The sequence below is a fragment of the Primulina tabacum genome, chromosome 8 (assembly GCF_025594145.1).
Source record: "Primulina tabacum isolate GXHZ01 chromosome 8, ASM2559414v2, whole genome shotgun sequence".
In the NCBI taxonomy this organism is placed as follows: domain Eukaryota; kingdom Viridiplantae; phylum Streptophyta; class Magnoliopsida; order Lamiales; family Gesneriaceae; genus Primulina; species Primulina tabacum.
The window spans coordinates 7456482-7572181 of record NC_134557.1 but is presented as its reverse complement, the minus strand read 5'-3'; the positions used below and the strand labels follow the sequence as shown (position 1 = coordinate 7572181).

At 33.8% G+C, this 115700-nt stretch overlaps 8 protein-coding genes, 3 long non-coding RNA genes and 1 pseudogene across 21 annotated transcripts; 4 read left to right on the top strand and 8 right to left on the bottom strand.

Annotated features, from left to right (window-relative positions):
* The first annotated feature begins 6331 nt into the window (after positions 1–6331).
* LOC142553516 (heavy metal-associated isoprenylated plant protein 3-like) lies at positions 6332–8722 on the top strand. Its single transcript, XM_075663836.1, is given in 6 exon segments — positions 6332–6547; positions 6652–6796; positions 7095–7357; positions 7973–8060; positions 8146–8452; positions 8454–8722. Coding segments are annotated over 6 exon segments (897 nt in total). The 5' UTR covers positions 6332–6538; the 3' UTR covers positions 8539–8722.
* A 9732-nt stretch (positions 8723–18454) lies between these two features.
* On the top strand, positions 18455–21555 carry LOC142554530 (cell division cycle protein 48 homolog). Its single transcript, XM_075665197.1, has 8 exons — positions 18455–18552; positions 18963–19331; positions 19469–19616; positions 19726–19797; positions 19878–20159; positions 20403–20475; positions 20600–20763; positions 21382–21555. The coding sequence occupies exons 1-8, from the start codon at positions 18455–18457 to the stop codon at positions 21553–21555; spliced, it is 1380 nt and encodes a 459-aa protein (XP_075521312.1).
* A 799-nt stretch (positions 21556–22354) lies between these two features.
* Positions 22355–25440, bottom strand: LOC142553515 (high affinity nitrate transporter 2.6-like). Its single transcript, XM_075663835.1, has 3 exons — positions 24503–25440; positions 23765–23880; positions 22355–23136 (listed from the first exon to the last, which is right to left on the bottom strand). Exons 1-3 carry the CDS (start codon positions 25298–25300, stop codon positions 22485–22487), a joined length of 1566 nt encoding a protein of 521 aa, XP_075519950.1. The 5' UTR covers positions 25301–25440; the 3' UTR covers positions 22355–22484.
* A 5140-nt stretch (positions 25441–30580) lies between these two features.
* Positions 30581–31567, bottom strand: LOC142554528 (high affinity nitrate transporter 2.4-like; annotated as a pseudogene).
* Positions 31568–40010: 8443 nt separating this feature from the next.
* LOC142553514 (SNF1-related protein kinase regulatory subunit beta-3-like) lies at positions 40011–43966 on the bottom strand. 6 transcript variants are annotated; one of them, XM_075663831.1, is made up of 5 exons: positions 43841–43956; positions 43572–43600; positions 43271–43397; positions 40608–40653; positions 40011–40533 (listed from the first exon to the last, which is right to left on the bottom strand). In XM_075663831.1, exons 4-5 carry the CDS (start codon positions 40632–40634, stop codon positions 40219–40221), a joined length of 342 nt encoding a protein of 113 aa, XP_075519946.1. In that variant the 5' UTR covers positions 40635–40653; positions 43271–43397; positions 43572–43600; positions 43841–43956; the 3' UTR covers positions 40011–40218. The 6 variants fall into 6 exon arrangements, with proteins under 6 accessions (XP_075519946.1, XP_075519944.1, XP_075519947.1 ...); XM_075663829.1 differs by lacking the exon at positions 43572–43600 and having other exon boundaries at positions 43841–43966; XM_075663832.1 differs by lacking the exons at positions 43271–43397; positions 43572–43600 and having other exon boundaries at positions 43841–43966.
* Positions 43967–53806: 9840 nt separating this feature from the next.
* On the top strand, positions 53807–57960 carry LOC142553513 (uncharacterized). Of its 5 annotated transcripts, none has more exons than XR_012821957.1 (3): positions 53807–54736; positions 55069–55193; positions 57330–57960. It is a non-coding gene; the product is annotated as an uncharacterized LOC142553513 (long non-coding RNA). The 5 variants fall into 5 exon arrangements; XR_012821956.1 differs by having other exon boundaries at positions 57420–57956; XR_012821955.1 differs by having other exon boundaries at positions 57404–57956.
* A 1368-nt stretch (positions 57961–59328) lies between these two features.
* LOC142553512 (uncharacterized) lies at positions 59329–65262 on the bottom strand. The gene is made up of 12 exons (XM_075663827.1): positions 65050–65262; positions 64857–64950; positions 64699–64765; positions 64324–64425; positions 63972–64036; positions 63428–63523; positions 62944–63023; positions 62645–62858; positions 61689–61744; positions 60393–60518; positions 59914–60097; positions 59329–59691 (listed from the first exon to the last, which is right to left on the bottom strand). Exons 1-12 carry the CDS (start codon positions 65079–65081, stop codon positions 59566–59568), a joined length of 1242 nt encoding a protein of 413 aa, XP_075519942.1. The 5' UTR covers positions 65082–65262; the 3' UTR covers positions 59329–59565.
* A 690-nt stretch (positions 65263–65952) lies between these two features.
* Positions 65953–81604, bottom strand: LOC142553510 (P-loop NTPase domain-containing protein LPA1 homolog 2-like). 2 transcript variants are annotated; one of them, XM_075663826.1, is made up of 9 exons: positions 81317–81604; positions 81010–81179; positions 80097–80168; positions 79837–80057; positions 69366–69447; positions 67893–68306; positions 67044–67787; positions 66755–66862; positions 65953–66505 (listed from the first exon to the last, which is right to left on the bottom strand). In XM_075663826.1, exons 2-9 carry the CDS (start codon positions 81166–81168, stop codon positions 66140–66142), a joined length of 2166 nt encoding a protein of 721 aa, XP_075519941.1. In that variant the 5' UTR covers positions 81169–81179; positions 81317–81604; the 3' UTR covers positions 65953–66139. The 2 variants fall into 2 exon arrangements, with proteins under 2 accessions (XP_075519941.1, XP_075519940.1); XM_075663825.1 differs by having other exon boundaries at positions 79837–80168; positions 81317–81602.
* Positions 81605–86887: 5283 nt separating this feature from the next.
* On the bottom strand, positions 86888–90692 carry LOC142553509 (ruBisCO large subunit-binding protein subunit alpha-like). The gene is made up of 8 exons (XM_075663824.1): positions 90469–90692; positions 90188–90377; positions 89553–89674; positions 89166–89373; positions 88912–89057; positions 88520–88826; positions 87788–88239; positions 86888–87453 (listed from the first exon to the last, which is right to left on the bottom strand). Exons 1-8 carry the CDS (start codon positions 90523–90525, stop codon positions 87148–87150), a joined length of 1788 nt encoding a protein of 595 aa, XP_075519939.1. The 5' UTR covers positions 90526–90692; the 3' UTR covers positions 86888–87147.
* Positions 90693–93461: 2769 nt separating this feature from the next.
* Positions 93462–95574, bottom strand: LOC142554494 (uncharacterized). The gene is made up of 2 exons (XR_012822197.1): positions 95442–95574; positions 93462–93944 (listed from the first exon to the last, which is right to left on the bottom strand). It is a non-coding gene; the product is annotated as an uncharacterized LOC142554494 (long non-coding RNA).
* An 8655-nt stretch (positions 95575–104229) lies between these two features.
* LOC142554493 (alpha carbonic anhydrase 7-like) lies at positions 104230–107108 on the top strand. The gene is made up of 7 exons (XM_075665160.1): positions 104230–104424; positions 104558–104775; positions 104940–105043; positions 105144–105246; positions 106277–106444; positions 106666–106719; positions 106843–107108. Exons 1-7 carry the CDS (start codon positions 104331–104333, stop codon positions 106927–106929), a joined length of 828 nt encoding a protein of 275 aa, XP_075521275.1. The 5' UTR covers positions 104230–104330; the 3' UTR covers positions 106930–107108.
* A 2556-nt stretch (positions 107109–109664) lies between these two features.
* Positions 109665–110933, bottom strand: LOC142554856 (uncharacterized). Its single transcript, XR_012822227.1, has 3 exons — positions 110862–110933; positions 110003–110193; positions 109665–109878 (listed from the first exon to the last, which is right to left on the bottom strand). It is a non-coding gene; the product is annotated as an uncharacterized LOC142554856 (long non-coding RNA).
* Between the last annotated feature and the right edge of the window lie 4767 nt (positions 110934–115700).

The window sequence follows — 115700 nt, the reverse complement described above, 5'->3', positions numbered from 1 at the left end:
TTTATCAATTTACCGACTCTATTGAGGAGTATCAGGTGGCGAGGTTGGTGTAATTTCGAAATATATATGACCCAATGCATTGTAGTCGCGAATTCACTGCTAGCCTAAGGATAAAAATATCCAATGTGATCTGATGAGTTAATGCTGCAAGGAATATTTGGCCGGAGCAAGACATGTGCTTTAGAGAAATGCTACTAAACGATCTTATCATAATCTAATGAGTGCGATCAGACTTGAGTTATGAAATTCCTGATCAAGAGGTTGATGAAAAGATTGAGGCTAATTAGGGTAAGCCGGAATAAGAATAAATATTATTTTGAAAAGTGAAGTTGTGAACTCACAGCTAGTTGTATTTATGAACGATTGAGGGTCACAGCAATATCAGATTATGTGTTCCTGTTAAAGTCAAATTCTAAGAGTTGAATTGTTACTGTAATTTGATGGATATCAAACAGATATCTTATAAAAGAGTTTATAAGTTGATTTCATGTAATGAAAATTGTAGAATTTAGCTTAATTTCTAATTAATTGAGAATAGTGGAACTATCTGTTTTAGTGAATGACTTCACAAAAATGACATCTGCAAAAATGGACCAGTTGAAATTTTGATATTCGAAACTTTTAATTTTCATTATATGAACGTGATTTGTACTCTCGATATATCGACGTTGTTTGATCGTCCATCAAGATATAATGAATTTCACAATTATTTATTTAATATTAAATTTAGAATCTACTAATTAAATAGTAATATTGTTATTCTCATGGAATATTAGAGATGAGTCTAGAATTGATTAATTAATTAAATTTAATTACAAAATTAATTAATAATTATTTAATTTTGTATATGTCTATATTCCTCTCTCCCTCACAATTTTCGGCCGGTCTAATATTTTTTAAGAAAAAAAATTTCGTCAACTTCCTTCCATAATGTCGTCGCCCCGAAATCGCTGCACCGTCGTCGAATTTATGAAATTTTGGCGATCAAACTTTGCGCAAATTTTGTTTAAATCTCTAGTGCGATCTATCCAATAATGACTATCTCCACTTAAAATCTAAAATAATATCATGTCCAATGTTTAGACAAAAAGATAAATATTATAAACGTTCTATGAATAATTTTAAATTATATAATACACAAAAATATTTTAAATTTCAAAACAAAAATTTTAAAACTCAACTGCGTTTTAAGTTTATAAAAAAAAAAACTCTACTCCAATAATACCAAAATCTATTATTTCTTATACAAAAAGCACTGATAATGCTTGACTTGTTGCGTCAGCTAATTATTATGTCAGTCTAACTCAAGTGATCACGTCATCTTTTTATAATTTGCTTTCGATATTGGTTGAGTTTGTTTCAATTTCATTACACGCGGCTCGCTTTATAATATTAAGAGGTGTTTGTAATTTCTTAAAAAAAATGATTTTTTTTTTAATTTTATTTTTTTGCAAAAGAAAATCTAATAATAACTTTTTCCAAGGTAATATATTGATGTGAATTTTTAATACGTAAAATCATAATTATTAATATAGTTTTTTAAATTATTATCAGACAATTATTTATTCACAAGCTTCACACGAGACCTTCTTTGGAGTATTAAAATTATTCCGGATCGATCCACATAACACCTAATATCCACTGTTCCAAACAAACATGCAGGCCCGTCAAGGAAATTTAAATCAAATCCACTTAAAGTAATCTAAATACAATAAATTTGTGATTGATTGATAAATTTGATACGATGGATTTCAAATTCAAGTCGAATCTACTCAATATCAATTATGTAATTTCAATAGTAATCTTTATAGATTTCAAATCCACTTCAGAAATGTATTATTTGAATTCATTAATCAATTAATTAATGATTTTGATGAAATATAATTTTTTCAGCATCAAATTTTTGTATAGAACCATGAGAAAAAAGAATGATAATTAAAATGTTCATATTATCCTATTCATAAAATTATCATAAACCTCCGTAACAAAAAGTATCCTACAAATTGGGTTGATTGATCATTTATGAGATGGAAATAGGATTATATTTGTATCTATCTTTTGTTTTTTTAGCATGCGTTATGTTATTTAATGTTCAACCATGTTTAAAATTTATTTATCTTCAATTTAATTTTTTTAGAACTTAATGAATACAAATTAAGACAAGTTTTATATTTAAATGAATCGACTGACTATTTAAAGACATTCAAATAATCATTTTAATAACTTAAACATAAAATAGTATGCAGATACATTAATAAATTTTGTGAATAGATATTTGGTGAAGTTAAATACTTCTTGTAAATAAAATAATAATCCTTATACTGAGGCTCTTCTAGATCTAATTTGAAGTAGATAGGATATAAATGAGTTTTGATATAACGTCCCGAAAATTTGAAGGTCCGCGTGAATCACATGCATGCAAATTATCAAATTTCTTATGCACTTTCATTAAATTGTTTTAATTACATAAATTGATTAATGTAGGCATGTTTACATGTTTAAAATGTAGTTTTATATTAGAATGCATAAAACTATGTTTTTTAAAAGTTATTCGAGACGTGATCGAGGAACGTAGACTGAGAACCATTTGAGGAAAAATATTGTCATTAAATATTTAATTGTTTAATGTGTGGTCTATTTTAAATGAAATTTTCGAAAATGAGGTATTTTTATACGTCGATTCTTATTTTAAACTGACAATCGATTTTCGATAAAAAAAGGGTCTTTTTAAGAACTCGGGTAATATTTTCACAAAATTTCCTAAACAAAATATATTAAATATTACCTATTTGGCTTAATGGGCCTATTATACAAGGTTAATGGGTCTACACTTGCACAATGTGTTTTAATTAAAATAAAAAGCCAAAAAACCTCCCCAAAACACACGCACACAACACATATTAACACAAGGACTCTCCCCATTAGCCAAGACACACACGCGCGCGAAAATTTTGAAGGAAAAACACGAAAAATCTTGAAGAATTTCAGCAAGGTCATCCCCTCGTCAACTTCTCTCGCATCGCAAGTTGATTTTCGAGCGTAATATACGTAAAATCACACATTAATCTCATTTTTCTCATCTATCACATCATATTATGTGTTTGATGTATATTTTCATGAAAACTATGTTGCCTTATTATTATTTTTGTTGTATTGTCATGCCATGCCAAAAATTCTTGTTTTTGTGATTCAAACTTATGTTAATATTGCACCAAGGGGCTGTATGGCAGGGACGTAAAAAGGGGTCAAATTCAAAATGTTTAGAGGCTTTAAGGGTAACGATTCAAGGCTGGAACGTGGGAAGCTGAGGGCTGTACGACTCGAGGGTTTAAGGACGTCTAAGGCTCGGTTTTGGGTGATTTAGGAATGGAGGCCACATGGGAGGCCATCCAGCAAAGGGCTGGGCTCGTGAGGGTCCTAGCCTTGAGCCAAGGTGGTCCACGCAAGGCTGGAGGGGTAGGAAGAGAGGAGGCACACGGCTAGGACTCTTCCTAGCCGCGGCCGCGTGCTTGGGATAAACCATGCACGTTTACGTGCATGGGCCGTGGAGGCTAGTCTAAGGGGGTCATAGAGGGTTCGGTCCAGGTCTTACGAGGGTTGGTCAGGGGCTGGTCCAAGCGGATAGGGTCTAGGTTCGAAAGTTTTGAGTGTGGCATGAGTTAGGGTTCAATCCATATAGGGCCAAAAATTTCAGTAGCTGATCTATGTTGGTTGAGGGCCTTAATTGGCTTGGTTTGGGTCTTATATGATTTAGTTAGATGTTAATAAGTTTTGGTTCAAATTTGGTAAAATTTGGTTAAGTTTCGAGTCAATGCGAGTCAAAACCGGGATATAAGTCTAAATTTAAATACGAATTAAGAAATTAGTCGAGGAACTTAAGTTTACGTTTAAGAAATATTCATAGGTGTATTTTAAGGTGTTAAGTTAAGTTTGAAATGATTTTGGTCATCGTTTTAAGGTCTGAGGATAAATTGGGAAAGTTAGAGTTTCAGGAGCAAAACAATTATTTTACACCTGAAAAATTTTGGCAGCGCCCTGAATGCTATAATAAATGTTAAAACATTTATTTTAAATGTTTATGAAATTTTATGATGAAACATTAATGCTAAAAGACATGTTGTTGCATGCTTGGTTTAAAAGAAAAATGATTTATATATACATGAATTTTTATAAGTGATGAAAATATGAAAAGTTGAAGGAGGAGAATTGATTGTGACTAATACGATGATATGTAAGGCCAAGGCTCAGTTGACGGGTAAGAGAGTCGCCTGATGTCCTTGTCGCCCGATACCATGGTAATACGCAGATGGATCTATCGACATACAACTAATACGAAAGTCGCAATTGATGATCTGAATTCAATAAAAAGATAAACATATACTATATGATGAAAGGAAATATGATATAATATGTTGAAGGGAAAATGTTGAAGTTTACATTCATGAAAAACTATTTTATTAAAAATATTTTCATTGTTGCTTGTGAATGTATATGTATTATTTGCTATCATTGTTAAGGTTTGCCGAGTCAATAGATTCACTATTTGTTATCGATGCTGGTGAGCATGATATTTATGGAGGATTTGATGGTCGAAGTAGCTGGACTGAAGGTGCACATAACACGAGGATCATCGCTAGTTTTCCGCAAATAAAAATTATGTTTAAGATTTAAGTTACTTTAAAGATTTTATAACTTATGATACTTTTGAGAGGTTTTTGAGAGGATGTTAGAGTTAAGCTTATTTTTGAAATAATGTTAGTTTATGGTTGGTTGATATTTACGATTTATGTTTTAAATGCGTTATTTCAGATTTTCAAATAATAATTGATTGGTTTATTTTAAATAGTACAAAAATATTTTAAAATATATTCATGTATAGTTTGGCCGAGAGTAGTAGGAAGAATTTTTTTTAAGTATATTTTAAAAAAACGAGTAGTAGACATTTTATTTGAGTACCATATACAAAACATGTAGCGTCTACTCGTTTTTAAAAGTGCGGAAATATTTTTTTTATATATAAAGCTCGCATTTCGAAATAACATTTAAAATAATCGTAATAATTTGATAGTAAAAATAACCAAACTCACCCATAAACATACGAAAACATAAACTAATAAAAATCTTAAAATCATCAACGTATGAAAATATTCATCTCCTCTCAATCTCATAAATCGTAATGCGGAAAACATGTGGTCCTCGGGTCGTGTCACCGCACCAGGTCTGCCTACTCAGAGTTCGGCACCTCAAGTCACCTCATCATCAAGCTCACCTGCATCACACACGCCTAGTGAGTCTAAAGACTCAACACACCTGCACCAGAAATAACAAGTACATATAAATAGCACACAGCAGTGAAAATATCATACTCAACATATCTTTCATGAACTTAAAAGCATAACGTAAACGTTTCGTGTAAAATCATATCGTGTCAAAGCATGTCATCATATACGTAAACGTGTCGTGTAAAATCATATCGTATTAAAGCATGTCATCTCATGTTATCATATACGTGTTAAAGCATGTCATCTCATGTCATCATATACGTAAACATTTTCTTTTTAATTGAATTCGGTTCATTAGTTGTGACTTTCGTATCAGCTCTATCGATGGATCCATCTACGTGTAACCACGGTACCGGGCGGCGGGGACATCAGCGACACTCTCACCCGTCAACTGAGCCTTGGCCTATCATATCATCATATCATGTCAATGGAAATACGATCGTCGGGCTCCCTCTGGGGCCTTCTCCCGTAAACGGGCTCCCTCTAGGGCCTTTTCCCTCACGATATCTCCATTCATATCATCGTATCATCGTATACATATACATCGTCAGTCACAACCAAATCACATCCTTCAAAAATAGCATCATAATCATCAATTAATAAAAACATGCATATACGTAACTTTTCCTTTAAACCAAGCATTCAACATATTTATCGTAATTACTTAAAAATCATTAACATGATGCATAAACATTTAAAATAGCATAAATTTGTGCTCAGGGCGCCGTCAGGACCAAAATCTCACCTCGAGTACAAAATGACAATATTGTCCCTGGAAACCCAAAAATTATCGTTTTACCCCTAGACGTCTAAAATTGACCCGAAGCTTACCAAACTCCTTAAAATATCCCAAAACATATTTATAAGCATTCATAGACGTAAACTCGAGCTCATTTTACAACCTATTCGTGTCACCGATTCATAGACGTAAACTCCTTAAAATGTCATACGGTATACTGTTTTAAATAAAAATAAAAGGAAGAATCTAGAAAGAATTTGAATGTGTAAAGTAACGGGGGCCCAAATGACGGTTTCCTGGTTACCCACCTCCGTCCGGCCCGATCCAACTAGTTTTCCCGATGAAATTTCCACACGATTGCCTTCGCTAGTCCCACACGGTCCATACGCATACAACATCCATTTTGCTTCCTTTCTATAAAAAATAAATACACCCGCAATTATCACTCACTTTGATTTCCCAACTCTACTCTAGAATATCCCACTAGATAATACTAATTTCTGGTTCTTGTATCCCAATGGGTGAGGTAGGAAGAATCATCAGCTTCACTTTCGTGGCTTTTTTCCCCTTTGTTATTATTTTCTTTTATTATAATGTTTTTTTGATTTTTTTTTGGTTGGATTGATGCAGAAGAAGAACACGGAATCCAAAGAAGGAGAGAACAAGAAAAATGAGAATGGAGGCGGCAAGGGCAATGTCACGGTGGTTTTGAAGGCTGATTTGCATTGTCAAGGATGCGCTTCCAAAATCATCAAGTGCATTCGCTCTTTTGATGGTAGAAATATGTGCTGTTTTTCTTTTATTATTGCATGGAAAATATTCCTCTATTTTCATGGAATCCCAGGATTGCTTTTCCTCTTCGTTTTTCGATTTTCCTATTCCCCGTACCCATAACCACTCTGAGATGTTTCCACGTTTCAGTTTCGGGAAATAATCTTTTGGTGTGTCTTGTAAAAGGCGACCCGTTTCATTTTCTGGGAATCCTCTGTTTTGCCTTTTAATGGGCAGTTTTTGCTAATCATAAACGTGTTAATTACTTTGACCATCTAATTTTTGTTATTGTTTTCCAAAAGGTGTTGATACTGCGACCATCGGCGGCGAGGGCCAGAAGATTATGGTGGTCGGAAAAGTAGATCCGCTGAAGCTCAGGGAGAAAGTGGAGCAAAAGACCCACAAAAAGATCGAATTAATCTCACCAGTGCCGAAGAAGGAGGCCAACAATGGCGACAACAAGGAGAACAATGGGGATGACAATCAAAAACAAGAGAAAAAGAAACAGTCCAAAGACAAAAACACAAAGGATAAGCCTGATGAGAAAAAATCCAAGGAGAAGGAGGTATTGTTTTTAATTAATTAATTAATCAAAAGTCCCATTGTTTTTACTTCAATCCTTTTCTTTCTTTTTTCACTGCACCAAAATTAAAATATTACCTTTTTCTGCGCTTCTGCATTTATGTACGTGAATTTGCATATTCTGATGTCCTTTCCCGTCCCACAATAGGCGCACGTTAGTTTCCTGCCTTATGTGTATGGTTATTGTTATTTTGTCATGTCTATTTTGATTGTACTATTTCCCTTTCTTACCAGTAAGCTCCAGATATTTTATGAATGTTTAAGGAGCGAATTGGTTTTTAAAATTTTTTTTCCGAATACATTAAATTGAATCGGGCAGCCTGCAGCGCACGATAGCATCGAGCAGTTGAATTATCGCGCATTTGATGCCTGCCCAGTTGGTTGATACATTTCACGTCAACCCATTAATATTTTTTGAAGGTTTTGATGTTTGTTTCTCTCGATTCCATTGAATTTTGCGTAACTCCCACGTTTTCTCAACTTCCTTCCCCGTCAGATGGGCCACGTGGACCGGGCGCATCCTGGCAAAACCCATCCGTTTTTTTTTTTGTACCGTTTCACGAATATTTTTATACCAACATTTTCTCCATTGTCGCAGATCCCTGTTACGACGGCGGTGCTGAAGGTCAATCTACACTGTGAGGGGTGCATTCAGAAAATCTGCAAAACCGTCACTAAAACTAAGGGTAAGATCCAGCTGTCATTCTGGTTAATAATCAACGAAGCACGAATTAGTTCCAACTAAGGGAATGCTTTTTTTTAATTTTTTAGGATATCAGGATTTGAAGATCAACAGGCAGAAGGAGCTCATAACGGTGACCGGCGCCATGGATATGAAGGCTCTAGCTGAGATCCTGAAGAAGAATCTGAAGAAGAGTGTTGAGATCGTACCGGCGAAGAAGGAAGGAGAGAAGAAAGAGAGTGGCGGCGGGGACAAGAAGAAGGGCGGTGGAGGAGGAGATGGAGGCGAGCCAGCGGGCGGCGGCGGCGGCGAGAAGAAGGAAGGGAACAAGATGCAGGTTCAGGTCGGATACCCGTACCCGTTTATGTACGGTCCGGGTCCAGCCGGGGATCAGTTTTCATTATAACCCGTATCCAGTCGGGCTCGTCCATGCACCGCAACTGTTCAGCGATGAGAACCCTAATGCTTGTAGTGTCATGTGAGAGAGGTGCAAAGGTGTAAATAACGAATGCTGAGGGGTAATTAGGTCTTTTTGCATGCGATATCGATCTACGCTTAAGTTCGTTAATTTTGTTGTTATATAATTATTGTATAATTTCCGATATATAGTCGGCAATTGTATATTCTGGTACTCAATAGTTAATACGTGCCAGATCTTATGCTTAAGCTAACGAGTGAATCAAATTTTATTTTAAAGAAAATTGTATAAATAGTCAAAGTTAAACAGGGGTGTCAATCGGGTGGGTTGGGTCGGGTTTCGGAATCAATCAGCGAATTTTTTTTTATTTTTTTTTTCAACCCCAACCTGAACCCGAAGTAACCCGAAAACCTTCGAACACGAACCCGTATAATTCGACTCAACCCGTCTACCCGAATTTTATTTATTTTTTTTAAATTTTTTAAAAAATTAATGAAAAAAATTCAAAAAAATAAAAAATAATAATAATATTTTAATTTAAACACATAATAACAAAATTTTCGATTTAAATTTGAAAATTTAATCGTAGAAAATTAAAAATATATTTATTAAATCAAATAAAAAATTGTTAAAAAAATAAAAATATGCAAAATAAATATTAAATGATGAAAATTTATGATATAAATATACAATAAATTTTGTTCAAGTATACAATATATAAAAATATAAGTAATATTTTCAAAAAAAAAAGTTCGCGGGTCAACCCCGACCCAACCCGAAACCCGCCTAATATGACACTAACCCGAATCAACCCAACTCGAACCCGAAAACCCCAAACCGAACCTGATTTTTTTCGTGTTGGGTCGTTTCGGATTGACGGGTCGTGTCGCATTTTGACACCCCTGAAGTTAAATCCCTATCAATATAAGTAAAAGATTATTTGAATTGGGAATTCATTTGTTTCGGGAAAAAGAAATTCTATACTGGTACCAAGAATTGAAGCTGGCTGCAGGTTAGATTCCTCTGCCATCATGATTCATATCCTCTTTGGTGCAAAGCATATGCACAACTTGTCTAGTTGTCTTTGGTGCAAAGCATACACAACTTACAATATTTCAAATCTAATAAATTAACCAAATTGTCACTACAAATACATTTTTAATGTCGAATTTACCATTAAAGGCTCCCAACAGTTTGAGGCTGAGTTGAACTACTCCCTCTTAGCTCAAAATTGAAATGGATTCAACTACGGTTACCGATTGGCCTCGAGCTACCAAGGACTTATTTGTCTTTTACTGTACGTATCAATCACAAAATTGAACACCTATCTTCGCCTGCCACTCCCGTTAGTACTCAGCTGTCCTCTCGCACCAAATTACAGTACTCTTCACTTTTCTCTCACACACAACACACACACATATTGGCTATACGACAGGAAAAATCAACAATTTCCGATCACTTAATTCAAAATGCGACTCAAATACAAAATACAAAGAAGGCGTGTTCCATTTTAATATAAAAAGGAAGTAGGGAAAAAGCGGTATATCTGTGCTGGTCGGATTCCAAAATACATGTGATGGTAGGGTTAGAGGTGATGATTACACCAACCGGGGTTGGGGTTGGGGTTGGGAAGGAACTTTAATCTAATCATTTTATTATCTTTATTCTTTACAATCACATATTATAAGCAATGGAATTGTGCTCAAATTATATAAAAAAAAACGAATCTTTCCGTTATGCTGAGATTAATTATTAACTCTGGTTTAAATACAATTATCTGGAATTAAAAATTCATTTTTTGATTTTGATTTATCAATATAGAATAATTTATTGAATGTTGAGTTGTTATCGTCAATCAAACAAAAAGAAGGACGTATGGATTTTTTGGCAAATGCGACGAAGAATTCTTGCATGGGGCCAATATGTTTAATCAATTTCCATACCTATCCGATTCTGTACGTATAATAATATTGCATTCTTTTTAAATTAAATATTTAGTTTTTAGTTTTTTTCTATTATAAAGACACATATAATAAATATAAAAACATAAATTTATATATATGAGAAAATTTAGTGCCTCTACTTATTGAGAGTAGTGAGCACAAGTTTTCCAACCCTATGATTTGCTATTCAATAAATTCTTGGTCGTCACGGAAAACGAACTTTTGGGACAAAATTTCCAAACTCCATCATGGAATTAATCTACAAATTGGAATTCAATTAATGGCTACGAGTCAAGTCAAGATTCCACTTAAAATTATTTTCTCACTTGATGTATATATGTATGGACAAAATAAAAACATTATTATTAATTTTTTTCCTTTGAATAAAGGGGACAGAACGAGTGGGGATTCATGGTAGCCAGTTGTCCGAAAATGAAAATATAACAAGTTAAATATATTTTCTTTTTCCACTAAAAAAAGAGACTAAAATGTATATACTTTTTTTGGATTAACTGGACATAGATTCTCATCCATTGCTGAAAACTCCGGTGGTCAAGGATTTCAGTGTATTTCATGGTACCGAACGGAGTGAAGTAGAGATCATCGTCTCATGTCGAGTATAAGCAAATCAAATTACTCGTGAGTAGTTCATGTGCTACTCGATTCTTGATATGATCTTGCTCCAGTAGCTCGACTATTCACTTGAATCAAGTTCGAGTTTTAATTATTTCTGCTCAAATAGCTACTTGAATAATAATATATTGAGTTTAGTAGATGTAATTATGTAATATAAAATGATTCAGTTTTATTTTTCTACCTGGATCGGAGTTCGAACTCTATTACATTAAAAATGTTTTCGAGCTTTAAAACACGAGCTCGAATAATTCGATATTTTCACGAGTCGAGCTCGAAGTTAAAACTGAATATTCGATTGAATCCGAGTCGAGCTTGATCCTACAAAATTTAAATCGAATCCAACTCTAGTAATAAGATACCATAATCTCTTGTTACTTTCTCTTAGATTTTCTGTCATAAATTTTTTTTTATGTTTAAATTCTGGGATTCTTTCATATTGACTTCTCAGTTTCATATTCAATTTCTTGCTTCTCAACTATTTTGATTGCAAAAATATGGACATTCACTAATATTATAATCTCCAATATGTTGGCGAATCAAAGAATGTTGGGATAAGCTGAATATTTTCAGTTATGTGTAAGAATTTTTAATTATTTTAACTGGTGCAACTTGCCACGAGTCATCCATTTTAGACATGTGTCGGCCAAGATTAATGCTTGCATTTGACTTCCGGCTCCGACATATTCCTCGAGAGTTCTCAAACACATCAATCTCTCTCGTTCTTTTTTCTCTGTATTTTATGAATATGAATGCATCTCTTCTTATTTTTTCATATTTAATATAAAAAGGATCAGCTGATATTTAGGAACATGTTACAACCAGATTTAACAAAATTTTATTTGCATATATTGAAAATTTTCTAATAAATTTTAGTAGTCGTCTAATTTAATATGAAAAGACTATTAAATTAAACATCATAAAGATTTGGTATATGTACACAATATTTACGTACAAGCACTATCTACTAATTTAGTGGCGATTGATCGGTGGGATCGTTACAGTAGTATTTCTATAATTTTTAGGAGAATAGTATTTTTGTTCGTGTAATTTATATATATGATACCCTGGGATTTTCCGGTCCATGGATAGTGCTCGGGTCAGGAATATGGATTATTCCCGGGTCATGAATGATCCGGAGCAAGAAGGAAGGTCTGCAGAGAACCTCGGATCCCGGATGGCCTGGGACGCTGGATGGATAGCTTATCAGGGAGAATACATGGAAAAGGTTCATCAAAAAGCTGGGTCATAAAACACCCGGGACATCTTTTCCCCGGGCTATTGGATGCCCGGGCTTTCATACAAATTCCCGGGAAGTTTTCTTCCCAGACCACTTCGGTGTGAGCGCCTCACTCAAATATACCAGCAAAGTAGGGTGTGGACGGCCGACCTATCTCTGACACTAATCCAAGTGGTTGACAAAATCAGGTAGGCTGGATATGACTAGTATGAAGATTTGACAAGTCAGAATAATATGGTATAATCAGTCGCCCTACTATAATTAATGAGTAGCGCAAAGAGCGAGGTCATCATTACACTTCCTACTATAAATATCAGGTTCTCTCTTTACATTTACTCTCTATTCAGATATTGAATACACATATTTATTGCTCATTTACTGCCCGCATTAACACCAATTTCACAACCATCATCTGGTTACATTGGTTTCTTGCTTGAGCCCTTTACTGACTTAAGCACCGGAGTAGCCACGCCGAACACCTATCCGACGCCCATTCACGTGGTTATCTTCTTATTTGCAGATCTTTCCGGCTGTCCAAGGATAGAAGCTCTTGATTCATACATCTTGCTCTTATTTCCCTCATTATATCTGATGCGATCTTGGTGAAATGGATGAGTAGGGTCAGGTGCTCCACCGGATCTGCTATCAAGATAATGAAGGAAATTGAGCAAGAACTATATCTGTGATGAAGATATATCTCTGCAATATGGCTTTCCGCTGTAACCTGTAAACAAAGAAAGAACTCGTGAATGGGCGCCGGAGGGGTGTCCGGCGTAGCCACTCCGATGCTTAAGTCAACAGGTGAAGATGATAACCAGTGTAGCTTAGATAAAAGTAAAGGCTACTGGTGTAAATATGTGTGTTAACATGTGTTGGTGAATGAATCATTCTCCAGAACTAGAGAAGAAGAGGAAGCCAAAGTCCCTCAAATGAATTACATATCTGCTATTTATAGGAGAAAAGGTAGTAGCTACGTTGTTTTCAGTGCCTACTTGCCACTTCATGTCACGCCACCCTACTTTTCCATCAAGTCACATCAATAGGATTCTGTCAGGTGCGCTTCTCGAGACAAGATCTTATCTTCTGAACCACTCGAATGCGGCACTGTTATCGAGGTGCCTGGGTAGAATGCCTCCCGGGAGATTTATACAAGAGCCCGGGCCTATGAATGCCCGGGAAGTAGAGCATGGGCTTGCACCTGCCCGGCTCCAGAAGAATCAATCTGCAAACTCACTCGGATTTGGGAATCAATTTGATATTTCGGGTCATTCATGACCCGGGCTCTTATGGGGATATCATCAATATCGATAGCAGATCTGGTGGAGCACCCGACCAGGCTCACCCTTTTCACCTGGATCGCATCAATATATTTTTTATTTTTGATCATATTATCTGTAAATTCACAATATTAGTACGTTAACATGCATTTTTTTTTTCATTTTTAGTTCTTGTCCATCTGAATGCTGACATGATATATCGAAAAATGTTTACTAAAGTTAAATATTGTTGACATAAAAGATTAAAATTGAAAAAGTACAAGTTAGTAGTGAACTAAAATTATGAATTGACTGATATATAATAAAAAATGAAAAATATATGGATTACCAGACCAAAAGTGTTATTATTTTCCGTCCCAAAAGGTTTTGATCAAAAGTACTTAAATAAAAATTCCTGTTCGAGAAAAGTTCACCAAATGGAGTGGGCTTAAAAAAAGAACAAGAAATTTTACGTTTAACCTTCAAAAATAATAATTTCATCTTGAACTTGAATGATTTGATCGATGTATTTTCACCAGAGTATGCCCGAGAGAAAAGGAACGAAAATGATTGAGTTGATCCACTGAACTCTCCATGTTACCTTGGGCTAAAATCTTGAGTTCTCTCACCGGAGAACAGCCATAATCTCTCATAATACCTCGTGTAGAAGACAACAAAAAATCGAAGATGAAAGCGGAATTTGAATAATAGGGATATATTTTTCAGATATTTAGGGTACCTGACACGTAAGAATTGCCTGTACTTTTTTTTTCGAATCTGATCAAAGCAATTTCACGCATTTTTTTTTAATATTTTAAAGAAAGAGATTTGGATTTAGGTCGATTAGGCTCACTCTTGTAATGTAGCTCTTGAGCTTGGTCTTATTGCATGAACCCCTACTCTCCGGTACCTGCAACCCTAGAATCCACTCATTCAGCCAGGATCTGCTGGATTTCGCTCGGCCGGCAAGGGACCGCTAGCATACCCTCATGGTCGAATCCATATTCTTCGGCAGCTAGCTCAAGTAACCTCAAGAACGAAGGGGGTGTCAGGTAACACAATGGCACGATGAATCTCTTCTACTCATCACAGTCCACCGCAATCACAGCAAAATGCCCTTTCTTCACGTCATCGGGGAGATTATAGACTTATTTGAATTCATAGACATCGTCATAGGAGGTGAGTTTCTTGCTCAGAAGTAGAGTTTTTAGTACCCTCGCGACCATGCATTATCTTTAGCTTAACTATACCTTTATTATTTTTCTTGCCCTTTCTTGAAGATTTTGCCATGCTTGATGTTTTGTCAGTTTTCATCCATTAACTATATAGCTCTTGTGTAGAAAATAAAGTTTATATTCATCAAATTAAGACCTATCTAAACAAAAATAAAGATATTGAAACGACAAGCTTTTCTTCTCTTCAATTTTTTTTTTTTTTTTCCATTTTGAATATTAGGTGTCGTCTTATGACGATATTCAATTTTCTACAAGCTTCTTATTGAAAAAAATACCAAAACCAAAAACAAACTTCAAAATATTGAATGAAAATAAAAAATTGACAAATTATCCGACAAAAACCTAAAACATGCGGATTTACATAACTAAAATTACATTCTTCCCTAAAAAAAAATCATGTGGAGACCAATGCATGTGAGTGAGAAATTTAATGCATACACGAAACGTCACTTGACGTTTCATGCATTTCAAAAGGTTCAATTTTAGGGTACACTTTTCGTCAAATAAAGCATCCGGCATCCCATTAATTCATTATATCCCAATCTGTACGTCTGGAATTAATTCAAGATGTTCCTTGGCATGTGCATCATCAATATTGGTTAGATAGATGAACAACTGGAGGCGATTAAGAAGGTGAAAGCTGCGTGCTTATATAAAATTATTTAATTTTTTTAAAAAATTCACATTTCTCCCCTCAAAACAAGTTAAGCAGCCTCTTTCTCCGGTCTCGCTGCCATTTTAATTTTTGTGCCTGCTCAATCTTGGATCGCTATAAAGATCAGAGAAAAAAGTAAGATTAAATAATAGAGTACGTTGCAAAGTGAAGCATGCAATTCGTAGAGGGTGATACAAATTATATTGATCCTATGAGTCCTGACTTATTTAAGGAGTGTTCGTAATCACTAAATAAAAACGATTATTTGCTGTTGGCTTTAAAAAAATCAGTTTTGTGTTTCTTAAACAATTACTGTCGGTTCTAATTTTGGATTGTTGCAAACCGTTAATTTTATGTATTAACTCATAGTAATATGTAAGGACAGAATAGACCCAGAATCCGGCCGAGGATGCGTGATGTGATGAGGGGCCAGATTAATAGATTCGGGGAACTAGAACTGCAAGACAAATTATGCATAAAACTTTTAAATTTTCCATATTAGGAAAGATGATCCCCATCGCTGCCCCCTGTTCGCTTCGCCCCGGGAGCTTATATGTATTATGATCGATCCAGACAATTCACTTATTTTGATAAGTTTGGTGCAGAATGCAAGAATTTGTAGGCTTATATTTTTATCTGGTACATATTGACATATATATGAGATAGAAACACTTTGCCTCTCATCACCGACTATATTTATTAAGAAAAATTACCTCAAGAGAAGTGCAGCGAGGGGGGAGCAATATACGGTAGTTTGTCCGATGTCCCCTCCCCCTCCTATGGCAAAATTAGGCAATCTGGAGATTATCTATCTCTATACTACATTAGCACAAGGGTACCAATGTCGTCAATTACCATAATATCATCTATCGATATTAAAAATTAGGCCATCTCCAACCATAAAATTTATTTTGGTGCAAATTTTACAATAAAATAGTATGATTTCTGCACCAAATACAACATTCATCTCCAACCCATTTAATTCAAATCTTACCCCAAAAAGAATATTCTCAAAATATTCATGTTATTTTACATATATTAATTATTATATTTTGTTTAATATATTTTTAATTTTGTATTTGTATTAAATTATATTAATTAAAAATAAAAAAAATTAGTTTTTAAATATTATAATTAAAGTAAATAAATAAATATTTTAAAAATAAACAATTATTATTTTATAATTTTTATTATTAAATATCTAATTATTCAAATAATAAAATTAGTAATATACTATTATTTAAATAATATTTATAACTTTAAATATAAATATTTATAATAAATATAAATAAAAAATCAAAAAAAAAATAGAGAACCCTTGCGCCAAATTGGCGCAGGGGTTTGGTGTAAAAAACGTTGGAAATGCCTTTACAACATCCCTCAATTTTATAATTATAAATCAAACAAACTCAATTCTTTTTAAAAAAAAACATGATTGTACAAGCACACAACACATTTACTTGAACACTAGTATATACAGTGAGGGAATTATTCAAAAAATTAATTTTGGTAATTTATATTTTTTTGAATACATATTTGATTTTTTCCATTTGAGATCTGACAATTACACTTTTTCAATATTCCACCTTAACGGCAACTCCAACGCTAACACCATTTTGACGCAGCTTTCAATGCTCCAATGGGGCTGCGCTATTTTGGTCTCTCATGCGCCAATTTGGCGCAGGGGTCATTTTTTTTTTATAATTTTTTTAATGTATATTTATTATAAATATTTGTATTAAAAATTGTAAATATTATAAAATAATAGTATAATATTTATTTTAATAACTAAACATTTAATCCTAAAAATTTTAAAAAATATAATCGTTGATTTTTAAAATATTTATTTATTTATGTTAATTATTAATATTTAAAAACTAATTCGATTTTATTTTTTTTAATTTTTTTAATGTTTTTTAATTAATATAGAAGACAAAAATGCTCACTGTGCACTACGAAATGCTTTAATTGATCATTTGTGAGAGGAATATAGTTGTTCAGATGTTTGAATTTGGATTCATATTAATTTCTAAAAATAAATTATCTACATAATTTTAATAATGAAGCATTTGTATTAATTCGTATTATAAACATTAGAGTTAATATATATAAGAATCAAATAAATAAATTTAACTATTAATAAAAATAAAATTATAATTATAATTACTAATATTAACATTAATTATAATTATATTTGTTAAATTTATAAATAAATAGTAAACAAAAAGAATATTTTAGGAATATACTTTTTAGTGTAAGATTTGAAGTAAATAAGTTGGAGATGAATGTTATATTTGGTGCAGAAATTACACTATTTTGGTGTTGAAACTGCACCAAAATAGATTTATCGATTGGAGATGGCCTAAGCAAGTGTGACTTGGTCCACGATAACTTTTAGAAGGCTTCATTCTTTTTTCCTTACAAATTCATTAACACGAGTGGGTCTTTGTTTTTTTTTTTCCTCTCAAGTTCTTCGTGTTATATATATATATATTCAAAAGAAAAAAAAGAGATGAAGAAAGAAGAAGGCAGGATCAGTGAAAAATCTTTATTGATGTTACGTAAAATAGTTATCACCGCATAATTTCGTATATTACAAAACTTTTCCGTGCTGGACCTAAATCTTATCCAATTGTTGTCGGCAATATAATGGTGGTCCAAAAATAAAAATCGAACATGCATTTTCAGGACGACGGGATATTCTCGGTGAAACCCCTCCAACCCTTAAGCGAGGGACATGGGAATTTAATAATTTTTTACGGAATGCTAAAATGTATTGATACACCATAAATGGGCATATCGTATGGTCAGCCCAGTTTGAGTCCATCCCAACTCTTTAGACCCCTGACCCATTTCTAATTGAATGAGAGCAGCCCGTGAAGATGAGTAAGAGAGATGAGAATGGCCAGGGGGAGCATGAGGGTGTTGTTACTCAGACGAGGAGCTGAGAGCTCATAGGGGCCGGCAAGATTAATTTGATTGAACAAGAAACTCATAACAATCCTAAGGGAGTATGCTATGAAGCAAGAAGTCGGGAGAGAGAGCAAACAGGTGAAGGTGCATCGCGTGAAGCAAGAAGAAGCAAGGGTCACCGTGAAAAAACACAAGCAAAAGGAGTAAGCTCGTGGGCATCGGCCCGCCCCAAGAAGGTGAGCCTGTGGTTGAGAAGTTGAGTGACAACAATTGAAGGCCTAACCTAGGCGAACCCTAGAATGAGGGGTCCCACACTTCACATGTGTGGTCTACAAGATTTGATAACTTCATTTATTCCGTTGCTATATTAATTTCAAGCAACGTGCTTAGCTACTGATATATCTCCAGTCTTGGAGAAAGGGTTACATAGGATACCTTTCGGCCCCGTTCTAATGGTTTTTTTATTCATGATTTCAGGCTTAGATCATGTCCGGAGTCTGAATTTTGAATAGTCTCTTCCATCGGAATCGAACTTGTCACGTCCTGAGCGTGTAGCATCTGGCGTTGCTAGAGCTGTTGCTAATGAAACTGGTGCTTTCTTTTTTTTAATTAGCGGTCTAGAAATCATGTCCAAATTGGCTGGGGAGAGTGAGAGCAATCTGCGAAAGGCGTTTGAGCAGGCAGAGAAGAATACTCCGTCTATTATATTTATTGATGAAATCGATTCCATAGCACCTAAGCGAGAGAAGACAAATGGGGAAGTCGAAAGGAGGATTGTTTCTCAGCTTTTGACTCTCATGGATGGGTTGAAATCTCGCTCCCATGTTATTGTCATGGGAGCTACCAATCGACCAAAGAGCATTGACCCAGCTCTTAGAAGGTTTGGTAGATTTGACAGGGAAATAGACATTGGTGTTCCAGATGAAGTTGGACGTCTTGAAGTTCTTAGGATTCATACCAAGAACATGAAGCTTTCTGACATGTATACATCTTAAGACTTTACAATTGATAGTGATAGTGTTCTGAATGAGTTTTGACTGCTTTGATGTTTTATATTGCAGGTTGATCTAGAAAGAATAGCAAAAGACACACATGGCTATGTTGGTGCTGACCTTGCAGCTCGCTTCAGTGCATCAGAGAGAAAATGGATGTCATTGATTTGGAAGATGATTCAATTGATGCTGAAATACTGAACTCCATGGCTGTAACTAACGAGCACTTTCATACAGCTCTTGGAACAAGCAATCCTTCTGCATTGCGGGAAACAGTGAGTGATTTCTGGATGGGATACTTTTTTTAAATATATTTGTCATCGCATTTCAATATTTTGATGAACTATAATGTACATTATTTCATTAAATTTAAATAGTGAAAAGGTTGTTGAAGTACCCAATGTATCCTGGGAAGACATCGGAGGCTTGGAAAATGTGAAGAGGGAGCTTCAAGAGGTAATGCAAATTTTCAGGACAGATTTGATCCACCATAATCTGTGATAGTTGATCAAGCTAACCTCTTTATTATCTTGCAGACTGTTCAATATCCAGTGGAACATCCCGAAAAGTTTGAGAAATTTGGCATGTCACCTTCAAAGGGTGTCCTTTTCTATGGCCCTCCTGGATGCGGCAAAACTCTTCTGGCCAAGGCAATTGCAAATGAATGCCAAGCCAATTTCATCAGCATCAAAGGACCTGAATTGCTCACCATGTGGTTTGGAGAGAGTGAAGCTAAAGTTCGTGAAATATTTGACAAAGCTAGACAATCTGCTCCATGTGTCCTCTTCTTTGACGAGCTTGATTCTATTGCAACTCAGGTTGTCTGTCACTACAGTTTTTAGATAATTACATGTTCAAGATGTTTTTTTTCGTAGACTAGTTTAAAATTATGTGGTCAATCAATAAAATATAGGTTAGAATGGCGATAAATCGCCTCTAAGTTGATGCTGTGTGGCATATTGGGGTTTAAAAAGGGAGAAACCTATGAAATAGGAACCAGTCTTGGCAGTCCGCATTTGAGTGTCTATATATACTTACAATTCGTCTTGTAACTGTCACAGAGAGGAAGTAGTGTGGGTGATGCTGGTGGTTCAGCTGATAGAGTTCTCAACCAGCTTCTAACAGAAATGGATGGCATGAACGCAAAAAAGACCTGTTTTTATAATCGGGGCTACTAACGGACCTGACATAATCGATCCAGCACTTTGACGTCCTGGTCGTCTCGATCAGTTAATATACATCCCTTTGCCTGATGAAGAGTCACGCCATCAGATAGTGAAATCCTGCCTCAGAAAATCACCGCTTTCCAAAGATGTTGATCTACGAGCACTTGCCAAGTATACTCAAGGATTTAGCGGGGCTGATATCACAGAAATATGTCAGCGGGCTTGCAAGTATGCCATAAGAGAGAATATTGAAAAAGTATGTTCCTATGCCCTGTTTTATTTTCACCTCTTTATTATGTGCACGTGCTTAGTGATTAGGAGCTGGGTCTAAGGCCCAGTCTTTGAGCCTATATACGTACCGAGTCATGATCCTTCAATGAGACGTGCCCTTGGGAATAAGTGTACATGTCTTGGTACTCCTTGAGATCCAATACAACACGTTTAAAGCATGCCTTGAGTACATAGATTTGTATCCTAGTTTCAGTCAATAACGGTCAATAATACTGTAAAGAATATATATTTATTGTTCCATTCGATAATACGCGCTTAGTGTTGGCTCAGGCCCAAGCCGGTACCTGGAGACACCCATACTTCGATTTTCTGAATTCTCATTTACTGTCTTGAAGGTAGATAATTCCTTTTCTATTGACCCTCGAGCCGAAAATTGAAATTCTGACATATAACTTCTGAACAGAGATTTTAGTGGAAGCTGCTAGTGCCTTTTGAGTTATTACAATACAATCTGTATTTTTCTGCTCCTACTCCTGGCATAAAGTCGTCTCCATTCTGCAGTGTTTCCAGTAATGGTTGTGTTCTTGGTGGAGTTGTACTGCAATTATTAATGTAAGATTATCGACATTATTCCTTGTTTCAGGACATCGAAAAGAAGAAGAGGAGAAGGGACAATCCCGATTCCATAGACGAGGACGTTGAAGACGAAGTGTCTGAAATCAAGCCTGCACATTTTGAGGAGTACTCCATGAAATTTGCTCGTAGAAGTGTGAGTGACGCTGATATTCGCAAGTACCAGGCGTTTGCCCAGACATGATCTGTTTCTCATTAAAACACTAAAAACGGGCTCATGGAGTTTTCGAGTGGGGTTATATTATACGCGATTGCATGTGCATTAATGTTTGTTTCTAAAAAATATATATGTTATACCTCAAATATATTCTCATCTTTTTTTTTTTTAATATATATCAATAATGTACGGTTTCACCTATGTAATGAAGCACGACGTCTGTGGAAATTTGCACTTAAGATTTTATGCATATATTAGTAATTTTAAGCATTTTTCATCAAATTTTTTCCATATTTTATCAACTAACTATTATAGACGGTAAATAACTTACAATTTATTTAAATATTATTTTAAATGTAAAAAATCACAACTCAACTAATTATTTGAAAAAATAAAATATATTATTTATATAAAAAAATATAATACTAAATATATTATTATATTTTATACACACGCGATGAGTGTAGTAATGCTAGCTTCTAAAAATTATATATTTTATACCTCAAATATATAATGCACAGTCTGCACTTAAGATTTTATGCATATATTAATAATTTTAAGCATTTCTCATCAATTTTTTTCATTTTAATCAACTAACTATAATAAACAAGATAAATAACTTAAACTTATTTAAATATTATTTTAGAAACTTATTTAAATATTATTTTAGATAATACAAAAAATCATAATTAAACTAATTATCTGAAAAAAAATATTTATATGTAACATATAATATTAATAAATAAGTATATATTTTATACCTAAAATATATTGTTATCTTTTTTTATATATTAAATAATTTTTATTAGGAAGGGTTCCTTAATACATGTATATACGTAAAGAATGTTGCCTTAATTAAGAGGTGCTACATTAATATCACTATTAATTAGTACGCAACATTTTATATTATGAACACATCTAATTTGAAGATGTGTTTAACAAACTGTCTGAAATTATTAAACTTTGCTTTCCTCGGAATTTCTCACGGATCGTCCTCTTCCTCGTTCCAACACACTGTTCTCCGCGAATTTGAGGCTTCCCCGATGCAAACCCTTGCTTATTTCCTCTTCGTTCCACTCAGAAGAATAGTAAATCTCTTCGGTATACTTGCCATTTTTAGAAGCTGGGAGAAACATACTCCCCCATTGTGGAAAGTGAACGAGCGCCACAGGAATAGTACATATCACAGCCATTATACCCATATACGTCAGTCCATTTGCCGTGGAGAATCTTGTGCTGGAAAAAAATATCAACTGCGTCAATCCGCCACCAAAGTTTCCTCCTGCACCGGTGAGGCCAGATATTATGCCTAAAGATCTTCTTGAAATGAAAGGGATGATGCCGTATGCTGCTCCACATGCAGCTTGGGCTCCGATGGAGAAGAGAACCATGGAAATGATGGCTATGTGTAGAGAATCCGCAAAACCAAGCCAAATGCAACACACCCCTCCTAGTGTTTGGACTATCCATAGGATCCACAATCTTCCTCGCATACCAAATCTTTGGGCGGCTAAGTCGGAGGCGTATCCACCTAGGGGTCGTGCGGCGAAGTTGGCCATACCAAAAGTAGCGGCTATGATTCCGGCAGTGTTAAGATTCAGATTGAACCTAGAGATCGAATGAAAAGTATTCGAGTTGGTGGTCGGGTTAAATAGTACTTATTTTGATTATTGATCGAGTAATCAAAATTAATGAGAATTATATTGTTCTTATATTATGCTAAATCAACTTTGATGATTATGCCTGATGTCATAGATTTAATTTTACAATATTGGGGACTTAAATTATTACACATATAATACCTATATTAGGAGTTGCTAAATTTCGAGGACAAAACACATTTATGAAAGTTGAACTGGATCTCCTTTCAATCAAGTACCTATACATACTTATAGACTTCAATTTTCTAAAAAATTGAATTACATTTAGCTATTAATTAAAGACGTACTAATGTTAGTATTAAAAATACGTACCCATATGGTAAGAGCTGAATTTTTTTTTTGAAAAAATACTAAATTTGGGATAAATTTAAATTGAATAATTTCTTTTTCAACGTGACTTAATTTTTAATATGCATGTAAATTGTCATTTTAAAATGGAAGGAACAGATAAAAGTGTTAAATTGATCAGGTAGCTAGTTCTGTAACTCTACCACAAGTCGGCAGTTTCATTAATGAATAACTAAAAACAACCGAAAAAAATAAAAATTCGAAAATAAAGTGGAGAATTGGCAAACCTGTCATAGAAATATTCCGCAATGATATTGTTTATGCATAGTTCAACTCCCATAGAAAATCCATAAACGATGAAAAAGATCCACGTCCTATAATTTTTCACAGCATTCTTGAATACCTGCATAAATTAACAAGATAATTTCGATCCAGTCAAAAATAATCTAATAATATGATATATGTGACAATTTAATTTCATGCATAATTCGTCTCGTTTTCATATAAATTGATAGTTGTAGTGAGCTCGTTGATGTTGTCCATCTGAACGACTTTCTTTATTCTTCCTCAAATGGCTAAATTAATATACCAATCGTTGAGAATGAGTACTGTTTATATATATTCACTCAAAAACTCTTATGAGATCGTAACACAAGTCAATTTTGTGAGACAAATATCTAATCCGACTCGTTCCATGAAAAAATAATATTTTTATATCAAAAACATTACATTTTTTTTAGATATGGATCGAGTTAACCCGTCTCACGAATAACAAGAGATTTACTCATATATATATATATATATATATATATATATATATATATAAATTTTGATATGTTGTCCACACCAACTGTGCTCATCAATGAGATAATAGTCACCTAGCTAGTGAATGTATAATTTTTTAAATGCTTCATAACGACTAATATATAAGTATCACTTCAACAGTGAGCAAATAGGTGAACATCGTATAAAAAATGTGTGTGTATATATATTCAGGATATAATGAAGTAGATTAATTACTATACCTTAGAAAACTTGTCTTTATGCACATCACCTCTCTTCTGAAGGGTGCCAAGATTCCCATCGGGCAAGTCTTGTCCTAGAGACAAAACCGTAAGTCCAATGATAATATGCAGCCATCCAGGTATAAAAAACGCAATTCTCCACGCAGTAAAGTGAGTGGCTCCGATAATCTTAATCAGATGATAAAGATTAGGCATCAGCAATTGAGTCACACCTCCACCCATGTCCCCCCACCCCGCCGCCACGCCATTAACCAGCCCGATTATCGAACTAGTGAACATGACGCTGGTCCAATACTGGCACGAAACGAACGTCGCAAGAGAGAAACCGATCATGAATCTGACAACCATGTACCCCTGAGCGGAAGATATATAGGCCATAGAGAAAACCACCGGCGCTGTTAACAAGTTTAGGAACGCGCATCCATATCGTGGCCCGATTAGGTCGCAGATTACTCCCATTACCAGGCGGGAGAAGATGCTGCCTGACACGGAGACAACACCAGCATTTCCTATGTCGGAGCGGGTGAGGTCAAGGTTGTCCCGAATGACAGGGACTAATGGTGCGGCAGCGAAAGTTGAAATAAAGCAGGTGAAGAAGGAGATCCAGGCTAAGTGGAATGATCTCATGTGTGGCTGTGCAAAGGAATAGATCTTCAGGGTTATTGCTTTGTGCTCGGAATCCACAGGTAAAGAAAATTTTGGTGTTGAAACTGAACTAAGTGCGGATAGTTTTTCGTCTGTTGCTCCATGCAAAGGAGGAGTACTTGATATTTTGGTATTTTCATCACTATTACCCATTTTTTATTGCTTCTTCACAATGAAATTTACCACTTAAATAAGAAAGGATGAGGATTAAAGGAAAATATTAAACTTTTGTGGCTTAAGAGGCTGGAGATTATATGGTATTTATAGCAGTAACTACTTGTCTAAATGTTGATTACCTGATGCATGATAAGGTATTAATTAAAGATAAATTAAAAATGAGATATGTTTAGAAATATTTATATTAAATTTCGTGCCATGCATTTTGGGTCAATTTCGCCGGAACAGCAGACTGCTAGGGTTAGGCAGAGAGGGAATGATAAATAAAATAAAAAAGTTATTAACTATACATATATAAACAATCCTATATAGGTTCTGTCACAATTATAATAATCCTACTTTTATTTTTTTCAAATAATTAAACCAATAATAAGTCTCTTGTAGGTGAGACGAGTCATATCCATCCACATTTAAAGTGAACTGAAATATTTTTAACATAAAAAATAATATTTTTTCATTAATCGAGTACTTACAAAATAAACTTCAATGTATATATTTTGGCAAACTAAAATTAATATTAAAACCACATGCATGGCACCGCAACCCTATATGTTCCAGTTCCAATCCTGGTTTAGAATGTAACTGCGAATCCAGACAAACTTACGAAGGTTTAACACATGTTATGATGACATAAATCGAATAATTGATCTTATATTAGGTTAAATTAAGCTTTTGTCTTAAAAATTTTGATCAGAATTAATAACAACGTGTCAGATGCTCAACAATATACATGCTCTATAAATGTATTGTCAATTGAAAGCTTGAGCCTTGTAACAAAATATTAATGAAATTATTGCTAAACTTGTCACTCATATACACTAATTAAATGAGATTGATTGACCAAGAATATGTAACATTGAAGTCTGACTAACTGTAAATATAATTAATATGTTTCGTGAAATTTGTGATTTAATCCAGCCTACTCTATAAAAATATATAGCCAATTCCTAATTTTTTTTGACTCGCCCGCCTATATATATATATATATATATATAATTGACTACACATATGCGAGTTTTGCATCACGAATCTTGATTTAAATCAAACAATATACGATTTTTATATTTTATTTATACATTAATTAGGTGATTGACATTTACATCTTCCACGTATTGAGAAATTACATAATTTTTTTTTTTTTAATTTTATATAGCTAGGTAAAAATTTCCTTTAACAGACACATGTTCAATCTGAGATGAAATATATAAATTTTTGAAAAAGAAAACATATAACTAACCGTTGGGTTGTGAAAATTCTAGCAATCTTGATAAATCAGAAGATGGAAGTTTTGGTAAGCTGAAACTCAGAATCAGCATAACAGATTCAGTACAGCAAAGCTGAATCAATAGAGACCAAAATTAGTAGAGCTGAATCTAGTAGAGATCAAAACTAACAGAGGACGAGAAAAGTGGTCAGTAACGTAGATATAACATTTTCAATGTCAGAAACAATACAAAACTTTTCCAAATTGTAATATTCTCGTTTCAAACATTAATATAATTCTTGAAGGCAATAAAGACAATACTTTCAAGATCATTTCAAAGAAAAGAGAGAAAATTTAAAGGGTTTGGGTCTTTGGACATATTAGAAAAAGAAAAACAAATAATGTTCACCCATAAGAATAAGGTAAAAACTTATGTGAGACGGTCTCACGGATCGTATTTTGTGATACGGATCTCTTATTTGGATCATCAGTGAAAAAGTATTAATTTTTATGCTAAGAGTATTACTTTTTTATTCTGAATATCAGTACGGTTGACCCGTCTCACAGAAAAAGATTCGTGAGACCGTCTCACAAGAGACTTACTCTAAGAAGAATTCTTCTCGAGAAAGGGAGTCCAAATAGATATGTCAGCTTAAAGTGAGAGCTTTTCTCCTATGTGATTATACATTTGAGAGAATTTCTATGTAAATGATTAAATCTTTACACAAACAAGAATTCACACATAAATGAGAGTTGAGTTTCAAAAAATAGTTGAGTATTAGTTTTTACATGAAGACATAAAATATTGTGTATGTAGTATTGAAGCACGCTTAACTATAGAGTTCTTATGTGACGAGCTACCGAAAAGAAGATGCACCTTCGTGATATGAGTAGTACATATCAAATCTTTTAAGCCTTCTTCAACTGTACAGTCCATTACATTGAACAGTCTCGGAATCCCTCTCATTCCGGTGTGTGATCGGTTCATTCATGTTCCCTCCACCTAGAAGCCTGCCAGGAGCCGCTCATTGTCCGTGCAACCTCATGGCACCGGCGATCACCCCCGCCCTCTTCGGCCCCGGGCCTCACATGCCCACCAGCTTCCGCTTGGTTCGTCTCCGGACCACACCGTACTAAGAGAGGTCGGCTCTGATACCAACTGTAACGCCCCTTACAATGGACTTCTATAGCAACTTGGATTAATAATTTTGGTAAAGCGAGGACGAATACGAAGTAGTTGCTATAGGAGCCCATTGTGCAGTCACGCAGCCAGCGGGCCCGGGCTCGAGGCATGACAGAATGGTATCAGAGCCGGTCACCGGCATGGAACACCGAGAAATAAGTGCTATGCGGGACAAAGTGCTACGTGCATGGGAGCCACCTCTTGAACCTGAGGAGCAAAGTGATACATGACGGGAGCCACCTTTAGATTCTCGGCGCTGATAGATCAAGGGGTCAGGCCGCGACGAGGACGTCGCGTTCTTAAGGAGGGGTGATTGTGAATTGTGATACCCTTGTCCCACATCCGAAAAATGAAAGATTTAAAATGAGTTTATAATGGCTTACAATGGACTTCTATAGCAACTTGGATTAATCATTTTCGTAAAGCGAGGGGATGAATACGAAGTAGTTGCTATAGGGGCTCATTGTGCAATCACGCAGCCGCGGGCCCGGGCTCGAGGCGTGACAAGAATACTCTATATTCCTTTTTTTTCTTTTTACCGTTCTGTGCCGTTTCGTCGATCTGTGCCATTCCACCGGTAACACGACGTTTTCTATCTACGTAACGACGCCCCAAAGCATCAACGTTCACACCCCGGAACTTCGTCAAGGTGGACCTCGTTGTCGTTGCAGAACCGTTTCAACAAACCATGGAGGCAAACCCGCCAAAGGGTCGGGCTACGAGGTTTGCCATGCTGAATGTTGCAGCAACGATGCCGGCTGTTTGTGATTTGAGATCAAATCCATTGGCACATGACTCAAGAATTAGATTGGTTTTGGACAAACTTGGTAATATAAGTAGAAGATTGTTAGAGTAGATGCCCTGCAAGCCAACGATTGGCTAGGGAATTTATTGACTCAAGTGAAATAAACAATCTTTATTTTAATATAATTTAACTTTTTTATGGTCTTGTTATACTTTATCTGTATACCCATGCAAACAGCATAGATAAAGTTCTTGATTATTCTTTAATACAAATGAATCGTAATTCGATGTTGAAACTCATTTGTAAACACTGCATATTCTAAATTCGTTCCTAGTCGATTCAGCCGCCTAAAACAGGGATAAAGGCCGCTTGAGCTCGAGACTGGCATCTGTGATGTTGTGTACTGCGTTTCTTGGTAAGGGCATAGAGATGTCCAAACATACAAATAGGTAGTCATATGATGATTATACCGAACAACCCTCCCTCGGACTTTCCAAGTGGTTATCATTCATCGAGAGGATAAGTCCGTGGTTATGATTGTACACCATTAGTCCTTACGACCCGGGACAACACTGAGGCTCTATATGCTAGGGCTGTGCTTTGACTCGTTTACCGGCTCCATGAGAGTCATCAGGTGGCGAGGTTGGGTATAGTTGCGACACATATAGGAGCCAGTGCATTGTAGTCGGGGATTCACCGCTCACCTACGGGTGTGGATATCCTATGTGATCTAATGAAATAATAGTGCATGGAATCTCTGGCCAGAGTATGAGATGTACGTTGGAGAAGGAGTTCTCCAATAGTACACACGATGCCACTATTATAGTTATCACATAGTTATCGAATTAATATGCAACCCTCGATGAACCAATGGTTGCAGATTCGATCGGGATATTTGAGATGAAGGGACCGTATTGTACGTTAATCATAATCGACTGGTTCTTGCAGGCACTATCAGTGATACCTAGGGGATCATGGGGCGATGCTACTAGACGCTCTTACCATGATCCGATGGGTGCAATCAGAAATGAGTTCTGACATTCTTGATCAAGGTGTTGATGAAAAGAATGGGGCTAACTAGGGTAAGCCCGAATAAAGGATTATGTCCTGAATCACAAAGAGTTGTGAACCCACGGCTAGCTGTATCCCTGAACCATTGAGGATCACACAAGCACTGGATTATTTGTTCCCGTTGAGAGAATAAATTCAAGAAATTGAATTTATATTATATAGTAAATTCAAGGAGTTGAATTTATGATAATTAAATTTTGAGAGAATAAATTCAAGGAGTTGAATTTATATTATATAGTAAATTCAAGGAGTTGAATTTATGATAATTAAATTTTGAGAGAATAAATTCAAGGAGTTGAATTTATAAAATTTGAGAATTTAATTTATTAAACTCAAATGTTGGGTTTATTAAATATTAAATTTTGGAGGTGATAAAAATTCAAGGACTTGAATTTATAATTTAAATAATAAATTCAAATGTTGAATTTATAATGTATTTAATTTATTAAGCTCAAAAGTTGAGTTGATTAATTAATAAATTAAATATGATGGATAATATGTTTAATGGGCTTGTAGGGGTACAAGTCCAACATATTAAATAATTAAAGTTTTAATAGGCTTTGATTAAATTAATTAAACTAGTTAGACTAGCTCAATTAATTAAATCAAACCCATTAATGTTAATTATACAATTAGGGTATGAATTTACTATAAATAATGTATCCAAGTCAAAAACCTAGCCCCACCACCAAAAAGGTTTTGAGACACCCACCTCCAAAAGAAAAAAATTCAGCCACTTCCTCTTGAAGGAAAATTTTTGAGCCGTCTCTCTTAATTTTTCTCTCCTACGCAAAATCTCTTTCATATTCTCTAGTGCAATTTGAAAGAGGAACATATTATTCAGTCGTGGACCTGATTAGACGTAACAAAAGGAGTCTTTTGAAGAAAGTTCGTAGGGATTCATCAAGAGCTAATCCGTTTATATCGGATTAGTTGGAGCCAAGTGATTTAATTCACAAAGGTATAATTTCTAAACATCCTATGAATGTTTATTGTTAAAATCATACGAGCGCCCAAACAAATCATATTTTGATTGTCAAAATAAATAAAATTTTAAAACTTCCGCTGCGTTTCGGCGTTTAGAAAACCGGGATCCAACAAGACAAAATCATGTATCAATTCTAACATGTCATAAAAATACTTCGCAATGACATTATCTGTTGTCAATTCGAAACCCATCGAGTATCCCATACAAGAGGACAAATATCCAGGTTCTGTAATTTGTGACTGCATTCCAGAAAACCTGACGATAAAAGAAACATTGTTAGCTAGGAGTTTTTTTTCACGCGCATATATAAATTAGTTGGTTAAGTAAACTAACCTTTGAGAATTTATCAGTTGCCACACTTCCCTTCTTCTGTAATGCAGAGGTTTCCATCAGGCAAATATTGGCCAATTGTCATAACCAAAATACCCATGATCACATGAAGCCACCCCAGAATAAAGAAGGCTATCCTCCAGGCGGCAAAAGGGGTTGATCCGAACTTACGAATCATTTCATAAAGCAAAGGCATGATCAGTTGAGTCGCACCGCCTCCCATGTTCCCCCAACCAGCCGCAGTTCCATTGACGAGGCCGATAATTTTGCTGTTGAACCTGGTACTCATCCAATACTGGCATGACACAAAAGTTGCGAGCGAAAATCCAGTCATGAATCGCACTGCCACATATCCTCCGGCAGTCCGGCAGATGACACGAAAGACATACAAAAAACCATAGGAGCGGATAACATGATGAGGAAAGAGCAGCCGTATCGCGGACCTAACATGTCACAAAGTGAAAGAGTTTGAAAACTGTTGCCTTGTGTTCAAAATCAACCGGCAACGCTAATTCGGCAGCTTTATCGGTCGGAACGGTCCTGGGTGCCACGGAAAAGGCGTAGGTTTGTTCTCTGCCCCGTGACTTCACGTCTCCATGCATGGAGCTTCCAGGAGAACCTAATTCAGCCCCTGCCATTCTCACTTTCGAAGTACAAGAAGAGATGTATCCCTAGATTTTACAGGTTATTTCAAATAGAGGATGAGGAGATATTTAAAAGGAAATGAGATATGGGTCCTGTGACAAATTAGTCGAGGGAAGGCTTCATTTACCTGACATTTGTGTTAGACTTTCAAGTTTCAAACAAACAAATGCCAAAGAAACCAAGTTTCTTCATGCAGTGACCCTATACTACTTAAGGCACCCTGTTGAAGAAAATGGGAAAGATCGCTGAGAATAAGATTTTTTGTATTGTAATTTATATATTTTAAATTTTAGTCATTGTTTATTTAGTTGTTTTCGTATCAAGTTTCACGACAATATTTTTCATTATCATGTCAATATTCATATGGAAAAAGATTATGATTGAAAAAAATACAAGTTAGTGTACTAAGATTATAAATTAACTGACAACGATACCAATAATGGAAAATATGCAAATTATAGAACCAAAGATATTATTTTTCCCAAAGATATCTGCTGCATAAACGGATCATTAGTAAAATATATGTGAATTCTTAAATACAAACTATATACAAAAGGCATATTTTATTAATTTAGAAGTTTAAATGCATAAGACCACTCTGGAGTTTTCCCCTTTAGCTACTTCAATGAAAATAACAATGCATCACTTCTCCCAATGTGATTTACATATTAATCAAATCCGACCGTTGGCGAACAATTCAATTTGGAGTATTTCTTTACTCAACTTCGCGCAAAATTGTACATGGATTGATATACGATATCTTGTTATAATTTATTTGATACTATATATGTCATGCTACTCGGGCTACTTATTAAATATTTTCGGTATATTAAATATTTTAATTTGTAACATATGCATAATTATTGAAATTTTAATTTTCAAATGAAAATTATAAATATTAATATTAGATTTTCTGTGCTTGGGCTTTAATAAACTCAAATTCATTAACCTACATATTCTACCAGTATATATATCTAATTTTTTATGTAATGATGGAACTCGGAATTAATGTTTAACACGCTAAATGAACGATTAATTTTTAAATATTATACTTAATTATTTAACTTGAAACTGTTGTGAAAAAGTAAAAATTTATGGTAAAAAGTAAAAATTTATGGTAAAAAGTAAAATCTCAAACTCTCAAAATTTACCAAACTACACACTTTATAATATTTTTCTCTCTACTCAATTGTGATTTTATTCACAAATGAGAGATCTATTTATAGGAAATCTTTACAAATAATCCAAAAATAAAATACATCATTACCTACATCATCACACACTAATTTTCAATATTTACAACTCTTATTTTCAACATTCAAATATTCAATACACACATTTTAAATATATTTTTCAACACTCCCTCTTGTGATGATGATCATAATGATTGTCTTCATTACGTGTTTTTATACTGCCTCGTTAAAAACCTTACTAGGAAAAACCCAGTGGGATAAAAACCATAGCAAGGGAAAAAGAGTGCAGTCACGTAAACTCACCCTCATGTTGACACGAACAATTCTTCACAAATTTCGTAGATTGCGCATCCCAATATTATATATATGCTTTCTGAATATTGACGTAGGAAGCGCCTTTGTGAAGAGATCTGATGAATTTTCACTTGATTGAATGTGACGAACATCAATACATTTATTCTTCTCAAGCTCCTTGGTGAATGCGAAGAACTTAGGAGGAATATGTTTAGTTCTGTCGCTTTTTATGTATCCTTCTTTCATTTGAGCAACACATGCAGCATTATCTTCATATAGTATCACAGGCTTCTCGTCGAATGATAATCCGCATGAGATTTGGATATGTTGGGTCATTGATTTTAACCACACACATTCACGACTTGCTTCATGTAGTGCAATAATCTCGGCATGATTTGATGAAGTTGTTACGAGCGTTTATTTCTGTGAACGCCAAGAAATTGCAGTGCCTCCACGAGTAAAAACATATCCAGTTTGGGAACGTGCCTTGTGTGGATCAGATAAGTATCTAGCATCGGCATAACCAATTATACTTGGATTAGCATCTTTTGAATACAAAAGTCCCAAGTCTGTCGTTCCTCGTAGATAACGGAATATATGTTTAATTCCGTTCCAGTATCTCTTTGTTGGATATGTGCTAAATCTTGCCAACAAATTTACGGCAAAAGATATATCAGGCATTGTACAATTTGTAAGATACATAAGGGCACCGATAGTACTTAGATATGGTACTTCTGGACCAAGAATATCTTCATCTTCTTCACATGGTCGGAATGGATCCTTTTCTATGTTTAATGATCTAACAACCATTGGAGTACTTAAAGGATTTGATTTATCCATATTAAAACGTTTAAGGATCTTTTCTGTATAATTTGTCTGGTGAACAAACATTCCACATTCTTTTTGTTCAATTTGTAAACCCAGACAATACTTGGTTTTTCCAAGATCCTTCATTTCAAATTCTTCCTTCAAGTATGACACAACTTCTTGAATTTCCTTATTCGTTCCAATGATGTTTAAATCATCAACATATACAGCAATAATTACGCATCCGGATGTTGTTTTCTTAATGAAAACACAAGGGCATATTGAATTATTTACATATCCCTTTTTCATCAAGTGATCACTTAGTCGATTATACCACATTCGACCAGATTGCTTTAATCCATATAATGATCTTTGTAATTTCACATAATAACATTCTCTGGGTTTTGAACTTTGTGCTTCAGGCATCTTAAATCCTTCAGGGATTTTCATATATATATTACTATCAAGTGATCCATATAAGTAAGCTGTAACAACATGCATAAGACGCATTTCTAAATTTTCAGATACCGCCAAGCTAATCAAATACCGAAACGTAATTGCATCCATCACGGGAGAATACGTTTCTTCATAATCAATTCCAGGCCTTTGAGAAAAACCTTGTGCAACAAGTCGAGCTTTATATCTCACTATTTCATTTTTCTCATTTCGCTTTCGAATAAAAACCTATTTGTATCCAACAGGTTTTACACCTTCAGGTGTAAGGACTATAGGTCCAAAAACATTACGTTTATTTAGCGAATCCAATTCAACCTGGATGGCTTTTTTCCATTTTATGCAATCCTGCCGATTTTTATATTCACCAAAAGATTTTGGTTCATGATCTTCATTATCATTTATGATGTCGATTGCCACATTATAAGAAAATATATCATCAATTTCTTCTATATCTTTTCGGTTCCATATTTTTCCAGTATTAATGTAAATGATAGAGATTTCATGATTCTCGTCAGTTTGTGGTTCTGACAGAATATTTTCGGTTCCATATTTTTCCAGTATTAATGTAATTGATAGAGATTTCATGATTCTCGTCAATTTGTGGTTCTGACAGAATATTTTCATCATCATGTGTTTCTTCAAGAACACCATTCTATATTTTGTGATCATCATGTGTTTCTTCAGGAACATCATTCTTTATTTTGTGATCATCGTGTTTCTCTATAAATTTTCTTTTTCGAGGATTTTTATCCTTGGAACCAACTGGTCTTCCACGCTTCAGGCGTTTAATGACATCATGAGTTTCTTCAATTTGTTTCTTTGGAATTTCAATTCGAGCAGGGGCATTTGCAGCATGTATATATGATTTAGTTACCCTTTTGTGTTAGCAAATGCATCTGGTATTTTATTGGCTATTCTTTGCAAGTGTACAATTTGTTGTACATCTTTTTCACATTGTTTTGTTCTTGGATCCAGATGTAACAATGATGATACATGCCATGTAATTTCTTTTTCGGTATGTTTCTGTTCTCCCCCTAACATTGGGAAGATTTCCTCATTAAAATGACAATCAGCAAAACGTGCTGTGAACACGTCGCCTGTCTGAGGTTCAAGATATCGAATGATTGATGGACTATCATAACCGATATAAATTCCAACCTTTCTTTGAGGTCTCATTTTCTTTCGTTGTGGTGGTGCAATAGGCACATACACCATACATCCAAAAATTCTCAGATGAGAAATGTCTGGTTCTTTACCAAATGCAAGCTGCAATGGGGAGTGTTTATGATATGCACTTGGTCTGATGCGAATTAATGAAGCAGCGTGTAAAATTGCATGTCCCCATATAGAAATAGGGAGCTTTGTTTTCATAATCATTGGTCTAGCAATCATTTGCAGACGTTTAATCAATGATTCAGCCAATCCATTCTGTGTATGTACATGAGCAACAGGATGCTCAACAATGATTCCCATAGACATACAATAATCATTGAAAGTTTGTGAAGTAAATTCACCAGCATTATCAAGTCTAATTTTCTTGATTGTATAATCCGGAAATTGATTCCTCAATTTTATTATTTGAGCAAGTAATCTTGCAAATGCAATATTTCGAGTTGACAATAAACATACATGTGACCATCTGCTGGAGGCATCAATCAATACCATAAAGTATCTGAATGGTCCACATGGTGGATGGATTGGTCCACAAATATCACCCTGAATACGTTCAAGAAACATTGGTGATTCAGTTTGGATTTTGGCTGGTGATGGTCTTATAATAAGTTTTCCAAGAGAACATGCTTTACATTGAAACTTATTATTCTGAAAGATCTTCTGGTCTTTCAGCGGATGACCATGTGTATTTTCTATAATTCTTCGCATCATTGTTGAACCAGAATGTCCCAATCGATCATGCCAATTGGTTAATATTGAAGAATTATCAACTACCATGTTTGATTCAATCGGACTTATATGTGTATAATGCAATCCAGTAGGGAGCATTGGTAGTTTTTCAATCACATATTTCTTTCCTGATTTATATGTGATAAGACACATATATTTCTTATTCCCTTCATTCATTGTTTGAGTATCATACCCATGGGAATATATATCATTAAAACTAAACAAATTTCTTTTCGATTGTGGTGAATATAAAGCATTATTGATCAAAAATTTTGTACCATTAGGTAACAAAAATTGTGTTTTACCACATCCTTTAATCAAGTCTACAGGACCTGATATTGTATTCACCGTTGTTTTTGTTGGTTTTAGTTCCAAGAAATATCTTTTATCTCGGAGGATAGTGTGCGTTGTACCACTACGGGTATGCAAACTTCAGCTTTGCTCATAGCATTTCCATTTTTTGAACTTCAAAAAAATATGCAATGAAATAAAATTACTGGCAATATATATTTAAATATAACACATATCATAATTATACAATAAAACATTATATAGATACATGAAAAATAAATTATTGTACATTTATATTCTACCACTATATTGTTCATTTTCAGAGAAATCATTGAAAAAATCTGCAGTATCAATATTGTTCATTTCTATCCCACCAACATATTGATCATTTCTAGAGAAATCATTCATAAAATCACCAGCATCAAAATGAGTTGAATCACTCAAATGGTCACTGCGTTCAGTGAAGTTGGTCTCCTTTTCTTTCCTCTTTAATGATTCTTTATAAAGTTTACAAAGGTGTTCAGGGGCTCGACAAATTTTGGACCAATGTCCTGGAGTACCACATCTGAAACAAGAACTTTCATATCTTTTTGAGTGATTCTCATTAACACTTGTATTCTCATGATGTCTTTTCTGTGGATGGTTTGGGACGCTCTTTTGAGATGAATTATAAAAATAAATATCTCTATTGTTTCCAAAACCACGGCCTCGACCACGGCCAATTCCACGTCCACGTCCTTGACCTCGACCTCGACCTCGACCAAAACCTTGTCTTTGAATTTGATTTTGGTTTCCAGGTTTAAATTCATTTTTACTTACAGCATTTACTTCTGGAAATGATGTTGATCCAGTGGGTCGGGACTGATGATTTCTCATTAATAGCTCGTTGTTTTTTCCGCCACAAGAAGACAGGCGATGAGTTCAGAATATCTCGCAAATCCACGTACTCTATATTGTTGCTGTAGAGTAATATTTGATGCATGAAACGTGGAAAATGTTTTTTCAAGCATTTCTGATTCTGTGATCTCATGTCCACAAAATTTTAGCTGCGAGATTATTCGATGCATCGCTGAATTATAATCGCTGACTTTCTTAAAATCTTGGAATCTTAACATATTCCATTCATCACGGGCGGTCGGAAGTATAACTTCCCTTATATGTTTAAATATTTCTTTCAATCCTTTCCACAAAGCCATGGGATCTTTTTCAATTAAATATTCACATTTCAATCCCTCGTCGAGATGTCGACGCAAAAATATAATGGCTTTTGCCTTTTCTTGTGATGTCGATATGCCATTTTCTTTTATTGTCTCACTTAGACCCAATGACTCAAGATGCATTTCTACATCGAGAGTCCATGACATATAATTTTTTCCCGTGATGTCGAGCGCAACAAATTCGAGCTTTGTCAAATTTGACATGGTGGTACTAAAAAAAATTACGATGCATTTTATTAGTTAATGAATATTGCAATACAAAGTAATGGATAAACAACAAGTACAAGCGTTTGTAAAAATAAAGAAAACACACGAGGAGGATATTCTCCGATAAATAAAAGACTCGTGAGTATGATAACCAAAATAATTAAAAATAACCTTGAGAAAGCCATCTTCTTTTTTCTTCGAAAATTTAGTGAAGAATAATTTTTAGAGAAGAAGAGAAAGTTGGAGTGATTGAATGTGTTTATGAGATCATATTTATAGGGCAAAAACTAGCCGTTTTGTTACCGTTTATGACCGTTGGTGTATAAAAAAATAAAGGTATGTATTTGTATAATTTTATGGTAATAATATGGTGTATATAATATTAGACATATTTAAATAATTATGTATATCATATCATATTATTATAATGATGTGTCATAAGATATTTTATTTAAAAATCTTATAGGCTTTTATACTTGTCGTATCCCTTACCGGGAGTGTGGGATGTCGTCTTAACATCCTCCCAGGATTTATAACAAGTTTTTGAAAAATTTATTTTTATTATTAATAATAACATTATATTATATATTAAATATATACATAATAAATAAATAACATTAAAATAAATATTATTACTTTTGTTACCTTTTTCTTCTGTTTGGAGCTTGGAAAAGGATGGAGGACTTTTAGAGTTTCGTGCTGATAACGTGTTGTGAAAAAGTAAAAATTTATGGTAAAAAGTAAAAATCTCAAACTCTCAAAATTTACCAAACTACACACTTTATAATATTTTTTTCTCTACTCAATTGTGATTTTCTTCACAAATGAGAGATCTATTTATAGAAAATCTTTACAAATAATCCAAAAATAAAATACATCATTACCTACATCGTCACACACTAATTTTCAATATTTACAACTCTTATTTTCAACATTCAAATATTCAACATTCAAATATTCAATACACACATTTTAAATATATTTTTCAACAGAAACATCATTATCCAGCAAATTTGACTATTATTACAAGTAGAGAAAATTAACACATGATGAAGGAATTTGTGGAAAAATATTGAGGTGCCTTCCAACAATCCTCAAAGTTGAGTTTTTTTTTTCTTGAATGAAGAAAGTCATGGAGTTTTCGAAATTGTGCGGGGACATATAATTCTTCTGTGTATATCGCGTACTTCAAGAACCCTTTTTTAAAAAATTTGAGTAGGTAAAGGGTGATTTAAGAAAATGGTTACTCACAAAACTTGGGTGCATATATAATCTATTTATACTGTGTTAGAGTTCAAATCAAATTCAATTGCCACCTTCGCCCCAGATCGAACATGGCCCCATGTTTGATACCATTGGGTCCGCAATTGGTGTGATTCCGCCACTGGTATCAATACTTTTACAGCTTGTGTAGCATGAACATCACTAAATAGGGATGTAAATGAACCAAACCGTTTGCGAGCTATTCGAAGCTCGGCTCGATAAAAAGCTCGTTTGAGTTTGTTTGTTAATCATATCAAACCAAGCCCAAGCTCGATTTTGAGCTCGAAAATTTAATCAAACCAAGCTCAAGCTAAGGATATGCGGCTCGTGAGCTCGCAAACATGTTCGATAATAGGCTCGCGAGCTCGAGCTCGGCTCGTTTAGGTGATTACGTCAAGCTCGAGCTCGAGCTTGAGTCGTTTAAGTGGCTCGTAAGCTTGAGTTTGGCTCATTTGTTGAGTTGAATGAATTAGCTCTTATTTGTATCGTTTTGGTTATTTATGAATGAATTTACATTTTTATGTCTGATTTAAAATTATTTTATAAATATATTTAATTTTTAACAAGCTCGATTCAAACTCAAACTCGAGCTCAATTCTATGCTTATCGAGCTCGAAAACGGGACGAGCTCAAGCCAGGCTTGTTAAACATGCTAAACGAGCTATTAATGAATCAAGCTCGAGCCTGGCTTGATTAACATGCTAAACGAGCTTTTAACGAGCCGACCTCGAGCTCAATAATTTCAATACAAACCGAGCTCGAGCCTGATAATAGAAGCTCGAATCGAGCTCGAGCTCGAGCCTCAAACAATTTTAAACAAACCAATCTCAAGTCTGATACTGTTTGGATTGGTTTGGATCGTTTACATCCCTATCACTAAACGTAGAAAATCAATAAAGCAGGCACTTACCGTTGACATAAAGTAATAGCTTTTAGCACAACTATCTCCTGATAATTGTAGTTTATACAACCCAAAAAATTAAAGTTTACTAGTTTTTGGATTTTCGCTAGTTCCTATCACTGCACTAATCAGTACACAGATAAATGACAAGTACCAAGACAAGGTTTTTGATAAAAGCAGATCTGTCTGTCCATATTTCACCTCCTCGAAACTGGTTTATAAAGCACAACGGTTACGAATTTGGAACGGAACCTGTGAGTGACCCCAAGTGCCACTACGGAACGAGTAGATTCTCGGTTCTCGATGTAAAGATGGTTTAGAGTGACATTCTGGGGCGATGAAAGGTGGGATACACCTGGATCACCAGTTCTTGGATGATTTAATAGAGTATGCTGCAGGTGTGGTGGTAGTGTTGGTGGTTCTCGCCCTTCGTCTTCATTTCCATGGTACACGTTGTTGTAGCTAGCGTCAGGTGAATTCGGAACGTCAAATCCAACAACATTGACTTGATCCTGCATAAGAAGTTTGCATTTAAAAGAAGTTAGGTCAGAGCAAATCAGTTGATCAGAGAAGTTTCAAAACTTACTTGATCTTCCCCGTATTGGTGGTTCATTGTAGCCCAGCAGAATCACCTGAAAGTAAGACAGATTTGTGTTGGCATTCATACAAGCATTTAATGTTTGATATTAGAATCTAATAATGGTTGTAACGTGAAAACTAATTATATCAGGATATCTCAATGGAATGTTATCCATCAAACGCATATCCAAACTAGAATGTTTGAAAAATGATAATAACTCTAAGCTGATGCAACTGAAAAATATATGAAAGAACAAACTCAAATATTTATGAACCATACAATAACTTAAGGTAATGATCCAAGCTGTGCCATATAGACTAGTAAGAACAAATCATATGCCCATATAATAAGTAATTGAGACTTTTCACATATCTACAGCATATCTATTATGAGGAACAGATCTCATGGGAGCTATTAGCTCCCAGCTGTTCTTTGTTCACATTTTTACATTTAAATGCCCAGTATTTCATTGTTTCTCAGAAAGTACTATACTAATGCCCAAGATATCTTAACTTTATCCCACTTATACAGCTAAATTCACTTGATTGATTCCTCAAATGAAAGTGATTGTTTCCTACTTCCTAGACAGAGATATTTAATCTTATTTCAAATGAAAAGGTAATGTTGGTTTAGGCAGGCCAAACATAAGGAAACAAAACAGAATAGAGATTAAGGATCAATAATTCAACTAAAAATTCCCGGAATTGAAAATTAAAGGGGTCTAATTTCATGTAAGATAAATGAGAATTTATAAAGCGCCGGGAAGAATATATTTACCACGTATGTCTGCAAAAAAGCAAGGTAAAAAGTAAAATTAAGACCGATGAGTTATGTGATGCAAGGCATAAAGGTCATCCGAGAAACAAAACAGTTCAAAGAAAAGCACATTTCAAGGAACAATATTAGGTAAGTATAAGATTCTTTGAAGATATTTTAAACTTCAAATGAGCCCTTAGAATTCCTTCAAGAGCACTTTAGAGTTATAATAAATTTTTAAAGCATCAAATCTCCTTAAAAAGATGATATCAACTAACTCAAGAATTTCAGGTTCCCTTAAGCCTTACTGTAAGCTTTTTAGTTGTATTATACCATTAAATAAAGGGTAAAATTCCCAAATGGACACCATTAACCTGAAACATAATTCTTACGTGCCATCAGATGGTTAGATTTTACGAGTAAATTACATACAACACAGGGATATGTATGGTTAACGTAAGGAATTTGAGACTATTAATAGCTACATATACCTATTCCAGCATAAATGTTGCATTTGTTGGTGAAAAGTGCATATTCGCTGCTCAAGTGGCATAAAATTCAAAACCGCTCATTCGCGCAAAATGATATAGGTCTTTGAGACAAATTTAAAATAAATATAGAACAAAACAAGGAAAAATAGTGAGTAAGATGCTAAGAGCCCACATCACAGAAATATATTGATATTTCCTCATGAAAATGAGTAAGAATAACCTAAATCAGTTGGTATACATGAGTTAGAAACATCTGACTTACAGATCCTTGTCCAAAAGATGAAATATTGCAGATTAAAGGTCTCAAGTTATTTATTGTTCAAGTTCAACTAAGGCTGCCTATCTCAGTTATATACGTTCGGCACCAACCTTAAAAGACGCTTTGCTTTTTCCCTTCAACCATGTGGCAGGAAATCGTGTCGAATTTCTCAACGTTGCCATAAGTTCCATTAGGTACGTGGCAGGATATTGTGTTGAAATTTTCAACGTGTCACATCGTCTTAGTTTAAATTATAAATGTATATTAATTGCATATTGGGTTACAGTTTAACAAACAACATATAAATGGCAGTCACATTTCGGTGACACATTACCTATTCTCCTAACAGTATTCAATATATCTGCCACAAAATTTGAGAATTCTTTAAAACCGGATAGTTGATTAATCGTTCAATTTTAAAACATGTTACATGAAGCTAACTACCATGCAAACCAGGTGTCCAAAAATCTGTGTTCAAATACTTTAACAGCTCATGCGATACATTCACAATATCCAACACGTGGGAGATAAATAAACAAACCAAATACACCAACACCATGACTTAAAACAGCATTTTTTTGGTCAAAATGGTTCAGCTTCTAGAAATCTGAATATAGTTAACAGCTTATTAGACACATTTACAATGTCCATCACGTGGGTGGATAAACAAAGCAACCAAATACTCCAATTCCCTAACTTAAACATCATTTTTTAAAATCAAACTGGTCCAACCTTTAGATATCTGAATCATAAAACCGAACTAAACCTTGAAATTAATGAGAAAATATGATCCAGAATCATACCTAGAAGCATACCCATTGAATATACAGACCAAGCTATATTAGAAAGTTAGTCAATGGAGCAAAAATTACAAATACATCACCAAAAAGGGATGAACAGCTGAAAACTCGACCTAATTCGCATAACCGTGGAGCTAAAATATTTCTTACATTCTTCACTAAAACTTTAACCACATCGTCTTCCCCACTGCCAGCAGAAAACTGAAACGTCTTTCGTTTCAATTCATATAATAACATAAATAGCACTTTTACATAAATTCAACTTTGCCAGGGAAAAAATTCCACCCACAAGATTTAAGTTGCAATCTGAATACAAACGTAATAATAAAAAGCAACAACAGAATTACAGATGCAGAATCAAACCCGATTGATGTCGGCTCGGCAGCTACAATCCTCAGTCCACAAAACTCAAGACAATTCTCCTCTTTAATACTTAATGCAGAAGGTAAAGAATCAAGTCTTTGAATAATTTTTAAACCCAAATATTCATCTGCAATTTTTTTAAAAAAAAAAAGACATACAAATGAAAAACAAGAAATAAGAAATCATTCCATCATGTGTTTGACGAACGAAAGAACCCAACAAGCAAAAATACCCAGAACTCGGAATTTCGGAAAACATAAAAACTAAAGAACAAAAATTTCAAAACCGAATAAAAGCGAACCGATCCAGAATCAAATTCAGCCCAAGCTTCTGTCTCGGACCAAAAAAAAAAAATCAAAGCAAGTGAAAACCCATCAATGATTGGAACAGACGAGGAAAATATTTTAGGAGAATTCTTAATTCAAAATAATGGGCGGTGGGTGGGGGGCAACAATTGCAAAAGATGAATAAAAAGAAGAAGAAAGCTAATAATTCATCAGAAACACAAAAGGAAAAAAATTAATAAAAAGAACATGACTATAAATTTTACGGAGGAAAAAGTTAAATTACCTAGGAAAATCCGCCATTAAAATCTGAAAATTCTTGCGGGTTGCTGTAATTTACTTATTGAATTGAATTTTTGGGAGGAAGAGCGCCCTTTTACCGTCTGATTCTTAGTTATATATCCTGTTTCGACAAAATCAGGGACTTCGGGGGTATTAATAATTATCAATGTTGGCAAAAGGCTTGGGCTAAATGACTTAACAAAATAGGCTTTGATCTAAGAAAAATGTTCAAATGTAGGCCGAAACAGTGGCCCATTAGCCTTTTATAATATAATATAATTTTATTTGAATTACAATTAATTTTAGATGTGAGCTCATTTATTTAGACGAATTAGTTATAAAATTTAATTTAAGTCCTAAATTCATTATTTATGGGCTAGTTCCCTTTTAAATATCTTAGTCAATTTTAGTATGAGCTTCAACCATATACTAATATATTTAAAATTATAATCTTCTAGTCCCATGTGTTAAAGATATTATTAATATAATATATTACTGATAATATTTCGAGTCAGGGAGAAATCTCATCGGGCGGAGATTATAGGCCCGATTCCTCTCCTGACATTGATCGAAAAAATCCCGATAACTTGGGTCGGGAAAATATGTGTCGGGATATTTTCTAGACGAGAATAAGAAAGATTCATGATGGGTCAAGATTTTGAAGAATTTTGTTAGCCTTACATAGCGTTTCTGATTTATTTATTCAAAAACAACAAGTCAATGTAGTTTATAATTCTAAAATCAGCCAATATTTCAGATAAAATAAGAATAATATATCGTTTTTACAACCGAAACTTAATTGAATCTACATCAACAAAAAATATAAAATACATGCTTAAACATAAATAATAGCGAGTTTGTTACAACAGTGGAATTCAGAACAAGGACTTAAAATAACGTAACAGCAACAACATTCTTTATTCATTTCTTCCTTAGCACATCTTTCATCACCCGAACTCGATCGATTCTTACTCCTATAATTCGTTCACGTGCATTCTTAACTGGAAGGGTTGAGTAAGTGAGTGACTGGGGAATCACTCAATGAGTAGGGGATAATCCTAAAAATATTTAAAATAATTTTAAAACAAAATTATATAAATATCATATGAGGTATATGAATAGGATTTAGTATAAAAAAAATATACATTGAATTAAATTATGTTCTTCATAGCTAAAAATATTAGTAACTTATATGTTAATCTTCTAGATGTGTGACCAATAATCAAGAAGTCAAGAATAAAGAATCAGGAATCAGGTGTAGTTAATTATCACTAGCCAGCATATGTATTCTTACTGTTAAATTTGATACTTGCACATAACTCAACATAAAAAGGTAGCTCAAAGGGGGAGGATTGTTCAACTCCATATATATAACTCTCGTAGATTTGTCATTATAATTGGTAACAAAATTTTGTTGACAAAAACTTATGTGAGACGGTCTCACGGGTCGTATTTTGTGAGACGGGTCTCTTATTTGGGTCATTCATGAAAAAATATTACTTTTTATTCTAAGAGTATTACTTTTTATTGTGAATATCGGTATGGTTGACCCGTCTCACAGATAAAGATTCGTGAGATCTACTCAATTTTGTTTTAGAAGAATTGGTGCATTTTATAAATCTTTGGCAGGTAATGTTTGCCACCGCAAATTTGTAAAGATAATGGTATAGGTAATTGGCTATTTAACACCACAAACTCATAGATTATGATTTATATTACCATTATTTTAACAACAAAAATTTTTCCACCACAAACATGAATCTTCTTCTTTTACGACCAGTATTCATGAATTACATATTTAAAAAATTAATTTTACAAAATTTGTAAGGAATACTATATAACGTGAATCATTATTTTTCAGCCGATAAAGTTAGTAATAGAACTTAATTGAAAATGAGCTAAACGATGTATGTCCATACATCGCAACAATGATGTAAGAGAATCTCCCCATTTGTATTTTAAAAAAAAATGTGTGGGCTATACGTTGGCCCATAAATCAACCAATTTTTTGACAAAACCTGCCCAATTTTTCAACTCACTTCAAGTGAATAAATTCTCAAAACTAATATACCCATTGCATACATAAAATTGAATAAAATTTACCTTTCGAGAAAAAAAGAAGGAAATTTAAATGGGTCTCTACTTAGTGACCTTTGATCAACTGACTGACGAAATCCCAAGTCTTGCTAAAAACTACACAAGCCACATATATAATACAAAAACTAACTCTTGGGTTGCGTGGTATATTTTAATTGATGGTGTTGTGTCACGCCCCGGGACGGGGGTTGGTTGACACCAACGTTGCTATCAAATTTACATTCGAAAACAACAAGTCTCGGAAGTCCAAAATTCAGAAACTAGTCTTTTTATTCATAAATACTGAATATTTCAGTGTCTGATACGAACTCAATGACAAATGTTTTACAGCGAAATGTAAAACCAAATATAATAACGTCTTAACAGATACAACGGAATAAACATAAACTAGAACTGATAAACAACTGTCTCCTTCACCAGCCCCAGAATTGAATCTGCTCTTCTTCCTCTAACTTTTCTTCCTCGTTCTTATCTGAGATGAGTTTGGTGGGTGAGTGATATGGTTGTCACTCAGTAAGCAGGGGCGGGAATAACTCCCAGTTTCAAAAAGCAATTTTTACAGAAACAGTAACACAATAACATATAGAAAACTCTTATTTTCAAAACAGGAATCAGAATCCAGAAATCACAGGTTTCAGAACAGAAATCAGAATTAGTAAGCACTGAGCACGTTAGTGAATTTCATGGATAAACTGATGTCAGTCCCCTATATGTTCTCTTCTCTAAGGGGTGAGGCCAGAATCAGAATCAGGATTCAGAAATGTTCAGAATATATATTTTTACCATTAGTTCACTAGGGAGTTTCAGTGCTTCAAAATCATTTATCAGAAATCAAACATTCAGAAACTGTGCTTTAAAACAGAAATTAACAAACTGATTTCAAGATATTTTATACATAAGCCCACTTACTGTAATTTGCTATAAGATTTCGGTAGAAGTCTGGAATCTGCTTGTTCTTGCTACTGATTTCTACTGCTCGAAAATAAGTACTCTCTTAGCTAGAAAATTCAAGTGATAATCTCAAGATTTGTGTAACACCAATTCAGAGGTCTGAGGGTGTTATTTATAGGCAAAATTCTGACTGTTAGCCTCCCAATTAATGGCTATAGTCTGCCATTAACAGCCTTTATTCCATGTTAAATGCTTCAGTTACAAGTCATGAGCTGAATTAGTAACTGTCTGCTGGAATCTCGTTATTCTGCTGTTGGATTTTATCTTTTGTCTGCTGCTGGATTCTAATCTGCTGGAAAAGCTTCTGCTGGAATTTTGCATTGCTGCTGAAATGCTACCAGCTTCTGAAATATTAACTTCTGCTTGAATTTTGTATTGCTGCTGAAATGCTGGAAATTCGGGTTCTCACAGTGTGTATGTATTTTGTGAGACGGTATCACAGATTTATTTTCGTGAGACAAATCAATTATACTATGTCCTACATTATTGCTCCACTCATCATTTTGGTCCAAAGCATCATCATCTAAGTTTGTACCAAGTGATATTCTAATATTAAATTGAATTTTTGCGGAGCATCCACCAATATTTACACGCTGATTAAACAAAAAAGGCGAAGAATTTCAGTCAAAAGGCGTCGTCGATCGGTTGAAAGAACTATATTCCTCGCCGATGTATATTTGTGATGCATGGGGTACGGGATGAGTTGAGTTGGGATACGTGTTCAATTTAAATTTATTGATTTTCAGATTTTATATAATTAGCATTTTGACTTGAGAATTAATTAATTATTATCGTTGTTATTGATGTTGTAGTTGTTATTGTTATTAAATATTGCCTGATAAAAACTAGGGAATATTTTTTGATGATGTCAATATGTTTCTTTACGATTCATGTATTGTCAAATTTCAATTTTAACCTACTAATTTTGTATTTCTTTCGATTTTGGATCTTTTTTGGATGCAATACTGGTTTAATGTGTTTTTTATACTTACGTGTGCAATATAAATCAGCATTTCTAGTTAGAATTACTAAAAATTGACAAAAACATGAAAACAATGGTCTAAGACCTAATTTCCATAACATGGATAATCAAATTACGAAAAGACATATACATGAAGAAAATTACAATTTCTCCTAAAAATCAGATATTGATTTTACACTATAATAGTTAAAAATAATTTAAAATATATGATAAATGATATTCTTATTTGTATTTAATTTTTAATCAGAACAACTATCAACTAACTTAATGATCGACTCTATGTTTGAGCTAGGGGTTTGGGCTCCAAGGAGTATCAGAAGTTTTTGGAAAGGGAGAGGACGCTGATAGGCTGGATCTCGGAAAAACGCGCGCGCACTCGGTTTCGGCCCGGCCCGGTGCGGTGCGGTTTCTTGACCATATTAATCTTTTTGGACAAGTTTATTTGGAATAATATTTTCGAAACTATCCGATGTTTTCACACTTCAGTCAGTGCTTAGTCCGAATCAGTGTGGTGCTTCGGTTCAAACAGTGCGTCTCGTGTGACTATCTTTTGGTGGTTGCACCGCGTCCCTTTGCATTAAATTGTGCGTCCTCTACCTTGAAGGGTGGTCACATGACTCATTGCAGAAAGGTGTGTCTTCTGGATGTGTCACTTGGCTTATGAGTTTCTCACTTTAAATAGTCCATCTACATGTATTCATATCTTCTTCTGACTTTTTCGACCATACATATTTTCGTTGCATTCTTTTCTTCCAAACTTGAAAGCTTCGACATATCTTTGTTCGCTGCCATCCGGTTCTTGTAGTGCTGCAGTTTCTGGATTAGAGTTGTTGTATCTTGAGGACGATTGTCATTTCTTATAGCACGTGAATACGGGCAAATTCGTCTCTGCGGAAAAAATATTTTCCTTGCCTTAACTCGTATTGTTCTCTGTTCCAAAGATCATCGGGAAACATATTAATTCATTAAATAAAATCAATCTTGACAAAAATTAAAAGTTTTGACCTATCAGAGTCGATGCATGAGAGTCCGCCTAAGAAAATTACAGATCGAGAGCTTTACCACTGAAAATTAACTGAAATTTACATGCAAAGAAGGTTTAAATAAAATACAATTAATTTATTTGATATATTTTATTATTAACTTATATTTATATTGTTCGTACTTTTCTTAATTAATAGAAGGAAAAGCTAAATTAGTTGATATTAAATTTGCAATTCAAATTTTTTAATCATATAGAAGCTCAAAATGGTATCCTTCAATCATTGCCCATCACGAGTAATATTTATAAAAATATAGATTTTTAAATGTAAATTTCACAAAAAAATTGTGATTAAAAACGTCGATCAAGATTACTAAAAATCCATTTAAATAAATTTATAATTTGATATTTATTTATACACAACATATATATCTATTATCTCTCAATATTATATTATTAAGTTTGAGACACTTAGAATAACTAATTTTTGTTAATAAAGTGCTAAATTTTTTGATGAAATTTATTGTAGTTTAGTGGGTAAAGTCTTTGTGCTCTAAGCATCAAGTTGCGAATTCTAATATATTTAATTCTTATATCAAAATGGCAGTAGTAGTCTCTTACTATTTTTTATAATTATATTTTTATCTTCATTTAAATATAAACCAAATGAGTTATAAAAACATTGTATAAACACGAAACACGTGCGTCGGGAGGGGTGTAGACCCTTTTATGGATGATTCAAGAAATTGCCAAAATACCCCTAACCAGTTTTGATAATTTCAATTGGATTGTAAAAATGTATCAGCACATGTTTGGATATTGGAGAATAATAAAAGGAAGAAAAAAAATAAAAAAAAAATATGAATGGCGTTGAACAATTAATATTTGTGTAGGTCACGTGTATGGTCCAAATTGTTTATTTCTTCTCCCCCCGGCAAAGTCTCGTGAAGTCCATGTGAAGTATTCCCCACCAAAATAATTATAAAATATAAATTCGTATTTTTAAGAAATTTAATTTAATTTATCAAAATCTCCTAATCTGTCCTCCAGGTGCCACCATATTATTTAAGCAATAAATAACCACTTTTTGATTTTATTGTATTTTGCCAATTCAAGAATTTAAGCTCGTGTTGTTGTTATTAGTATTATTTTTTATATTAATTATTGATTATTTATTTATTTTATATCAATCTAGGACCAACTGATTAATATTATAGATATTTCCATTTAATTTATTTTACTATATAACCAACCAATAATGTTTATAAACAACCTTCAAATTGTTTTATCCTTTTTTAAATTTGAAAATTCAATGAAATGATGTTCTTGAGCTCTACCACTAATCTTCATCTTCTGATCTTACATTTCAATCTAATAATTGTTAACCCTAATCTCATTATTGGCCCAAAAAATGGTTGAGTTCAATGGGTATTGCCTCGGATGTGTATATCACAATTCACATTTATTTTTATACGCTGGTTCTATAATTCTTCATACAGTCTCCAATCGAGATAATGAACATGAAATGAATGCAATATTGGAATAATACTCTAAAGATAACATCTCATTAACTCCAAAAAAAAATAAATGAATGCAATTTTAAGACTCTGTTGACTTAGAAGTTGAAATTTTGTACACTTACTCTTAAAATATTGATTAGGTCTCTTGTGAGATTAAGGCTTTGACCGACGACGACGACGACGATAATAATAAAAACACACCAAATTATTAAAATCAACAAAACAATAATTCACCCAAAAAACATGAAACAATATATATATATATATCTAACAAATGAGCATCATATAATTGGTAGACACAGAGTTTGACACGATTGGTGAACAGTATCCATAGAAATGTAGGCATTTAAAGAGATACATATAGATGCAAATATTTAAGCTTAGTTATCATTGATATATCACAAAATCTTTTATAAATAAAATTTTATATATCATTGCAAATATATTTTTATTTAAATGTTTTTATTTTCAAGAAATCAAATCAAGATGTGAAATCTCATCACGCTTTGCATATAAATCAATCAAAGTCTTATTAATTGTAGGTTTTTTTTTTTAAAAAAAGAAAACAATAAAAAAGAAATGGTTGAGAAAACAACAGAAACAATGCCTAACAATAAATAGTCACCTAAATTATTTGTTTATTTGAAAGGGAAAAGTATAGGGTCGGGTTGGCCCACTTAAAAATGCAAATTCTGAACAGGCCACATCATACTGTACGGAAATGGGTCCTCTCTTCAGGTAGACACTTTTGCCGAGAATCTAACTAATTAAATAACAATATATACCCTTCTTATTTTTATTATTATTTTTAAAAGAAATAATGGTTATTATATAATATAACTTATATAAAATTCTCGGAAGATTTAAAAGAGAAAATAAATGATTGACAATAATATATATATATATATATATATAATTTGAAATATTAAATTTTAATCAAAAAGGACGAGTTTTAATATAAAGCCATGATCATTTCCTTTTTATAATGTCTATGGATGGAATATAACATTTCAAATTGAAATATAGCTGTTTGGTCCATTAATAAAAAAAAGGACTTTGATTCCTTTTAATATTTTATTTCAAGAGTAAGTCTTTTGTGAGACGATCTCACGAATATTTATCTATGAGACGGATCAATCCTACCGATATTCGCAATAAAAAGTAATACATTAACATAAAAAGTAATAATTTTTCATGGATGATCCAAATAAGAGATATGTCTCACAAAATACAATCCGTGAGACCGTTTCACACAAGTTTTTTCTTATTTCAATAAAATATTAAATTTTGATTACATATAGTTTCTCTTTTTCCTTTATGCCAAAGGTGGTTTAGATACGGTCTTTCCCAGATTTAAAAATGATTTTTTGCCTTTTTTAAAACAAAATAAGGTACACCTGATTATTATCTTTACAACATTAGGAATTAATTGTTGATTAATTAGGGCCCCATAAATTGTCTAATCAAGTTGATTTTTTTAAGTTAATAAAAGAGACCGGTGCGTTTATACAATTGGGATGGCAATGAGACGTGGCGGGGGCGGATTTGTCATCCCATCCCCGTCCCCGAATTCCATCCTCACCCCCATACCCGTCCTGATCCCCGCTTTTTCGGATAATTTCGGGGATCAACTTCTCATCCCCGTTCTCATCATTGTTTCAAAAATATTAGTATGACAAGACGATGACGGATTCGAAAATTTTCTCAAATCAAAACTTATTATTATCTATTATTATTAGCTATAATATTAATTATTAATATTAAAATTAATAATAATAATAATTATTATTATTATTATTATTATTATAATAATAATACTATTATTTTATTATTGTTATTATTTTCTGGGCGGGTTCGGGGATGTGGATAGTAATCCCATACCCGCCCCAAACTATATCGGGGATTTAAAAAATTCCACGAAACCGAAAAAATCGGGGATCCGCATCCCCGTTTTGGGTTTTTCCCGCGGGGCTCCAAAACCGTGGGGAAAGTTGTCATCCTTAGATACAATGCACTAAAATAACTATCTCGAATATTAGTGTAAGGAGGAAAAATTACCAAAATCGTTTTATAACTTGGCCTATTTTTTATTTTTTAGTTCATTAAGTTTTTATGTTTTTTTTTAACTTCTCTAAAGTGATTATATGACACCAAGCACGTTAGGGTATTTCTCTAAAGTGGTGGCGTGACATATATATAGAGATGATAACATGATGTATTTGGGATGAGTTTGGCCAAACTCGGGATCCGCCCTCCATCAAGAAAAATTTGGACCTGATATCCGCCTCTCCCTGCCCCTAAAACCTCGTCGGTCCAATCCCCCGCAATCCCGCAAGCATTAGAGATGTTTTTAATTCTAATAACTGCATAGCCAAAAATATTTCAAAAATTGCTAAATTCATCGAAATTACGTATGTTATAACATTTTAATATTCGTCACGAGGGGATGACAATATTGTGATTTAGGGTTAGAGACTATGACATTCATTATTCAGTATAATATAAAAATACATAAATTAGTAATCATAATATATATATATATATATATATATATATATATAGACACACACACCAGGGAGTTACTTTCACTTAATTTTTATTTTTATTTTTAGTAAATAGTAATATATAGTTCTTTTTTAAATCCTATTCTAAGGGATGTGAAAACTCGAATCCGATTCATTACAAAAGAGAAACAAAGTGAGATAATTAGAGATAAAGCTCGATCTCAAATAGTAATAGATAGTTCGAGTTGTGTGGTTAAAGGGAACTCGTAATTCTGAACGGCCCACGTAAGCATCACGACTCAGTGTAAGCACAAGGATCTATCTCTACATTCGAGAGTCGACACACCAAACAAGATTAGGGTTTGGAAAAAATAAAATTTTATTTGTCAAAAATATTAAATATTAAATAAGTGCAATAAATAGTCACTAACCCAAACCACCACAAACATGGATATACATAAATAAACTTGTTTATACTTACTAGCAAATCACGTATATGTGTAGGCGATACTTATGTAAAATGAGGATTATTATGTTTATGAATCAAAATCAAGATCATGATCATTAATAGATAGAGTCGATTTTTAAAATTTTATATAATTTTAAAATATTATTTGAATAAAGATAATTCAATTATATTAAATATGTAATTTATAGATATAATATGTGAATTTTTAAACTTTTAAAATAATTAGATATTATAATTATGAGTAAATTATATGAAAAATATAAAAAATGAATATGATATTTTCTTAAAAACAAAACAGTATCACAAATTGGATCAGGCATTAACCTTTATATACATACATACATATATATATATATATACTATACATACATACATATATATATATATATATATATATATATATATATAGGTGTCTGTGTGGCTATATATTCAAGAAACACCTTACACCTCCCCCACAGCGTGAGTTCCCTAACCCTTTTCTTTAAAGCGCCCCTTTTGCTTTGTTCTTCATGACGGAAAAATCGACCAAACTCAGCTTCAGTGGCTGAATTTGATCCCTCAAAATTTGGATCATTTATTGTTTTCTTGTTCTTTCTTTCATTGATTGGTGAATATTCTTCTGGAATTCGCTTCATTTTTCAAAGTAAATCGTTTTCTTGACTTTTATGTGGTTCTCTCTTCATCACCAAAGATGCAAATTCCACCAATCAATATCAGAATATGAATCCATCTTTATTCTTCTTTCTGTTAGAGTGGATGACCGATTTATCTGATATCAATTGATTCTCAAATGAATCTGATTGGGATTTTTCAAAATCTTATAATCCATCAAATCGGGTGTTTCTGCTTTATTGATCTCTTCTGTTAGTTTTATTAATCATCTTTTGTCCCACTAGGGTTGTTTTTGTACTCTTTTACTTTGATTTTTTTAAGACCAAAGATTCTTGTGTGCTAGCTACTGTATTTTACCCAAGATCGATGCACATAACTTTAAGTCTCCACCAAACTCACACTGCATCCTTGAAATTGCCCGTCATATTTCTCAAGAGTACAGATGAAATTAATTGAAGGGTTTTGTCTGAAAATCAAGAAAGATTTAGTTTTATGCATGGATCTACACATACAGTCGTAGTTTTCTGGTGTAGCATCTTCAAGATTCACATGCAAAGGCGTGGTGCTGATTAATATCAAACTTGATGATTTTTTTTTCTTGATTATGAACGAAAATCTTGGATCCGTGCCTGCCCAGTACCGAAGCTTTTTCTCGATGAGAATCTTGATGATGCTGCATCGGCAATAAACGACTACAAAGCCAGCCAAAATGGTCGGTCTCAGGCAAGTTGGATCAAAACCCACAGTTCCCCAGCTCTTGATATGATTCGGAGTCTCTGACAAGTAGGATTTTTGGTATTTTGTGTGAACTGAATATTTTATTAGTTAATATTATTTTTAATCTTTAAATTTAGTGAGTTGGCTCTGTTTGAAGAAACTCCATTCTGATCATTATATATAATACAGATCTTTTACTATTTCTCTCCGAAGAAAAACCTTTCATGAAATTTTTTTGTATAGTACAGTATTTTTTCTTGTATCAAAGAAAAACCTGAGCTTCTAATTATATAGTCTTTAATACCAATTATTTCATGCTTGTTACGCATTATTCGTTCTGATTTTTCAGCAAAATTAGCTCATATAATGTGTTAACCATTTGCAAACTGGTTTTACAGGGCTCATAACTTGTTGCCGTATCGAATGTGCATCTGAAGAGATTCAGATCAGAAAGCACCAATCTTGAATTCAGCTTTAAACTTTAATGATTTCAGCAAATTAAGATCAAATTCAGTATGAACAGGTATGAATCGCGATTGATGAATTGTACTATTTTTTTTTTTCTGTTCATAATGTTTTCTTGTCTTATTTGGATGAGATTCAACTATGCTTGATTATCAAACAATTATATATAGAAAAAAGTTGAACTTTCTCTCTTGAAATTCGATAATTTCATTGAAAATTTAGAGTGCCCTTTTAACAGATCAGTGTATATAACATGATAGTAATGTGTTCTTGCTTTTTACAAGTAGTCACAGTCTGCGGTGCATTTGGACCTACACTCGAGCATTATGCAATTTGGCCTACTCATGATATTTACTCTTCATCGAAAAGTTCACTTCATCAATTTCCCGTAGCTTTCCCAAATACGTCTATTTTTCGATGAAAAAATCGCTTATTTCATGATTCTTTTGCTCACATTTTTATGGGAATCTCAAGATTTAATCATTTTTCTATATATTATGTTGGTTGGTTGCCATTATCAACCATAAAATCCTAAGTCTCACATAAATATCATGTGATATTTTTAAGTCATCAGATTCTTCTTGCTTTTTCATCATAATCATCTCCTACTTTTTCTTTGGTTATATACATAGGTATTGTTCTCAATCTCGTGATTTTTTGCTTTTCTGAATTTTTTTGATTGTTCCGTTAACCTACACGCATTGATTTTGTTGAAAAATTATTGATTCTACTCGTTTTGAAATTTACTTCCATTCGTTAATGTCATCCATTATGCAAGAGATAATGAGACCTCTTTTTGTACCATCGGCATGGCATGTAAATTGTAATGATCCTTAAAAACATGTAACTAGGTACATTACATAAGAGGTTCTGGAAAAGGTTTAGATATAATCTGATGTGTATGAATCAATAAATTACGTAAATCAATTAATTTTCCTCCATTAAGTTTCCATTCTCTAATGAAGGTTGATCAGAACTATTTGTACTGGCAAAATATGTTTATACATTTTTATCGAAAAACGACGGTTATTTACATTAGATGAATGTGAGATTGAAACATCATTTGATAATAAGTGATGTTGAGAGTTCTAAAAACCTCGAGTCATTGTATGGAACGAGTGCTTGAAATTGATTTAGAATATGATTTAACATGAGGAAGCTTGGTTCTTATACTTGGACTGTTTAACACCATCGACTTGGATATCATGGTATACAAATGTTTACAAATAAGTATTTGACACATTTTATATCGGAAAACTGTAATATTAGTGTTATATATGTCTATCTATAATTTTGATTTTTTATATTGTCAAACTTCAATCTTGGTTCGTCATCTTTATTATGTTTGACATCAATGTGTACAATGTCACATTAATATTTACAATGAAAAAGAAATAAAATTGTCAAAAATTAAAAAATATAGAATTAAGACTGAAATTGAAAAATATAGAAAATCAAAACAACAAATAACTAAAAATAAAGGACTAAATCACAGTTTTCCATTTTATGCAACAATCGAAACATTTTATTAATCATGTAGCTTACTTTTTTTTTTTTATTAGTTTAAGTCCTGTTAAAAGTGAATTTTCACTTTTAGTCTTATAATTTACATGTTTATTTATTTTGTCTTGTTGACAATGAGTTTTCATTTTTAGTCCGGTAATTTTCATTTTTTTTTTTTGTTTTTTCATGTTCAGCATGAATTAACATTTTTAGTCATATAAATAACATGTTTTTTTTTTCATTTTTGAACATTTTTTTTAACTAGCCAAAATTGAAAAATTGAAAATTATAAAACAAAAAAAATGTAATTTTCGCTTTCTTGTTACGCATCTTAATCCACTAAACCCCAAAATCCGAGTAAACGGCCTGACAGGAATTGTACGGTTTAACTCATTGTCACAAAATTACCATACATGGAACTTAACCGAGTCTGGCAACCAAAAGTTTGTCCACATTTGTTAAATAAATCTGCACTCATTTCTCCATCAATGAATCTTAGATAGTTTTATTGATTTTATGTTGGTATTAACAGAGAAGATTCTAAAATCAGTAAAGTAAGTTGACATGTGTATACTCATCTTCTTTGTTCTTTGTGCGATAATTAAGTTTTTTCATATTTCATTGATGGAAAATATGGATCGAATCGATCCATCTAGCATGTAAAATCGTCTCACAAGATGTAAAAATACAGGAGATTTGAGCGGTTAAGCCCCGATTAATATGTAAAAATTGTTACATGTTTATCAACGAAATTATCTTTTGGAGGTATGAATTTCCTCAGAAGTCGCTGCAAAACCAGCTAGCTCCTCGTACGGATCATAATTAACGCTTGGACAGAAGTAAGTCAAGTCCCAAATATATAGTACCAAGTTGATCGCTCGTAATGAATTATGGAGGAACGTTGACACATGTAAAATTCAATATTACTCAATAAAGTAACATATATGTATTTATATAGTTAATAATAGACACTTCACTTTATGTTAAATGCATTCAACATTATTTTGTACATGAATCGAAGTGTATATAGCAATTATTGGAGTATACATAACATTAAGTTTATAAATTGTTATTATTACTCAATTTCCAGGGAATTATCGTCATTATATTATTAAATATATATAAAAAAACGTACAGTGGTCCTAGCATAATATATAGGTGGTCCTAGATGCCTAGCTGTATATATTATGTTTGGAATAAAAAACGATGAATAAAAAGAAGGGATTTGCATGCAAATGGACCAGTTTGGATGGGTTTCAACGTATAGATCAAATCAAAATTTCTTTTTAACCAAAGGTTTAGGGAAGTCAAAAGAGAGGGGAACACTTGACCATCTTTTTATATATAAATATACTAACTGGTCGTAGAATGATCTTTAAAAAATAAAAAGAAATGGTTTTTTGAATTTTAAATTAAAAAGAAAAAAATTTCACTAACGTACCAAAAATTGGTTAATATAAAAGTTGTGGAATAAATGTCAAAATATCTCATTCATTGATGTTTGTCTTGAACAATTGATATGAGAATAATTTTTACTTTCGTTTTTCTGTTGGAATTTACAAATATGTCTTGAACCTGAGACATTTTTCCAATTTTCTTTCGTGGTAAAATCAAATGCCATCTTTATACCTTCCATAACGAACGAAATATGTCGGTGTGCAGCCTTGGGTGTATGGCGGGCGGTTCGGCAGTTTGTTTTGAGATGTAGCAATTGCGGAACCACACAACACCATACATTCTCCCACTTTATCAACCACTCTCACTTGAATCCAACAAAACATTATTCAAGAAACAAATACATCAGGTTATGAATCCTCCAAGGCGAGTAATGTCTTCCATTAATTACAATGAATTTGATCCTTATTCTTGTAACAACCATAGAACCAATCCCCAGTCGAAATATTTTATTCTATACTCCTCACGGAATGGTCATTTGGATTTGCATGTATATCAAACATAAAAAATTGTGAAATATATGATTATTTTGGATCTATGACATTGGAATGATGTGCAGCAACATGAATAATAAGTCGAGACAATGATAAGTACTTTATCCGCAAGACGAAATTGCATGTAAGAAAGTGCTCTACGTTGACGACAATCATCTTTAAGATACGACTTCGAATCAAGAGAATGCAACACAATAACTCTTGATAAAACGTGACCTTATGGACTGACACATTTTTTGATACAAACTGCGGACGAACGCACTATTTGGTCCGAACGTTTCTATGATAGTCTAAGGGACACACATTGTTCCAAATGAGTCCAGTCTTTATTTCAAAAATAAAAAATTATTTTCCAAATAAATTTTGTCCAAAAAGATTAATACGGTCAAGAGACCTCACCTCACCTCACCACACCGCACAACCCCAGGCCGCTCGACAGGACTGCCGCGCGCGTGCGTTTGTTTCACTGAGAACCAGCCTATCAGCATCTTCCCCCTTCTAAAAATTTCTTGTGCTCCTTGAGACCCAAACCCTTAGCTCAAACTTAAAGCTAACGAGAAATACTATTTTTGGCAGGTTTTGCAACGTAAAACAACTCACTTCCTTTCATTTATTGCTTACCATTTATCCAACAAAATCAAAAGGAAAAACCAATAATTTGACCATAAACGTAACCAATTATTTATAAAAAAAAAACAAAATAAAGTTCAACCCTTTTCATTACGTACGTCATGATTGTCCCAATTTGATCCACCTTTATCAAGAGCAAAGACTTGTTTGATTACAAACTCGATAATAGACAAGATATTTCTGTTTAGGTCTATCTAAAATTAAAAAGCAGATGTTATTCCAAACCCAGATAAGACATGGCATTACACAAACTCCAACTAGAAAATAATTGGATGTCTTTCACCATATTAAACTTAAAAATTTGTTCCAACACATCAGCCAGGCTAAGTTAGAAACATAAATGATTACTCACTTATTAGGGATATTATCTGATAGAAGTTCCGCATGCATTTGCTTCATGAGTATGTCTTCGATCCCATTGACGAAGCTTGAGATATTCTGACGTATAGGTGCATTCAATGAGTTCGCTGTCTCCTATAAATTACACGTCACATAAGCTCAGGCCAAGAAATCATTCAGTCTTTAACAGTAAAGAGGCAAACAATGTGCGCTGAAATACAAATTTTCTCGAGTTTTACCCACTAATTTTTCTAGTTACGTTTTTTGATAATTTTTTTTTAAAAAAAATTGCATTGAGAAGTGAATGAAATATGATCTGCTGCAAAGAAGCAAGAATCAAGCATTAATACTGCTCACCACTATAATGCAAAGGCCGGCCAACGAAATCTCTTTGCAGAGCTGGCTCGAGCTCTTGAGTGAAATTAGCTCCAAAGTGGAATTTAATGTTGGCCAACCTTGAGACAGCTTTATGAAAGCATCAACCCCACCAACCATATGAGCTACTACTGTGTCTTCTTTGTCTAGGTACTCAAAAGAGTGCCTGAAACAATAGAAAGGGCATAAAAGAAACTGATATGAAAATCAAATGGTAACTATCACCTGATCTCTTTCCACTTCTATGTGGGATACATATAGGTGAAATGTTAATTATTAAGAACTATGCAGTTGACCACAATTGCAAGCATAATAGCATATAACAGAAGAAAATCATAGTGCTCAAATTAAAATCATCCATGGTTTTAATGATAAACTAAATAACAATTCTCTTTCAAACCACCATTAATACACGCTCAAATAACCAAGATCAAAATTAGCATTGTAATGAAGTAGTATACCTTGACTTTGCATTCTTCACAACTATTCGTCTGAGTGAGGCAAGAGCAATTCTATCTTGCACCCTCCTCACAAACCACTCCAGGGAAGATCTGGTTGTGATTACTGAGAATGATGGATAACGCAACCTGGATGCGGTAACAACTAAATAAATTTCAACTATAATATATATATACGACATACTGCAGAGAATAATGTAGTGATACAGTGGAGCCATGTAAATTAAGCATTTAGATTTATGACACAGATCAACTTAAGTTGATTTCAATGTGCATCAAGATGCATGTTAGATGCGTAGCCAACTTATTTCTGAAAGTTCACCAGTATGAGCATATTGATGACTCAACCTTTCAAATTACATATATCATCAACAAAGAGGGAAGTCCCAACATCATTCCACAGTTACATCATGCAAACACTGATCCAAACAGAAATCTAGAAATTAATCTGCAGTTGCACTGTGAATTAGACTGATTTCATCCAGAACCAAAAGGTATTAACTTTACACCTACACAAATAAGTAGCAAAGGATTTTCTCAAAGAATAATGAGAATCAAATATAATTGGTACAATACATATGGCAAAAATCAAAGGATGAAACTCAGTAGAATGCACAGATTTTGAACAGAGAAAGGAAAAAAAGGTGATAGTCACGAAAAGAAAGCTGTAGTTTGATACCTATCAGCAGTTAATCAGCGAATAAGGAGACAAAATTTCACCATCAATTTTGTGGTTCTATCACTCAAAATAGTTATCTGATGTTTAATTTACTCGAGTTTAGGTCCACCTCAATCGCACTGACAAACTCTTCATGCGGCATGGATTTAATCAAAGAAAAGAGATCAAATGACTCAAATCTGCCACCAACTAGTTGTTTCTTGTTGCATCAACCGTGCATATTTTACAACTAATTTAACAAATTAAGGATATTATCTTTTCAATGAATTTTGCAATCAGTCTTAATCCATAAGTGACATTGTGGACCTCCTACCATTTGCTAATGAACTTTAGTTTGAACACAAAGCACCAAAGCCATTAGCAGTTAGTTACTTCTATAAACTAACATATTTCTTAACATAGTAACACATAAAATAACGAACACCTCTAATTTTATGACCATAACTATTATCTTCACCAGGCAAAGAAAAATTTAACCTTCGTCAAGCTTAGAATCCATATAGATAATGGACATTTACAGCTAGAGGCAATCCATCTTATCAAAAATGTTTACAGTCCATGCACACATGAAAAATATAAAAAATAAAATAAATCTACAAACAATAAAAGAAATCACCAACCTGAAAGACTTGGCAGCATCAACAATTTCATCTAAGTATGTATCATTTGGGAAAACCTACAGATATATCCAAGGCAGAAAACATAAGAATGATTTAACATAAGAATGATTTAACTAGTGAGTCGTGATTATCTTAAAAATAAAAGCAGCAATAACTTGCAAGTTCATCCTCAGCTGCTATTTCAAAAGTAACTTCCAATCACTTGGTGATAAGAAAGGTTACAGAAAAACAACGGAATTTGACAAAGAACACAAAGTAAATGACCACGAGATAAACAAAACACAAAACATCAATACAGAGTTTTTCTGGCATCAGATTACCTAAATGACAATGTCATTACAGTGTAAAGCTCAGGTTCCAAGTTTGTGAACATAAGAAAAAATCTTGTAATACATGAAATGTTTTAAGATAGAATGTTATTTTAAGAAGAGGTTATCTTGCTAAGAACATTGGAAAAATGACTACAATATCAATGAATTTGATGCCATGAGTCCAATTTATAGATGTTACTCGAGATTAGAGTCAATAAATTTACAGGCATCTAAAGGTAAAAGAGGAGAGTGATAATTTTCAGCAAAAAGATTTATAGCCAAATGTCAGGCAATAAGAATAGCCCAAGTCCATCAGTTACGTGGCAATGATCATGTACAATATGGGATAAATGTGATGTTTGAGTTCATTCAAGACATTGAATAATTTTTCTCATGGGGATCATATGTGAAATAACACAATGTCACGCTACACCATGTTGTGTTATTTTCAGAATAGATAGCCGCAGTTAAGTTCTTGGCATTCACATCTTCATATAACTTAATTCGAAATTATGAATCGTGATAACTAATTTCAATTACCATATTCACTTATTATCAGATTCAGTATCTGTAAGAATAGTGTTGCTACAAATTTGCTGGAGCAATGGATCACGGATCACCTTCATAAATTTAAAAACGTCTTACCTCAACATTCTTTAATTCAAATGTTCCATCTATAGTTTCTATTATCAGCTCATGATTGAGTTCTGGCTCAATGACACCTTCTATTTCTTGCTGGTGCAATACACTTTCTAAATTTGGGATGTGCGTCTTCAAGGACAACCTAATGCGGTTTCCTTCAAATTCAACTACTCTGAGACCAGTCAATGTATCCTCAATTTTCTCTACAGCTTCAAACCTGTTAAGACGAGCGACCATATGTCAAATCATAATAAATAAATAAAAAAGGATAATGGATTCCGTTGTTTCTGAAAAGATGAAACCTCTGAATAATCGTATCCAGATCTTGCAGTGACTTCAAAGTCATCTTGTTCTTCTCAATCCGGTGATTGAGTTCCAACATCTTAAGGGGGAACAAAAAGGCAAAGAACTTTACTTAAAAATTGATCTAGCATGTCACAGAGAAATGCAACAATTACAGAAATGGTTTAATTACAATAATATCCATAATTTTCAGTTTTCAACGAAACAATTTCAATGCAAATGCAAAAAGGTCCATGCCTAAGAAAAAACCACAACGAAACTAAAGTATAACAACTGAGAAATCAAGGCCATTTGTTACAATATTTCAGCTGCAATTGTGTGAAAGAAATTCATATATGACTAATCATCAAAAGGCATCATGAGAAAAACAGTCTTTTAACATCTGAGATAGAAAGATTCCTTTTCAGAACATGATGAAAAATATTTGTATAATAGTTCATCAAAATTAAAATATAGAAAGGGCAAATGCTACAATGAATAAACCTCAAAACTAGAGTCGTGTGCATTTGAAAAGGTTTCCTTGTATGCTGCCTCATAAGAGACATTTGTTTGCTTGTCCTGTTTTTCTTTTTCAAGTATCTGCGCCATGAACAAATTTTTTTTATTAGAAATGCTAACTGATAAATTCAGGAAACAATTCAAGACACAAACTACAGCAAACAATATTTCCATTTGAGAGGTCGTGCAGACCACAAAGTATATGTAATACAACTAATTTAGAGTTCCCTTCAATTTCTTTGTACTAGTTTTAAAATGCAAAGCTTATGTGTTTCCGTCGCTTCAAATCAACTTTCTTCCCTTGCCTTACATTGCCTCAACATGCTGGAAAAATAAATATGATATAAGGTAATCATGAATGCTGATATTATGATAGATAGAAGCCTTGATCTATTAATATCAAGAAGCCATAGCTATACATGAAACCCCATTATTTGGTTAGGATATGAAGATTCAAAGTTTAAGCTAAAATCTCAGTATTGTAGCTTTAAATAATATATTTAAATCTGGAAATGCCATGCAATATGACCTGTGACTCCATAAAGTCCAAGGAACAACTTAATTTCTCCAGTTCGCACTCCAATTTATCATTATCTGCAAAACAAAAAAAAAACAAAAAACACCACCAACAACAATAACAATGTGTTATAATGCGTGCATAACTCAACAACATAAAAACATGAAAATGAACACAACTAAATAATGCTCATTGTAAACCAGATTATTTGGGGTGAAGTTATGAGATCGGAGTGATGGGAGGAAAGACTTGCTTGGTGGGTAAAACTTGATATTAAAAAAATTACTTATAAAAATATAAAGTCTTTAAGATTGAGGGTGTAGGAACGCCCTCTCACCTACTCAAACAAAAGAAAGGCTTTTACCTTCCATACATCTTCTTAAAAGCTCCATAATTTCACTTTCAGTATTTGCATTTTCTCCCTCTACTGCATTCAGTTCTTTCTTCAAATGCTCCATTAGTTCATCTATATTTTCAACATAATAAACCAACGTTGAGTTTTAACAAAAAGACGAACATCTAGTGAAGATAAAACAACCTCGGTGGACAACCAAATATTTGGTTGGTGGTTCAGCCAAAATTCTTTTAAAAATCATACTCATTAATGCCTTTAAAAGTATGAATTAGTCAAAAGCTACACCGTTCATAGCCAAATGAACCTTCGTTATTGCAAATTTGCAATCAAGTACTAGTTAAATAAAAACGACTGAAACAATAATAAGATAAATGAATTTCTCACTAAGGTCTTCATTCGCCAACGATCTTACATCCGAAGAACAGTCCGATACAACCTGACTAATTTTCCTCTGAAAATAATGAAAAGCTACCCAATTTTAACATCGGGAAAAAAAATGGAGAAATTGCTATCAAACACACGAGATTTTTCATTTCAATTACCTCAAGTTCAACTACGACCTTGCTCAACAAATTTTCCGTATCCTCGTCGCTAAGTTCTGAGTTTTCCGAGACGTTCCGGAGCTCCAAGATTCGTCTGTATATAAGAAAAAGAAAATCAACACCCAAAAAAAAAAAATTTAACACACAATAAAACATCGAGCTGAATGTAGGCTTGGTGTTTGAAGAATTACACCTTCGGAGAGAATTCAGATCAACTTCGCTCATTATTTTTCACCGACTATAATCTAACATTTCTGGGATAAACATATTATTTTAGCTCTCGTGTCTCTCTCCTGTAGTGTAATTTTGAACTCCCGCCAAAGGGAATATAATTTTATGGGCTACAGCCCAAATCACGAAGGCCCGAAGTCTGGGGGGGAAAACATAATGAAGCTGTTTAAAATTTATCATGAATTAGGAAGTAATAATTTAAGTATGGAAAAACAAAAGCAAAAAAACTCATGCTAGGTTAATGGGTGAAAATATTGTATAGTTGAATGAATGCCTTCAGTATTTATGCATTTAGCTTGCTAATAATAAAGAGAATGAAATTGCGATATTCGACCAAGGCTTCGTTAGCCTATGGCACAAGTCTTTCCAAAGTTGGAAAGGGTCTCGTCCATCTTGAGTTCGAGACCTAAAACCCCTCCCCAGGTGTAAACAAAATTGCCATCTTCTTTCTGGTTTAGCTGTTGTTATTTTTTTGGTATAGAAATCATTTAAGGGATAGATCACACAGTAATTACCGTACTGTCACTTCTTTCTTTGTTTATTTTTTATTTAAATTTAAAAATATAAATGTCATTTTGCTATCACCCGTTTAGCACAATATTATAATAATAGATAGAAAGATGGTAAATTGTGATATTATAATTTGGGAAGGCCGTGACAGATCAATGAAGAAAATTTCTTTTTAGAGGCATTAAGCGATATTTGAAAAACTTATTCATACATGATGCTATAGCGTTGTCCTATATCGGGAAGGAGCAGATATAAATCAATTTAATATATTTTTGAAAAATGTGCATGCGAGAAGTAACCAAATACTTTTAATCTAAATCTGCATGCAGGAAAAAACATTTACCTCAGAAATCTCTAAATTCAACAGCCAGATCTTCTCAATGCTAAACAACAGGCATTTGAGTAACAAAACGCCCAACTCCATTAACAAATTGCTGTGTCTACTGACAATGCCTCAAAGCTATGAAACGGGAAGAAGATACATCAAAGACTTTATGAGCTATGGACAACCACAAAATCTGCACCGCTACCTCCGAAGTGCTTCAATTAGTGGTTGTATTTGACGCTCCACGCTTCCCAAATGAAGGGATGCTTAGCGACCGTTTCCTATATCTATGGCCCAAGGAAGAGGGTAGAATTCTTCTATCGGTACTATCTCTGAAAGGAGATGTGAGAGTCGCATCTTTTGGTGACACTGACTGGGTTTCTGTTTCTGTCTCGAAGAGGTCATGAAAGTCATTTTCGTTTGTTTGGTCTCCTAAAGCGGAGGACACCATTTTGTGTGAATTCATTTTACTGACAAATTCTTCATCATCATCTGAGGCATAACCACTTTCGTGAATGTCCTGCATAGTAAGAACATCATACTCATCTGATTCCGTTGATCCCTCATCCACGGACCCTTCCAACTGAGATAAATAACATGCAATGAGAAACATTTTTTTCAACCAACAAAATAGAAAGCACAACGGCCCAAAAACAATGAATCCAGTGAAATCAACTATATCCAAATTGCAAAAACAAGTATCAAGTTATCAAAGCAGTTATAACATAAATTATGAAGCTTACAGATGGCAATATTGTGTATCACAAATTAATGTGGAGGATCTGTTCAATGTAGTGTGCCGAGGGAAAATTTTCCGACAACATATTCCTACCTCTTCTTGGAGCTGTTTTTGCTCATCACTTAAATCTTCGTCACTGTCTGTTTCAGGTGGTTCTTCAACATCTTCCTCACTACCATCGACAGACAATTCTTCCTTGAGCTGTGAAAAGGACAACGGAAAAAAAGAGCACGATTAGAACCAGGAAGGACCCATAGGTTGAAACTTTCATCCCATCCTGTTGGAAGCATATTTATGTTTGAAAAACTACGTACAAAATTTCGAATTATTAGCCAAGTTCACGGTTTAAGTTCACTTTGTAGTTGATGATGCTGTAACTTACTTCCTTAGCAGGCCCATCAGACAACATCCTCGGTGAGCTGCAACAGGATGAATAATATATACTGCCATTGTCAGTCAGCTCACCTCTTGATTCATCTACACTGCTTGCATGACTTGTGCCCCCAGTATCACTTGGCCAAGCACTAATACCAAAGTGACCAAACTGAAGGTTGACTGGTTCTGCTTTTCCAATCCGCAGCGGCCCATACACAGGTGTTCCAATTCCATTCCCAGTGGAGTGCCCAACAATGGGTTTGCCATTGTTATCTATCATGTCAACTGGCCATGCCTTTGCCACTGAACCATCATCATTCAAAAGTGCCATCAATTGCCTACTAGAATCTTGCCTTTGGATCAGCTGAAACATTCCTTTAGAACTCAAGGAATTGGCAGTACACTGATTCCTGTACTCCTCGTCAACAACAATTACTGTGTTTGTGATTGGATCATAAAGCTGCTCCCCTGCTTCCCGCCTTCTTAGGCAGCTGAAAACTGTTGCATGAATGGCTGCTACACTTTTATCTACATTAGTGTTGTTCATTTTTGGCACCAAATGTTTATCTGCCCGATTGCATAGATAGTCTTGGATTGTCCTGATATTTCTTATATACTTGACATACTTGTTTTTTGCAGGATCTAGTGTCATATACTTTGCGCGAACAGCGAATCTTTCGAGGTGTTTCTCTTCATTTGAAATATAAATCATAAAGGGTATAATTGAAGGGTGTTTCTTCATAAGCCCCATCTGCATTGCAAATTCAATCATAATCAAATCTGGCCTCTACTATAAACGAAAAAGTATGTCTCCGTGCAAATTTTCTAGAACTAAATGCATATTAAAAAATATTACCACAAAATTGAGACTTAAGTGGACACCCTCCACCACTACAGATTCTTTCCGTTCTTCCCATGCGGTAATCAATCGATCAAGGCTATCAATCACCATCTCACTCTGTGCCTTGAATCCTTCGATCGCCATCTGCTTCTGACTGATAACATCCCTAGCAGAAATATTTCCTTCGGATTTTCCAGTTGCAAGAATACTAGAGGCATCATCCTTGCCGACTGAGGTAGATGAAATGCCAGCTGATTTCTTTGCTTTCTTTTTGGCCTTTGCCTCTGCAACAGCCACTGGATCTAAATGTTCCCCGGCATGATAGGTTGAGGCCCACAGCAGTGGATTTTGTTTTTCGTCAACAAAGCTCCTCATCATATGCCGAATTGAATCAGTAGATATAACAGTCGTAATTCCCAACCTGCTTCCCTGAAATAATAGTGTATAATTGAATTAAGGTCATATAATCAATGTCATAAATGGCGGGAGGCAATGGCGGGAACGGTCCACCACCTAGGCGATTGAATTTTTTTAGCAATTTTTTATAAATAAGTATATATAATCATGCAATGTTATTACAAGTAATCATCAGTTTTTATATATGTAATTAAATAATGTTTATTCATCCAAAAAACTTCATATAATATAATAAAATCTAGACAAAGTACAAATATACATATATAAACGCAAACAAACAAGATAATCAAGGTGGTGGCTGATGGCAGCGGCTGGAGACGGTTTGAGGCAGGTGGTGGCTGATGATGAAGAACACTTGAAATCAAAAGTAAATACAAAAGAAAGTGAAATGTGTTTTTATTATATCTAGAGTTTTCTAAATTGATTGACTTTGATCGATTTTTAAAATTATTTGACTTTAACAATTGATTAGGATTTTAAAATCATTGACTGCCTCGGCCACCTCCACCGTCTGCTCGCCCGCCGGATAGCCTCGGACCACCTACAGAGACCACCTTAGACAAAGGCGGGGCCGATCGATGGCCACCTACCGCCTAGGCGATCGAAGTAGGCGGCCGTCTTGACCATCATTTAGAACATTGCATATAATATAAATAACTAAAGAAGTTAGCATGGGTAGGCTTAAAGACAAATGCAAGAACCAGTATCCTCTTAACACTTAAAACTCACTTATCACATTTCATAAATCAATCGTTTTACAGTTGAGGTAAAACAAAAAGCTCCTTTACTGCCATAAAAAGCATGTATGTGCATATCTCACATCATATTATTCTGAATATTCATCAAAACATTTTCTAAACAGATCCAATTTGATGAGATTGCGTAACAAAAGATTACCTAAACTTGTAAAAAGATATTGATTTATCAACTCGACTCTCAATGTTCATACAACTATGAGTCTGTGACACTACAAAGTTCAAAAACTATCGGAAGCTCGGGTGCTAAAAATGAAAAGAGAACGAAATAAAGAAACTTAACCAGAAACCAAACTCAAGGCAACAAGAGACATACCAGTAAGGCAGATAAAGTAGATTTTCCACAGCCACTAGTACCACACAGCAACACCGTCACAGATTCCTTTCTTTCTCGAATTCTGAAATGAAAACAAACAAATAAATAAAACAGAACAAGTACCTTTAAATGTAAAAATAAAAATAAACAAAACAAAATAATAAAGCACCGTAAACATTTAACAATTTATTGAAACATTGTGTTAATGGACACATCAGCCAGCAACCATAATATCACATCGCTCATTTTTAATAAGTTAATTTTACAACCATAAGTACATTAATATTTCATGGCTGGGACTTGGCTAATAAAGCATGACACAAAAAATCTACATGAAAAAAAGTCATAAATTTTCAATGTGAGAATATCGTGACTCATGTAAGTTAGTTTCAATGCATGTGTGACGATAGGCAAGGTTATAGAAAGGACAACATGTCGGCAATGTCAATCGAGGTAATACATACTGCCTCAGTTCTAAATATATAGGCTTGTTTGTTTATTCACAATGGAAATAAGAATATCAATGGAAAAATAAATTTTATATTTTATCCTTGTTTAATTTATTCAAGAAATAATTGCACATATTTTGTAATGCCCAAGAATTGTAGGGTGATAAAACGAAATTATGAAGTGTTGCATGAAGGAGGCACCGCACCCGCGCCTCAAACAAGACCGCACCCGCGGTTTTGACTCATGAAATGTGGAAGATTTACAGTAGCAAGACCGCACCCGCGGTGCAAAAGCCGGCGCACCTGCGGTCATTATTCTGAAATTTTGGATGTGATACAGTAGGGTGAGCGCACCCGCGGTACATAACTGAGCGCACCCGCGGTCGATGATTCTAGAAAATTGGAAGGGGATGCCGTGAGCTAACCGCACCCGCGGTCAAGAAGGAGCGCACCCGCGGTCTTGCGTGTTGAACAAAGAATGAAACATGTGTCCTTAACCATGCATATATCAAGTGTTGTCTTCATTTCAGCTGGTCATCACCGAGAGAAAGGAGAGGAAAAGCTTCATAATCTTCAAGTTTGCTTCAAGCTTAGAAAATAAATTGTGCAACATCTAGCCATTCAAACTTCAATCCAAGCATAGACTCTTGCTCCTCTCATCAAGGGCTATCTAAGGATGTAAGTATCTTTAAGTTTCAGCATATTTTGAAGTAAGAGATTGGGGAAAATCAGATTTTGATGGTTATTATGTGTTCTTATGATTATTGTGAATGTATATTCGAAACCGGATCGAAGAAACGATACCATATGTGATCGTTATGATTTTCCAGCATATATTGAGTTGAGATGGTGCAGAATTCAGTCTTGTGGATTGATGTTGATAAGAATTATGAGTATTGCTATTGAGTATTGATATTTGAGTTGATTGGTATCGAGAAATTATGTCGCTATGCCGTCAAAATGTGCCAAGACTAAATATTGATCCGTACTAGTATAAGTTTGAGTTGTGGATTGATATTGTGATATGTGACATTGCCATTCCAGATTTCTACTGACAAGAATCGACTTCAAGACTTCGATCTCAATAAAGACTGTACGACAAGAAGGTATAATTAATGTGAATTCGGAAAGATACAACTCAAATGAGATTCGATTTGAGTTTCCCAAAATCACATAATTGTCATGTTTGTACTTTATATTGATTTATATATACGTACTGAGATAGGAGAGTCATTGGTAGATACGCCAATTTTCTAAACGTTCGGTGATATCGAAACATAGGGGAAGATTCACTCCGATTGTAGAATTCGATACAGACAGGACCGAAGTTTAGGAATAAGATGTAACGCCACCCCGATTGGGAGAGTAGGTGGGAGACCTGTTACATCTTATTCACACCGGGATCTCTAGAATTAGATATGAATTGAGTCAAAGATATGAGTTTGAATTACATTGCTTGACTTATTCTGATTATGTTTTATAGTCTATAAGATGTATTGTTGTTGATTACATCCATGATAGTATGTTCATGATTTATATTGTGTATATGCATGTATACATGTTTTATACTGGAATTTGTTCTCACCGGAGTTTCCGGCTGTTGTTGTGTCTGTATGTGTGCATAACGACAGGTGGGACAGGATCTGGGTCGCGACAGAGATGAGAGATTGAGATAGCGTGGAGATATCGGGCATAGAAGAAGATTACTAGTGGTTTCTTACTAGACATGTACTACGTGTGGTGTGTAGTTAGTATTGAACACTAGTTTGTATACCTTTGAAATGAAACAAGACATGTATTTATGTTTGTTGAAATAAAAGAGAGAAAGTTATTGTGCTTGAATTATATACATTTGATTTAATGTTAAAAGCAAAATTTTGACCCACATTTTCTAGCAAATATCCAATTAATCCCAAAAAGAATTGAGTTAGAGCCCAGGTCCCCACAACAGGTGGTATCAGAGCAGTAGGTTCTGTAGACTGAAATAGAAGTGAATGAGCGGGGTAGATCGAGTCGTCTTCCTTGCTTTTCTTGTGTTAGCATGATTTATTGCTTTCCCTATTACATGTTGTCTCGTTATCTGAGTTGATTTACAGCATGTATTCGCAAAGACTGAATCAGAACCGATTCTGGATCAGAGGTATATGATCAGAGGAGGGCTGAGACAGATTGTATAGATTGTGTATTAATCTGTTTGATATTCAGATATGCCGCCTCGACGAGTACAGCAACCAGCAGCAGGTCGGGCACCAAAACAGGGTAGTACATCCAATGATCCGATGGACGTTACTGCTACACCGATGGAGACCTTGTTGAAACGGTTTCAGTCTTTCCGACCACCGACCCTGAAAGGTACAGAAAATGCAGTCGAGTGTGAAAGTTGGCTAGAGGATATCGAAATGCTATTTGATTCCCTTGAGTACACTGATGACCGACGAGTGAAATTGGTGGGACATCAACTGCAAGAAGTAGCAAAGAACTGGTGGTTGACTACAAAAAGAGCATTGGAGCACCGTGGCACACCGATTACTTGGAAGATGTTCAAGACTGAGTTTTATCAGCGATTTTTCCCCGTGTCCTACCGAAAAGACAAAGGTGCTGAATTTGCCAATTTGAGACAGGGACAGCTGAATATTGAGGAGTATGTTTCTAAGTTCTCTGCATTCCTCCGATTTGCTCCTCATGTCGCAGACAATGACGAAGCCTTTGCGGATCAGTTTATCAATAGCCTGAATCCAGAAATCTTTACCTTGGTGAATACCGGTAGGCCCAATAATTTTGCTGAAGCATTGAACCGTGCCAAGGGGGCAGAAGCTGGATTGCTTAGGCAACGAAACACTTCCTATGTCGCTCCTACTCCGAAACCGCCACAACCTTCAGTTCAACCCCCTCCCAGATTTGAGAGCGGTGGTAGCAGCAGCGGGAGAAAAGATCAGCTGAAAGCAAAGGGAAAACAGTTCAAGAGATCAGGGAGCAGTTCGTCGAGCTCCAGTGGGTCACGACAGAGAGGTCCTGGCCAGAGTACAGAGTATACAGGTGTATATTGCAGTTCTTGTGGAGGTAGACATGCCACCGCGCAGTGTCAGGGTGTGATGGGCAGATGTAACATATGTAGGCAGCAAGGACATTTCGCCAAAGTCTGTCCACAGAGAGGTGCACAGAGATTTCAAGGTGCAGGGTCATCTGCATCAGTGACTCAGCCTGAGAGGCAAGCTTCGTCTGTCCATTCCTTCCAACCAAACCCTACACAGACCCAGCCCCGAGCTAGAGGTAGCCAGACAGTGAGCCACCCTCCCAGACAACAGGCTCAGGTCTTTGCACTGACAGAGGAGCAGGCCCAAGATGCACCGAACGATGTGATCGCAGGTAACTGTTTTATTTGCGGTTATCCTGCCTATGTTTTGATAGATACAGGTGCATCTCATACATTCATATCAGAACGTTTTGCATTATTACATTCATTGCCTGTCGAAGCATTAGCTACTGTAGTGTCTATTTCTTCTCTGTTGGGAAGTGGTCTTATATCTGTGACTTCAGTTAGAAATTGTATACTACAGTTTGAGGGTCACGAGATTGATTTAGATTGTATTGTGCTTGGGTTAGCTGATTTTGATTGTATTGTTGGGATTGATATGTTAACTAAGTACCGAGCCACTGTAGACTGTTTCCAGAAGATTGTCAGGTTCAGACCAGAGATGGCTGACGAGTGGAAATTCTACGGTAAGGGTTCCAGATCTCGGATTCCCTTAGTATCTGTTTTGACGATGACTAGATTATTGCAGAAAGGAGCAGAGGGGTTCCTTATATATTCAGTAGATCTACCGAAACCGACTCCGTCATTGGCAGATCTGCCAAGTGGTACGTGAGTTTGCGGATGTATTCCCAGACGAGATTCCAGGGTTACCTCCAGCCCGAGAGGTTGATTTCAGCATTGATCTTATACCAGGTACAGTTCCTATATCTCGAGCTCCGTACAGGATGGCACCTATTGAACTGAAAGAATTGAAAACACAACTAGAAGATCTTCTAGCCAAGGGATATATCAGACCGAGTATATCTCCTTGGGGTGCACCAGTGCTATTTGTACGAAAGAAAGACGGTTCGATGCGATTGTGTATTGATTATCGGCAACTGAATAAGGCAACGATAAAGAATAAATATCCATTGCCTCGTATCGACGACTTATTTGATCAGTTGCAGGGATCCTCTGTCTATTCCAAGATCGATCTGAGATCTGGATATCACCAGCTGAGAGTCCGAGATGTTGATATACCGAAGACAGCGTTCCGAACCAGGTATGGCGTTACGAATTTATTGTCATGTCCTTTGGTTTAACGAATGCTCCAGCGGTGTTTATGAGTTTGATGAACCGTATCTTTCAGAAGTATCTAGATGAGTTTGTTATTGTTTTTATTGATGATATTTTGGTATATTCCAAGAATGAAACTGAGCATGCCGGACATTTAAGAACTGTGCTGCAGACATTGAGAAATGAGAAATTATATGCTAAACTGTCAAAGTGTGAGTTTTGGCTGAGACAGGTTGTCTTCTTGGGTCATATTATATCTGGAGACGGTATATCTGTGGATCCGAGTAAAGTTGAAGCTGTGATCAGTTGGCCGAGACCGACTTCTGTGCCAGAGATACGCAGTTTCATGGGTTTAGCAGGGTATTACCGACGATTTATTAAAGATTTCTCCAGTATAGCGAAACCGATTACCCAGTTGACACAGAAGAATGCGCCATTTGTGTGGTCTAAAGCTTGTGAGTCTAGCTTCTTGGAGTTGAAGAAACGACTGACTAGTGCTCCAGTGTTGACGATACCTTCAGGTACTGGGGATTTCGTTGTATATTGTGATGCATCTCACAGAGGGCTGGGATGTATTCTTATGCAGCGAGGACATGTGATCGCATATGCCTCGAGACAGTTGAAGCCACACGAGACTCGCTACCCAATTCATGATCTTGAATTGGCGGCCATCGTCTTTGCATTGAAGATCTGGCGTCACTATCTCTATGGCGAGAAATTTGAAATCTACTTTGATCACAAAAGCCTGAAGTATCTATTTTCTTAGTCAGAGTTGAACATGAGACATCGTAGATGGCTCGATTTGCTGAAGGATTTTGATTGCGAGATCAAATACTATCCAGGAAAGTCGAATGCAGCAGCGGATGCCTTGAGTCGAAAGGTATGTTCCCTATCCTTATCGACGATAGGTGTTTCGAATATGATTGAAGATTGCTGTTTGTCTGGATTAGCGTTTGATACAGATAGTAGACCACTACGACTTGCTACGATTCAAGTTGAGTCAGATTTGATTTTGAGAATTAAAGCAGCACAAAAAACTGATCAGAATATTCAGAAGTCGATTCAGATGGTCAGATCAGGACATCAGTCAGAATATCAGGTACATGATCATATTCCGTATGTGAATAACCGTCTTGTAGTGCCAGATGTTTCAAATTTGAAACAACAGATATTGTCAGAAGCGCACTGTAGTCGGTTCAGTATTCATCCTGGTGGCAGGAAGATGTATAACGATTTGAAGACACAATTCTGGTGGAAACAGATGAAGTCAGACATTGCAGAGTTTGTGTCTAAGTGCTTGAATTGCCAACAGGTGAAGGCCGAGAGAAAGAAGCCCGGAGGTCTACTTCAGAGTTTATCTATTCCTGAATGGAAATGGATCACATTTCCATGGATTTCGTTACGAAGTTACCACGATCATCCCGGGGCTGTGATGCGATTTGGGTCATTATTGACAGATTGACCAAATCAGCTTGCTTTATTCCGTACAGAATGACGTACCGACATGATCAGATGGCCGAGATATATATCAGAGAGGTGGTCAGACTGCATGGTGTGCCAAAGTCGATCGTATCAGATCGTGATCCACGATTCACTTCACATTTTTGGCACAGTTTACAGCAGGCGTTAGGTACGACATTGCATCTGAGCACTGCTTATCATCCCCAGACAGACGGACAGTCAGAGCGGACTATCCAGACCTTAGAGGATATGCTGAGAGCAGTAGTGCTAGATTTTGGCACTAGTTGGCAAGATTCACTACCACTTTGTGAATTCTCGTACAACAACAGCTATCAGACGAGTATCGAGATGGCACCGTTTGAAGCGTTATATGGCAAGAAGTGCAGATCTCCTCTCTATTGGGATGATATATCGGAGGAACCAGAACTTGGGCCTGATATGATTCGTGAAATGACTGAGAAGGTGAAGATCATTCAGAAGAGAATGAAGACGGCGCAGGATAGACAAGCCAAGTATGCGAACATCAGACGTAGACCGTTAGTATTTGAATAGGGAGACAGAGTATTCTTGAAGATTTCTCCGTTCAGAGGCGTTGTCAGATTTGGCAAACGCGGGAAATTGACTCCTAGATACATTGGTCCGTACGAGATTCTTGAAAAGATTGGTGATCGAGCATATCGACTTGCTCTTCCTCCTTCTTTATATGGGATACATGACGTTTTTCATGTATCGATGCTGCGTAGATACATGCCTGATGCTTCTCATGTCATTCAGCTTGATGAGGCCGAGCTTGACGATACACTGAGTTATTTTGAGCAACCATTGCAGATTTTGGATCGAAAAGAAAAACAGCTCAGAACGAAGACTATTCCGCTAATGAAAGTCCAGTGGAGTCGTCATGGTACTGAAGAAGCGACTTGGGAAACAGAATCAGAGATGAGACAGAGATATCCCGAGCTATTTTCATGATGTAAGTATTTATTCAGTTTTGATCATATTGCTTCTTGTACATACTTTGATTGATTGCTGCGAGTTCGAGGACGAACTCTTATCTAAGAGGGGGAGAAATGTAATGCCCAAGAATTGTAGGTTGATAAAACGAAATTATGAAGTGTTGCATGAAGGAGGCACCGCACCCGCGCCTCAAACAAGACCGCACCCGCGGTTTTGACTCATGAAATGTGGAAGATTTACAGTAGCAAGACCGCACCCGCGGTGCAAAAGCCGGCGCACCTGCGATCATTATTCTGAAATTTTGGATGTGATACAGTAGGGTGAGCGCACCCGCGGTACATAACTGAGCGCACCCGCGGTCGATGATTCTAGAAAATTGGAAGGGGATGCCGTGAGCTAACCGCACCCGCGGTCAAGAAGGAGCGCACCCGCGGTCTTGCGTGTTGAACAAAGAATGAAACATGTGTCCTTAACCATGCATATATCAAGTGTTGTCTTCATTTCAGCTGGTCATCACCGAGAGAAAGGAGAGGAAAAGCTTCAGAATCTTCAAGTTTGCTTCAAGCTTAGAAAATAAATTGTGCAACATCTAGCCATTCAAACTTCAATCCAAGCATAGACTCTTGCTCCTCTCATCAAGGGCTATCTAAGGATGTAAGTATCTTTAAGTTTCAACATATTTTGAAGTAAGAGATTGGGGAAAATCAGATTTTGATGGTTATTATGTGTTCTTATGATTATTGTGAATGTATATTCGAAACCGGATCGAAGAAACGATACCATATGTGATCGTTATGATTTTCCAGCATATATTGAGTTGAGATGGTGCAGAATTCAGTCTTGTGGATTGATGTTGATAAGAATTATGAGTATTGCTATTGGGTATTGATATTTGAGTTGATTGGTATCGAGAAATTATGTCGTTATGACGTCAAAATGTGCCAAGACTAAATATTGATCCGTACTAGTATAAGTTTGAGTTGTGGATTCATATTGTGATATGTGACATTGCCATTCCAGATTTCTACTGACAAGAATCGACTTCAAGACTTCGATCTCAATAAAGACTGTACGACAAGAAGGTATAATTCATGTGAATTCGGGAAGATACAACTCAAATGAGATTCGATTTGAGTTTCCCAAAATCACATAATTGTTATGTTTGTACTTTATATTGATTTATATATATGTACTGAGATAGGAGAGTCATTGGTAGATACGCCAATTTTCTAAACGTTCGGTGATATCGAAGCATAGGGGAAGATTCACTCCGATTGTAGAATTCGATACAGACAGGACCGAAGTTTAGGAATAAGATGTAACGCCACCCCGATTGGGAGAGTGGGTGGGAGACCTGTTACATCTTATTCACACCGGGATCTCTAGAATTAGATATGAATTGAGTCAAAGATATGAGTTTGAATTACATTGCTTGACTTATTCTGATTATGTTTTATAGTCTACAAGATGTATTGTTGTTGATTACATCCATGATAGTATGTTCATGAATATTGTGTATATGCATGTATACATGTTTTATACTGGAATTTGTTCTCACCGGAGTTTTCGGCTGTTGTTGTGTCTGTATGTGTGCATAACGACAGGTGGGACAGGATCTGGGTCGCGACAGAGATGAGAGATCGAGATAGCGTGGAGATTTCGGGCATAGAAGAAGATTACTAGTGGTTTCTTACTAGACATGTACTACGTGTGGTGTGTAGTTAGTATTGAACACTAGTTTGTATACCTTTGAAATGAAACAAGACATGTATTTATGTTTGTTGAAATAAAAGAGAGAAAGTTATTGTGCTTGAATTATATACATTTGATTTAATGTTAAAAGCAAAATTTTGACCCACATTTTCTAGCAAATATCCAATTAATCCCAAAAAAGAATTGAGTTAGAGCCCGGGTCCCCACATATTTCAAAAACATAGTTAACAGAGGTATATTGATAAAGAAAAACTACTATATATAAAAACTAAAGTATACATTTGGGAGAACCAGAAAAGTAAATGCAGTACATATATATTAGGATGGAGCTAATAAATAATTCCAGGAAACCTAACTTCAGAAATTATAGCAATTTCATGTTCCCAAATCGGCATATCTCGACTCCTAGTATGAAAAGCGGTATATGTATAAAAAGTAAAAACACAACACTAATGAGCGTGTACATATATTGAATCGTAGATTTTTCAATGTATGTTTCAACATCTGAATGGAAAATTGCACCTCAGTATTCTTTTCAGTTGATCCAAACCACATTTTCTTAGTTAAAACGAAACAAAAAAATTCATATACTAAAAATGGCTCTCACGCAAGCTGCAGATGCCACCCCAGTTTCTAGGTTCACAGCTTAGGACAGGAGAAGAAAGCACCAGCAAGAAAAACAGAGAATAATTTTTTTTTAAAGAGTAGGAAAGTTAAAAAGTGAAAGGTTCTCTTGCAATGAAGTTCACCATACTCACTAGAAGGAACTGTCATTCTGCTCTTACCTTTTCTATCCAATTAGAAATGAGTGAATCTTTACTAAAGAAACAATTAGTTCGACTACATAAAGCAAAGAATCACACTACCAAGAGAAAGATCATTTATAATTTCAATATATTTCCATGTTCACTATTAAATCCACCAATTAAGCTCAGTGTTTTATTGTCAATCATAATTCAATAGTATTTTTAACAGTTGCAAAATCATCATAGTAAGAGTAGAAAATATGCGCCTACGAGTATTACATCTTCCTCTGAGTTCAAACCTAGAATAATTGCAGGAAATATATCATACAAACAAGCTCGGCCAGTGGTTTCGGAATCCTTATGAATACCCAATATTGCAAAGGTCCAGGAAGAAAATGAAAGGGGAATAAGAACGCATTAGCACGTTGAAAGGTGAACTGAAGAAAAGAATTCCAGTTGGCAATAGATGACCAATTTTTAGTATGATCGCATATTATACCATGTTCAGAACTCTTCTGGGAATTCAGAATAATTCTTAGGTTATACTCACAGCACAGGCTCCTTCTAATTTCTGAATGCGCTTAGAAAAGATAATATGACATAAATTAAATTGATAATCAGTTGGTTGAGCTTGTGCATCACTGATGAAATAAATGAACATACAATAGGAAGGAGGCTGAAGAACAATTTGACAAGCCCAGAGAATACAACCAAAGTAAAACACCAAAAAAAAAGTTATTACAGTGTACAAAGACTCCCTTCATGAATAGTCGTCCCATTTCAACTTGAACCTAAAACATCATATTTAGTTTAAGATGGGCATAAAACGGTAACAGTACCTGCAAGCTAATATTAAATCAGCCCTTTGATTCAGTCCCACATACTTGTAGTCAGAAAGCGCTCCACAAACAACATTTAGAAAAAATATTCTTCTGACAACCACAGTGGTGCGCCTTTTGTACAATTCAAATGGTTCCCCTTTGCTTTTGCTCTTATCTTCCTCTAGAGTGAACTGATCAGAGTTTGTCTTATCCAAGCAGGCATGAGCGCCACGTCCTGTCTCACTATGAGGATACACTGCAGCATCCTCAAGGGATACATCCACAAAAGCTGAAGCCAACTTATTAGCCAACCTTTCCTGCCTCATCGTTTCAAATACCCTTTGACTAATCTGAACAAATTAGGAACGTAAGAATCACAAACAAAAATATCACGAAATTAGGTAAGGGATAGGCGCAACAAAGACATGCATGCTTGGACTGCACTAGATAATACATGAGATCGTTTCCTATTGAGAAAAAAATGAAATTTCTGCTAGCAGATTCAAGATGTCCTGAATCTAATAATCTTACACATTTTTATAGACAAATAAAGCAACCAATTGCAAATTTGAATCAAATTACTGAAACACCAACTGCTATAAATAAACAAAAAAATCCAATGAAGATTTCAGTTGATCAAAATGGCAAGAGATCTGACAATCATCACGAGAATGGTGGAAAATTATAGATCCCCATGAAACATGGATCATTGATTCATTCTTGAAACAACACATAACAGCATAAGCCCAGATATGCATCATTACTTCACTACTTCAAGAACTATCATGAGATTCTCTGGAGGTACTACAATTCACAAAAACTACAACATGAATTTATTAACCTAAACTAAAATGATGAAAAGGCACGCCCATTTTGGATCCACTAATCCACAAACTAAAGATTCAGTAAATTGCAGATCGAGGGTGTTGAGAATATGACATTAAGATAAACTATCAGGCAATAAAACATGAGTTCAGTTCCTAGATCTAAAAATCAATCTTTTTCTTTTCATCGTAATTTCCAATCAATCATCACACGCGGTTCACACATAACATCTTAAAAGCCGTGCATGTGTCCAAAAACACAAATGCATAACACAGGTCAAGTAAACTTTGAAAAGGAAGTTAAAATAGGAAGCACGACTCTTTTTATAAATATGATACAATATAACTTCTAAAACAAATAGAGAACCTTAAAGGCGTGCCGAGGCTTGCAACCCATGAGCTGCAGAGAACTCTGTAGAACAGAACGCGTATACCGAAAAGACGGAAAATCCTTCTTCCCGAGGACCGCATCATCGTCCACCACTACAACGTACAGTAGCTTCGTCACCCCCTCCGCCACCGCCATTCCCCCCGAACCTGTTCAATCCGCATGCGAACAGAGCACAATACACCCCCAAAATTAAAACACAGCTCAGATTCAAAATCAACGAAAAGACAGTTCATACGCGATCACAATACCACAATGCATGTTAGTAAATTTAAGGGATCCAAACCTTGAGAAGGTAATCCAGAGACTCCGGATAGGGTTTCAAGAAGCGGAAGCAGCGGCAGTTGGAGAAAAAGCACGAAAAAATAGAGTCGGAAGCGAAGCAGACGCAAAACGACGTAGTTCTCGAATCGATCTGTCCATTTTCAACAGCATTTGCTTCGGAGAATACCACCTTCGTTCAACACTATACAGCAGACAGTGAATTTACCGATTCGGGGCAGATTTATACACGGGAATCGCTGGGACCCGGGAAGGGGTATTCTAGCGGAGGAGAGTGGCAGAGATTGTAATTTAATCTAAGATGGGTGGGTATATTATTTAACATAGGACTCTTGCTTTTTATAGTCACAAAATTCCAAAATATAAAGTCAATATTTGTTTTTTTTTTTTTTAAGGTAAATATTCTTTTATACTTTTTAAAATTTCACATTTTTTTCTGGCGATTGTCATCATTTAAACTTTTACGGAAAAAAATAAAAACAAAATCTTACTTTGTGAAATATATTACTATTTTTTAATCAAATATAAATAAATTACTATTTTACTAACCAAGTTATTATAAAATGCGAAGCTAAAACTTTTAATTATAGCTGTAGTAATAAGTCCACACCTTTGAAAAGTATTTCTTTTGATATATATTATATTATAACTCTATTGCTAGAATTCGACATTTTAATTTATTTATTTACTATTAAAAATTTTAAAATCTAATAAGTTATCTCATTTATCCAAAAAAAAATTAAAAATATATTATGTCCGAATAATTTGTATTATTATTATTATTACAAATTGACCGTGAGTGTGATGAATGAACTACAAACTCGGTGTCTTGTCGAAACAAAATTCACATGAAGGAGAAAAGGACTGTTGAGTAATTTTAGGATGTTGAGGGGCCTAGCGGGGGTGGCAACTAGTAAATTTATAAAAGCTCCACGGGATTGTGTTTTGTTTAACTTTTAATTATGAATAATGTTATATATACAGTTGAATTTGTATAATATTTTTTACAATATAAAAAATTCATTTGTCAAAATCTAATGATAAATTCGATATAAAATTTCACGATATAATTATTGTAAATATTTTTATACAATATATTTGTTGTATTTTTAATATTATTCTTTTTAAAATCGTGCAACGACACAGATGTTATGTTTCTATTACTCTATCGACCGACCGCGGTAATTATTGTACACCAATATATTTCTTAAAACAATCACACAACAATCACAAATGAGGAAACGAGATTGGATTAATAGAGCATTTTCAATGGGCATATTATGTTTGGTGAGAAACTTCATCTCGCGACCTTGTCATAGTTGATGACTTTATCGTCATGGTTGATTGCGAGGGTAAGATAATGTTGTGGAGATAATGTACAAATATTAATTTTTTATGTTGAAATATTTATTTTTTTATTCTATTTAAAAATGGTAATTAAGAAAAAATATGAAAGCCTACAGAAAAAAGACAATAAAAAAAATTACAAATAATTAAAACAAATAAATTATGAACCTAATAAATCATTGTCCAAATCTAGAAAGACCAAATCATCTCAATCACGCCTTTACTTTTGTTATTTTTACTTTTATTTATTTAGTTTTTTTATTAATTATTTGAATTATTTAAAATATTTAAAAGAAAAATGTGTTGGCGGTGCTTCACGACATTGAGAGAACCCGCGTGGTGGCCTGCAACATCGTGCAAGGAGCTATCCTCACACGATTTCATCATCCCTTTAAAGGGCAATAATGGAAATGGACAATAAGCCACTTGATCGTCTAGACTTCCGCCCATTGTCGTACATTCCCCTTGTTACTTTGGAATGGGTCAATTTCTTGTCTATTTGGGTACCAGCATAAAGAGAACTTCAAGATTTGTGGGAAAATTGACATACAAAGGTTCAAATATTATTACTCTTATTATTATTATTATTAAAATCTAAAAATGCATAAAACCCCCTAAAAATATTAATATTCTAATGCATCTTTTTTTAAAAAAAAAATCAAACACATTTCACTCATTTTATATGAAGTTTTATGTCTGATTTTTAAAAACACGAGGTATTTTACATATGATGTTTATTTTTCTTATTCACGAGAGATGTTTGACACAACTAACCCTTATTATATCGTTCAAATGATTTAAGATTCCCAACTAAAAAACAAAAAAAAACAAAAGAAAAGGGTACCTTTGCATAGCGTCTGATGCGTGAAAAAATAATCAGGGATTTAGGGTAAATCGGTCTATTATAATTTATAGTCAAAATGTTCCAAAAAAAAAAAAACAAGTGTTTGGCTGCGAATCACCGATATAACGTCAAAGAACAGCGTTACACTGCAACAAATGTCTTTGCCCAGGCCATTTGGCCATTCCCATTACGAAATGGCCATTTCGGACACGACAGCAAACCATGGTCGGATCCACTTCTTAAACTTAAACGTAACTGCTATATCTATTTTTATTATTATTGATTTTCGCTAAATCTATTAGATAATATAATTTATATTCGTATTTTTCTAAATATGCAACGGTTTCTAAATCGCCGGCAAAATATGCTGATTTCATGAAAGTACAAAAAAATGCACTTCTAAGTTCTAACTGTAAGATATTTTAAAATATATAAAATAAGATATCGTATAATACCATAATATGTTTTTGGAAAATTATTAGAAAATTAATATAGTTATATTATAAAAATGAGAGTCATGTTATAATCTATAAAAGAAATAGAGATGAGCAGAGAGAATTCATAAAAAAAAGAGATAACGAGTCAATACTCATGTGTAATTTTTATTGAACACAGTCAACCTATTTATAGGGGAATATTACAACATACAAATATTTACTTATATTATCTTGTCATATTTATCATTATTACAAGTATAACTAAATAAGGTAATCATCTACAATAAGAATATATTTATAACACTCCCCCTTAGATGATTATTTACAAAAATAATTGATTCGTCAAATATCCATTTGGCAAGATGGACCTTAGAAACTTCATCGGGACTCAATGATGCCTCCTTTAAACTTTGTCAGTAAAACACATTGACAAAAATCAGAACGAGATAAAAAGAGTGCATCAATATATACTTTCTTTGGATGTCTTCCCAATGATATATGCGCCTCGTTAAAACCTTTATAGGAAAAAACAGTGGGACAAAATCCTAGAGAAAGAAAAAGAGTACGACATCTCTCGTTAATTGTTAATTGACTCATTAAAAACTTACTTTTGAAAAACCACGAGAAAAAAATAATAAACGAGGAAAAAAGAGTATAACTTTGACTGCTCTCTTTATTGCAAGCATCACTTAAAATGATCAACTCTTCGTATTCTTAACTTCTACACTGTTTTGCCAAAAGTTGATTCGTGTGATCATTTTAATTTGTATAATGACATGATCTATTGAAATAATAGTTTTGGACGTTGAATCTAAATCCATTTGATATCTTTTATCCTAAGAGGATTTTATATATATATCACTATCAAATTAACTCATCAATGACCACTGTAAATATTTCTCATAACCGATTTTGGGTTAGAAACTCTGAGCTAAAGTGTGCTCATATTTCACATGTCATTTATCAATCATTTTTATTGACAATCACTACAAATTGTATTTCAAGATAATTATCATTTTGTATTATAGCAAAAAACACATTAATAATTATATCATTTTGATCCCAAATAATATGCAAAATCTCATCTTTTAGTATACTTGTTATTCTTCATGAATAACACCATCTAAATTGGATTCGTTAAAATATTTGGTCGATCACGCTTTTAGCGTCTTTTATCTTTACTTACAAGTAATATATGATATGTCATGCAAGATATCAATTTCTTTCATAACGACTAGCTTCTATTATTCTTTTGACATTGAGATATCCACTCATTCTTTTTAAAAAGGTTTTTTGTCGCTTCAGACGAGTTGTATATGTTGTTCAACTAGAACATTTATGAAGCTAAATAGTATAATCGATCTTATATATAAGGTCAAATAACATATTTTGAGATTTAAATTTGGAAGTTCATGTTCACTTTATACTACATTGGATCGATCTCAAAAATATTTTTTTAGCTTCTATTTCCTTCCCTCAATGTTGGAAATATCATTTTACAAGAATAACAAATGAAAAATTTCATCATAAAAATTTCATTACTCAAAATATGTGATAATAAGATTCAAATTTTTTCCCTTATCTACAATTTATTCAAGAGATTTATTCTAATGTATTTGTCGCACATAACACATTATCAGTTGGCATAACATATACAACATGTATTTCAGATACCTCCAAATATGATGTATTTATTATCAAAATCAATGGTTTTAACAATCAATTGGAAACAGAATAAATCAACTAAACCAACGTATTTATAATCATAAAATTGATATTCATATTATTTCTTCTAATCAAGCTTGTATTGATTATATATTTTAGAAATTTTTCTCAAAATATAATTTCGCAAACATCAAGTTGCGATTCGTGGGCTCAAATTATTTATTCTTTCTAGATAATACAAGAATTTCTGTCAGCTCGAGCTTATGATAGTGATATCAAATTTAATAAACAATAAATAAAAATTCATAAAATTTCATGGATATTTGATTCAAAAACATATAGAGGAAGATTACAAAATAACGTGTTATAAACCATAAAAGAAATAGAGATGAGTAGAGAAAATTCATAAAGAAAAATGATAATGAAGCAATACTCAGGTGCAATTGAACACAATCACCCTATTTATATAGGAAGATTACAACATACAAACCTTACATAAGTTATCTTGTCATAAACATCTACAATAAAAATATATTTATAACAAGTCATTATTTAGCTTAATGTTTTTCAATAATGAATTGTAGAAAATGAAGCCAAACATACCCATCCCCGAACATTTTCACCTCCCAACTCACGATGGATTGGTCCGGCCCGCCGACCTGACGAGTTGAGAATCCTCGTGGATTAGGTGGTCTTACTTGTTAGCCAGACTATCAAAAAATGAAAATCTTACATAACATCGAATTTGAGCATCTCATAACTATAAAATTTTAGAAAATTTTAATAAAATTCTTGATTTCACATTGACCAAAGATATTTGCACAAAAAATTCACAGCTTTCACTACAAAATATATATATATATTCTCAACCCGCGGGTCAACCTGAACCTACAGCAAATCAACCCACCTTGCCACGCAAGCTGGCCCATCTTTATCTTTAAAAAGAGTGATAAATTTGAATTCAACCCACTAACATAGTTTGGCGGACCGACCAACCTATATTGTCGGCTCTGCTCCGAATGCATACCGTAATGAAGAGTATGCACGTGGCTCATTTAACTGAACGTATGTGAAAAAAATTGCGATTCCTTAAACATTTAAGTTGGATAACGATAAAAAATGAGTAAATAAAAATCTGTTCAAATTGATTAATTAAATTTGAGATATAGTGGTATATTATAATTTCACTATTTCAATAATAAATGAATGTAAATAAATATTATATATAGAGTAATACTATAGTTTTTTTAATGCAATGATGAAAATAATGAAGGCAGCATACTTACTAGATAATTGATACATCCATTAAGGCAGTATACTTAAGATAACTGATGCAACATCCGAGAAACAATAATTTATTATGTCACGGCTTTAACATTCAGATTCTCACCAAGAAACAATTCCTAGAGTTCACGAAACAGATTTAACTAGAGAGAAAAAAAAAAAAACTTTTAGTCTCTTGTTCACCCCATCCGCGACCAAGAACCAATGGACCAGATGGTAAATACTTTCAAAATTCCTACAAAGCAAAACGATGCTTGATCACACTGAGTAGCTGCCCATACCTGACGGGCCACCAGCAGCAGCTGCTAGTGGCATCTTTGGCTTAGGTTTCTCCACAACTATGGCTTGCGTGGTAAGCACCATTCCAGCAACCGAAGCAGCATTTTGCAGTGCACATCTTGTTACCTTAGCAGGGTCAATAACTCCAGCTTCTACCAAGTTCTCGTACGTGTCGGTCATTGCATTGTAACCAAACTCCCAATCGCTAGACTTCAATTTCTCCACGACCACCTCACCTTCGACCCCAGCATTTTGCGCAATCAACAATGCTGGTGCAACTAGGGCCTGCAATCACGAGACATCACCATTATCATTAAATCTTTCACGTTGAAATCAACAATGCTGGTGCAACTAGGGCCTGCAATCTTTCACATTTAGAAACAGCAAACCGATTCAAGGCTATATTTTTCGATTGCTAGCGCTAATCACCTCCATTTCAGTTAACAATTCTTGTCTCGAGCCATCTTCACCACCAAGGATGTAAAATTGCCTATTTTAGTACAGCTACTTATCCTTTATATTCAAGGAAAAGTGGAATCGAACCCACTGAGAAGACTAAAAAGTATGAACTAATAATCAGTTGTAACAAACTAAAATGGAAGATCAAAACACCTCATACCTTTTGAATTATATCGGCGCCTAATCTTTCATCGGCATCTTCAATCTTCTCCTTGATGGTTGGAACAACAGTTGATAGGTGCACTAATGCAGCACCGCCACCCGGCACAATGCCTTCCTCGATAGCAGCAAATGTTGCATTTTTGGCATCCTCAATACGAAGCTTGCGGTCCTCGAGCTCGGTCTCTGTTGCTGCACCAACCTTGATCACAGCAACCCCACCAGATAATTTTGCAATTCTTTCAGCAAGTTTCTCAGAATCATAAACTGACTCTGTCTCAGAGAGTTCCTTTTTAAGCTGAGCAATCCTAGCCTGGAGCTCATCTTTAGATGCAGCATCAGCAATGATGGTGGTTGAGTCTTTGCTAATGGTTATCTTTCTTGCTATACCCAACTGATCCACATCAGTGTTTTCCACACGCAAGGCCAAATCAGTAGCTTGATATTCAGCCCCTGAAAATTGAAATATAAGAATGCAATGGTTGTAAATCTTCTCAACTGTGTATACTATCAAAAGCCAGGGATAGAAAACACAGTAGTGGATTAGTAAAAATAAAAATTAGTATAACTTCGTAATTAATCGATGCTCTCATTCATTTCCAAAAAAATTGTCCAATAAACCTTCTTCCTTTCACTCCTCACCAAGATTATCAAGGATCAGGTACTTTTCTTGTTGGCAGATATTATATGTAAGAATCATCATGCAGTAGTCTTTCCGAAAAATTGTCTTTACCCGTCAAGATGGCAATGTCTTGAAGAAGTGCTTTTCTTCTTTCTCCAAAACCCGGAGCTTTGATGGCAGCAACATTCAGAACACCCCTAAGCTTGTTTACAACAAGAGTTGCCAAAGCTTCTCCGGTGACATCTTCAGCAATGATGAGCAAAGGAGCTCGTAACTGAGTAGTCTTCTCAAGCAAGGGAATAATATCCTTGATGGCAGAAATCTTCTGGTCCGTGACTAATATTCTCGCATTCTCAAATTCAACAAGCAGCTTCTCTTGGTTGGTGACAAATTGCGGGGAGATGTATCCTCGATCAATCTGTAAACGACAAATAACACATTATGAAAAGGTGAGTATACAAGAAGAAGCAAAGAATAAGAAAATCTATTATATGCAAACAGACCTCCATTCCTTCTTCTACGTCAACTGTGGTCTCAAAGGAAGATGATGATTCAATGGATAAGACACCATCTGGTCCAACCTTGTCCACAGCATCGGCAATCATTATCCCAATGGTATCATCATTTCCGGCAGAGATAGTGGCAATGGCTGCAATATTCACGCAGTGATATTTTCAATATTAAGGCTATGGGTCTGTCACCATTTAAAAAATTCGACATATTAAATCACAAAAATTATCCATAGAGAGGTTGGTACCTTTGATATCATCACGACCTTTAATGGGCCTGGATTTTTTCTCAAGCTCATCAACCAAACCCTGCACAGTTTTATCGATACCTTTCTTCAATGAAACCGGATTTGCCCCGGAGGTAACACTTAGAAGGCCGAGTTTGATAATTTCACGAGCAAGGATGGATGCTGTAGTTGTCCCATCACCAGCAGAATCATTAGTCTTGCTAGCAACCTTCAAACACAATATAAAGCTTCAACATCATGATTAATCGAAAATGATACAAGGGGAAACTTACAGAAAACATCAAGTATTAACAATCACTATTAAAAACTGTTAAATTCACAAAAAGCAATGGTGTTCGGTGTTCCGTCATGTTCATGTGCTAAAGAGAAAACATTGGAAAAACAGACCTCCCTAATCAAAGCAGCACCAGCATTTTCCATAGCATCAGGCAATTCTATGGCTCGAGCAATTGTGACACCATCATTGACCACCTTTGGTGCCCCGTATTCATCAAGTACAACATTTCTTCCTGCATAACATAACATCGGAAAGACAAAAAATAAACAAACATTAGATGCATGCCAATAGCAAAACCATCAAACAGATGGACTGGTCCATAAACAATATCAATATACAAACAACTACAATTTTCTAATGAGAGGAAACTATAGAAACATCCAGAATAATCCATCCCTCTTCATTCAAGCACAATATAAATGTGTCAGCATGCCAAAATACTAAGATTAATCATTGAACGACAATTAGCTAACGATAACTAATCGCTCGCCAGACAACTGATGAACAGATGTCGAGACCCACAACCACTTAATTTCCACTCGTATTAAAGGCAACTCAAATCAACCATATAATTATCAAAAGACGTGAATTTCCACTCTTCCATTAAAACCATCTACCCGAGACGCATATGAAAACAAAGCAACACTCAGCGGTTGCTCATAAATACTCCCTATTAAATATACATCCAACTGCTACAAATTCAATGTAATTTCACAGATTAAGCAATTCTTTTCAGAAAAATTACCCCTGGGTCCAAGAGTAAGGCCAACCGCATCAGCAAGCTTATCAATACCAGATTGCATAGCAGCCCTTGACTTCTGATCGAACGCAATTTCCTTAGCACTGGCCCTGACAACAAACCGATTCTTGACCTGCTTGTTCTCAAACTTCTGCCCCTGCTGTAATTGGCTCACTTTCCGGCTCTTCAATCCACCCTGTAACCGAAACCAAGAAATTTAAATGCATAAAACAACACAAAACCGAGTAAAGAAAGAAAATCTAAGACAAAACTCAAGAAAAAGCTACCCGTTTAGACGGATAAGGGAGGAGCGCGGCGGTAGATATGGCATTAGCTGAAGCCATTCTCTAGGGAGAGTGTAAAACGGGTTTAGGTGGGTTATTGGTGGCGCTGAAGCTGTGGATAAGGAAGGTGGCGTAGTGTGTTAGTTGAGAGTGAGAAATCGCAACTAGGGCTTATAGAGAGCGACGAATTCGAGAAGTTTCCACTCAATATGATATCAGGCTTTGGAAATGTTACCTTTCACTATTTTCAAATATGTTTCGTATATTATCTCTAACAAAATTTTGTACAGTTCAGATATTTGAAAGTTGGGATAAAATATAAAAAAAAACATAAGAATAAAGCATCACTTGATTAGAATTTTTTGAAAATAAAAAGTAAATTAAATGAAGTAAAATTAACAGTTGGTTTAATTATCAATATTTTTATTTTATTTTATGCAATTTTCCATATTTATAAATTTAACTATAAATTTTTTTTTGAATAACTAATGTTCTAGATAATTTATTTTAGGAAGCAAGATTACAAATAAATTAAAATAAATTTACCGAAAACAAAGATATTAATAGAAGAATATTATTGTCTATTAATATTAAAAAAAATAAAAATAGACTCTTTTAAAAATATACATGATTTAAATTTTAGACATCATGTGAAGATGAGTTTCGTAAAAGGAAAAACACGCATTTTTTTTCTAAATGTTTGATTTAGGAAAAAAGCAAAAAACTAATTAACATGTCAAACTCTTTGATGTGTGATATCTGTTGTCTCTAAAAAAATAAATATTTAAAATGAGTTTATTATTGATTACAATAGATTTATATAGCAACTTAGGTTAATTATTTTCTTAGTTATCGTTTGGTTCATGGTATGAGATATATAATAGGGAGATAAGTAATATTTTGTAATAATAAAATAAATATAAAATGATAGTTAATATAATGTTTGATTTGATTGATTAAATTTGAGATAATATGATATTACCATTTTGTCATTGTTGAAAATATTAATAGAATATTAATAATATTATTTATTAATGGTAATATTGTAATTTTATATTATTGATTTGATTTATGTGAGATAAATTATTACGAATTTGATTGATGTGAAATAAATAATTAATAATTTGATTGATCAAGATAAATAATACTTGTACAAAACAAGTGATATGATAGGACTATTTATAGTAGTACTTACAAGTAATTGAATCAAACTGTACCTTAAAGTAAGAATGAATACGAAATAGTTGTTATAGAAATATCGTAAAGTCACAGAAACACAAATCCGGACTCAGAACGTGACCTGACATATGCACATTGCACGCGTCCACTACACCGTTGGTCCTTTCTCTCCACCCATTAATCTGTGGAACAATATGATTAGTTGAATGTCTCGCTTTTCCACCGACCACGACTGAGATTTGCCCTCTAAAGATGAATTCTACGCCCTCCAAAATCGTGAATCCCCGATAGCACGATACATCACAAAAAAAATATTTGTAAGACGGTTTTATAAATTAATTTTGTGAAATATATATTTTATTTGAGTTATCGACATTTGTCAGTTGTGAACAAAAATTGAATTTATAGCATAGATTTCAGACAATCTTTGTATTAATTTGATTACCCTGAAAACTAGTCAAACATGATATTATGAACAATACTCAACCCTACCAAAACGACTTCAGGTTCAAAAAGAGTGAATGTTTTATTTCAAAAATATTTGTTCATAATTATGAGCGTCATATCCAACTTTAATTAACCAAAGAGTACGTATCTTGTGAGACAGTCTTACGAGACATTGAACCATCATTGTTAAAATGACAAGCAAATATAAAATTAATCCAAATCAGTTCATGTTGTCTTTGTTATCAAATTTAGGTGTACTTTTTATCGGATATAATAATCCACGTAAGATTATCACGTAAAAACCAAGTAAAATATATTATTATATGCTTAATAACTAATAATCAAGACAAACAAATAATGGGCGGAGCACGACGGCGAATATGGTGGATGAAGGTGACTCCAGGAACGGTTGCAACGCCGAACATTTGTACCAGCCGCCGTATCGGAACAATATATAGCATACGGGTCCGACCAGTGGCGGAGCCAGAAATATGGCTCTGCTCGGGCTGGAATTTTAAATTATAGAATATTTTAATATTTTAAATTGATCCACCCGAACTAATATCATATCATATTATTCCAAAATTATACAAAATTTACATATATATTTTTTTAAAAAAATTGGACCACTCGGGCTTAAAGGAGCACGTGGCTCCGCCCCTGGGTCCGACCCCGTGTGTAAGGCTCTGGGGCTGAAGCCGATGAACGAGGACTTGGGGTAGTTGATAATACGCGGTCAATGACCTAATTTTGCATATATGCATTAAAAACTGTCATGAAATAAAATACGTATTGCTACAAATGAATAAAAACTTGGAAAATATTGGAATTTTAATTTAGATAAATATCGTCCTTTTTTAATATCATAATTAGATAGATCATAGTTAAAATCCATAAATTAGGAATGAGGTCATGATATGACAGGGAAATTACATTTTTTGTCAAATAACTTGCATATTTTTTATTTTATTTTTGGTTATCAGTTATTTCAGGATTTTAGTTTTACGAACTCCTGTTTCAATTTTAATCTTTTTTCAACATGAAGACGTGCAAATGCGTCAGCGATGTGGTTCTATAATTTTCGTTGTTAAGTTATCTTTTTCGATGTCACGTAATCATTTTCCGAGTTATGTCAGCACTTCAACTAATAATGACATAAAAAATGGAAATCTGGACCAAGAATATAAAATGACCGATAATAAAAACAAAAATGAAAAACAGGCAAGTTACAACGCCACAAATGTTATTAACCCCTTTCGATATATATAGTAGTCTGAGACATAAATTTCAAGTGTTTTACAGTTTTAATGACTTCAATTTTACACTGTTTGGTTGGTCAATAAATATAAAATCAGATTAAACATTATAAAAACTCATAAAAATACATTATTATTCATAAATATCACTTAGTAACCACACCTACATAATAATTAGTAACATATACCATTATTTGTCTTTCCATATTTACAGTAACTCTTTTATTCATACATATAAACAGCAACCGACTATACTGAAATTTAAATTACCACGAGCTTACAAACACATACATATATATATATATATATATATATATATAAGTTAATTATTTATAGTGATTAATTAGACTTTTCCAGGACTCCTATCGCCTTGATCATTATTATTATGGCGATTGAAATCGGGTATGGAGTAGTAATGGTGATTATCCCCATCGGAACCACTTAAACTGCCATCTTCTTCAAAACCATCCAGCTTGTCCATTTTATCGTGCTTCTCAGCAAACATGGCTACCCTGCTTCCTTCGACCATTGTGAGGATCAATAGCAACACAATCAACAACACAGGGACTCTCATCTTATTCTTGCCGCCCATTTTTCCTGTACACATACCATATACATAGAAATTGGTGTTGTTTGCATTAGGGGTTTTCAAACTTCGGATAAAACCGAAAAAACCGAAAATCCAAACCGAAAAAACCAAAAATGGAACTGAACCGAAAGCCGAATTTAGTAATTCGGATATAAATGTTAAAACCGAAGTTTATTTGGTTCGGTTTCGGATTATATATGTCAAAACCGAAATAACCGAAATTTCAATAAATTAATAAATTTTTTATATTTTTATTGATATTATATATTTTGATATGATATTCAGTGAACGAAGAACTATTTTGAACAATTTTTAGGTGATTGTCGTTTGTTTAATTAATTTAGACAATATTTTGTTTGTTTAATTAATTTAGACATTATATTTAAATATTTCACTAAAAAAACATGTAAAAAGTTAACATATTATATTTTACAATATATTTATATTATTAATTTAAATAATTATATTAAAACCGAATTAACCGACCGAAATAACCGAAGCGTTCTGGTAGAAAACCGAACCGAACCGAAGAAAAATGGTTCGGATATCGGATTATATATTTCTAAAACCGAAAACCGAAAAAACCGAAATAAAAAACCGAAAACATAACCGAACCGACCGATGAACACCCCTAGTTTGCATGAGAAAATAAAGGGACATGCATGCAAAGCGTGGGCTCGTGAATTTTATTTATTTTAAAAAAGGAATGAAAGAACAAGTCTCGTTCTATTAAATAATGGAAGTTGTAAGATATAAGAAATAAACTTTTTTGAGAAATTATTAAACATAAAATGTGAGAATTTTCTCATGGACTGCTGACTGGTTCGATCCCTCTTTTCCTGATAATTAATTCATACCGTTTTAATGATGAATGATAGCTTACTGTAGTTTAGAAATTAAACAAATACGTCTAATATATATAAACGAAGAGATCGTGAAATTATAATATGGAGAATTTGATCTTTTTAAAAAATGATTGGTGTGTGTTACAATATCCAACGAAACTAATAAATAGTAGTTTATAACTCAAGATGTTACAACACCTATTAATAGACGACTTTTGGGATGATATTCTTATTAGGTTTATAACTTAAAATTGGTACGCTCGTTGAAAGTTGGCATAGTGGAAGGAGCGACTTAGAAAAGGGCTACCATCATATCACTGTCGATAAAAAAAATTATATACTGCATTAAGGTACATGATACATACACTGAGTACTGAAAAGTGGATGAAAGACATCTAAAGTGGGCCGCCACAGACGTCGGCTTCTCAAAAGGTCGGTAATGTTATAATATCCCGCATTGAAATATTAAGCTAATAAATAGTAACTTATAAACTCAAGACGTTACACCATCCCATAAACAAGCTATTTGAGATGATATTTTTCTCGAGTTTATAACCTAAGAAGTGTGTGTGCATGCGCGTTTTCGCTCATTTCTTTGCTCGATATGTCCATCTACAGACTACAAGTATAATGAAGCTTTTAAAGAGAGAATTAACTTACAGACTGGAAGAAAGAAATCTGCAGGCTCCCTCTCTATATAGAATTTTGATTGCTCTGAGAATTATGAAGGGATGAATTCATATATATAGTAGGTAGGATTTTTCTTAAAAATTGTTGATGGGGTCTATTTATATCCACTAAATGAGGCAAGATCAAGTGGGAGGTGCAACAGCAGCAGTTGCCACAATTATCAGAATTATGACTAATTCCAATATTCATGCATTCATATGATGATTAATTCCAAAATGCAAAAAACAATCCGAGTGAACGTAAACTATGCAATCGAATAATAGAAATTAGCTAGAGCTCAAATTGTATCATTTAAAATAGTTAAGTATCTAATAAAATTAATTATATATCTTTATAATTTAATTCGCAAACCATTCACAAATACATAGTTATTAGGGAACTTTGTTTGCATTTCAAATTAGAGTAAATTTTTTGTGCAACAGTCTCATGAATATTTATATGTGAGATTGATCAATGTTACTCATATTTACATTAAAAGTAATATATTTTTTTATAAATGACTCAAATAAAACACCCTTCTAATAAAATTAATTCTTGAGAATGAAGAGTTTCCGTGTTTAAAATTAAATTTTGTTTCATAATTGAACGAATAAATAGTTCCCTCGCACAATCCTAGTGGATGAATTTTGTCTAAAGTCAAAAGGCTACAGTGAAAACCCTGCTATTTTTGCCTCATCACACATTATGTCAAATGTTGTACTGTGTACGCATATATTTATATATAATATTATTTTGACTATAATTTTTTAATCATATGTAATTAATATAATTTAAAGAAAAAATTATATTTGTCCATTTAATTTGTATTATTTGTTACTTGATTAAAAATTAGAGATCTTATTCGATCAGTGAAGGTTATATTGGTCAACTGTAGATAGCATATAAATAATGCTCATTCTGTATTCTTCCTCTGTAAGTCTCTCCTTCATCCATCCATTTTGGAATTCTTATACGTGTACTCTAAATCTACTTTTGTGTATCAATGGAGTTTCCTTTTTCCTTATATAACCTTCACTAATCTCATGGATTTGAAACCCGTGTTTGAAATGACAAAATTATGGAGAATAAAAATAGTAACGAGTTTAACTTTGATATATAATATAATCGGACGGGGATTTTATTGAAATCTTTGAACAAAGAATAAGAGGATTTCAACGATTTCGAATACAATGATATAAATTCATAATATTTTTCATGTATATAACCAAAATTTTATTTATTTGAAATCGTTCCTCTTTATTTTCAACTCTTATGAATTGATATAATGGATTTCAAATCATCGTAAAATAATAAAAATAAAGTAAAATTCATCAATCAAATCCAACTCTCAAATTTAAATTATTAATTCCACTGCAAAAATAAAATCCTCGCATGAATAGACGTTAGTGAGCATTATGCATGACAGTAACCCCACCAATAATTTCGCTAGAACGTTCACACTGCACGTTTCATTGTATCCATAAATAATGATCGATAACTTCATGAAGTTCAATCTTGTATTTTCCATCTCTGATTTTATGTTCGAACAAAAAAAGAAGCAAAGATCTTGAAATCAATGGCAAATTAAATCTGTCGTTATTTTGCTTGATTTTATTTTTTTTTTCCAATCTGCAACGATGGTTTATTTACTACATATGTATCAGAAATAAATTTAGTCAATTACAATTTATTTTTATATTATTAATCTATCAGGATCGAAGATAGTTTTTAGAGTAGATTAATAAACTTTTAATTTTTTTTTAAACTTGAGCTGGCTTTCTATTAATGTATATTTCTTAACTGATTATACATATTTGCAGGGACGGATCCAGAAATTAAAGTTGAGGTGGGCTTGAACTTAATATAATAAGTTAATTTATATATATAATAAGTTAATTTATATATAAATATCATATATTAATATGAAAATAGTTAGCAAAATGACTTTGATATTTTTTTTAAAAAAACATATTGTTCCTATCGTATTCCGGTATTCGAAACCTGCTAATCCAAAAAAAAAAAAACAGCTGGACTCTGAAACAATTTGTTTCATGATTTTCACTCGTAAGCTCACGATTTCAAGTTTTAATATGATGAATAAAGTATCGTTCACACGAAGAGTTTAATATTTAAAAGTATATCAAGTACTGTAATAAAAATATTAATGTTAACTTTATTTAGGAATTCAATAACGGGTTGGATTAATTATTTAAAAGGCATCTACTGTCAAACAAGTAAATAACAATAATTTAATGAGAAAAAAATTTAGATGTTTGATTTCACTTGATTATCCACTATATTTAATTCTTAATGATGTTTATAATCGTAAATTCATCTTGTTTATTAGCCAAAATCACTTAGTTATTTATATTCTCTTAATCAAGTAATAAATAAAATTTATCATCGAATATCAATTCTGATATTCCTATATGAAGATAACATCAAAATATATGTGTAAATGATTTTTCTTATACAGTCTTCGATGTGGTTATACGTCTGTATAACTGTATAAATACCTACGATATGTTTCATATGATCTTAGTTTGGATTTCCTCTCCCAAGTGATATATCTCACTTATTTTATCACATAATCTGTAGACAGTAAATTGAATGCATTTAAAACTTGATAACACTGATAAATGAAGAGGAAATTAATCATATAAATCAAAAAGTCATAAACATAATTTCAACTAACCTGCGTCGCGTCGTTCTTCTAGAAAATAAAATTAAATCATAATGAAAAGGAAAGAAAAACAAGTCATATTTTCAATCTTAGAAGAAGAGAAGAATATAAATGAAGTCAAAATATGCTTATCCATCCCCGAATTCCGGGTTCTTCTTTTTCGTACCATGGCTCATTTGCTCCCAAAATCTTCTGCTTGGTCCTCTCTCATCTCACGGTTTTTGTTATGTTGTGTTTGCTCTCGTTCCTTCCATGTGTTCCATGATATCTGCTTAATATCCCTTAAAAACTGCCCAAATCCTCTGAAAAACTGCCCAAATCCTCTGAAAACCCCCAGAGTGTGTGTTTTTTCTTTTCAAAACTCGAACAGTTCTATTTTAGTTCTATTTTAGCCTGACTTTAGTGGCTGAGGCGCATGCTATTCTTTCTCGGAACTGATTCTGTGAGGATGAGACACTGAGGCGCCTTTTGTTGAAGCACGGGCGCTGCATATTTATCGTGTAGTTTTCGTTCACAGTGTCAAGTTTTAATATATGATTAGTAAAATATAGTTCTTATGAGGAGTGTTTATTCAAGAATTATATCAAGTATTGTAATTAAAATAATCTGAAATTTATATATAGTTCAGTAATGGCTTTTTTATCAATTAACTAAGAACAAGTAAGCCGCAAACACATACAATTAATGCAAATTTGATGAGAGAAAATATCTAGAGATTTAATTTCACTTAGTTTACACGTCATTTACTTCCGATTGAATTTATATGCATGAATTCAACATATTTAATAGCCAAAAACACTTAATTATTTTTATTTCTCGTTCTCGGGTGATAAATAAAATATTCCATTTAGTGTTGACTTTAAAATTATTTTTAAAAATGTAAACTTAAATGAAGTATGTAAACGATCGTTCTTACCTACACTCCGACAGAGTTATATGCCTTCCTGATGATATAAATACCCAACGGTGTATTTTTTGTGATATTAACCTTAATCACCTCTCTCAAGTGATAAATTGTGATAATTATATCAATTAATTTATGGTGAATAAATTGAAGGCATTAAATATAAAAAAAAACACATATAAGAATTCAATCATGTAAATAAATAACTTGTAAACATCGTTTAAAATCAAACTACGTCATTCCACTCGAATAAAAATCAGTTCATCATGCAAAAGAATAAAATCAAGGCATGTTTGTAAATCTAAACATTAATATAAGAATTTAAGAAGAAAAGAACGATAGTGACGAAGCCAAAGTTGCTTCTCCATCCCCGGATTCTACGTCTTCGTCTTTGTTCCAAGTTCTCTGCTCTCCAATTCTTTCTCGTGTGATTCCCTTGATCGATCTCGTGATTTCTGCTCGTGTTGTGTGTTCAGTGTCTTCTTCTCTTCCCCTCCCTCAAGTTTTGATTATATCTCTTTTTAAAAATATTCACTGGTCTCGTAGGCCAGGATTCTAGTCTTTTTCGCACAGGAGTGTCGGCGCTGAGTGAGTGGCACACGGGCACCTCCTGCTTGCATAATTTCTTATCGTGTCTCAATGTCAGACGCTAAAGCGCCATGTGCTCGACACTTAGTCGCATGTCCCGTGGTGCTTCGTCCTTGTTTCTTCAATGCAGGCGCTGAGGTGCCGGATCAAGTGACTATTACTCTACTTCTTCACAATTTTGGCATGCTCAAACTCTTCAAATTCTTCCAATCCTTATCTTCTTTAGTCTTTTCCTTCTCTTGGCAACATATCATCACGTCACAGTTGATCATATCCCTGCAAACACAAAACAAACAAAAACCACGCATAATTTTGTCATAAACCAGCGTGATTCATTTGGATTCTAATCATAAATCAAGTGCAAAATTTGTACTTATCAATATCTGATGCTTAGGTGCATGTTTCTAATATTTTTCTTCCTCTACAACATCGGGCGTTGAGGCACCTATAGATAGGCGCTTGTCGCTCAACCAAAACTCCTTCATTTGCTCCATGCTTTTCATGTTTATGCTCTTGTCCTCTTTTTATCCGAAAAAATGTCACGTCACTTGATTGTTACCTTGATTTGTACAAACAACAAAACAAACACAAAAAATACATAACATGTTACACAAAATATATGGAAGAAACATGATAGAAAGTTATGAAAAAACCAGCGAACCAGTATGGTGAGCAAAACAGTAGTACAATGCTTAAAAAAAACCAAAGCCTGTATGTAATACAGTGTCCTTAAAACAGATTCGTTAATGCACCAACAATCATGCAGGCCATATGGAGAGTTAGGCAGATAGAAGGTCATTCATAATTGAATTTCCCAAAAAAATAATAACAAAAGCCAGTTGAACCTTGGTGGAAAATTTTGCCTTGATCGGCCCGACATTTGACCCACCCAGGTTGCGCTCATACGCTTGCACACAAGTCAATCATTTTTCCACTGCAAATCGGGCTCATGATTTGGGCCCCCTGCGCCGGCATACGCGAGAGAACCTCTTGACCAATCTTTCTTACACTTTCACAAAGTGTAAATCAATAGAAGCTCACCAATGCTATGTTCATTTTTCAATGTGAGACATTTCCCACTTACCATCAACAAGATTGTCACTACTCCAAAACTAACATAATTGAAGTAAATTCATATCACAATATAAGTGCAAAAGTAGCACTTATCACAGTTTGATACCGTAAATTACACGAGTTAAAAAGAGAAATCAAACTTACCATAATATGTTTAATAAATTTCTGTTGGTTTTTGAAAAAGGTCTGTTTTTGCTACCGGGAATGCTGCACGAAAATGGACACTACCAGCTCGAAAATAAGGCAGCTCCGATCCTTGCTCGAATTTATCTCTTAGTTAGGACAGATTTCTGCTCAGTTCAAGAGCCACTTTCTCTTCGAACAGTACTTGCCCATTCTCTCTAATCTCTTGCCTTTGTTCCAAGGTTGTTTCGTTGTTTTCTTCCTATCAGCTTGAAGAATCCGGCTGAGCTTCTGTACATCTCAACTTTAACCATAATATGTTTAATAAATTTTCTGTTCAATTCTCTTCACAATTGTTGTCTGTGATCCTAACGATGCAATAAAACATATCAAAATTATATATCTAATAAATAAGTATCACTCCATCGGTTGTCATCAGGGTGGAGCCAGAAATATTACTCTGCCCGGGTTGAAATTTTAAACTTTAGTATCTTTTAATATTTTAAATTGATCTACCCGGGCAAATATCATATTATTCCAAAATTATACAAAATTTATATATACCTTTTTAAAAAAAAAATAGGGCCACCCGGGCTTTAGCCCAGGTAAACAAGTACATGCCTCCGCCCCTGGTTGTCACATAAATGTGCAAGGTAGACGTGCAACATATCAAATAGAGAGGATGTTATTGTTTTTTTTTTAAAAATTAAAACATTACTTTTAAGGAATTTTTTTAAAAAAGAAATTAATCAGTGAAATCCATTTTTTCACATGTTGTCATTTTTTAATCCACGTTTATTTTTATTTTACAAGAACAGCACACCCAAGTTATCTATTACTATAGTATTATAAAGGAAGAGGACCACGGAATAACCATTTTAATCTATTGGTGTGCTTCTATATGTTTTCTTCATTAAATACCCACATATATATATATATATAGATAACCACCATCAATATTTGGATATTTTTTCAATTTTCTAAAATACTTATTAATATATCAAATCTGTTTTTAATATTTAAGATTTCAAAATAGATATAATAGTAAGTTATGTATATCTATATTATATTAATCCAAATAAGATCAGCAGTCTAAAAGTCAAGTCTACGTTAAAAGTACATTAATAATTAATTCTGGGATCAAATATTAATTTCAAAATGCATTGATTACGAAATAATAATTTATTAGAGATATTTCCACAACTCCAAAGGAAAACATTAATATTTTGTTTTAGACAATGAAATCTTACTTGCCGTTTAGATAAATTATATATATATATATATATATGGTAAGAGAACTTAGGAAAAACACCTAAAATCTATTATAAAGAATTTACGTACAAAAAACCCCCCAAAAATTAAAATTTATCTTAAAAACTCACCCTATAATCTTGACAAAAATACCTATTTTATGTGTATTGAAATCAATTAAATTACCATAGACTAAATACACTAAATCAAAACTTATAAATGAAAAAATAAAGGCAAAAGGAAATGAATATCATAAATTTAATAATCCATTTTTAAACATTAAATATAATTTTAAAAGGTGTCACTTATGCTAATAGTATAATAAATAAAAAATATCATATTCCAATGGTTTATTCCTTGATATCTTTATTTTTTAGCGTGAGTTTTCGTCTTTATCTTGGTTTCTAGAATTTTATTGTTGATTGCAAGAATGGTTTTATTTTATATATAATTTAACGTAAGTAATATTTTAAAACTTGTACGTAAGGGAAGCTGAAATTTGATTGTAGTAAAGATTTTATTTTAATTTTTAATGTAAGAAAGAGAAATGTTAGTATTCATTGTAATAAGTATTTATTTATAATATTTTACCATACTATATTTGATTTTATATGTTCAAACCAACAAACAAATATAAATCAATCGATAATATATTTTAAAACCAATCATTACTTTATTGTTTTCACTTAGTTCAAAAGATTTACAAATGATGATAAACCTTTTTATATCAATGAGAAGTTTCTTGACTCAAATGAAAATGTAAATCGAGGGATGTGAACGAGTAGACAGAAATCCGAGAGAGAAGACATCGAACACCGACCCCCAAAGAGATAAAAATATGTTTCAGATAAGAATCGAACATGCTACGTCAAGAATTATCATTATACGCTAACTCAAATTTTACCAACTCCCCTTTAGGCTACAATAATATTTTCACGTTTTAGTGTTATTACGAGGCGGTTCAGCTGTCAATTCCATCAAATGCATGCATCGTATATGACCACGGAATAAGACAGACAGTTATGTTTATTAAACATTTTTCAAACGAAAAGTTATGGAAACGTTTTTTTCATTTTGAACAAACATTCCAAATTATTGAATATTATATTAATCTAAATTTATATTATTAATATATTTATCGGACAAATTTTATACTAGAATAAGTAATTGAATTCATATAAATATTCGTTTCTCATGTAATTTTTAATGTTTGCTTTGACAATGAAAGCAAAAAATTGACGATGTGTATTGTAATATGGTAAACAGTAAAAATACATACTTAATAAGAGAAGCCTGTATTTTTCAAAAAAGAAAAAGAAAGTGATAAATCCACCTTATACATCAATTTTTCATATAATTTCCTTAAAAAATAATAATTTATTTATATCAATGTTTAAATCCAGAACTGTTATGCAACATTATTGAACAGAACAGTTCCAAAAAAAAAAAAAGAATAAGAAGATGGTACCACCAGCCTAACTTTTAAATTTCAATTTATTCGAAAAGAAACTCCAAAAAATAAAGCTTCCCGACCATGACGCGCGCATTCATTGAATATTATTATTAATTATATTGATTTTAAAATAGGATGGGCTGGATATTGAAAATGTAAATATTATTTAATGTATTTTTTAATTTTTTTTGTTATATTTTGTATAATATGAACTAGATAAGTTTTAAAAATCATCTTAAGAATTTAATATATCAAGATATATGATAAATATCATTTATAATAATGAAATTTTAAAATAAATTCATAGTAAAGTAAGTAAAAAAAATTGAATGTACATATGACATTATTCATTCAAATAATTTAGTTATACAATTTGTACTCTAATAACTATCACTTAATTTTATTATTATTTAGTATTTATATTTTTTTAGTTTATTCAATATATTTATGTAAATACATATTTATAATCAGAACAACACAAATATATATATATATATATATATAAAATGTAGAATTAGAATGAGTAAATATATAAATTAAGATATCCATATAGATATCGAATAAGCTCAAATGCTAGATTATTTAAAACTCATAGAAATTCATGTATAAAAATTTTGCTCAGTGACTAAAATTCCTAAAACACATAACTATATATACATATTAATCCCGAGATTAGGTTGGGCTAAAGCTCACCCTAACCCCTAGTGAAGCTACGCCCCTATAATCATAGAATTTGTCCTATAAGTAGCCAATGCTGCATTTGATAGATATTCACGAAACAAAAAAAAAAAAGAAAAAAGAAAAATGAAGCTGGGGATCCAACACAAAACTCTTTTTGATTCTTTTTTTATTATTCTTGTTCTTTCATCTGCATGCTTCACAAGAGCTCAAGAATTCGGTAAGTTCGTCGAATCAAGACATGCGCAATTTGATGTATATTGGCATTTTTTTTCCGATTTATCAACTACGATCGGGGCCAAATAAAGTGATAGAAATTATATATATTTTTTATTATTTACATACACTTTTAGATGATCAAAAGGAGTTTAGTTACGACGAAAATAGTGAGAAAGGGCCATCGCATTGGGGAAGCCTTCGTCCAGAATGGGCAATATGCAGTACTGGGAAAAAGCAATCTCCGATTGATATACTGAACGAAACAGTGGAAATATCGCCAGATTTGGGGAGACTCCACAGATATTACAAAAACTCAGCTGCCACCCTTGTCGACAGAGGACATGACATGACGGTAACATATGCATAATGGATCGTCTATTTCAGTTGAAACTGAGTTTTAGCAGTAAACTTGTTAATGCAAGTCTTTGATTTTCAGTTTCATCAGATTTTGATTAATATTCGGACATTAACCTATTATTGTTGTTGTTATTATTATTATTTTTATTTCGAGAACAGGTAAGATGGGATAGAGCGGGTTTTATCCAAATAAAGGAAACTATGTTCGAGCTGAAGCAAATTCATTGGCACTCACCTTCTGAACACACTCTCGATGGCAGGAGGTGTTTTAAAATTTAACTTGTGATTTTATTTACAGTAATTAGATTAGGGTTCATATATCTCCAATTTTTTTAATTGCAACGTCAAGTTCATAATTGACAGGTTTGAGATGGAAGCTCATTTGGTACATCAAAGTGAGGACAATCGCATAGCTGTAATTGGAATCCTGTACGAAATCGGACGGCCCGACTCCTTTTTGTCAATGGTATGCACAAATTATATAGGGAAAATTTTAAAAATAATATCGGTCAAACTAACTTTTTGAAAAATAATCCGTATCTGGGTGTATTCATATAGTTATTATTTTTTTTAAAAAAAAATTGATCAAGATTATTTTGCCAATTATCCAAAGGTTATTGAGCTAAAGTAGGTCTCTTGTGAGACGGTCTCACGAATATTTATCTGTGAGACGGGTTAACCCTAGGCCCTAACGATATTCACAATAAAAAATAATAGTATTAGCATAAAAATTAATATTTTTTCATGGATGACCTAAATAAGAGATCCGTCTCACAAAATACGACATGTGAGACCGTCTCACACAAATTTTTGTCTTTGAGCAAAATAGCATTGGTTAAACATTATTTTTTTAAAAAAAAATGACATTCTCATGTGTGGAATTATGATACGTCAGGAACACATAGATATGACAATCGGTCTAGTACTCGACTTGGACCCAATCTCATTTGGGTCGGGTTTGGCTAAAATTAAATAGGCATGAGTCGGGTAATGAGCACTAATATTAAAATTCTTTAACTTGCTTTCTCATATTAATCTGCCGCTGACGCCACCATTTTTCCCACAGTAACTTCGATGCTTTGGATGATTGTTTAGATTTGATAAATTAATTATTTAGTTTTTTAACCAAAATTCTTGTGTACAAATTCAAACCTAGCCTTTGGAGATCCAAGTTGCACAGACCGCAAATTTTTAACTTGATGTTCTAGGTTATCCAAGATTTTTTTTTTAAAGATTTTCAAGATTATCTAAAGTCGTGTGAGATAATTAAATCTTTGTAAACAATTATCCATGAAATTCGAAATTTAAGATGATAATATGTTTATATTTTGATTTTTGGTATATATATAAAGACAATTATATTATTGATTGTGAATAATAAACTGGTTTTTTTGGTTATGCTGTACTACGAGACTTGTTGTTTTCATTTGTATGGTTGTAAAACTGTTTGTGGTTTTTTTAAATGAGTAATTATTTAATCTAACTATATTTTTTAGATTGAACGCGATCTGTATGCAATGATTCATACTGGAGAAATCGAAAGAAGCCTTGGTGTTATGGATCCAAAAGTTATAGAATTTGGGAGCAGAGAGTATTATAGATACGTGGGTTCACTCACGACCCCTCCTTGCACCGAGGATGTTACATGGACAATAATTGCAAAGGTATGCGTGTGTGTCTATACACACACACATACATACACACACACAACACACACATATATATGCATATACATCTAGGTAGATAAAAAATACGAGTAATGTTGTTGGACAAAATATCAAAATTATATATGTATATATGTATGTATGTATGTATGTATTGATTATGTAGTTATTTTCCAAATTGTAGAAGGTGTTTGATAAATTTTATGTTTCACTTTATTTAGGTGAGTACCGTAACAAGAGAACAGGTAAATTTGATGCGCAAGGCAGTTCATGACGTAAGTTTCCCATCCATGCCTTTAAAATATAATCTCGTTACATTTTTAATTAGTTTTTAACATTTTTTACAGATACATAGTTGTTTTACATATTTAATTTTTTGGAGAAAAAAATTTGGACAGGAAGCGCAAACTAATGCTAGGCCAATACAACAACTAAACAAGCGTACAGTGAAACTCTACAGACCAAGACATAACGAGATGAAATGAAGTTCCTTTAATTTAATTATATTTGCATCGTCTTTCAATAAATGGGACGGGTTCTTGTAAAATCTTGTCTCGTGTTGAATGTAATGAACCGAGTAAAATATTACCAAAACCTTCTGTTTTGATGATTAATGTTGCTACAAATAAATGTTGTTTTTTCGTATGAATTACATGTTTGTATATGTAGGGGTGTTCAAATTTCAGAAAAACTTCGACAAAACCGAAAAGTTCGGTTTTTTTTTCAAGTTATTTGACCTGATTCGATTTTGAGTTTATAGAAATTCGGAATATTTTAAAATCATTTAGTTTTGCTCTATAGCACCCAAACATGCCTTAAGCCTAGAACTTAAAATACGTGAATAAATAATATTTTGAGTTTTTGAGAAATAAGATTTATTATTCTCTATTCCTCATATTTATCTTCTCTGTTTATCTCAATTTTTTCCACTTTTCCTCTTCCTTTTTCAATTAAAATTCAAGAACTAATGCACACCACACAGCTTACTCAAGAAAAAGAAGACCTAGTGCTGCTTCACACATATTTTTTATTGTTTTTTGTTGATATATTTCTTATTTTAAGAGAGACATATAAAATATTTATCCTGCAAACTTCCCTGTACAAATCTCTATGCAATTGCTTTCTGAATTTCATTTATTTTTATTGTCTGCTGATTTCTGGTCTTTTGATTTTGAGATTTTTGCATTGGCTAAAAGCTATATATTTTGGTTTCGTGGTTAGAATTCGATCCAAACAATTGATATCAAAGAGAGATCATGAGTTCAAGTCTCTAGAGAAACATATGGGGGATTTTGGGATTAAGCATGTATGAGTGAGAACATTGAGATGAGTGATCTCCTGAGAATTTCTCGTGCATCAAGCTGCTGACTTTGAGTCACTCGATCTGATTGGTTAAATGGGTCGTAAAAGAGTGACTTCAGATATTAACGGGTAATATTGTCTCTGCTAAGGACATGAACAATGGTAAGAAAATGGTAAGACTGTTCTATAAGGAATATGAGATGGCCTAACAGCCCGACCTATTAGCACCCAAGTAAGTGAACTGTGTACTGCCACGAGTATAAGAAAATAAAATTGTGTCTTAATTAACAACCATAGTTATTGGCTTATTAGTAAACGCTTGATCTTAACATGTTAATTCAACCGAAGACGTTGCAGCTATTCTTCAATTAATTAATCATATGAATCACTGGAACATTAAATTCTTTATGCATAAATATTATTCTCTATAATTATTCATTACTAAATATTTTTAGCAAAATCAATCAAATACGATGAAATGATTAATAATTACAAAATTATTATTTTTATGTAATTTATTAATGTTATAATTAAATGTTATTCAAAAATTTATTGTAGAATTTTAACTCAATTAGAAATGATATGTATATTCTTTAATAAATTAAAATTATACTAATCATTAAGACATTAAATCACAAATATATAAATATTTATGGTCTTAATAGTTTACGATAATAAATGTCCTTCAAGCCATCCTCAACCAATTCAATGTATAATTAGTATAAATAAGGATGTTATGGCTAAATATTAATTATTTAAAATTACAAGGGATCATTGAACATAATTTTGGCTTTACTTAATTTTTATATAATAATTATGTAATAACGCAATCAACACTTTACAATAATGCTCACATGAAAAATAGATAGGACTAAGGTCCGACCTTTAAATACCCAATTTCTAGACAGAAAGACGTTTCTCAGATAAGCCAGTGATAAATTAACGTAATCTAAACCAGTCTATGAAAAAATCCTTCATATTATATTTTCGTATGTATTTTCATAATAATAATTATTTAATTCTCCATATTAAGTATCTTTATAAGCCAATTTTTTTTATTTATTTGATAAATTTATTATTCACATTTCAACTAATTTTTTCATATAAATTATAAAAATATGAACAAAATGTGAATCTCAACATGACAAGTCTTTAAATTTTAGTTTCATTGTATGATTATGACAATAAATATAAGAATAAAAATATGGTTCGGTATTTTCGCTTCGGTTTTTTCTGTCCTAGAATTTTTTTATTGAATTAAAATTTTGGTGCTTTAAAATACTAATTAGTTAATATTATTTAAACAATACTAATTATTATTGAATTATTTGAAAAAAATAAAAAAAATCTTTAGAAAAATAAAATTTTATAAATTTGGAAGAAGTGAAGAAAATAAAATAAAATACTCAATTTGAATAATGAAAAACACATTTATAAAACTGCCTAGAAAGTGCGAACAAATATAAAATAAGAAATATATCAACAAGTAAAACAAAAAAGTGTGAAGCAGCACTAGGTCTTCTTTTTCTTGAGTAAGCTGTGTGGTGTGCATTAGTTCTTGAATTTTGATTGAAAAAGGAAGAGGAAAAGTGGAAAAAATTGAGATAAACAGAGAAGATAAATGTGAGAAATAGAGAATAATAAATCTTATTTCTCAAAAACTCAAAACATTATTTATTCACGTATTTTAAGTTCTAGGCTTAAGGCATGTTTGGGTGCCATATAGCAAAACTAAATAATTTTAAAATATTTCATTTTTTAAAACTGAATTTCTATAAACTCAAAATCGAATCAGGTCAAATAACTTAAAAAAAACTGAACTTTTCGGTTTTGTCGGTTTTTTTTTTCTGAAATTTGAACACCCCTACACATGTGGTAATTTATACGGAAAATCAACACTTATTTGTAGCAACATTAATCATCAAAACAAAATGTTTTGGTAATATTTTACTCGGTTCATTACACATTCAACACAAGACAAGATTTTATAAGAACCCATCCCATTTATTGAAAGATGATGCAAATATAATTAAATTCAAGGAACATCATTTCATCTCGTTATGTCTTGGTCTGTAGAGTTTCACTGTACTCTTGTTTAGTTGTTGAATTGGCCTAGCATTAGTTTGCGCCTACTGTCCAATTTTTTTTCCCCAAAAAATTAAATATGTAAAACAACTATGTATATGTAAAGAATGTTAAAAACTAATTAAAAATGTAAGGAGATTATATTTTAAAGGCATGGGATGGGAAACTTACATCGTGAACTGCCTTGCGCATCAAATTTACATGTTCTCTTGTTACGGTGCTCACCTAAATAAAGTGAAACATAAAATTTATCAAATACCTTCTACAATATGGAAAATCTGTTCGTGCTCATCGTCGCGATGGTCAATAGTAATACAATCGACAACACAAGGACTCTCATATTGCCCATTTTTACCATTTGCCTGCCATGCATGTTGGAATTATTTTGTGGGCTCACATAATTTAATTAATTGTGGACAAGTTATCTAATAAAGGACCCAATAAAGTGATCTGATTAATTATGGGTTTCCAAAGTATTAAATAAATTAGTATGATCCACCTTATGTGTAGGAACCCAGCCCAATTAGGTCTTTTATGATGGGTTGAAGACTGCTAATGTTATATAAGGTTATGGTCGCCAAGGCACAGAGAACACAACACAGAATTATATACGGTGCTCATATTCTAGATCTCTCTCCTTCTCCCATCAAAGGCAAGAATAAGGTGGTCGATTCTCTGTTGCCTTGGAAGATCCATAACTCTGACGCTAGATCAATCAATGCATTCTGATACGTGTTTACTGTTATTTATATTTTCTGATAATTCGACATGAATTCCTGGCGTGTTGTGATATATAGATTTAATCACATGATTTATAGATTTATTTTATTAAATATCCAACAATGCATAAATAGAAATTAGCTAGCGCATGAAAAAATTAATGAACAATATGCAAATTCAGGGAAGGAAATTGTGAATTTTTACAAAAAAAAACCAGTCGTGCCACTAAGTAATTGACAAAGGATAGGGAAAAAAGGTTAAATAAAGCTTTTTGCGACATTAATAAACTTTTAAAATAGAATTAACTTACACAATGTAAGAAATAAATCAGGCTGTATTTCTATATATAGAAATATAGATTGGTCTGAGAATTAATCGAGGGATGAATTCATACATATAGTCGTAGGTAGGATTTATCATAAAGAAATGTTGAAAATAAGCAATGGCATAGAGATGTCCCGACATTTATGTACTGCGTTTCTTGGTAAGGCATAGAGATGTCCAAACATGCAGATGGGTAGTCATATGATGATTATACTGAACAACTCTCCCTCGAACTTTCCAAGTGGTTATCATTCATCGAGAGGATAAGTCCGTGGTTATGATTGTACACCATTAGTCCTTACGACCCGAGACAACACTGAGGCTCTATATGCTAGGGCTGTGCTTTGACTCGTTTACCGGCTCCAGGAGAGTCATCAGGTGGCGATGTTGGGTACAGTTGCGACACATATAGGAGCCAGTGCATTGTAGTCGGGGATTCACCGCTCATCTGCGGGTGTGGATATCCTATGTGATATGATGTAATAATAGTGCATGGAATCTCTGGCCAGAGTATGAGATGTACGTTGGAGAAGGAGTTTTCCAATAGTACACGCGATGCCATTATTAAAGTTATCACATTATGATCGAATTAATATGCAACCCTCGATGAACCAATGGTTGCAGATTCGATCGGGATATATGAGATGAATGAACCGTACTGTACGTTAATCATAATCGACTGGTTCTTGCAGGCACTAACAGTGATACCTAGGGGATCATGGGGCGATGCTACTAGACGCTCCTACCATGATCCGATGGGTGCAATCAGAAATGAGTTCTGACATTCTTGATCAAGGTGTGAAAAGAATAGGGCTAACTGGGGTAAGCCCGAATAAAGGATTATGTCCTCAATCACAAAGAGTTGTGAACCCACGGCTAGCTGTATCCCTGAATCATTGAGGGTCACACAAGCACCTGGATCGTTTGTTTCCGTTGAGAGAATAAATTCAAGAAGTTGAATTTATATTATAGTAAATTCAAGGAGTTGAATTTATGATAATTAAATTTTGAGAGAATAAATTTAAGGAGTTGAATTTATAAAAATTTGAGAATTTAATTTATTAAACTCAAATGTTGGGTTTATTAAATATTAAGTTTTGGAGGTGATGAAAATTCAAGTAGTTGAATTTATAATTTAAATAATAAATTCAAATGTTGAATTTATAAAGTTGAGTTGATTAATTAATAAATTAAATATGATGGGTAATATGTTTAATGGGCTTGTAGGAGTACAAGTCCAATATAATAAATAATTAAAGTTTTAATGCACCTTGATTAAATTAATTAAATTAATTGGACTAGTCCCAATTAATTAAATCAAGCCCATCAATGTTAATTATGTATTAGGTCATGAGATAATTATATATAGGGATTGAGAAGTCAAAACCCTAGCCTCCCACCACTAAATTTTCGAGAACACCATCCCCAAAGAAAAAAAAAATCGGCCATCTTCTCTTGAAGAAAGTTTTGAGCCGTCTCTCAAATAATTTTCTCCTTCGTTAAATCTCTTCCAATATTTCTAGTGCAATTTGGAAGATGATCAAACAATCCAGTCGTGGACCTGATTAGAAGAAAGAAAGGAGTCCCTTGAAGAAAGTTCGTTGGGATTCATCAAGAGCTAGATCTGTTATACCGGATCAGTTGGTGTCCAATGATTTATTCACCAAAGGTATAACTTTTAAACTCCCTATGAATGTTTATGTTTAAATCATACGAGCGCCCAAAGCAAAACACATCTTGAATGTCAAGATCTAAAATTTTTAAAACTTCCGGTGCGTTTGGGCGTGTAGAAAACCCAGATCCAACATTTATATCTCATATCCAAATGCATGTATCCATATGAAACCAACATATATATATTTGCAGACAAAAACTTGTGTGAGACAGTCTCATGAGTCGTATTTTGTGAGGCAGATCTCTTATTTTGGTTATCAATGAAAAAGTATTATTTTTTATACTAAAAATATTATTTTTTATTGTGAATATCAGTAAGGTCGACCTGTCTCACAAATAAAGATTCGTGAGACCATTTCACAAGCGACCTAAGTCATATTTGCATTTATTTGCATGAATGATTATTGATCGAGCATTATGACAGTACCCCCAACTAGTAATTTCCCTAAAATTTTATCTTTATTTTTGAATGATCACATTTATTATTGGCCAAACATTTGGAGTTTGTATTTGACCTCATTTAAAAAAGAATTCAAACGATATTAATAGCCATTGGATTTAATGTCTTTGTGGATGCTGAACTAAACCTTCCCTATATATCTAGATTACGATATCTATTTAATTAAATTATTCTATTCTTAAAATCGTTCGGATTATTACTATAAACAAATGCAAGTCAATTTTTTTTAATATTTCTAGTGGAAATTGTAACACGTATATTTATCTTTTTACGATTTTTGGTACGTAATATATATATAGTTTTGTTTTTTTACGATGAAAGCCAATTTTGACATAGCAATAACCTATTAAAAACCCGAACTTCTTAATCTGTTTAGTTTCTTTGATTAATTGGGGCTGATCGGATCAGGTCTTAAAATATGAGTCAAGAATAAGACAGTGGAAACTTGTTTCTGATTCTCCAATCACAAATTTGGCCGTAACAAGCTTTTGTTTTCACCGATCAAAATCCACCACATAGACAGCTTCGGGCTTCCGATCCCCATTGAATCGAGGTAGTTCGAACTTGAATCCCTTGAGGCCGCACCCGGACAGTTCATTGCCTACTCCCCCGCCTTTCGGAGTGGGTAGATTTCACCACCAAAATTCGTGAAGCATGTCTGTGTTCTGGTCATGCTTGAATAAATATAGAAATTTGCAATTTATTTATTGCGGTCTATCCTTGAAGGAACAAGTATCAAAATCTGAATCTGAGCTGTTTGTTAGGCTAGTCTGGGCCACTTGGAAAGAACTTTGTAGAGTCAAACACAATATCCAGAATCATAACCAAGCGATTGAGGTACGTTGGGCTCTTGCCTATCTTGAGGAATTTCGGAGAGCAAGAAGCGCATAGTTCGATGTGCCATTAGGTAACAAGCTTGTTAGGGTGAAGAAATGGAAGACACCTCCTTTAGGCCAATCCAGACTTAATGGTAAAATTGACTTTGACTATAAAACTAAATATTTAGCAAAATTAATTAAACTTTGAAATGTGTTGATTATTCCATAGATACGTTGTGTAAATGGGGATTGATGTTTCAAAAATCATTCAAATATTTCTTCATTTTCTATTATTATTGGTTTCAAGCGTTTGTCATTTAGCTTTTTATTAGGATCAGAAATGTGTGTAGAACGAGTGATACTTTAAAATTTTATTTTAAACATAAGTTGTACTGTTAATGATTTTTCTTGACTAACTAGATACATCTAAATCACTTAAACTGATTTTCAAGTGCGGAAGCGACCTGCTAAATTAGTAATATTATATATTCAACTGAAAAGTCTATTAATAATGAAAGTGTATATATATATATATTGATACCCCAGGGATGAACCCATCAAGATCCGGCCCAAACTCCTGGCCCATCTCTAAGGCCCACAGGTGAATGACCCATGACAAACCCAGGTATTCTCCTATAAATACCAGGTTTGAGTGTTCAGTTCAAAAATTCAATATATTGTTTTCAGCAGCACCCTTAGCTGCTCCCCCCATATATCCTCAGTCACTGACTTGAGCGTCGGAGGGGCTACGCCAGGACACCCTCCTGGCCCCCTCCTAACGATCTTATTTGTAATTTCAGGCTCAGGTAATTTCAAAGCCCGCGTCTGGACTAGTGACACTTGCTGGAATCGGACCCTAAATTTCCCTTGAGTATCACTTGGCGCCGTCTGTGGGAAGATTTGAGTTGAGACGTAGAGATGGTAGGGAAGAGAGGGAGTAGAAGAGCTACCTCATCATCATTGCAGTCCTCAGAGAGGACCTGAACAGTCTCATGCTGAGGCAAAGGCAGGAACAACCCCATCAGGAGGCGAGAACAGAACAACCTCGTCAAGAGAACATGGTCGAGCAACCCCGTCCTAATGAAAATGTGGGGAACTTGACCCTGGAGCAGTTGGGTCAATTTATCACTCGGACCGTGGATGAGGCTATGAAGAGGAACCAAGAATCTACATTCGTTCAGGCCACTCGCCAGGAGCGAGAGGAAAATGCCGAGGGCCACCAGAGCAGGGTTGAAGAGACACAGCCCCACCAAAGTGGGGAGATTGGTGAAATGAGAGAAATGTGGAAGGAAATACAGATGTTGAGGCAGCAGTTGGGAAGCAGAGCGCCGCCACCCAAGAGAGGAAGTCCCTTTTCACTAGCCATTTTAGAGGAAGGACTTCCTCCAAATTTTTGACAGTCGAATGTGGGAGAGTACGATGGACATACTGACCCCGAGGAAACACTTGGGGAGATTTGAGAATGCGGCCCTGTTACATCAATATTCAGATGGAGTTAAGTGTAGGGTGTTTCTAGGCACGTTGGTAAGGTCAGCCCAGCAATGGTTTAATACCTTGCAGCCCAACTCTCTACGATCTTTCGAGGATTTTTCTGTTGCTTTCTTGCACATATTCGCTAGCAGCAAGAGGCACCAAAGAAATTATTTGAGTTTGTTTGTGATAAACCAGCAAGAAACTGAAACTCTGCGAGAATTTATTCGGCGTTTCAATGATGTAGCGCTGGATATACCAGATGCTTCCCCTGATATCATGATAAGTGCCTTTACCCAAGGACTGAGGGGAGGAGAGTTCTTTAAATCATTGGTCAAGAAACCTCCATCGAGTTATGATGATCTGTTATCTCGGACGGAAAAATATGTAAATCTAGAAGATG

Bases quoted from the DNA above. Each gene is read 5' to 3' on its own strand.
- LOC142554530 (XM_075665197.1), top strand. From the start codon at position 18,455: ATGAAGCAAGAAGTCGGGAGAGAGAGCAAACAGGTGAAGGTGCATCGC. The intron at 18,553-18,962 runs GTAAGCTCGTGG...TTTTTTAATTAG, and splicing joins AAAAAACACAAGCAAAAGGA to CGGTCTAGAAATCATGTCCA. The intron at 20,160-20,402 runs GTTGTCTGTCAC...TAACTGTCACAG, and splicing joins TTGATTCTATTGCAACTCAG to AGAGGAAGTAGTGTGGGTGA.
- LOC142553515 (XM_075663835.1), bottom strand. From the start codon at position 25,300: ATGGGTAATAGTGATGAAAATACCAAAATATCAAGTACTCCTCCTTTG. The intron at 23,881-24,502 runs GTATAGTAATTA...TAATTTATGCAG, and splicing joins ATAAAGACAAGTTTTCTAAG to GTATTCAAGAATGCTGTGAA. The intron at 23,137-23,764 runs GTTTGCCAATTC...TTCGATCTCTAG, and splicing joins GCGGAATATTTCTATGACAG to GTTCAATCTGAATCTTAACA.
- LOC142553514 (XM_075663829.1), bottom strand. From the start codon at position 40,634: ATGAACCACCAATACGGGGAAGATCAA. The intron at 40,534-40,607 runs GTAAGTTTTGAA...CTTCTTATGCAG, and splicing joins ACCAATACGGGGAAGATCAA to GATCAAGTCAATGTTGTTGG.
- LOC142553512 (XM_075663827.1), bottom strand. From the start codon at position 65,081: ATGAGCGAAGTTGATCTGAATTCTCTCCGAAG. The intron at 64,037-64,323 runs GTAAAAGCCTTT...TTTGTTTTGCAG, and splicing joins TTTAAGAAGATGTATGGAAG to ATAATGATAAATTGGAGTGC. The intron at 63,024-63,427 runs GTTTATTCATTG...TTCCCCCTTAAG, and splicing joins CACACGACTCTAGTTTTGAG to ATGTTGGAACTCAATCACCG.
- LOC142553510 (XM_075663825.1), bottom strand. From the start codon at position 81,168: ATGGCGGTGGCGGAGGGGGTGACGAAGCTACTGTACGTTGTAGTGGTG. The intron at 80,169-81,009 runs GTTCTCTATTTG...TAATTTGTTCAG, and splicing joins AGCCTCGGCACGCCTTTAAG to ATTAGTCAAAGGGTATTTGA. The intron at 69,448-79,836 runs GTACTGTTACCG...TTTTCATTTCAG, and splicing joins GATTTAATATTAGCTTGCAG to AATTCGAGAAAGAAAGGAAT.
- LOC142553509 (XM_075663824.1), bottom strand. From the start codon at position 90,525: ATGGCTTCAGCTAATGCCATATCTACCGCCGCGCTCCTCCCTTATCCG. The intron at 89,675-90,187 runs GTAATTTTTCTG...TATGTTATGCAG, and splicing joins CCTTACTCTTGGACCCAGGG to GAAGAAATGTTGTACTTGAT. The intron at 89,374-89,552 runs GTCTGTTTTTCC...TTGTGTTTGAAG, and splicing joins GTGCTGCTTTGATTAGGGAG to GTTGCTAGCAAGACTAATGA.
- LOC142554493 (XM_075665160.1), top strand. From the start codon at position 104,331: ATGAAGCTGGGGATCCAACACAAAACTCTTTTTGATTCTTTTTTTATT. The intron at 104,776-104,939 runs GTAACATATGCA...TTTCGAGAACAG, and splicing joins ACAGAGGACATGACATGACG to GTAAGATGGGATAGAGCGGG. The intron at 105,044-105,143 runs GTGTTTTAAAAT...CATAATTGACAG, and splicing joins CACACTCTCGATGGCAGGAG to GTTTGAGATGGAAGCTCATT.